This window comes from Eschrichtius robustus, chromosome 15, assembly GCF_028021215.1.
Source record: "Eschrichtius robustus isolate mEscRob2 chromosome 15, mEscRob2.pri, whole genome shotgun sequence".
Lineage (NCBI taxonomy): Eukaryota > Metazoa > Chordata > Mammalia > Artiodactyla > Eschrichtiidae > Eschrichtius > Eschrichtius robustus.
In genome coordinates, this window is record NC_090838.1 from 82,304,715 (window position 1) to 82,445,426 (window position 140,712).

At 44.4% G+C, this 140,712-nt stretch overlaps 4 protein-coding genes and 1 non-coding gene across 7 annotated transcripts in view; 1 reads left to right on the forward strand and 4 right to left on the reverse strand.

Annotated features, from left to right (window-relative positions):
* Positions 1–12,891, reverse strand: part of CD8B (CD8 subunit beta) — a 12,939-nt gene extending 48 nt beyond the window's left edge. Inside the window, exons 1-4 of the mRNA XM_068564751.1 lie at positions 12,849–12,891; positions 9,313–9,672; positions 6,144–6,233; positions 1,544–1,633 (exon numbers count right to left, since the gene is read on the reverse strand). Of these exons, the coding sequence (XP_068420852.1) occupies positions 1,544–1,633; positions 6,144–6,233; positions 9,313–9,672; positions 12,849–12,891 (583 nt within the window). The remainder of the gene's footprint in view (positions 1–1,543; positions 1,634–6,143; positions 6,234–9,312; positions 9,673–12,848) is intronic.
* A 25,956-nt stretch (positions 12,892–38,847) lies between these two features.
* Positions 38,848–58,118, reverse strand: KRCC1 (lysine rich coiled-coil 1). 2 transcript variants are annotated; one of them, XM_068564546.1, is made up of 5 exons: positions 57,955–58,118; positions 54,267–54,355; positions 48,499–48,605; positions 47,962–48,136; positions 38,848–40,137 (listed from the first exon to the last, which is right to left on the reverse strand). In XM_068564546.1, the coding sequence occupies exon 5, from the start codon at positions 40,116–40,118 to the stop codon at positions 39,345–39,347; it is 774 nt and encodes a 257-aa protein (XP_068420647.1). In that variant the 5' UTR covers positions 40,119–40,137; positions 47,962–48,136; positions 48,499–48,605; positions 54,267–54,355; positions 57,955–58,118; the 3' UTR covers positions 38,848–39,344. The 2 variants fall into 2 exon arrangements, with proteins under 2 accessions (XP_068420647.1, XP_068420646.1); XM_068564545.1 differs by lacking the exon at positions 54,267–54,355.
* Positions 58,119–67,378: 9,260 nt separating this feature from the next.
* SMYD1 (SET and MYND domain containing 1) lies at positions 67,379–106,145 on the forward strand. 2 transcript variants are annotated; one of them, XM_068564687.1, is made up of 10 exons: positions 67,379–67,515; positions 82,039–82,215; positions 85,263–85,476; positions 88,129–88,259; positions 90,636–90,674; positions 93,618–93,807; positions 101,110–101,202; positions 103,278–103,441; positions 104,596–104,764; positions 105,987–106,145. In XM_068564687.1, the coding sequence occupies exons 1-10, from the start codon at positions 67,379–67,381 to the stop codon at positions 106,143–106,145; spliced, it is 1,473 nt and encodes a 490-aa protein (XP_068420788.1). The 2 variants fall into 2 exon arrangements, with proteins under 2 accessions (XP_068420788.1, XP_068420789.1); XM_068564688.1 differs by lacking the exon at positions 90,636–90,674.
* On the reverse strand, positions 87,787–87,859 carry TRNAE-CUC (transfer RNA glutamic acid (anticodon CUC)). Its single transcript has one exon. It is a non-coding gene; the product is annotated as a tRNA-Glu (tRNA).
* A 10,727-nt stretch (positions 106,146–116,872) lies between the features above and the next one.
* On the reverse strand, positions 116,873–123,219 carry FABP1 (fatty acid binding protein 1). The gene is made up of 4 exons (XM_068564703.1): positions 123,106–123,219; positions 120,648–120,820; positions 119,092–119,184; positions 116,873–116,979 (listed from the first exon to the last, which is right to left on the reverse strand). Exons 1-4 carry the CDS (start codon positions 123,170–123,172, stop codon positions 116,929–116,931), a joined length of 384 nt encoding a protein of 127 aa, XP_068420804.1. The 5' UTR covers positions 123,173–123,219; the 3' UTR covers positions 116,873–116,928.
* Positions 123,220–140,712: the final 17,493 nt, after the last annotated feature.

Genomic DNA, 140,712 nt, shown 5'->3' on the forward strand with positions numbered 1-140,712 from the left:
GAGAAAACAAGACCGCTGGTTGGCATGGACTGTGAGCCACTGACACCAAGCCCCAGAGAGGGAGGAGGGCGATGAGAGGGGCAGCTGACACCTCGGACCACTTCCTTGGTGCCAGGCTCTGCTCCAGACACCTCATGGGTTTTAACTCCCTTACTGCTCGTGGCAAACCTAAGAGTTGGTACTCTTATTATCTCCGATTTGCATATGGGGAAGCTGACGTAGAGAGTGAGTGTGTTACTGAGTGACCTGCCCAAAGTCATGTAGCTAGTAAGTGGCAGTCTGTGTGCCCTTAAATGCGCCACCTTGCCCTTCACAGCAGGTCAGGAAGCAGAGGTTGTACAGACAGGTGGTCTTAAATCAGAGCGTGTGTATTCTGGGGAAGTGCAAGATTTCCCCCTGGGATGAAGGAAGGAAGGAATGAGCATGTCTATTTACATGTTTATCTTATCCTTTTTATTTTTGAAGCACATTTAATAACATACATAGACTATTAAATAAACACAGCTAGCATAAATATTAATCATTTAAGAATATAAAATAGTTATAATTATATATTAAATATATACATACATAATATATTAAATAAATAAATACAGCTAATTGAAGTTAGGGTTTATAATTAAAAGATTTTTTACTGATGAGGTCCTTGATCAAAAAAGTCTGCAGACCACTGAACTCTAATGGTTCTTAGAATGGAATAAATGGATCCCTTTTTTGGGGGTGGCAATTGTATGCAAAAATGTGCACATGGTGCATTTCTCTGCAGAGAGGGTCCATATTGCCATCATACGTTCAAAAGGGTCTGTGACCTATGAAAGAGCCACTGATCTAGTCCACGTCCTTGTGGGCCACCCCGTCCCATTTCACAGAAGCCCAGAGAGGGTAAGTGACTTGCACAAGGTGGCACAGGTGAGCAGAAGAGTCAGGGCTAGAGTCTGGGGCTCTGGGCTCTTGGCCAGCTGTGTGGGCCTCCCCTGAAGCTCCCAGGGGGGCCTGTAGAAGGAGGTGATCCCATCTCTGAAGTGACCAGGTGCAGCAGGCATCTCTGAGTTTCCCCACAGCCTCACAGAGGGAGGATTTCTAGCTTCTGGGAACATAACCCAAACCCTACCGCAATCTCTGTGCACTGCTTCCATCCCAACTGCTCACGCGTGTTCCTGATTACTGAGCACATGCCCCGAGCCAGGCACTTAGGCAGGACTTTACAAAAGCAGCCCTGGGAAGTAGGTAACATGGTTATCCGGGGTGAGGCAGCTGAGGCTCAGGGAAGCCAGGGCATATGCCCAAGGTCACTAGATCAGGAATCGGCAGAGTCGGATTCAAATCCAAGTTTCTCTGACTCCAAAGACAGGGTGTTCTCTGATCCCTGAAGCTTGGCCTCAGGCCAAGAATCACTTCTTGGAGCTATCATGGGTTCGGGGTTGGAGGGGCAAACTTCCACCAGGCTGCCATCTGCCCTGCTTCCCTAGAGAAGGAAGGACCCTCGGGGACACCTCCAACAGCAAAAGGGGTCGCCATGACGGCCCAGGAGGGCACAACTTACAGTGTAGGTGAATGGCCACGCCCAAGGACACCAGCAGAACAAGGACGACAGCCGCCAGTAGGCCGACAACGAGGGGGGCACAGGACAGGCCTGGAAAAGACACGCATATTAAATATTTGAGATGTGCAGATGAATACAAAGAGTGAAAAATCAACCGGAAGCCCCACCTCCCAGAGAATACGCTGTTTACATAGTTCCTTCCAGTCTTTTTTCTAGGCTCTTTAAACACATTGAGATCATTTCATATATAAAATTTCATGTCCCACATGCAAATTTTAAAAATTAATAAACTCAGGAGCTATTTATGTTCAAATGAGATAGACAATTTGCATGCCTAGTAATGCCTGACAATTTGCATGCCTGGTTATTTATTTTTAAAACTTTTAATTTCAGAAGAAACACCCGAATATATTTTCACTGTAAAAGATTTAAGTATATGGTTAGAATGCCCCTTGGCATCCCAGCTCCTTCACAGAAGTAACTGCCATTGTTAATTTGCATGTACACATACATAATTTACATAGATACATCCCATATAGCTTTTAAAAATACAGAGGCTTATATAGTACAAATTGTTCTGCAACCAGGTTTTTTTTTTTTTTTTCTTCACTTAAACATGCCAGCACATTCTTTTTTTTTAACGGACATTTTGTTTGTTTCCTGTGTTTTACAAATACCTCTGCAGAAAACATCCAGGTGCATTTCTTTCCTTATGCAGGAGCCTGCTGGAGGCAGATACTGTAAACGAGAACTACTAACCATAGACTATATCCATTTTCAATTATAACAGATACTGTGAAATGCCTTCCAAAAAAGGCTGCAGTGAATTCCATTCCTAATCACCAGCTGTGCACCCTGCTGACCCTTGACATTATCAAAGTTTTTAGTTTTTGCCAGTCCAGTGGGTGAAAAATGATATTTCACTTCAATTCACCACTTGTCAATTTCAGCCTATTTTCATATATTGGCCACGTATGATTTTTCTTCTATCAGTTGCCTATTTGTTCCTTTGCCCATTTTGTATGCTATGTAAACAGCAGAGCTTATGTCATCGATGACCCAGATCCTTCTCTGGCACCCTTCGTGTCCCTATGGCTGGTCCCTATGAGTAGCTGAGGGAGCAGACCCAGGACCCATGGGTGAAAAGGGAAAGGCTGCAGATTTGGGCTCAAGGTTAAAAAAATTAGAAAGAGTTTTCGATGTCAGGGAAGCGGGAGAACGTTTACTGAAGACCTGTTATGTGCCAAGGATAGTACTAACTACAAACTTCCATCTTGTGAGGAAGGAAGGTATTAACTGTCATTTTTATCTCTCATTTTACAGTTCAGAAAAACCAAGATTCAAAGAAGTTCAATTACATGCCCTAGGTCACCTGGATACTAAAAGGCAGGGCCAGGATTTGGACCCAGATGCCCCGAGTTCTACAGCCCCTGCCAGTCCCATCGTGACAGCTTAAGGGCAGGAGAGGTGGCGGAAGGGATGGAGTGGGCTGCTCCGTGGGAGGGAGCCTGCCATCACCAAGGCTGCATGGTGCCACGTGGCGAGGAAGGTTGGGTGAGAGGCCCTTGGAAGTCCTTCCCGCCTCTGATGTGTGAGCGTTTCTGTCTGCCTCCCTCTCATCTCCCCCATGTTCTCCCGACCCGGAGGAACCTCAGAAACATGGTGCGAAGTGAAGGAAACCAGGCATGAAAGACCACATATTCTATGACTCCATTTGTATGAAATGTTCAGAAGAGGCAAATCTATAGCAACAGAATGTAGATTAGTGGTTGCCAGGGGCTGGGGTGGGAACAGAGATTAGTTATAAACAGGCACAAGGGCTCTGACAGTTTGATGGAAATGTTCTAAAACTAGATCGTGGTGATGGTTGTATAACTCGGTAAATTTACTAAAAATCATGGAGTCATGAGCTTAAAATGGGTGAATTTTATGACATGCAAATTATGCCTGGATAAAGTTTTAAGTAAGGGAGGTGGACACAGGCTTCAGGGATAGGGGAGAGGGGCCAGGGGGGGCCTCCTGAGCTATGACCTGAACTAGAGGCCGAGAGACAGCTACCGGTCCTCGGGTCCTCGGTGAAACGCGATCACCTACCAGGAAAACTGCCGCTTCTAGTAAAGGTGGCGAGAAGCCTGCTTGGGCAGGGAGCCAGCGGCCAGAGACACACGGGCGACACTCAGCCCCACCTTCTTTGCCTCGCTCGGGTCTTGGGGTCTCCTGAGGTCTGTATCTCACCACACTGTTCCTGTGACAGCAGTTTAGAAATTGTCCCCCAGCACCTCCCCAGCTTGTCTAAGGGGAGCAGGCCCCTCCCCATGGCAGCCTGTGGGTTTCTTTCATGATAACAAGCTCTGAGCTCTGTCTAGGTGCCCCGCCAAGCTGAGTGCCTTGTGTATAGTATCGCATTTTATCTTGCCTTCCCTGCAGCCACGTGAGCATTCCCACTTGACAGGTGAAAGAAACTGAGGTTCAGACAGGCTGAATCACTTGCCCAAGGTCGCACAGTATAAGCAGTGGCAGACAGGGATTCAGACGTAGGCCTGGCTAACTTACCACTAGGCTACACTTCCCCATGGTCCCCAACCCCAATACAACCTCCACCTACTCCCCTTGACGCCCCTCCCCCCAACTTGGCCACCTTCACACACATCCTGGTTATTCTCAATAACCTACTAATGTTGGAATTGCATTTTACCCTGGGATTTTACTGAGGGTTGATATCAGAAATGATGCAAAAAATTTGAAGACCATTTTTCCATCATTTATGAAGTGCTACTGAATTCACTGTCGTTCAGCGGTCCTTACATAAGAATGAACAGGGCAGATTTTTTTCTAGAATTTAGCACCAGGGTGAAGGCTTTGATGCCCGGGTTGTTTCTTTATATCATTGTGGTGGGAGGAGGGGTGTTAGTGGTGCCACGTTACTTGGGGTCTACTCTTTGCTTCACTGGGTTTTTTGGGCTCCTCCAGAGCCAAGGCACAGACCCAGGTTTTGCGTCTTCATCTTAGTGCCTCTACTGTCTTGGCCTTTTGTGTCCTGTTTTTGGTTATACCCCGCCTGAAATCCTTTAGGCAAAGTTGGGGGGCATACTTTATAAAATGAGCTCGTTCTGTCTCCGCCTTTATGTTCCCTAAGACTTTGTCCTTCTGTACATGGGTTCTGATTTGCTTTTTACTGTGAACTCGTGTGGCAGTTTCCCTCTCCCATCCCCTGGATCCTGCTAGATGCCTCCCCCCAGACTCTTTCTGATACTTTATATAAATATTTAAGACAAAGCAACACCAGTAGCATGAGGCGGCCCTGGTGTGGCTGCTTGTGGTTTGTCCTATGGGTGGGAGCAGGTGGCACTTTCTTTTTGTCACCAGTAACTTTTGGGGGACAGAGGTCAGTGTTTTTCCAGAAGCACATTTGGCTGATGGGTTCAAGGCAAGCGTGTGTGTGCGTGCGTGCGTGCGTGTGTACTCAGCTATGGTGTCTGGTGCTTGTAGCACAGAGCAGTGAGTTGGTTCACTCATTAGTAAACATATATGAAGCACACACTGTGTGCTAGGTCCTCTATTAGGCATCAAAACTGGGGAAGGTTAAAGTGCTGGCCCTTTGTCTTTTTTGTATTACTTTTTATTGGAGTATAGTTGATTTACAATGTTATGTTAGTTTCTGCTGTACAGTAAAGTGTATCAGTTATAATAGGCGTATATCCACTATTTTTTAGATTCTTTTCCCATATGGGTCATTACAGAGTATTGAGTAGAGTTCCCTATGTTACACAGTAGGTTCTTATTAGTTATCTATTTTATATATAGTAGTGTGTATATGTCAATCCCAAAGTGCTGGTCCTTTGGGTTGGGTTTTTTGTTTGTTAACAGCTCTATTAAGATATAATTTATATATTGTAAAGTTCACCTGTTTAAAGTGTATAATCTATTGGTTTTTGTTATATTCACAGAGTTGTGCAACTATCGCCACAATCTAATTTTGAACATTTTAATCCCCGCCAAAAGAAATCCTGTGCCCATTAGCTGTCTTCCCCCCATTCCTTCCCCAAACCCCCAGCCTTAGGCAACCACTAATCTACTTTCTGTCTTCAAGGAATGTCATATTCTGGACATTTCATATCAAGGGGATCATATAATATATGGTCTTTTGTGACTGGCTTCTTGCACTGCAAAATATTTTCAAGATTCATCCATGAGGTAGCATATCAGTACTTCACTCTTGATTATGGCTAAATAATATTCCATTGTATGGAGAGTCCATATTTTGTTAATCCATTCATCAGGTGGTAGACATTTGAGTGGTTTCTACTTTTTAATCCTGCTAGGAACATTTGTATGCAAGTTTTGGGTGGATGTATCCTTCAATAAGTTTTGTCCTGTGATGATTTGGGAGTGTGTCCCCCACTAGAGCGTGAGCTGCTGGAGGACAGCACTGCTGTCACACTCAGCTCCCTCTCAGACCCCAGCTCAGGGCTAGAGAAACAGGCTGGAGTCCACACTTGGGAAGGGCTTTCGGAAGGAAGGAATGACGAGAGGGAGGGATGGAGGGAGGGAGAGGGTCTGCTGTGCTTCTGAGAATCCAGGGGTATATGGGAGAACTCACCCTTCCGGGTCACCAGGTTTGGGAACCGGAACACTTTCTTCTTGGGAGTGGTCTTCTTGGTGGGCTGCGGAGTGGTGGGAAGGACATCAACTACAAAAGCAAGAGACATGTTTCAGTCAGGTAAACAACAGGTGGATTCAGAGATAAAACTTACAACTGCACATCTTACATCCAGGTACTAAAGTCCTTCTCAGTGTTCCCTAGGCTGCTATGGGGCTTGACGGTCACGGATCACTAGGATTTTTGATCTACTTCCCCACCTCTCAGATGAATCTGAAGGCCTAGGGATGGGGGTCTGTTTGGTGTCCTAGAGAGAGGGGCTCTGGAGCCACCCAGATGTGAAAAGAGCCCCAGAACCCCTGATTAACCACTGCGTGACTTGGGGCAAGTCCTATCACTTTTCTGTGTCTCAGTTTCCCCCATTTTAATCCAGTGTCATGTGCTGAAGTGTTGGGACAGGGCAGAGGGACAAGCCCACAGGGCAAAGGGAGACACCTGAGGCTCGGAGATGCTAAGGGAGGGGGGACACCGGGCGCCGCTGAATCCAACCCCTGCCTCTGAGGGTTGGGGAAAGACATTTCACTGAAATGATTTTCTGCAAAATGGTAGGAGAGGGAATCGGGTGACACCATGAACTTGAACTTTAGAGTCAAGGGCAAAGGGAGGGGCAGCCAATGTTTGGTCATTTGGGCCTGGTAGCTTCCATATAAAATGTGGACACTTCAGACGCTCACTGCCCTGATCCATGAGCAGTAGAGAAAACGTGCCCCGCTCTGCCCGCTCCATGAGGTTTCTAGAAGAGCCAACTAAGCAGAATTAACCCTTACCAAGCTCCCACCTCGGGCTAGTGCCCATGCCAAGAGCGTCAGCTTAAGCTTATTGAACCCCACAACTCTGGGGACTGGCACTCTTTTCCCCGTCTTATCTCCGAAGAAGCCTAGGCTCAGAAGGTTGAAATAAATCACTTGCTCAGAGTTCAAGAGCCACGAAACGGCAGGGCCGGCATCTGAGCCAAAAGATGCCTGTCCTAGGCGCTCACCCCGCACACTGCCTCAAGAGCAAGTGAGTTTTGACAAAAAGTTAAGCACATCAGGTCATCAGAGTGCTGAGGGAAACTATCGTAAAAGGGGAAAACAGCCTCAGTCTCTTGCTCGGAAAGTCTGGGAGGAGCTAGGCCCTCTGCAGCGGTGTTTTGACCTTCCATTACCCCCTTTAGTCCTCACTGCCTGTGAAGTGTTCACTCCCCTACTTCCTACACGAGGAGGCACAGAGGCTCCCAGCGGGGCAGTGGGGGCAGCTCTACAGGACTTCGTGCCCTGCCTGGGCACAGGGGCCTGGGGACGGATGGGAGGGTTTGTGGGGAGACTTGTTCTATTTCAATGTCTTCTTGCCCAGAGGCAGGTCCCCTTGATTCTTCCTGATACCACTCCGCCACACCCACTTCCCCCCACTTCTCTCCTCTTGGAAAGGGGCAGGAGTTTTGAGCCCATGGTGTCTTGAGGGGCCTGAAAAAGGCCCATCTTCCCCCAAATACTTTCTCTACCATCCAGGCTTCCTCCTTTAAAATGTACTGACCTTCTGGCAGGAGGGCAGGCTCTGACTCTGAATACCTGTACCATGCGGAGATGATACGGTTGCCAGCGCGTGTTTTGGGGAGGGACTGCCATTCCCGGGGAGCCAGGCAGTGAGAGGGGTTTGGGAAGATCAAAGCCAGGAGTGAGCGGGTGGTGGTACACGTGGCGGGAATCTTCTGAAAACCAGTTTTGCTTATTTCACCATCCACCTTTCCTAGACCCTGAAATCTCATGAGTGGGCAGTGTGAGGCTTATAGAGACAAAAACAATAAATCAAACCCAAACCCCAAACTCACAAAAGCCCAATTTTCAATACAAGAATCAGTTGACACCCACCCCTCCAGGGATGCCTCGGCTTCTTGTTGGGAGAGCTCTCCCTACCTTCCCCACCTCCTGATTTAAGACCCGAGGTTGGTGACATGTGACGAGGGCATCACTCTGGTTTGTGTCTTCCTGATCATGTCGTTATGCCTGCACCTCCCATGCTGAGTGGTCTAATTCCTGGGGGTCCCCTTGTCACTCTCAATGCCCCCAGCCTGAAAAGATCCCAGGTGAGTGCGAAGCAAGACAGTAGGAAGCCCACTGGGCGTTGGCCTTGGCCATGGGCTAACCTGGGGAGGGGGCCCTTTGAGAATTCCTTCACACCCTTGATAGTTTAACCCTCACCATCCAATATGGCAGCCACCTGCCACGTGTGCTACAGAGCACTTGAAACGCGGCCAGTCTGACCCGAGATGTGCTGTACACGTAAATATCGAGCACTTAGTATGAAAAGCGAATGTAAAATATTTCAGTAATAATCTGTATACTGATTACACATTGAAATAATAATATCACTGATACACTGGGTTAAATAAAATAAATTATTTAAATTAATTTTACTTGTTTCTTTTGATTGTTTTGAACGTGGCTATTAGAAAATCTTAAATTACATCTGTGGCTCGAAACATAGTTCTACTGGACATGATGACTTAACTCCTGAGGAACTGCAGTTTCTAAAGGCTGGAGGGAGTCATGGAGGCCCTTAGCAGCCCCACAATACAGATGGGAAAACTGAGGCCCAGGGAGGGGAGTGACCTGCCCACAGGCACTGGGTAAACTTGCAGCAGAATTTGCAGCTGGGTCTGGGATCCAGCCTCCTCACTCCTTGCAACTCTGGGTGTGGGTTCAAGCTACGGGTCCCCATGCTCGTTCTTTCCCTGTGTGCACACTGGGAGGGGATTTCTGAGACCACTGGCAGGTCCGGGGACTCGGCCCAGTCCAGCCACAGCCTCAGGTGAACGTAGAATGGCTGAAGGACAGTTCTGCCCTGTCTGCAGAAGAAGCAGCGGCGCTCCTAAGCCTCCCATGGGATCAAACAGCACCTGCCTCCCAGGGTGGTTGACAGCATTGAGTGAAACAACTACGTACAACACTTGCACCTGCTTGGCCCTGGGTTACTTTTTGTTTCTATTAGCGGTAGAGCTGTTGCTCCTGGCGGTCATCCCCTCCTGCAGGGCGGGGCTCACTGAGAGTGGGATGTCCCAGGGCCTGGCACGCACCCGGCGCCCAGTAGGTGCTCCGTGCTCATCTACAGCACTGAGCCAGATCCTTACCCACACTCAGCTGAGTTCCCTTCCCAAAGGTCAGGTCGGGGTTCCCAACCGTCATGCAGAAGTAGACGCCGCTGTCGGAAGGCTTCACACTTTGGAGGCTGAGGGTGTACCGGGAAGAATCTCGAAGCACAATGAGCTTCTCCTGCTCCACCTCCTTGCCGTGCACAGCCCCTTTGGTGAGATCCCAGAAGGCCAGGAACTCGTAGTGACTGTTAGCGCTCGGGGCCTGGCGCTGCCTCAGCCAGTAGATGCGAGAGTGAGAGGCTAAGGTTTTGGCTTCACAGGACAGCATCACTGTCTGGTTGGTCTGAGCCGTCATGGACGCAGGGGTCTGCAGGAGTGCTGAGCTGCCACACAGAGCTACGAGAAACAGAAGGAGCAGAGACCATCAGCACCTTTTCTCGGCCAGGCTCGTGGGGCCTCAGAGTCACCCGTAGTCAAGTATGAGAGAAGTTATGAGAGAGCCTGCCCAGGTGCAGGGCCTGGGGAGATGCTGTGTGAAACGCAGCCGGTGGCCCCAGGACTCAGAGCTCGAGCACCCCATCCCGCATGCGATCATCCACCAGGCAGGTGTTCATGATGCCAGCCTGACAAAGGCGACAGGGGAGAGAGCGTCCTTGTGTTGACTGCATGCTTATGCCTGGCTCTTTGCATAAATTACCTCAATCATGCCTCAGACTTACTTTGGGATTTTTATTCCCATTTCACAGATGAGGAACTGAGGCATGATATGACTTATTCAAAGTCCTGCTTACAGCTAGTAAGTGCCCGGGAGTCAAACTCAAGGATTCAGTCTGAAGTCAAAGCTGGTTGCCTTTCACCTTGTCCTGCTGCCGCTCTATGTAGACTTTCAAAAGGCTCCAAGCAGCTGAAGGAGACCCAGGGCAAGCTCAGAATCCCCGGCAGAGCACATGGCCGGTCTGGCCAACCTACAAGAGGGCCAGCCACCGTTTCTGCACGGTGACCAACAGCCAGCAAGAGGAACTCACTGTCCCCTGGAAGGCACAATTCTAGCCATTACTCCCCGAGCCCGTAATCAACTGGTCTCTGGATCCCCATTCCCGGGTGGAAGGACAGACACCCCAGGCGTGGCGCTGGGAGTTCATTTCAGTCTCAGATGGGAAGCACCTGCAGGTAGGGGATTGTTCAGGAAAACTAGAGCAGAACACACAGACCTGGCCTTGAACCCCGTCTGTGCCCCATGCCAGTTGTGGGACCTCAGGCGAGTCGTGGAGCCTGTCTCCTCCTATAAAAGGAGGGCGGCTTGCTGCTGCTGTCCTGCCTGCTTCTGAGGCTTAGAATGTCCAAAAAAGCACTGCCAAGTGGAAAGTGCTATATGTGGGTAAATCACTGTCTGTGTGTCTCACATCTCAGGGGTTGTTACTGGCAGCAAATGAAATCGTAAGGAGAGGATTAGAATGGGTCCTTCACGGCCAAGTCCAACAAACTGAATCTGACCCGGTGAAGCTTTCATTTTAGCTGCGGGGCAGAGGAGACTGCAGACCAGGGCAGAGACCCAGGAGCATCAAGGTCCAGAGAGGACACAGACCTGGATGGGCAGAGGAGGCCACAGAGTGTGTGTGTGTGTGTGTGTGTTTGTGTGTGTACCCAAGGCTTTCTGAGGTCGTGGCCCATTCACAATCCTGCCTGTACTTGGGGCTCAGGCTCCCTGGCCCCAGAGCGACCTTCTCTAACACTGAAGAAATGAACTTAAACTTTTGGACTCCCCTCACACTCAGATCACTCTGAGCTTCTGCTGGCACTGAGAATGATAAGGTATCTGGGGCCCAAGTGACTGCTGGGCCTTCTCTCTTCTCCCCAAAACCCATACTGCCTTGTTAGCAGAGTAGAGATTCTTCATTGTTTGGGGTCATTGACCTCCTGGGGGAGATAGTAAGAATAGACAGGGAATCCCCTGGTGGTCCAGTGGTTAGTACTCCTCTCTTCCACTGCTGGGGGCACAGGTTCGATCCCTGATCAGGGAACTAATATCCCGCATGCTGTGCGGCTTGGCCAAAAATAAATTAAAAAAAAAAAAAAAAAAAAAAAGAATCCCTGTACTGAATATGGTACGTGCATTATTTTGTTTAATCCTCACCAGATCTTTTGGGGGGAAACCTACCATTTTACACATGAGGAAACAGAGGCTCAGGAAAGTTAACACAGCTGCTTAACCTTATAACAGAGGCTGCTTAAGGTCACACAGCCTCTTTGTGGTGGATCCAGATTCAAACTCAGGTCTGGGACCCCAGAACCTGAGCTTTGAGCCACTCCTTGGATTGAGGAAACCCGGATCCACATCATGGGCTCATGTGCACGTAGTGGGGCTGCAAATAAGATTCCAGAAGCTCTACCAAGAAAGCCCAGAGTGGAGAGGGGTCGGAGGGGCCTTGGGCTCTTTGTGTACGATCCTCGCCTGCGTCCTGACTTGAAGACTTCCTGGCTGAGACACACCCTGGTCTCTCTCGAGCCCACTTGCTTTTCAGCCCCTGGAGGCTGAACCCCCGGGCTGTGGCTGAGTCCAGTCTGTGCTCCGGACCCAGAGCCAGGCCTCACCACACACATGGTCTCATTTGATTTATTTGATGGTCTCAGTACCCCCGTGACTCCACTCGCAGAGGGACCTGCTGTTTTCTAAAATGACCCACAGTAACACTAGTAGCTTTGAATGGCCTAGACTAGCTTCTACTTGAGATGTCGTTGAGCTCATTAGGTCAAAGCCCAGTCAGGCAGGCCTTATCACCCTGGCGGGAGGATCAGCTTTGGACTTCTTGAACAAGAGAGCAAATCAACCACAGGTTAGTGGGCAGTTTGGGGTGCGGAAGGGTTTCTTCTAAAAAACAGACTGACTGGGCTTGGCCAGAGGGACAGACTCTCCGCTGTATTCTAACCCCAACATTCGAACTCCATCCCTGCTTGTTCAGGGAGCCACACTGCCTACGACACCCACGCCCAGGGAGTATTCGGGAAACTGGGGACCCTGAGGGGTACCCCGACACACCTGCCTGAGAACTGGCAACAGCCTGGTATTTGGCGGATTGCGCTACAGATACTTCCCCGGAAGTAATGAAAATATGTCTACAGAACCCTGGGCCAAGCGCCGGTGCACCAAAGCCAGAACTAGGCCCCTGGCCCCTTCCTGGGGGCACATCTCTGCCAGACCTGGACAAGGGCATTTTCCCTTCCTCTCTGGACCTCCTTTCTCTCTTTTCTTCCTTCCCATCTCCTTCAACCCTCCCTCCTCCTCCCTCTCTCCCTCCTCGCTTCCTGTCTCCTCTTCTAGGTTCAGGCTTTGGGGCAGAGGTGGCCTCAGTCCTGAGGCTCCCGGGAGCCCTGGGGTAATGAGCTCCCTCGGAGGTTTTCCACCCCCAGGGACTGTGCCTGCCGGCCGCCTCCCCGGTGCCACCGCAGCTCCGGGCTCTGGGCTCGGCATCCTACGGGGACAGTTTTCCCAAACTCCACGGCTCAGTCTCTTCCCGGGTCCAGCGAAGCCCATCCGCTCCGGCCCCGCGCGCCCCACGGTCTCCCCGCCTTACCTGCCAGCTGCGCGGCGAGAAGAAGCCAGAGCAGCGGCTGCATCTTGGCGCGCCCGGGACATCTGGTCCTGGCGGGGCTCGGCTGAGATGGTCTGGGCTGGGACCGGGCGGGGCAGCTGGGGGAGGGGGGAGCGGGTAGCAGGGAGGGAGGGACCTGGTGGGGGAGAGGGGCGGGAGTCTGGCGAGAGGATGGCAAGGTCTCTGCCCTCATCCTCCCCGCATTTCAAAGGTCTTGGCTGCGTCTCCAGTAAGGAGGTCACGCGGCTGCGCTGGCGCCAAGCAATCGCACGTGTGTGATCGCCTCCTGCCCTGGGAGGTCGGAACAGGATCTTCCCTCCATGTGACTCCAGATGAGGCAACTGAGGCTCAGAGAAGTCAGGACGCTCAGGAGGGTCCCGCGGGAGTGGTGGCGGAGCAGGACCCTAACTCCGGTCACTTCCTTCCTTTTTGAGTGGTTATTGACGGCCTCCTGTGTACTCCAGGGCCAGCTGGACCTGAAGTCACCAAGACCCAGGCCCTTCCCTCAAAGGCACACACTTGTGAGGGTGAAGGAAAGTTAACTGGCAGTGACGCATAGTCTGATGCTGAGGAAGGTGAGGCGCCAGCCTGGGCCGGGGGCAAAGCCAGACTTTGACCTTCAGAGTCCGGAAGAGCTGAGGAGATTAGGATGCTGTCTCTACCCAACCCCCCCCCCCACCCCCCAATGTGTAATTTCTGTTAAAATAACACTGAAACGGGGAGGTAGCAGAAGATCAACAAAGATGCCCACCCACTTTGAAGCTGTGTGTGTGTGTGTGTCTGTGTTTGTGTGTGTGTGTGTGAGTGTGTGTGTCCACTCGCCCTACTCTCCTCTCCTGCTGTGCGGTGCCCTGCAGCTCTCTCTCCCGGTGGTGCAGTCAAGCTCTGGGCAGGGAGACTTGTCAGGGTGATCTTGCTGTTCAAGTGCAGGTTAGCAGAGGAAGCGGGGAGTGGGAAGGTGGGGGAGGGATCCAAGGAGGAGAGCTGGGTATGTGAGGGCCCGCAGGGCAGGGGGAACCTGGGAAGGGCGGTGGGAGAAGGTCACGATATCAACAAGGACCTAGACCCGCAGGCCGTGTGGGTCACCCTAAGAGCCTGGAGTTTACCAAAGAGGGGAATGGAGTGTCCTTGGAGGTCTAAAGCAGGCCATGGGGCAGGGACACTTTCAGCGTCCAAAGCCAATCTCCTTTCCAACCTATTCCTGCCTCAGCTCCCTTACCCATCGCTGGGGACCCACACTGCTGAGCTGGGTTCAGAGAGTTCAAAGTCACTAGAGGGGGAGTAGCATGTCCTGAGTGTGGGGCTGCTCCTATACCCCAGCCAGAGGCCAGAGTCTCCCTCCATACTTCCTAACCAGGAGCAAACACTGAGGCCTGAGCGTACACAGGGCAGACCTGGGGAGACCACACGTTAGTGTGAGCTTTTATTTTTTGAAGTGAAATTCACAAAACACAAATGTTCATTGCAGCTCTATTTACAATAGCCAGGACATGGAAGCAACCTAAGTGTCCATCATCAGATGAATGGATAAAGGAGATGTGGCACATATATACAATGGAATATTACTCAGCCATAAAAAGAAATGAAATGGAGGTATTTGTAATGAGGTGGATGGAGTTAGAGTCTGTCATACAGAGTGAAGTAAGTCAGAAAGAGAAAAACAAATACAGTATGCTAACACATATATATGGAATCTAAGGAAAAAAAAAAAAAAAAAAGGTCATGAAGAACCTAGTGGCAAGACGGGAATAAAGACACAGACCTACTAGAGAATGGACTTGAGGATATGGGGAGGGGGTGGGGTGAGATGTGACAGGGTGAGAGAGTGTCATGGACATATATACACTACCAAATGTAAAATAGTTAGCTAGTGGGAAGCAGCCGCATAACACAGGGAGATCAGCTCGGTGCTTTGTGACCACCTGGAGGGGTGGGATGGGGAGGGTGGGAGGGAGGGAGACGCAAGAGGGAAGAGATATGGGAACATATGTATATGTATAACTGATTCACTTTGTTATGAAGCAAAAACTAACACACCATTGTAAAGCAATTATACTCCAATAAAAAAAAAAAAAAGTGGATATAATCCAGTGGTATTTAGTACATTCACGATGCTGTGCAGCCACCACTTCTATTTAATTCCAAATCATTTTCATCTGCCCAAAGGAAATCTCTGTACCAATTAAGCAGTCTCTCCTTATTGCTCCCTTCCCACCCCCCCAAATCCTGGTAACCACTAATCTTCATTTTATCTCTATTGATTTACGTATTCTGAGTATTTCGCATAAACAGAATCGTATAATATGTGGCTTTTTGTGTTTGGCTTCTTCAACTTCCAGTAATGATTTTGAGGTTCATCCATTTTGTAGCATGTATCAGTACTTCATTTCTTTTTCATGGCTGAGTAATATTCTATTGTACATATATACAACATTTTGTTTATCCCCTCATCTATTAATGGACATTTGGGTTGTTTCTACTTATTTGGCTATTGTCCATAATGCTGCTATAAACTTTCTTGTGTAAGTATGTATTGAGTACTTGTTTTCAGTTCTTTTGGGTCTATACCTAGGAGTATAATTGTTAGGTTATGTGGTAATTCTGTGTTTAACTTTTTGAGGAACTGCCGAACTGTTTTTACAGCAGCTGTGCCGTTTTACATTTCTACCAACAATGTATGAGGGTTCCAGTTTCCCTGCATCCTCACTGACACCTGTTACTTTCTGTTCTTTTTTTTTTTTAAAATATATCCATCCCAGTGGCTGTGAGGTAGTATCTTATTGTGGTTTTGATTTGCATTTTCTTAATGGCTAATGATGTTAAACATCTTTTCATATGCTTCTTGGCTATTTGTATTTCTTATTTGTGTGTCTATTCAAATCCTTTGCACATTAAAAAGATTAGGTTGTCTTTTTGTTGTTGAATTATAAGAACTCGTTATATATTCTGGATACCAGACCCTTCTCTGATATATGGTTTGCAACTATTTTCTCCCATACAGCTGCTTGTCTTTTCACTTTGTTAATAATGTCCTTTAATGCACGTAACTTTCTAATTTTGATGAATCCAATATTTCTAAGAGTTTTATAGTTTTAGCTCTTATAATTCAGTTATTGATCCACTTTGAGTTCACTTTTATATATGGTGTGAGGTAGGGGGTCCAACTTCATTCTTTCGCAGGTGGATATCAAGTTGTTCTGGCATCATTTGTTGAAGAGACTATTCTACCCCCATTGAATAGTCTTAGTATGCTCGTTGAAAGTCAGTTGACCACAGAGGTATGGTCTTATTTCTAGACTCTCAATTCTATTTCATTGATGTGTATGTCTATCCTTATGCCAGCAACACATCATTTTGATTACTGTAGTGTGATAGTCAAGTTTATGTCAACTTGACTAGGCCACGGATGCCCAGATATCTGTTTAAACATCAGTTCTGGGTGTGTCTGTGAAATTGTTTCTAGAAGAGAGTAGCATTTGAATTAGTGGACTGTTTAAAGCAGATGGCCCAGCCTAGTGTGGGTGAGTAACATCCAATGTGTTGAGGGCCTGAATAGAACAAAAAGGTGAAGGAAAGTGGGATTTTCCCTCCTTCTGCCTGTCTGCCTGAGATGGGACATTGATCTTCTCTTGCTCCTAGCACTCCTGGTTCTCGGGCCTTTGAATTAGAACTGGAATCTACACCTTTGGCCCTCAGGCCTTTGAACAACAAAACCCAGGCTTTTGTGGGTCTCCAGCTTACAGACAGAAGTTCATGGGACTTCTCAGCCATCATGCTTGAGACAGCCAATACCTTTAATAAATCATATATATCTATATATATCTATATCTCTCTCTATATATCTCTTATTGGTTCTCTTTCTCTGAAGAGCCCTGATTAATACATGTAATTTTGTAGTAGGTTTTAAAATGGAGAAGTGTGAGTTGTCCAACTCTGTTCTTTTGAAATATTGTTTTAACTATCTGGGGCCCCTTATATTTCCATGTGAATTTAAAAGTCAGCTTTTCCATTTCTGAAAAAAAGCTGTTGAAACTTTAATAGGAATTGCATTGAATTTGTAGATTGCTTGGGGTAGTATTGCCATCTTAACAATATTATGTTTTCCAACCCAGGAACATAGAATTTCTTTCCATTTATTTAGGTCTTCTCTAATTTCCTTCAGCAATTTTTTTTCTTTTCTTGGTTTCAGTGTACAAGTTTTTCACCTTTTTTGGTTAAACTTATTCTTTGGTATGCTATTGTAAATTGAATCGTTTTCTTAATTTCCTTTTTAGATTGCTCACTGCTGGTGTATAGAAACACAACTGATTTTTGTGTATTGATCTTGTACCGTGCAACTTTGCTTAATGTTTATTAGCTCTAGTAGTTTTTCTCTGTGTGTGGATTCTTTGAGATTTCCTACATATAGGATCATGCCATCTCAGAATAGAGATAGTTTTACTTCTTCCTTTCCAATTTGGATGCCTTTATTTCTTTTTCTTATCTAATTGCTTTTGTAAAACTACCAGTATAATGTGGAATAGCAATGGTGAAAGCAAATAACTTTGTTTCATTTTTGATCTTAGGGGAAAAGCTTTCAGTCTTTCACCATTGAGTGTAAAGTTGGCTATGGTTTTGCTGTACACATAAGTGTATTCTATCGTGTTGAAGAAGTTCCCGTCTATTGCTAATTTTCTGAGTGTTTTTTACGATTAAAGGGTTATTGGATTTTGTCAAATGCTTTTTCTGCTTCAAGTGAGAAGATTCTGTGTTTTTTTCCCCCTTTGTTCTGTTAATGTGGTGTATTACATTGATTAATTTTCTTATGTTGAATGGTCCTTGCATTCCTAGAACAAATCCCACTTGGTCACAATGTGTAATCTTTTTAATATGCAGTTGGGTTTGGTTTGCTAGTATTTTGTTGAGGATTTTTGTATCTATATTCTTAAGGGATATTGGTCTCTAGTGTGACCTTTGTACAAGATCGACCACTGAGCTGCTTTGGCCTGTGAATGCTTTTAGAGCTGTAGCCATTCCTGTGCTGTAGTCAATGCAGCAGAGACATTAATGACTGTAAATCATCTAAGCTGAACCACGTTTCCAGTTTTACTCTCCAGCCTCTGCAGGCTGTGCTGATCTAGAAAAGCTTTCTTGCCCTCATGCCATTCATTCAACAAACACATAGAGGGAGACATCTAACCTCGTGCTCAGCCCGGGGAAATCAAGGTGTGTGAGAGCCAGTTCCTGCCCTTCAGGAGCTGCATCTCCTGACTGACACAGACGTGTTGCCAGACAATTACAATTGCAGTCAGTTCAAGCTCCACGTCACGCATGAACTCCCATGCTAAAATCCACGGTCCTGATACTTACCTGCCCTGAGCCCTCTGTCCCTGATCCTTCTGTACCCATCATTCTCAGCGGGTGGTTGCAGGGAAGGGAGGCAAGTGTGGTGTTGGGGAAGCAGGAGCTCCTCCTAGTCCTGCCACTCACCATCTGGGTAACTTGGGTACATTTACTCAACTCTTTGAGCCCCAGTTTTCTCAATTGTATACTGGAAAAAAGATCCTAGCATTACGGGGGACAGTGATGTAGACACGTGAACTTTCTAGTAAAGAACTTTCAAGTTAAGGAGCTCAGATGATGTGAAGTGCATCTGAAGCAGCCAAGTGGTTATTGCTTCCTGATGAAACACAACTAGCCCAGACCCTCCCAGAAAGCCCAAGCCATTCAGCCTAAGAACTTTCCCAACCTCCAGACACAGCTTTAGATATACGAACTATTCATAACCAGATTGCACCCCCCCCCCCAATTATTCCTTATTTGAATCTTTACCTTATACCTCAACATGTCAGCCTGTATTTGAAACATACAAGGCATGGTTTAGGCTGGTGTTTCCCTCCCTGTCGTTATTCACCCCTCACCTTTATTTTTCCAGATTTATGTATTCCAAGATTGCGTTTTCTTTAAATTGACTTAAAAAAGAAAAGCTCAAGTAAATTTATTTTTTTTTTTAAAGTCTAATAACAAGTGCCATAAATGGAAAGTAACGGTTACATACGATGCAAACAAAAGCTGAAGTCAGCAGGGGAGGTGAACAGCCCTAGAGAGGGGTGTAAAGACACATTAGCACTGAATGGAGGCTCTCTCCTTGCAGAGCACAGGGAGCCGAGGAGAACTGAGCGGTGAACCGCCTTCTCCCTGTGTCATTTAATGTTGTTTGATGCTGTGTCTGTGCATTGCCTAAAGTAGCATTTGGAAACAAAGGTGGGAAGAGCACGGGGTCAGATCTCAGAAGATCTGGGTTGGAATTGTTGCTTGGTTCTTCCAGCCCCTGAGGTCTTGATTTTCTCCTTTGATAAATGGAGGTAAGATACCAGCCTTGTTTGTCTCACTGGGTTGTCTTCAGGGACTCAATTTCTAAATTTTTGTTCAGTTGAACTCGAAGGCTAAGCCGGGCATTCTCAGAGGGAGCAGAAACCTCTGGGAAGGGGGCACATTTTGTAGATTTATGGGGTTCTATGTTGATCGTCTGTGTTTGGGGCAGGGAGAGGGAGCTACCGGCATTTAGTGGATGGGGACTAAGGATGCCAGATTTTCTACAAATGTGGGATGATACCAAACAGCAAACAATGGACACTCCAACAACCTGCAAGACTCTCAAAGTCCATCCGGACCCACTTCCTGGTGGGTTACCTGCTCATTATGACCCAATCTCAGAAATGAGCTCTATTATATATACATCCACAAAGCCTTCCTTCCTACTTTCCTTCTTTGTATCTCACTTGTATTTCATTCTCTGCTTTATCTCAGTGCCTAGAACAATGACAGGAATTCAGTATTTGTTAACTAAATGAATAGATAAATGCCTATTTTCCTATTGGGTTGTTCATATTTTCTTATTAAATGGTAGAAGCTATCTGTCTATTAGGGTTATATCATTCAGGGCCAAATCAAGAGACAAACCATACCAGTAATTTAAACAGAGAAAATTAGATATAAAGAATTTTTAACTAATAAAAGGCGGTTAACAACCAAAAGGGGTATAAAAAAACTACAGCAGGCAGACTTCCCTGGTGGTCCAGTGGTTAAGACTCCGCACTTCTACTGCAGGGGGCACGGGTTCGACCCCTGGTGGGGGAACTAAGGTCCCGCGTGGTACGGCAAAAAAAAAAAAAACAAACAAAAAAAATAACAAAAAAAAACTGAGGTAGGGATTGGCAAGCTTTTTGTGTAAAGGGCCAGGTGGTGAATAGTTTAGGCTTTGTGGAATAAGAGGCACAATCAAGGATATTATGTAGGTACTTATATGACAACACAGAAAACGAATTTCCACAATCTTTGTATTGATGACATTAAAAATATAATAATAATTGAGTACAAGCTTTGTAACAAAGTTCTTTAATGAGAAGAATGGGATCCACTGTTTTGGGATAACATTTTGCTTCCTTGGGGTTCCAGTGTGAAAACGGTTCTTTGATGAAGGGCTGTACACGAAACAGGCAGAGGGCTGGATCTGGCCTGCAGGCTGCCCACCCTTGACGGTTAAGGGAGGGTGAACAGGGGAGAGAAACTTGGAAGAGGGCCTCCCATGACTGAGGTTCAGAGCTCTGCAGAGAGAACATAGATGTCTCAGGTCACACAGTCCCGCAGTGACAAAGAAATATGTCAGAGGGCATGGGCTACCACTAGATCACACACACACACAAAGGCAAGAGTTGCTGCCCGGGAAAACTGGCAGACCTGGGAAAAGGAAGAAAGTCCCTCAAGCTCCCAGTTTATGGTGTCCCTCCAGCACCCTCTACTGGCAGAGACTAACAAGCCGGCTGGCAAAGGAGACCCGTTTACAGGGTCCAGTTTCACAAGGAGGAGCAAAGAAGCTGCCTGGAGCTAAGAGGCAATTATTTGATCGCGGGCGCAAGAGATATTAGTAGAGAGTGTTGCAAATATTTCTTCCCAATCTGTTTCTTACTTTTAAAATATTTATTTATTGGAAAGATAGTAGTCTCATATAGTACAAAATTCAAAATAGAAATGTACGCTTTGAAAAGTTAGTCTGCCAGCTACCTCCGTCTAGCCGCCTCCCCCAGCTCAGTTCTTGCCCCCGGAGCCCAGTTACCAGTGTTTCATGTGTCTTTCTGGTGCTGCTCAATGCATATGCACAATGCATATCTTTTAATTTCTGTTTTTAAGAAAATGTACCACAAAATCTTCTGTTATGTGCAGAGTTTAAGTGTTTTTGCAAATACATGTATTAGTTTTTCTTCTTTCACGGCCCCTGGCTAACGTGTCTTGTTCAGGAAAGCCATCCATATTCCAAGATTGAAAACACTTTTCCTATATTTTCTTCTAATACTTTTCTACTTTGGTTTTAAATTGACATCTTTAAACCAACTGGGTTTTTCTATTTGAACAGAGTCTGATATAGGTGGGGATCTAATTTTATTTTCTTTGAAGTATGGCTATTGAATTGCTTCAATACCATTTAATCCAGCCTTCCAATGGATCCGAATCATTTAATGTCCAGGTCCCAAATCTCCAGCATCAGTAAGAACCACCGAGGATAGCTTCATCCCACAAGTCCCACTCCTGGGTGCTATCTTTGCCAGGATGCTTCTTCTGTCTACTGGACCTTCTTCCCTCCTTCATGGTGTCCCAATCATGGGTGCTCTTCTTTCTGTACTTGGACTTCTCTGTGCTTCCTGGCGCCACTCTGGCCTTCCTCCTGTTCTCTTTGTGGGAATCTTCATCCTCTCCATCCCTGTGGTGCTTCCTCTTCCACGATACCTGCTCCTCATCGCCATGTCCTCTCCCTCCTTTCTCCCTGGACCTTCCCATCGAGCCTCTGTCTTGATCTCCTGCCTGAAAGATGCTGGTGCGGTTCTCTGAGAAGCAGCTGGCCTCTTCTCTGTGTTGTGCTGTGTGTGGGCCAGTGGTCATTCCTTGTACAGGTGGGCTTGGAAACCACCGATTATTGAAGAAATGGTCGTGTTTTTTCTGACAGTGATTTACAGGTTCCAGTCTTTGCCGGAAGTGATGAATGTTGGACAGTATGGGTAAGTGTCTTTCCACTGTTTTCGGCCTTTTGTAGGAACTGGGGGACCTGTGGGGCCTCCTGAAGGGGAATCTCTGCGCCAGCATTGGAGGTCTGGGTGCAGTGTGGTCCTTTTCTCTGTACACAGAGTCTTCTGTCCCCTTTCTAAAGCAAACCTCTGGTTGTAATCCTCTGGCTCTTTGCTTTCTAATATAATCCTGAAGTTCATGTTGAAAAGAGTCATAAGTCTTAGAATTTTCCATTATATTGACTATGGATGAAACTCTGCCAAGGAAGATGAAGAAAAAACTTTCTGTTAATTGTTTTGCTATAAATGTATGCCTTTTTCTTGGAAAGATCAGGTTCTCAAATTTCTAGTGGAGATTATATTATAATCATGTGCTGTAAATACCATGTAGCCATTGATTTTGAAAATATATGGTTTTGAAACAAACAACCCAATCGAAAAATGGGCAGAAGATCTTAATAGACATTTCTCCAAAGAAGACATACAGATGACCAGTAAGTAGGCACATGAAAAGATGCTCGACATCACTGATTATTAGAGAAATGCAAATCAAAACTGCAATGAGGTACCACCTCACACTGGTCAGAATGGCCATCATTAAAAAGTCTACAAATAACAAATGCTGAAGAGTGTGTGGAGAAAAGGGAACCTTCCTACACTGTTAGTGGGGGAATGTAAGTTGGTGCAGCCACTATGGAAAACAGTATGGAGGTTCCTCAAAAAACTAAAAATAGAGTTACCATATGATCCATCAATCCCAGCCCTGGGCAGATACCTGGACAAAACTATAACTCAAAAAGATACATGCACCCCTATGTTCACAGCAGCACTAGTCACAATAGCCAAAACATGGAAACAAACTAAATGTCCATCGACAGATGAATGGATAAAGAAGATGTGGTACATATGTACAATGGAATACTACTCAGTCATAAAAAAGAACAAAATAATGCCATTTGCAGCAACATGGGTGCAACTAGAAATTATTACACTAAGAGAAGTAGGTCAGAAAGAGAAAGACAAATACCATATGATATCACTTATATGTGGAATCTGAAATATGGCACAAATGAACATATCTACAAAACAGAAACAGACTCACAGACATAGAGATCAGACTTGTGGTTGCCAAGGGGGAGGGGGGGGAAGGAGAGGGATGGACTGGGGATTTGGGGTTGGTAGATACACACTATTACATTTAGAATGCATAAACAGTAAGGTCCTACTGTATAGCACAGGGAACGATATCCAATCTCTTGGGATAAACCAAGACTATTAAAGAATATTAAAAAAGGAATGTATATATGTATAAAACTGAGTCACTTTGCTGTACAGCAGAGATTGGCACAATACTGTAAATGAACTCTACTTCAATAAGAAAATATATGATTTTGACATAGACTGAGAATCATAAAATATAATGGACTAAGAAAATGAGTCTTAAAACACTGTGTAAATTTGAGGATCTGGAAATATATCATTAATGTCTAAAATTTATCAGTGGTTATTGCTAGGTTTGGGGATTATAGATGGTTTTAGTCTTTCTACCTAATTGTACTTTGTGGGGTTTTTGCCATAAATAACTTGTAATAAAAAATAAGAAAATCAAGTCCTTTTAAGAAAACAGAGAGAACATCAGGCAAATAAATTAAACTAAAATTATTTGTAAATTCTACAGAAACAGAACTGGCTAGTCCCTGTGCTTATGTGCCAAGAAAGAAATAATAGGGATCATCATACATCTTCTCTCTCTCTCTCTTTCACACACACACACACACACACACACACAATGTATATGTATGTATATATACATACACACACACAGGTATACTTTAATCTCATAGCTGGGGTAAAAGAACAGAGGAAGATGCTACTTATTGTGATAAAATCTGGACCTATTATTATTCCTTTTTTTACAGATGAGGAAACCGAGTTAGAGTTTAAATAACTTACTTAAGATCACACAGCCAGAAAGTGGAAGAGCCAAGATTTGAACCCAGGCAGAGGGTCCAGAGCCTGCTCACTTAACCATCCCAATATTGGTACCAACCTTCTAGGTGTTATGAGGACTAAAAGAGTGATGGGTACAGAGCATCTGGGCAGTGCCTGTCAGCTATGAATATTCTCATTAGGATGCTGGAATGACAGCCAGCAGCATTTAATGTGTTACTGGTGGTCTATTCTGAGAACTTTTCTGTTATACTTTAGTGTTTTTATCTTTCCAGTTAATTAAAATAAATACCTGTTTGTGCTAAATGTAAAAAGTCACAGCAGCAATATACACTATAAAATTAAACTCCGCTGATTTCACTCTCCAGAGATAACTACTGGACATATTACTGTGTTACTGCAGACTAAAACTCTGTTCAACCAGGCGTGAGGTCAGATCGTACATTCTGGTTTGCAACTTAGCTTTTCTTCCCAAACAATATATTCAGACCCATTTTCTGTTTCAGTGCACAAAGGCTCTACCTTATCTTTAAGAGAGCTGCTTGGTGTGACAGAACAGGTGTGGACCATGATTCACCCCCGCGCCGTGCTGCGAGGCTTGCGGCGATCTTATTTCCCCAACCAGGGATCGATCCTGGGCCCTCTGCTGTGAAAGTGCGGAGTCCTAACCACTGGACCACCAGGGAATTCCCACCCCCTTTCCCCCACCTTTTTTCCCCATGATTCTTTAAAAAAAAATCAGATCTCTGCAAATTTAGGCGCTCCTAGATTTTAGCTAGGGCCAACAAAGCAGCAGTGTTTTGCAGACACCCAGAGACCTGCTCGGTAGGGCACTGTAGGGTGCTGGCCCAGAGGGGGGGCTGCCGGGCTAGGGCCCTCCTCCTTGGGAAGGATCTGCTCCTGAAACACTACTGCCCAGGAGGGAAACCCCCTCCCCTAAATAGACTCTGAAGTGAGAACGAATTTAACAGCAGAGAGGTTCAGTTTTTCGTGGAGGGTTCAAATTGATTCTGGATTCTGGCGAAGTGAAATGTAATTTCAGAGAGGCCTCCGGTCGCTTCCTCAGTATGGAAGGATGAGGAAGAGTGAAAATGTGGACAGCGACGATCTGTTAGGTCAGGGTGGTGGGTGAGAGCCCTGGGCATCCAGCCTTCGGGAGGAGGGTGGAACGCAAATTCCCCGGGAGGACTCGCCTCCCAGGCACTGTGTGGGGCTGGGTTCCCGCGCCCTCCGCTTCCGGTCTGGGTGCCTTTGGACAGGTGACAACTGTGGGCAGACGTGGATCTGGAGCCAGGCTGGCCACTTGTGCTGTTGACTTACATCCCTGCCTTATTCTCTCAGGGTCTCAGTTTCCTGTGTGCAGCGAACCCTGTGATGTGAGATGCAAATTGGTGTGATGTTGTATGTTCTCGCCTGCTCATGACGCGTGTTCAGGGAGCACGTACCCCGAGCCAGGCGCTCTGCTCGGCCCTGGACACATATGTGAACTAAAGAGACATGTTCTCTGCCCTGAGGAAGCTTACAGTGTAGTGTGATGGCCAGAAAATACCCTCCCCCCACAACCCCCCTATCCAAATACACAAAACAGCCATGACAAGTGCCGGTAAGGAGAGAGAGGAGAGAGAGGTTCAGGCCTGTCCACTGGGAGGTGGATGGGAGGGGACAGAGGCAGGGGGAAGCAGGCCCTGCTTACATGGGGCTCGGATATACGCAGAAAATGTAGGCACCATGAGATCCACCAAGCCCGGCCTATGTTACCTACTATGCCCCTCTGGAATATACCCACTGCCCTCCCTCCAAGCTGCCGCCTCCCCAGTCCAAGCCCCGGCTCCTCACCGGGGCCACAGATCAGCCTCCATCCCCTTTCACCCACCCTTGAGTTCTTCTCCAGGAAGCAGCCAGCGAAACCTTCGAAACCTTTTTAAAGTCCATCTGATTACAGCCAGCGCATGCATTTTCACAGCCGCAGATACCGAGGCCAGACTCTGTATTCATTGTCCTGCGCTATTTTATACAGGGACTTGAGCACGGGGGTGGGGATATCCTGGGACCAGTTCCCATGGATGCCGAGGGACGACTGGATGTCTCCTCCAGCCAAGCCCCTCTGTTTCTTATTGCTCTAAATAGTCCTTAGTTAAGTCCCCAGGTCACCCACATCCAACCTCTACCTATTCCTCAGTCTCCAAGTACCAGCCGCAACTGCCACCTCCTTTTTTTTTTTTCCAGCCTTTATAGAATCCCTGCTCCCTCTGGTCTCTACCCCCAACCCCCATCAGCTTCTACCTTTCTTCATAGTCTGCTAGGTTATCACTTTCCGGCCTAGTTCTCAGCCTCATCTCTGTCCCTCTGGCTTTGCTTTTAGTTGGAATGCTCTGTATTAAGACAAACTTGGCCACACTATAGGGTAGGAAGCAAAATTTGCCCCCCAAAATTCCAAAAAACAAAAGAAAACACATCCAGTTGAAACCAAACTCTCTAAGGCATTTCCGTCTGCTCGGAGCTGCCATCCCCCCACGGAGATTCCCGTCAACTCCTCTGTTCTCCGAGGGAACTTGTGGGGAGTTTGGGGAGCTTGCACTGCCTGCAGGCTCTCTGTCTCCCTCAACTCCCGTCCTTTCTTCTTTGACTCAGACCAGAACCCCAGGAGACACTCGCCGCTCCCCTGCTTCCCTCACACCGCACGGGCAGCGCCATCAGCAGGTCCAGCTTGCTCTGCTTTCAGAATGCATCCAGGATTGGACCACTTCCACACAAGCTGTTCCTGCCGGGGCCGGACCACATCTCCGCTGAATCACGGCTGTCAGCTCTTAACTGGCTTTCTAGCGCCTGCTCGCTGAGTCTGTTTCTAAACCAGCGGCCAGAATAATTCTTTGAATGTAATGTAATCCCGGCTAATATCACTCCTCTGCTCAAAATCCCCCAGGTTTGCTCCTTCACCCAGAAGGAAGCCCAAATCCCCAAGGGTGTCTACAAAGCCCAGCCACTGTTGGTTGTCTCACTGTCCTGAGGTGTCTGGTTTCTCTCTGATAACACTCCCCTTGCTCCTTCTTTCCAGCCACAGTTCGCCCAAGGGACATGCAGGCATACGCTAGCCTCAGGACCTTTGTACTTCTTCTCTGAGCCCGCAAAGCTCTTTACCTACGTATCCCACGGGAAGACTCTGCTTTCCCATGCCTTAGTTGGAATGTCACCTTCTCACAGTTTTGACTGCCCTTCCCCCGACCCCCCGGGACACGCTAGGCCACTTCCCTGATTTATTTTTCTCCATGGCACTTACCATCACCGAACACAGTGCTTCCAGATATTGTTAAAATGCTCATTCTGATTCAGTGGGTCTGGGGTGAGGCCTGAGATTCTGCATTTCTACTGCAGTCCCGTGTGATGCTGAATGTTGCATCTGACATACAATTTAACTGAAAAATTTGGTCTATTTTCCATCTTACCACCCTCGAATAGAAAACCCTCGCCAAAGGACTTCCCTGGCGGTCTAGTGGTGAAGACTCCGCTCTTCCACTGCAGGGGGCGCTGGGTTCAATCCCTGGTTGGGGAACAAAGATCCCGCATGCCTTGCGGTGTGCCAAAAAATTAAAAATTTTTTAAAAAATTAAAAAAAACAAAACAAAAGAAATCCCTCACCAAGCAGAGATTCCTTATTCACTGCTGTCTCATCATGTCAAATTGTGCTTGACCTAAAGCAGATGCCTAATAAACACTTGCTGAATGAATACAGGAGTGAAGAAGGGCCCTGACCTCTCTCCACACTTCACCTCCACGTATCCAGGTCCCCTGGGAAGCCCAGATCCAAGGAGTCCTAACTGCCTCGGCGGTACTTCTCACCCAGCCTCCTCCTGTTTGCACCTCAAGCCACCATCCCTCCCAACTAGCGCACCCAAGGCCACCAAACAAGAGCGCAAAAGAGCAACACGTTTGGCTCACCTCTTACCTGGAGTCACCACCATGCACTAGTTTACTGAGAGAAATTTTCACAAACAGATGGAACCTCACTTCCTCAAGCCTACAAGTCTTTGGGGTTGTGTAAGTAGAAGATCTGTGGGCCCACCGAGAGCAGGGGTTCGCCTGCCAAGAACCTCAAAAGGAAAGAAGGAAGGAAGGAAGGAAGGAAGGAAGGAAAGAAGGAAGGAGCCCTAGCTAGGGGTAGGTTTCACTCAGCTCCAGGAGAAGAATCCCAACTTCTCTGCAGCTCAAACTTCTCTGCCCCGCCCCCTGCGGGCAGGGAAGCTGGGCAGCAGGAAGCCACGCCTCTTTGTCTCAGGCTTTTGAGTTTTAGAACCTCATTATCGCACAGCTCCAGGCTCTCAGGAGAAACAAATCCAATCACAGTTCTTAAGGTGATTTAGGAACACTTACTTAAACTCCTCACCTTGGGACACAGTCTATAACCTAAACCCTATTATTCTATCCTGTATGAAGAGTTTAGTTTGAAACATTTTAAAAATAAAACATGCCATTCTCAAATTGTAAAATACAGCACACATGCAGAAACGTGCATGAAACAAATCTACAGTACGATGGTTTGTCACAAAGGAAATGTCTAGCAAATCACCGTTCAGGTTGGTAAATAAAACACTGCCACACCCCAGAAGCCTGGCTCCTTTCCTTCTTTTTTTTTTTTTTTTTAACAAGGCTGAGAGAGTGTTCGTTTCTTTTTCTTTTTATTTATTTATTTATTTATTTATTTACTTTTGGCTGTGTTGGGTCTTTGTTTCTGTGCGAGGGCTTCCTCTAGTTGTGGCGAGTGGGGGCCACTCCTCATCGCGGTGCGCGGGCCTCTCACTATCGCGGCCTCTCTTGTTGCGGAGCACCGGCTCCAGAGGCGCAGGCTCAGTAGTTGTGGCTCACGGGCCCAGTTGCTCCGTGGCATGTGGGATCTTCCCAGACCAGGGCTCGAACCCGTGTCCCCTGCATTGGCAGGCGGATTCTCAACCACTGCGCCACCAGGGAAGCCCTCCTTTCCTTCTTAATCTCAACTTCTGCACTTGTCCCTCACTAGCATGATTTTTATGGTAATCTCATCCTTGCTCTTTAGTTTATCACTTAAATATAAATCTCAAAATATGCTAGCTTTGCCTGGTTTATTTTGTTTGAACTTTATATAAATGGAATTATATACTTCTTTTGTTCTGAATTTCACCACAGTGCATTCATTTTTATGGCTGTATGGTATTCCATTCTATGAAAAAAAAACCATACATACATACATACATACATGATCACAGATCATTTATCCATTCATGGGCATCGTGAGTGTTTCCAGTCCAGGACCATTTTAGACAACACTGTCATGAATATCCTTACGTACATCTCCTGACATACATAAGCCTGCATTCCTATAGACTGTAGGCCCAGGAGAGGAATGCCCACTTTACACGTTACACAGCATGGCACATTCAGTTTTATCAGACACAGTAACACCAAATGTTTTTCAAGGGGCTCTATCAATTTAAATCCTCCCCCAGAAGCTTTTGAGTGCTTCACATTCTTTCTAACACTTGGAATTATCTGACCTTAAAGTCTGTATCTAATTACAACAATTAAAATCAATATTTCCATGTTTACAATGATTCTGAGTACCTTTCCTTATATCTGTTGGCCATTTGGATTTTCTCTTTGTGAAGTGCTGGTCAAGGTCTCTGGAACATTCTTCTGTTGCCTTGTTTGCATTTTTCCTTACCTGTATTCTGCAGATGAGCCATTTGCTGGCTCTATCTGTATGAGATCTATTACTCTGTGCCTTGCATTTTCGTTCTCTTGGCAGTATCTTTTGATGGACAGACGTTCTTCATTATAATGTTGTCAAACTTAGCAATTAAACTATTAGAGTCAGAACTTTTTTTGTGTCGTATTTAAGGTGTAATTTCCTAACCCTAGACCAGAGTTTCTCCACTTCAGCACTACTGACATTTCGGGTTGGTAACTTTTAGTCGTAGAGGTAGTCCTGTGCATTGCAGGATGTATGGCAGCGTCCCTAGTCTCTACTGGCTAGATGCCAGTAGCAACCATCTACTCCCAGTTTTAACAACCAAAAATGTCTCCAGGGATTGTCAAATGTCCCCTGGGGGGCAATATTGTCCCTGACTGAGAACCATTGCCATAGATCATAAAGATATATTCTCATAGGATGTCTTGTAAAAGCGTCATGGATGTATAATTCAATTGGAATTGATTTTTGTGCAAGCTGTGAGGTAGGCACCCTACTTCATTTGTTTTCCCATACAGAGACCGTATTTCCTCAACACAGTTTATTGAGAAGTCTGGCTTCCTTGCTGCTCTGAAGTGCTGCTTTCATTACATTAAAAAAACAAAATTCAACTGAGTAAATTTGAAGATCTAATTGGCTTTATTCGATAATCTGGCAGCTTCCCTTCTAGCAAATAGAAAGGGGCTCTGAGGAGTTGAACAAAATGGAAGGTTTTCATAGGCAGAAGGAGGGTGGGACAAGGAAGTTAAGAGTGGATCATTTCAGGCAAGGTCACTGTCCCTTAGAGGAAGGCAGGGGGGTTTAGGCAGGTTACCTCACTGGAGCTGACCAGGTAATTCCAGACTGACTGGTTTAAAATTCCATTCTTGGGAGAGGCTGAAACTGTGATCAGGTTAGGTATTAAGTTTCTGTGGGGCTTAGCACAGGTGATTCCATTTTGGGCTTGTTTCTTTTAACAATTATTGACTAAATGTCCATCTGTTCATGGTTCTGCTTCTGGGTTCTGTTGTATCTTTGCACCAATACCACTCTGTCTTAATTACTGTAGTTCATGATAAGTCTAAAATAGCTGCCAGAGCAAGTCCTCTCCCTAGCTGTTCCTTATATGAGTATGTTTTGATTATTCTTGGCATTTTGATTTCCTTAAATCTTAAATTTGGCTCATCAATTTCCAAAAAACACTTGCGATTTTGCTTGGCATTCACTGAACCTTTAGATTAGTTTGAGAACTGACATCTTTCCAATATTACGTCTCTCAACATATGGATGTAGTTTGTGACTCTATTTATTTGGGTATTCTTTATTATTCTGTATTCCTGTGGACAGACTTTGTCCTCTAAACCTCTCTTGGTCACAGAATCATGAAAGGCCAAAACTTTTTTTTTTTAATTAATTAATTAATTATTTAATCTTATTTTTGGCTGCATTGGGTCTTCATTGCTGCGCGTGGGCTTTCTCTAGTTGTGGTGAGCGGGGGTTACTCTTCGTTGTGGTACAGGGGCTTCTCACTGCAGTAACTTCTCTTGTTGCGGAGCATGGGCTCTCGGTGCACTGGCTTCAGTAATTGTGGCTCATGGGCTCTAGAGCACAGGCTCAGTAGTTGTGGCGCACGGGCTTATTTGCTCTGCAGTATGTGGGATCTTCCCGGACCAGGGCTTGAACCCGTGTCCCCTGCATTGGCAGGCGGATTCTTAACCACTGCGAGAGGCCAGAACTTTTAAGCCCTGGGCTCAATGCCACCTGTGATACTTGTGAAATCTGTGGGCTTGTGTACTAATTTATGTCAGGCTTCATTTCAAGTAGTTTTGAGGCAGTTCACAAAGATAAGAACTTTATTTGAAGAATGTTTGCAATGGGAGAAATGGGAGAAAGGAAGTAAAGGTGGGTCAGATTCTGACACCAATTCCACCAAGCAATTCACTCCATTCTGACCTTATCTTCTGGGAGATAGCATCAGATCCCACAGGCTAAAGGCTCAGTCCAGAAGACTCCCTGGTGATCTCCACCCCCTTCAGATGCCAATCACAAGTTCAAGTTGTCACCTATACAGTTAGATCATATGATTCAACAACTGCCTCCTGGGGTTTTGTTAATTTGCTAGAGCAGCTTAAAGAATTCAGAGAAACATTCTACCTACTAGATTGCCAGTTTATAATAAAAACACATAACACAGGAACAGCCAGTTAGAAAAGATGGATACACCATGTCCTTCAATGCAGTCGAAAATACACACAAGCGGATCTCAGTCCATTTCCTAACTTCAAAACTCCACTTAATGTTACGTTATACAAAGCAAAGAGCATGTCAAATACTACCCTGAAAAAAACAGATTAACGTCTGAGTCCTCAGACCCCGCCCCTCTCTAGGTCCTCGCTTCTTTCATGCATCCTTAGTTCACCTCATCCTCGGTCTAAATCTCACTTCCTCTTTTTAAAAAAAAAAAAAAAATTTTTTTTTGGCCTCGCCGAGTGGCCTGCGGCATCTTAGTTCCCCCACCAGGGATGGAACCCATGCCTCCTGCAGTGGATGCGCGAAGTCTTAACCACTGGACCTCCAGGGAAGTCCCCTCACCTCCTTTCTTATGTGAATACTATACCGAAAACATTAGCCTCTTTCGCAGACATCTTTGTTCGCTTCTTGATTGATCAGTGACTTTTCGCGTCCTTTCTTGCGCGCGTCTCCCCTGGGTTGAAGCGCCAGTTAATTTGCATGTCCTGCCCACTATCCGCCCCTTGGGGGGCGTGGCCACCACAGCTATAGCCTCAGCGATCGCCGCCTTCTTAGGCGTTTGAGACGCTCTGGGGCGATCCTAGTGCGGGGTGAGACACAAGTTTTGTCCAGAGCTGAAGGGAATTTGGGGTTGGGTGGCGGTAAGAGTAGGAAACGAAGCTGCTTTGTGCAGAGCCGTCAGCACTCACCAGAAGACAGTGTGCGCGCGGATGTCGCGGACATGAGTTAGTGATGGAGGACCAGGTGGCCTCCCAGCGCCCCGGGTACGGGAGCGAAGGCAGCAGCGCGACGAAACCAAGGCTGCGGGGCTGCACCGAAGGGCGCCGCTTGGGGTCATTTCCCGCTCCGGCCTCGCCAGAGACCTTGGGCGGGGAGAGAAATGGAGGGGAGACCTGGGAGGGAGAGAGAAGCCAGGCTTGGGGAGGAGCTCACAGTTGCTAGGTTCAGGCTGCTCCAGACGCGGAAATGAGGTCCCCTTGTGGCGGAGCCCGCTGCTTGGAGGGGAACCTTCTAGCCCATCCAGCCCAACGCCCTTCTTTTCCGCCTAGAAACCGCCCGTTACTCCCTCTCCTATTAGACCAAGGTTACACCTCACTTTCCAAGTCCCTCCAGGACTCTGCCCACCCGTCCTCTGCATCTTCTCTCATACACCGTGAGGCCAGCGACTCCTTCCTTCCCTTCAAAGTCTGTGGTAAACCCAGTTCCTCACCCTTGGCCCCTTGGGGAAGGCAGCACCTATCTGCCAGGTACCCCGACCCAGCACAACTCCTCCTGGACTCCAGCTCCCTAAATGGGGGGCGAGGATTGGGGGGAGGTGTTTCAGACCTCAGACCTGGAAGGAGATGGGCCTGGGATCCAGAGTAGCCCTGGACAAATTAATCTCTCTGAGCCTCAGCTTTCTTCCGTTTCTTCCGTGCAAAATGGTGGGAGTAACGGCAGTTCCCTTTGTGGTGGCCGCGGGCATGAGGTACACACGGATGCTCAATATCTTCCAGGACCCAGGGCCCAGTCGGTGTCCACTGTTATTAGGGACTCTGGTCTTCAGGCAATCTGTGATACATTTCTTTGATTTGGACATCCATCCTGCCTGGGAGGGCTGTCCGTTTCTTTGGCTTGTTACTTTCTTTTTTAAAAAAAAATTTAATTAATTAATTAATTAATTATTTTTGGCTGCGTTGGGTCTTCGTTGCTGCACGCAGCCTTTCTCTAGTTGCGGCAAGCGGGGGCTACTCTTCCTTGCAGTGCGCAGGCTTCTCTTGTTGCAGAGCACGGGCTCTAGGCACGCGGGTTCAGTAGCTGTGGCACGCGGGCTCTCTAGTTGTGGCTCGTGAGCTCTAGAGCGCAGGCTCAGTAGTTGTGGCGCAGGGGCTTAGTTGCTCCGCGGCATGTGGGATCTTCCCGGACCAGGGATCAAACCCGTGTCCCCTGCATTGGCAGGCGGATTCTTAACCACTGCGCCACCAGGGAAGCCCTTTGGCTTGTTTCTTGTCCGCAGAGGTCCATACTTTACGTTCCCGGAGGAGCCAGCTAAGTCACTGAGTGCCCCTGCATCCATCGCTGGGGGGGGGGGGGCGCCGGGATGGGGTGGCGGGCGGTGACAGTGGCAGGGAATAGCCTAGAGTGCACTCCCCCCCACCCCCAATGGCTAGTGCTGTGGCCTGGGGCATGCACCTGGTAGCTTGGCCTCTGCTGCCCCATCCTTCCAGTGCTTTCACAGGCTCCCTCTGGCATTCTAGATTTGAGGACTGCTTACAAAGCACTAAAACTGTGTACCCCAGCCTGAGGACGGCCACCATTCCAGCCTGCAGAGGTTGGTTCTCTTTATTATTGAGTATTTATGCTGTGCCAGGAACTTCACATATATTTCCTCATTTAATCCTCAAAAGAGCCCTCCAAGGGTAATTGTTTTATCTCCACATCACAGGTGAAAAAACTGAGACTCAGATTAAGAAACTCACCTAAAGTCACGCAGTATATAGTTTTTGCTGCATTATAAACCACCACAAAACTTATGATTTAAAACAGCAAACATTTATTTCTCACAATTTTGTGAGTTGGCTGGGCTGGCTCAGTGCGGGCTGGGTGGCCAAGGTGCCTTGTATCTGGTGAGGAGGAAGAGAGTTCAATGGCAGCTGGGTGGTGCAGACATAGCCACAAGTCTCTCATTATTCAGTAGGGCTTGTACGAGGTGGCTGGGTTCCAAAAGCGGCATGAGGGCAAACACAGGCACTTTTCTAAATCCAGCTCGCATCTCATTTGCTGTTCTCCCATTGGCCAAAGCAGGTCACATGGCCAAGCCCAGCCTTATTGGATGGGAAACAAGGGGTGGCTACAGGGAGGGGAAATTATCGCTGACATTTTCCCCGACAAAGAATCTACCACGCACAGCTTGTGAGTGCACAACTGAAATTCAAAGCCAAAGTTGTCAGAGTTGAAAGTTCAACTGTCTTGGAGTCTGAGAATTCCGAACACCCCATGCATCGCCCAAAGTCAGCAGCCTATTGCCTGCGCACATGCAACTGTTTTGCAAATGTGTATACATATTGTTGTCATTAATAAACACAAATTATAGAGTTTTAAATGTTTGTGCTGCTTCATTGAGTCTTCTTCTTTAGAGACTCCCAGTATATTTGGATCTCCTTTGCTCATCTTTTATCTTTACCACCTTCTTGCAAGGTGTAAATTTACTTTTGTTGGACTATCTTCATTACTCTTTCTTACCGTTTATTTCCCTGTTCTTTCTATGGTGTCTATACTCTCTTGTATTCCTTTTATTTCTGAAATGATTTTTTTTCTTTTACTAATTTTTTCCTGTGTCTGTCAAGGTCATTGTTTAGTAACCAAGTCTGGCTCAAATTTGATGCTCAATGAATATTTTTGACTAAAAAATACAATTACTTTTTCTTTACTGCATTATATTTTATTTTTCTTGGAATTAATTGTTGTCTTTTTCAGCTGCATAGTTGTCTGGCCATTTTATTTCAGAGTTCTTTTTCCACTTTATGCTCTTTTCTTAAAGCTTTAATTGCTTTCTTGATATCTTGCAGCCTTGTTTGAAGAGTCAGATGAGAGTTTTCATCTGTTTTGTGTTTGCATTTTTCTGGTGTCTTGTCCAAGTATTTTAGTCCAATTTTCTTTTGTAACACTTTGTGTGGCTAGATCATATTCTCCTCCTCCTTTCCAAAGTTTAAATGAAATGTGGTGACCTGAACTACTGTGAACACATTTTTGTGGAGAGGGAATGGCCTAGGGTACCTTTCCCAGCATCATGGCTTGAGGGCTCCCTCTTGTTACAGTGAAGGACTCAAAATATGGCTACTTCTCTGCCTTTCAGAGCTAAGCTCGGTTCAGAAAAGTGTTTCTGCTCTATTTCCTACAGGCCTACGGGTCTTGCTTGGCAAGGTGGTATTCTCACCTCAGATGTATTTTGCTGTTGCAGAATTTTCCGGGTTCTTCACCTGGGACCTTCCCCTGCTCCCTACTATTGGTACCTTCCCTTTCCCTTAGCCCCGGTGTTACTTCCCTGATCTATTAGGTTTCTTAGCCTAGCAGTTTTCTTTTCAGGTAAGGCTTTGTCTTTCTGGAAGGAAATATTTGCTGGATATTTCTGAAATCCTCAGTGCTAGATGACCATGATACTATTTGGTCTCTCAGTACTCCTGTTGCTGGCTTTGCGCTCACCAACTCAGAGCCTCTGATGACTTCTCCCAGTCTTCAGCTTTTCTCAGGCCTACTAGTCCTGTTTGGTACAAATAAAACCAAAATAATACCAGAGGTAAATGATGGTTTGGGTCAGGGTGGTGGCAATGAAGATGGGGAGAATTGGACAATAGGAGAGAGAATTTCGTGATATAACCAGGAGGAATCACTGATGGCTCTGATGTAGGAGAGAGTCAAGTGTGAGTTTAGTGATTTTTGGCTGGAACAATCAAGGTGGTGTTGTTATTTGCAGAGATGAGGAAGACTGAGGGAAGAATGACTGGTGACGAGGGATGTAAGTGCCCTTTTGGTGTTCTAGGTGGAAATAACAACAAATGCAGTTGGTTATGAGTCTAGAACTCGGGGGGAAAATCTAGTCTAGAAAGAGAAATTTAGAGGTCATCAACTGTCTTAGTCAGTTTGGGCTGCTGTAACACGTTACCATAGACTGGGTGGCTCAGCTAGCTCTCTGACCTCTTCTTATAAGGGCACTAAGCCCATTCATGAGGGCTCCACCCTCATGACCTAATTACTTCCCAAAGGTAGGGAGGTACCTGCTCCATATACCATTACACTGGGGATTAGATGTCAACATATGAATCTGGGGGATGACACATTCAGTCCACAAATCAACATACAGGTAAATTTAAAGCCATGAGCCTGGATGAGATCACTTAGGATGTGCGATTAGAAAGAGTGGTGGTCTAGGATTGGCTCCTGATGCAATATACCTGATGCATTCAGAGGCGGGTGGAAGAGGAACCAGTAAATGCGACCATAAGGAGCAGCAGCTATGGAGGTAGGGAAAATCAGGAGAATGTGGTGCTATGGAAGCTGAGAGAGGAATGTCTCAAGGAAGAGGGACTGATTAACCAAATGGAAGCTGCTGAGAGGCTGGATTTGACCACATGGAAGTCATTGGAGACTTCGATCAGAGCAGCCTCAGAGGAATGGTAGGAACAGAAACTAGAATAGGTGGAGGGGAGAATGAGAGGTGTGAGTATAGACAGCTGTTGTAGACAAGTTTGATGTGAAAGAGAAAGGAGACAGCTGAAAGAGGATGTAGGGTGTCAAGGGAGTTTTGTTTTTTTGTTTGTTTGCTTTGTTTTTTGAAGAGGGGAAACAGAAGCTTGTTTGCATATAAAGGAATAATCCAGTAGAGGAGAGATTCAAGGTGCAGGAGAGAGATGAAGTCCTTGAAAAGGTAAAAGGGTGTAGGATTCAGTGCATGAGGGGAGGGATTTGTCTTTATTAAGAGCAGGGACACTATTATTGTAGAGAAGACAGAGAACAGAACACTTGAGGGAAGCTTATAGATCCAGTGGTAGGACAGTGAATAAGTCCCCCTCTGAAGGCTTCTGTTTTTCTCACTGGAGTGTGAGGTGAGGTCATCAGCTGAGAGAAAGGGGGCCCTGTATGGCAGGTACCAGGGAGGGGAAGGTTTGAGGAGAGAGGGGAGACGATAAGACATCTCTGAGGGTGGGAAATTTACTAGGGAAACCTGATGGGTTGGAGGTTTGTGGTCATTAGTTTAAAATAAAATGGGTCACCTACCCTCTCTCCCTCCTCCCCTTCCTTTTTTTTAAATGTATTTTATTTATTTAAATTTATTTATTTATTTATTGGCTGCGTTGGGTCTTTGTTGCTGTGCACAGGCTTTCTCTAGTTGCAGTGAGCAGGGGCTACTCTTCGTTGCGGTGCGCAGGCTTCTCATTGCGGTGGCTTCTCTTATTGCAGAGCACGGGCTCTAGGCACGCAGGCTTCAGTAGTTGTGGCACGCGGGCTCAGTAGTTGTGGCTCACGGGCACTAGAGCACAGGCTCAGTAGTTGCGGCGCACGGATTTAGTTGCTCCATGGCATGTGGGATCTTCCCGGACCAGGGCTTGAATCCGTGTCCCCTGCATTGGCAGGCGGATTCTTAACCACTGCGCCACCGGGGAAGCCCTCCTTCCTTTCTTCTTTGCTATTTGGGACCCACTGAGGTAGGAGGCTAGGCAAGGTGGGGACACAGAGAGGGGTCAGAGCTGAGTAAGGCAGCAGCTTAGCAAGGGTGGGGAGACTGGTTACATGCAGAGGGTTGAGTAGGGGAAGGGAATATATACAATTAAAAATAATTTAAGCAAAATAATTTTAAAGTTAATAGTACAATAAACATGTAAGCATAACATTGTAGGATGCAAAGAGAATTTTCATATCCCAGCATCTTTTTGTTATCCAAGGCATTTTAGAGGCCAGTCCTCCTAGGTATATTTGATAATGAGGAAAATAAAGTGAATTCCCCAAAGTCACATAACAACTTGATGGCATAGTTGAGTCTAGAATCCTGGGATTCAGATTCCCAGGTCACCACTCTTTCTACAACAAAATAGCAGTGCTCAAACACTTGATATGCTTATCGTAAAAAAGGGGATTATCAGAATGAAAACACTGGTCAGGAAAGAATATTCCAATGGCTTTTATTATTTTTTTTGCCACATCACGCACCATGGGGGATCTTAGTTCCCTGACCAGGGATGGAACCTGTGCCCCCTGCAGGGGAAGCTCGGATTCTTAACCACGGGACTGCCAGGGAAGTCCCTCTAATGGCATTTTCTTATAAATTCCCCAATTTCAACTATTTGGAAAAATTGAGGTCGTTCATATTTCTGCTCTAAAAAGTGGGTTGATATATGCTCAGTTATTGCTCTTCCAGAAGAAAATCTTCATTGAATAGGAAAACATCACTGTGTGTTCAGAAATGTAGAAATCAGAAAACAAGAAAAATTGTAGAAATTAGAACTTTATTATATTATAAACATTTCCAAAATATAAACTGATTTTGTATCAAGACTTCTTGAAACGTTTAAAAGTGTATGTAACTTAAGCTTATTATAATGTATGTCATTTTCCACTTTCCAATCTAGAAAATATACTGCAAGTTAGAGCTAACGAAGGAAAAAAATAATCAATCTAAACTGCTTCACAGAGAAAACTAATATAAAAACACCCACCCCAAACTAAAACCCAATCAAGAAATAGATTTTGTAAAGCCTATTAATCCTCCAATTTAAAATAAATGACCTCCCAAGGGAAAAATACTTCCACCATCATAGCAATTTGATGAATAAAAGCAAAGCCACCCTCATGAAGGGAAATTACATTACGTATAAGAAAAATGTAGTAACGATTTTAGAAGAGAGGAAAAGTAATTCCCATGTTGGAGAGCAAGTACACTAAATGTTTTCTGTGCACTTAGCCTTTGTACCTGTTCACATGAAAAGAGCGATATGAACTTGGACATTGTAAAACCAAGCTCCTCAACTATTTTTTCAGTTTAACCTCAGGAGAACCAATGCAAGAGCTTTAAAATCCAAGGATAGACTGGTCCCAAAGCATCTCCTCTACTGTCCTTTCTTTCCCTTGTTCCTTTTTCTCTTTTCTATGCTTACGTTCCTCTTTCTTAGAGGCTGTATCTCGGCTTTTTTTGTCCTTTCGGTTCTTAAGCTTTTCTGTACTGACTCTGACTGTTTCCACCTCTGTTTTGTTTCTTCGGATGCTCTTGTATTTGTCTAAATCTATCTCCTCATAAGCTTTCTTCCTCTTATGCTTGGGCCGCTCCTCTCCTGGTTTTTCCCGGCCTTCCTCTGGGTGTCTTTTTCTCTTCTGGTGTATCTGTTTATAACTAGCTTGATGGGCACTGGTACTGTTTTCTAAGGACAGGTGCCTGTAAACTCCAGATTCTACACTGTATGAGCTACAGCTATACTCTTGTTGACTAAAGTTCAGGGCTACTGGTTTTCCTGAGAAACAGTCCCTGGTGAATTGACAGTAGCTCAGGGAGTCTAGTCTCAGCCTGCTGTCATGAGCTGGTAGCCACTGAGGTAACCGCTTCTCCACTGCTGGTGAAATATTGCATGATCTTCGGTAGGTCTGGACGGGTTCATAAGGGAGTCTTTGATCAAACATTCTACACTTGGGTCTAGAATCAATCTCTTCTTTGTATCCACAGGTTTCCAAATAATCCTCTCTCCTCTTTCTGAAACAAGTCTTTGGCTCTAAGCCTCTGGCTTTCTGCACTTTGATATAATCTTCAAGTTCATCTTGAAAAGAGTCAGATGTCTTCTTTGAATGCTTCATTAGGTTGACAAGGGATTCTCTGTAGAGAAGATGGGAGAAAATTCTTCTTACTACATTATTTTATGCTGAATATTTCCTTTACTCTTGAAAAGAGTCTCAAAAAACAAAATAAAGAAGCCCAAACAAATTAAAACCTACTTTGGCATGAAAGTTAAACATCATGACATTAAATGCCAAAAAGGAGCATCAGAAAGGTCAAATATTGTCTAGGCCACTCACAAATAATTTTATCTTTCTCAGAAGTGGGATGAAGAGGGTAGAAAGGAGCTGACATATAGAATTCTTTTGTAGGGCTAAAAACGTAAGGAATGTAGGGATACAATGACTTACACATCCATGGTGACTGGCCTGATCTGAATGTTCAAACAATTTCTTAAGTTCAGATTAGTCAATTTTTTGTATACTGTTGTCTAAGAAAAGTAATAAACCATAGAGAAGTAATTTAATCTTTAAAATCTTCTGTTTACTCAAACAAAATAAAATGAACACATATACTCACCTGAATAGAGTATTGTAAGATTTAATAATAAAAGGATGTTTGTAAAATGGTTTGGGAATGCTGGAAACTAGAAATTCAGTTATGAGACAAAACTAATGGTAGGTATAGGGCATGAGGAAAGATGAGGGAAAAGAGTTCCGTATCTTCCGAACAGGGTCATGGATTTCATTCCGTTACTTCTGATTAGTGAAAAAAGCATTCTAGAATGCCTTCTGGTTTGTTCTCTATTAAAGCACTGGTGGGAGGGTTAAGGAAGGAAATGGAGGTGACAGCTGAGAGGGGCTAGGATTTATGTAGAGAAAAGTTTCAAAAGAAATTTAAAGCAGATAATGTTAGTCTTTGTTTGCTTGTTTAAATTTCTTTTGGGGGGTGGGGGCAGTACAACTACTATTCCTCTTTCTCTCACCCCACCTCAAATCCTGTGTTACAAATCTAGCAGAAGAGTTACTCACTGTGAGATGATAATGTGCTAGATATTTTTGTGTTATACTTTATTTTCAAAAATTAGGAGGAAGCGTAACCCATGTAGAATCAAACATTTCTTTCCATTAACAGAACAAGTCTGAGAGCAATCTAGAGTCACTAATGATCACCTAGCTTTACTGGCAATTTGAGATTAAAAAGAAAGTCTAAATGAAGCCTAATTTGGTGAGTCAGAAAATTTAGCTTTTATTCAACTCAAACAGTACAAAAATTCTGACCAGAGCAAAATAATGTAACAAATAATTGATTAAATATGGGTAAAAAGATTTGAACAGACACTTCAGAAAAGAATATATACAAATGGACAATAAACAAATGAAAGATGCTCAATGTCATTTGTCATCAAGTAAATGTCAATTAAAACCACAAAAAGGTACTACCTCACCCTCACTAGAATGACTGAAATTAAAGAGACTGAGGAGGATGTGGAACAATCGGAATTCTCATACATTGCTTGTAGGGATGTAAAATGATACAACTACTTGGAAAACAGTCTGGTAGTTTCTGAGGAAGTTAAACATACACCTAACATACGATCCAGTTATTCCACTCCTAGATATTTATCCAAAAGAAAAGGAAGTATATGTCCACATAAAGACTTATACATGAATGTTCATAGCAGTGTTATTTGTAATAGCCCTGGAAAGGAAAAAAAAAAAAACCCAAATACTGATCAACAGGTGAATGCATAAATCAAATAGTGGTATATCTATAGAATGGAATCAGTGATAAAAAGGAATAGATTATTGATACACTTGAAATAGATGAATCTCAAAATAATCATGCTGAATGAAAGAAGCCTGACAAAAGAGTACATATGACTCCATATATATAAAACTCTTGAAAATGCAAACTAAGCTGTAGTAACACAGTGGTTGCTTGGGGATGAGGCAGGAAAAAGTAGGAGGGAGCGATTATAAATGGCACTTTTGTGGGTATGGATATGTTTACTATCTTAATTGTGGTGATCATTTCATGGGTATATACACCTTTCAAGACCTATCAAATTGTATACCTGGAATACATACAGTTTACTGTATGTCAACTATACCTCAATAAAACTGTAAAAAGTCACTAATAAGATTAAAAAGATGTTGATAATTGTTAAAACTGGATGGTGGGTACATGAGCGTTCATAATACTGTTTTCTCTCCTTATATGTTTAAATATGTTTTATAATAAAATGATTTCACTTCATAGCTGCTAGGATGGCTATAATCAAAAAGACAGATGGGTGCCACTTGTTGAGACACAGATCAAGAAAAAGCCCCTGTAGCAATCATCTATCCTATAAGCTTATAGCCTCATCCACCATAGGGCAGACAGCAGAAGCAAGACAAACTACGATTCTGCAGCCTGTGGAAGGAAAACCACATTCACAGAAAGATAGACAAAATGAAAAGGCAGAGGACACTGTAGCAGATGAAGGAACAAGGTAAAACCGCAGAAAAACAACTAAATGAAGTGGAGATAGGCAACCTTCCAGAAAAAGAATTCGGAATAATGATAGTGAAGATGATCCAGGACGTCGGAAAAAAATGGAGGCAAAGATCGAGGAGATGCAAGAAATGTTTAACAAAGACCTAGAAGAACTAAAGAACAAACATCTAGAAATATTAAAGAACAAACAAACAGACATGAAGAATACAATAACTGAAATGAAAAATACACTAGAAGGAATCAATAGCAGAATAACTGAGGCAGAAGAACGGATAAGTGACCTGGAAGACAAAATGGTGGAATTCACTGCCACCAAACAGAATAAAGAAAATAGAATGTAAAGAAATGAAGACAGCCTAAGAGACCTCTGGGACAACATTAAATGCAACAACATTTGCATTATAGGGGTCCCAGAAGGAGAAGAGAGGGAGAAAGGACCCGAGAAAATATTTGGAGAGATGGTAGTCAAAAACTTCCCTAACATGGGAAAGGAAATGGCCACCCAAGTCCAGGAAGCACAGAGAGTCCCAGGCAGGATAAACCCAAGGAGAAACATGCTGAGACACACAGTAATCAAACTGACAAAAATTAAAGACAAAGAAAAATTATTGAAAGCAACAAGGGAAAAATGACAAATAACATACAAGGGAACTCCCATAAGGTTAACAGCTGATTTCTCAGCAGAAACTCTACAAGCCAGAAGGGAGTGGCATGATATACTGAAAGTGATGAAAGGGAAGAAGCTACAACCAAGATTAGTCTACCTGGCAAGGATCTCATTCAGATTTGACGGAGAAATCAAAAGCTTTACAGACAAGCAAAAGCTAAGAGAATTCAGCACCACCAAACCAGCTCTACAACAAATGCTAGAGGAACTTCTCTAAGTGGGAAACACAAGAGAAGAAAAAGACCTACAAAAACAAACCCATAACAATTAAGAAAATGGTAATAGGAACACACATATCGATAATTACCTTAAATGTGAATGGATTAAATGCTCCAACAAAAAGACACAGGCTTGCTGAATGGATACAGAAACAAGACTCATATGTATACTGTCTACAAGAGACCCACTTCAGACCTAGGGACACATACAGACTGAAAGTGAGGGGATGGAAAACGATATTCCATGCAAATGGAAATCAAAAGAAAGCTGGAGTAGCAATACTCATATCAGATAAAATAGACTTTAAAATAAAGAATGTTACAAGAGACAAGGAAGGACACTACATAATGATCAAGGCATCAATCCAAGAAGAAGATATAACATTTATAAATATATATGCACCCAACATAGGAGCACCTCAATATATAAGGCAACTGCTAACAGCTATAAAGGAGGAAATCGACAGTAAAACAATAATCGTGGGGGACTTTAACACCTCACTTACACCAATGGACAGATCATCGAAACAGAAAATTAGTAAGGAAACAGAAGCTTTAAATGACACAATAGACCTGATAGATTTAATTGATATTTATAGGACATTCCAACCAAAAACAGCAGATTACACTTTCTTCTCAAGTGCGCACGGATCATTCTCCAGGATAGATCACATCTTGGGTCACAAATCAAGCCTCAGTAAATTTAAGAAAATTGAAATCATATCAAGCATCTTTTCTGACCACAACGCTATGAGATTAGAAAGCAATTACAGGGGAAAAAAACGTAAAAAACACAAACACATGGAGGCTAAACAATACGTTACTAAATAACCAAGAGATCACTGAAGAAATCAAAGAGGAAATCAAAAACTACCTAGAGACAAATGACAATGAAAACATGACGATCCAAAACCTATGGAATGCAGCAAAAGCAGTTCTAAGAGGGAAGTTTATAGCAATACAAGCCTACCTCAAGAAACAATAAAAATCTCAAATAAACAATCTAAACTTACACCTGAAGGAACTAGAGAGCGAAGAACAAACAAAACCCGAAGTTAGCAGAAGGAAAGAAATCATAAAGATCAGAGCAGAAATGAATGAAATAGAAACAAAGAAAACAATAGCAAAGATCAATAAAACGAAAAGCTGGTTCTTTCAGAAGATAAACAAAATGGATAAACCATTAGCCAGACTCATCAAGAAAAAGAGGGAGAGGACTCAAATCAATGAAATTAGAAATGAAAAAGGAGAAGTTACAACAGACACCGCAGAAATACAAAGCATCCTAAGAGACTACTACAAACAACTCTATGCCAATAAAATGGACAATCTGGAAGAAATGGACACATTCTTAGAAAGGTATAACCTTCCAAAACTGAACCAGGAAGAAATAGAAAATATGAACAGACCCATCACAAGTAATGAAATTGAAACTGTGATTAAAAATCTTCCAACAAACAAAAGTCCAGGACCAGATGGCTTCACAGGTGAATTCTATCAAACATTTAGAGAAGAGCTACCACCCATCCTGCTCAAACTCTTCCAAAATAGAGCAGAGGAAGGAAAACTCCCAAATTCATTCTATGAGGCCACCATCACCCTGATACCAAAACCAGACAAAGATACTACAAAAAAAGAAAATTACAAACTAATATCACTGATGAATATAGGTGCAAAAATCCTCAACAAAATACTAGCAAACGGAATCCAACAACACATTAAAAGGATCATACACCATGATCAAGTGGGATTTATCCCAGGGATGCAAGGATTCTTCAATATATGCAAATCAATCAATGTGATACATCATATTAACAAACTGAAGAAGAAAAACCATATGATCATCTCAATAGATCAGAAGAAGCTTTTAACAAAATTCAACACCCATTTATGATAAAAACTCTCCAGAGAGTGGGCATAGAGGGAACCTACCTCAACATAATAAAGGCCATATATGACAAACCCACAGCAAACATCATTCTCAAGGGTGAAAAACTAAAAGCATTTCCTCTAAGATCAGGAACAAGACAAGGATGTCCACTCTCGCCACTATTATTCAACATAGCTTTGCAAGTCCTAGCCATGGCAATCAGAGAAGAAAAAGAAATAAAAGGAATACAAATTGCTAAAGAAGAAGTAAAACTGTCACTGCCTGCAGATGACATGACACTATACATAGAGCATCCTAAAGATGCCACCAAAAAACTACTAGAGCTAATCAATGAATTTGGTAAAGTTGTAGGATACAAAATTAATGCACAGAAATCTCTTGCATTCCTATACACTAACAATGAAAGATCAGAAAGAGAAATTAAGGAAACACCCCCATTTACCACTGCAACAAAAAGAATAAAATATCTAGGAATAAACCTACCTAGGGAGACAAAAGACCTGTATGCAGAAAAGTATAAGACACTGATGAAAGAAATTCAAGATGATACCAACAGATGGAGAGATATACCATGTTCTTGGATTGGAAGAATCAATATTGCCAAAATGACTATACTACCCAAAGCAATCTACAGATTCAGTGCAATCCCTATCAAATTACCAATGGCACTTTTTACAAAACTAGAACAAAAAAATCTTAAAATTTGTATGGAGACACAAAAGACCCCGAATAGCCAAAGCAGTCTTGAGGGGAAAAAACGGAGCTGGAGGAATCAAACTCACTGACTTCAGACTATACTACAAAGCTACAGTAATCAAGACAATATGGTACTGGCACAAAAACAGAAACATAGATCATGGAACAGGATAGAAAGCCCAGAGATAAACCCACGCACCTATGGTCAACTAATCTATGACGAAGGAGGCAAGGATATACAATGGGGAAAAGACAGTCTCTTCAGTAAGTGGTGCTCCGAAAACTGGATAGCTAGCTACATGTAAAAGAATGAGATTAGAACACTCCTTAACACCATACACAAAAATAAACTCAAAATGGATTAGAGACCTAAATGTAAGACCGGACAGTATAAAACTCTAATAGGAAAACATAGGAAGAACACTCTTTGACATCAATCACAGCAGGATCTTTTTTGATCCACCTCCTAGAGTAATAGAAATAAAAACAAAAATAAACAAATGGGACCTAATGAAACTTAAAAGCTTTTGCAAAGCAAACGAAACTACAAACAAGACGAAAAGACAACCCTCAGAATGGGAGGAAGTATTTGCCAACGAATCAACGGACAAAGGATTAATCTCCAAAATATATAAAGAGCTCATGCAGCTCAATATTAAAAAAAACAAACAACCCAATCAAAAAATGGGCAGAAGACCTAAATAGACATTTCTCCAAAGAAGACATACAGGTGGCCAAGAAGCACATGAAAAGCTGCTCAACATCACTAATTATTAGAGAAATGCAAATCAAAACTACAATGAGGTATCACATCACACCAGTTAGAATGGGCATCATAAGAACATCTACAAACAACAAATGCTGGAGAGGGTGTGGAGAAACAGAAACCCTCTTGCCCTGTTGGTGGGAATGTAAATTGATACAGCCACTATGGAGACCAGTATGCAGGTTCCTTAAAAAACTAAAAATAGAATTACCATATGATCCAGCAATCCCACTACTGGGCACATACCCAGAGAAAACCATAATTCAAAAAGACGCATGCACCCCAATGTTCACTGCAGCACTATTTACAATAGCCAGGTCATGGAAGCAACCTAAATGCCCATCGACAGACGAATGGATAAAGAAGATGTGGTACATATATACAATGGAGTATTACTCAGCCATAAAAAGGAGCTAAATTGGGTCATTTGCAGAGACATGGATGGATCTAGAGACTGTCATACAGAGTGAAGTAAGTCAGAAAGAGAAAAACAAATATCATATATTAACGCATATATGTGGAACATAGAAAAATGGTACAGATGAACCTGTTTGCAGGGCAGAAATACAGACGCAGATGTAGAGAACAAACATATGGACACCAAGGGGGGAAAGTGGTGGTGGGGTGTGGTGTGAGGAATTGGGAGATTGGGATTGACATATATACACTAATATGTATAAAATGGATAACTCATAAGAACCTGCTGTATAAAAAAATACAAAAAAAAAGACATAATAGTAACTGTTGACAAAAAGGAGGAAAAACTGGAAACTTCATTCATTCTTGGTGCAAATATGAAATGTGCAGCTACTTTGGAAAACAGTTTGGCAGTTCCTCAAAGTGTCAAACGTAGAGTTACCACATACCCCACCAATTTCACTCTTAGGTTTCAACGCAAGAGGACTGAAAATCTATGTCCACACAAAAACTTGTACAAAAATGTTCACGGCAGCACTATTCCTAACAGCTAAATGCAGAAATGACTCAGTGATCATCAACTGATGAATGGATAAATAAAATGTGGTAGTTCACACTATGGAATATTATTCAGCAATAAAAAGGAATGAAATACTAATAAATGGTACAACGTGGATGAACCTTGAAGACATGCAGAGTGAAAGAAGCCAATCCCAAAAGATCACAGATGGTGCAGAGATCAATGAAGAGGTGAATGGAACCTTACCCTTATCTGGTTGAGAACTTGGTGGAGAAATTTGATCATATTCACCCATTAACTGCTTCACTTTTTTAGCATGAACTTTCCCCAAATAGTGAGACTGTGCAACAACTGAGGAGCTAAAAACCATGATGCAGAGATTAAAAAATCTATTTTTGTCCAATACTCCACTCCCATTCACCTGAAACCAAGCACAAGCTTGTTATAACAATTAAATAATTCAAAGTTTAGAATTACATCAACATAGATCAATCATCTGAAAACTCATAAAATGCATCTTCAATTTCTTATTTTGCTTCCTGTAAATCTGAAAGTAAAGCTAACTTTTTGAGTATGTATTTTACCCTTGAAAAATAAATAATATTGTTTATTTTAGAGAAAGTGATCCAAAATTTACACCTCTGAATCTGAAGATAGCACTCATGAGTTTTAATATATTTAGTCTGAACTAACACTTTTAGAGTTTTGCTTGCTTTCAAGTCAAAGTATCAGCTTCAATATAAAAAATACTAACAATTTAGAAGCCCTTTATTTTCAACCTACCTCATAACGTGAAATCCACTGCGATTCAAATTATGGCACTATTCCTTATAAGCCTTTTACAAAAGGTATCTGTAAAAAGTTCACTCTTTGCTCATTCAACGTGGTATCTATAAATAAAATAAAGGGAGGTAAGACATTTAGGGTAATATTTTCAATCTTCACCTGGATATCATTTCATATACCATCTCAAATTTTAATTTCCTAAGTGCTTGCAAGGCTAAAGTACTGGCTTTTTGCTTATTAGAATGACAATTTTAGTATAAAAACATTTAGGAAGCCTCTGATATTTACTATGGTAATATATTTTTTAGTCCAGAAAATACCATTCTGAAGGAGAAGTTATTAGGGCACCAGTAGAACTCTGGACTTTATGGAAATGATCTGGGGCATCCAGCCTTAGTACTTCGTGTCTTATAGCAGACATGTTACTGACTTCTACTGACCTTTGTAATTGCTAAAATCCCAGAGGTAGCATCTCTCTCCCCACACTGGCTGTCTTCTCCCATCTGGTACTTAATGTAATTGACTAATTTCTCTAAATGCAGGACTTTACACTTCATCTTGTAATGGGTTTAGGCCACCATTCCTACCTCTGACGATCTTTAAAATTCAAATTGTTTTAATCTTGACATTTGCTACTTTTCCCACACATAGTTGTTATATGCATTCAGTCTATGTGTTCATCCATGTTACTGGTGAAAACTTTAAGTAGGAAGACAGTAAGATAATACCTATGGCATGCTACAAAGAATTCACCCTTTTCCTTCATCTAGGATTGATCTATTCCTTCCCAATAAGAAAGACATTAAGAATTTCATAGAATCTGTGTTTATTCCAAAATTAAATTCAGTATCTTTATGTGAACACTCTATGCTTCTCCACTCTGCTCCCCACCATCTTCCTTCTTATGAGTCTGATTATTCAAATCTATTTGTACTCTATAAATGTCTTATTTTTCCATTTTATTAATATTTGAAAAATACATGACATGTCTTCCTAAATTGTAACTATTCTTTCTACAGCAATCGTTCTCAATCTCAATCATTTTGACCAAAGCATTCTATACAGTCAGACAAGTGAACTCTTATTGCCTGGAGGTCTAGGGAGTATACAGCCTAGAGATCAATCACAGAAAGATCTATTTCAAGTTTCATGATTAACCTTAAAAACTCGTGAACTTCTTGAATTCTAGCCTTAAAACATCCATTTTATGTAAAAGTTTTAATTTAATCTTTAAATAAAATGTGCCATTTAAACAAGTACCTCCTGGCACACTGCTGGATACCCCAAAATCTCACGGAAAACTGAGTGTCCTCACTGAAGAATATGATCCCACAACATTCCTCTGATCTACCAGATGGTTCACAAAAGAAAATAAGGCATGGCATCACTTGTACTTTTAGTAAACCTGAAATTGCCTTTTATGGTCACTTCAAAGTATTACATTTACAAGTCACCTATTAATAATTTGTTCTGTAACACTTACCCAGCATTGCCCTTACCATGTACCAGGTACTATTTCAGCACTTAAGAATAGTAACTAATTTTATCCTCCTAAGAAGCCTATGGGCTAAGTACTATTATTATTCATAGTTAATAGATGAGGAAACTGAGGTATAGAAAAGTTAAGGAACATGTCTGTGATTGCAGTTAATAAATGACAGGAGCAGTCTGGCTCCAGAATCTGTTATTAACTGATATGCTTGGCTGCCTTTTCAACTGATGTAAAACTTCTCCACGTTCTAGAATCCACTTCTCCGCTTTTACAAAACCTGAAATATTTTCTGATCTCCAGGGCTTTACACAGCTCTCCATTAAAGAAAATGAAAAGTTAGCCACAAAATGGTGGAACGCATTCTTATTTCATACATCAGACAAAGGACTTATATCTAGAATAAATAAAGAACTCTATGACTCAATAATAAGACAAACTCAGTTAAAAATGGGCAAACGATTTGAACAGACATTTCAGAAAAAAAATATAAACAGCCAAGTAAATGCGAATTAAAACCACGAGATAATACTACACCATCATCAGAATGACTAAATTAAAAGGACTGAAAATACCAAGTGTTGGTAAGGACGCTGAACAACTGGAACTCCCATACACTACTAGTTAGAATTTAAAATGGTACAACTTTACAATCTGACAATTTCTTTAAAAGTTAAATACCTACTATATGATCCAGTCATTTCACTCATATGTATTTGCCCAAGAGAACTGAAAACATATATCCATGCAAAGACCTGTACATGAATATTCACAGCAGCTTTATTTGTAATAGCCAAAAACTGAAACAACCCTAATGTCTATCAACAAGGGAATGGGTAAACAAAATGTGGTATATCCATACAACAGAATTATTCAGCTGTAAAAATGAACGAAATAGCAAGACATACAACATGGATGAATCACAAAATCATCATGTTGAGTAAGACACAAAGGAGTACCTACTATGAGTCCACTTATAAAAAGTTCTAGAAATGCAAACTAATCTACAGTGATAGAAAGCAGATTAGTGGTTGCCAGGGACACGGGTGGAGGGAGGGATGGACTGTAAAGGGGCAGGAGGAAACTGTTGGGGTTGGTGGAAACATTTGGCATTTTGTTTATGAAGGTGGTTTCATGGGAGTATACACCTGTCAAAAACTCACTGAACTGTACACTTTAAATAAGTGCCGTTTATTGTAAGTATACCTCAGTAAGGTGTACGAGAGGAGCTTAAAGATCTGTAATGAATGTTTTGAAAAAAAAATTCTACCTTAATTTGTTAAACTGGATTTTTAAGTGTTGGCTTTGTTTCTAGAAAGATCACCCACCTAACAAAGCTCAAGTCACCTATGCAGAACTACTGGTTGTCATACTATGTTAATTATCTCACTGCTTCTACGAGCCAGACATAGGGACTCTGGAGTCAGTTCTGGGATTTATTAGTTATATGAGCTTGGTCAAGTTTCTCAACCTCTAACATAGGCTATAACATACACCTCAGAGTCGTTGTGTGTCTTAAGGAAATTAATAAATGTAAAGTGCTTAGAAGAGTGCATGGCACATACTGAGTGCTGTACAACTGAGCTGTTTTTATTGTTATTCAGAATTTCATCTACTTAACTGATAGAATGAAATGCTTTTCCAACCAATTATTCTAGTAACTACAGAAAGCAGAAAAGGTTATGGGTAAACAGGTCAGGAGTGCCTGACAGGAGTACCTATTCTTTGTATTTCAAGTTAACTCATGTTTCAGAAGGACTTTTTTTTTTTTTTTTTTTTTAATGAAAGCTGAAAGTTCAACTTGATCCTTATTATCTTTTCTGATTGCTCTGATTTTAAACCAACTCTTTGTAAAGATTTCAGTTTATGTCTGCTACATATAATGTCTAAAAGAATATGGAATGTCAAGCAGAAACACGCAGGCTATTTACAAGCTGGTATTAGGTCTCAAGCAAGAAATAGTTTGTCACTTCTGAAACTAATCTGGAGTATTTTTTCAGTTGTACCTTCTAAAATTTTTGGAAAAAATCTAGCAAAATTCTGAAAACTTGACATTCCTATTTGTACACCACAAGCCTAGTTATAGACCAACACTCACAATGCCATTTACTTCCAGGAAAGATATCATAGTGGAAAGAGAAAGAAAATGGAATCTTATTTTGGAGAAATGAAACTATGCACATTGTTATTCAATAGCTGTACAAGGCTTGGTCTTTTTTATTTCAGTATTAGTAGCTAAAGCCATTGCAAAAGCTAAAGTAATAAAAACACTGCACGTGAACTACTGAGTTAAATATGAACTCCACTCCACTTTTCCTAATTCTAGACCTGTCAGAGAGAATTTGTTACATTCCAACCACCCTTTTAGAAATAGCAAAACCTGAACTTAACTTTTGCATTGTATGAAATATGTTTTTAATATGCCTCAATAGGTTTAATAGGTTGAACGAGTAAATCAACTCAATTTGAGTGAGAAATTTACTAAGATTTTTCACACCCACAGCACATTATTTGATTTGTGTTGTGACATGGTATTAAAACATACTACAGCATAAAGGTTTTAAAAATATTTATTAAATATCCTTAATCACTGAAGAAAAAAATGTTTGAGCAAAATTAGGAATGTTAATTTGCTAAGTTTTAGGTATAATTAGCTTCCCTTTAATAAATTCTTCCTCTTTAATAAATATACCAAATTAATGGCATGGTCCTATACTTTTAAATTTAGTTCACTAAGAAGCATTAAAAGACAATTTTCCCCACTATTTGCATCTTCTTTCTCTCAGCAATGTTACGTAGCATTCACTGTACTTTGTTAAAGTTATCCAAAAGTATTTTGTTTGATGCAATAGTAAATAGTATTTTTTAAAAAAATCTCAATGTCTAATTGCTTGTTGCTAACATTTAGAAATACTATTGGATTTGTATATTGACCTTGTATTTCGTGTCCTTGATAAACTCACTTCTTATTCTAGTAGCATTTCCCAAAATTCCTTGGGGTTTTCGACATAGATGATCATAGCATCTGCAAATAAAGACAGTGTGATTTCTTCCTCTCCTATCTGTAAACCTTTTTTTTTTTTTTCTCTTAACTGACTATACTGGTTAGGGCCTCTAGTACAATACTGAAAAGAAGTGGTGAGGATGGATATCCTTCCCTTGTTCCTGGCTCTTGAGAACTGCAATCTTTTAATACCATTATAATCTTAGGAAAGACTAAGTAGAACACAGCACTAAGTTTTAGGAGACTAGGTAACTGATTCTGTTATCTTCACCAAAGTATGCTGGGACTTCCCTGGTGGTCCAGTGGCTAGGACTCCGTGCTTCCACTGCAGGGGCCACAGGTTCGATCCCTGGTTGGGGAACTAATAAGATTCTGCACGCCGAGTGGTGCGGCCAAAACAAACAAACAAACAAACAAAAAAACCCAAAGAAACCATTAACCAAAGTATGCTGTTTTATTTCTTTTTGTTTTGACCTTGAAGGTCAAATCCCATTTAAGAAGTTTTGAGAGATGCAGCGTGTACATGTTAGCATCATGAATATTCTTAACTGTGTTAGTTTTTTTTTTTTTTTAAACTTTGGGTTTATTTATTTATTTATGGCTGCGTTGGGTCTTCGTTTCTGCGCGAGGGCCCTCTCCAGTTGCGGCAAGCGGGGGCCACTCTTCATCGCGGTGCGCGGGCCTCTCATTATGGCGGCCTCTCTTGTTGCAGAGCACAGGCTCCAGACGCGCAGGCTCAGTAATTGTGGCTCACGGGCCTAGCTGCTCCGCGGCACGTGGGATCCTCCCAGACCAGGGCTCGAACCCGTGTCCCCTGCATTGGCAGGCAGACTCTCAACCAGTGCGCCACCAGGGAAGCCCTGTGTTAGTTATTAACCTTGCCTTTTCAGGAAATGAGATTAGTATGTGACCTGTGAGCTTGCCAAGCTCTAGCTATTTTACACTAATACTACAACCATAAAAGTAACTGAGGATTTACTATGGCATATTTCCAATGACAAAATACAAAGAAATTAACAAAATCATTAATTGCGAGCACTAGTTACATACTTAACATAAAATATATGTCTTAACTTAAACTAAACCTTTGAACATCAATAATTATAAGTAATCTATGGCTAGCTAGCTCAAGGTTCTTGCTTGTGAAATTAGTTTTACTTGGACCCATGGCAGACATCCTATCTCAGAATGCCATCAAATACATGCCAGTCCTTCTAAAAGATCAGTAAACGTGAATGGGTCTGTGAATGCTCTTGTCCTAACACACAGTACCTGGTCCATAGTAGGAGTTCTGTTTTCTGAATAACTGTAGGAAGGGCTGTTAGCTAGATTTTCTGTCATTTGACTCGAATCTCTGCTTACTGTCAAGAAAACAAAGGAACATTTTTGGCAATTGCTATGTAAATGGATTTATGATTCAATAAGAATTCAGAAATGTTCTTCATTCTTAAAGTGAGTCTAATTTTTTTTCCTAAAAAGCAGACAAGCAAGAACTGTTTGCTGTGGTTTTGTTTTTACTGATTTCTTAGGAATATTATTACTCAGTAGAACATTTTTAACTATCAAAAATATCTGAGAAACTTCATTGAATGAATTACAAAGTGTCCTGGAAAATCTTTCCCTTGACCATAAATGCAATGCATATTTCTTTTCATATAAGTCTGGTCATGTGGTATTTCTTTGGGTCTTTGTGATTGAGTTTAATTTCTCAATTTCCTATTTATAATCTTACACCGTCTATATATTCCCAGCCTGCTTGCTAATTTTTAATCCTTACTGACCTTTACTATCAAGCCCAATATAGAGGAGCTCCTTATAAGTGTTACAGCTATAGGTGAAAATGCATCAGCAGTTTTAAGAGTATCAGGGTCTTGAAAGTGAGAGTGGAATTTTAATAACTGGAAGCATGACAATTCTTTGATACCTTTTGGAGGAATCTCCTAATAAAGTCTTTTAAGAAAAAAAAAAGATCCTGGCCAAGTACTAAGCAAATTTCTTTTTCCTCTTCTTGTTCATGTACTATTATATTGGCAATTACATTAGGCTTTTATAAATATCTAAACTAAAAATACATTGGGTCCTACTCCTACTAGTGTTTTAAATAGCATGTCAAATATTTAGCATGTGTTAAGTAGCAGTTAACTGAAAAGTTAATTAAGGATATTTACTTAAAGCGACAAGAGGTAATTTTTAGGTAACAAGTTGTATTTTGTTTTTCAAATCCTAGTGAAGTCTCAACTGTAACTCAGCAGACTTCATTACTCTTTGAATGTCATTTGATGGCCATTAGAGGTCAAAGTTTCATGTTTTATGAATTGCTGTTCTAGTACACAGCCAAGCCATGGAAGGAATATCAGTATGGAACAGCAAAATCAGTTCACAATTTTAGAGCTGTCAAGGAGCTCAGTTTGGTTAGTGCAGACTTCCTCAACTTCGACACTACTGACGTTTTCAGTAGGATAATCCTTTGTTGTTTGTGTTGGTGGCCTGTGCATTTTAGGTTGTTTGTGGCATCTCTGGCCTATACCAACTAGATGCCAGTAGCACCTATAATCACCAAGCCCCTTCTTGTCCAGTGGCAAAAACCAAGGGAAAAAAAAAAAAAGGCTCCAAACACTGTTAAATGTCCTCTGAGGAGGGGGTGGGGCAAAAGCACCCCTGATTGAGAACCACTCAGTTGGGCTAGTCCAACTCTCCTCCCCACAGATGACAAAACTCAAGTCCAGGAAGTTTGGGACTTAGGGTCATACAGCTAGTTAAGAAATTAGCATTAGAACTTAACAGTCAAGACTCTTATTCCAGTGTTCTCATACCACCTTGAAGCAGTATAGAAAGGTAACTGCTAGCATCGTGTGAACTGATCTAAAGTGTTTAGTAATTGCACATATTCAAAGTCATTGCAAAAAACCAAGTCTGGCAGAAAGCTGTTTTTTTTTTTTTTTTTTTTACCGTAAGAAGCTGTTTCCAAATCTTCCTGTGATGTGGCCATGGGAGCTAAAATGAATTGTAGTCTTGACACCTATAAACTGCTCAGGCTTACTTGTTAGTGAAAGGCAGGAAGTCTGGTACGAAAGCAGAAAATTCAAGAGATTTTATTTTTTAATATCCTAACAATCAGACTAACCCAGGTTGATTGAAGACACTAAATCTAGTCTTCCAAAGGTTGTCTTCACTAAGGGACTTAATGGAACATCATTTGGTTGCAATGAAATTCTGATTTCCATTTTTAGTGAATGGAATTTATATAAAGTTCTTACAAAATGTTTTAAGAAATTTATAATACTTTACTGTTTGCCATTCCTCCAAGTGAAAGGTATAAAAGATTATTGAATACCACACAAAAATAGAGTATACAGTGGAAGAGGGTGAAAATAAAAATTATTTTAATGAAGTTACTATATTTACTGCTGTCCCTCAGGAAAAAGGAAATTAAATTATCCAACAATGTTCTGGCTTCCACCATCTTTCTCTCTGGAGACAAAAAGCAACATAAGGCAACACTGCAAATACTAAAAATTAATTATGAAAATGAAGATGGCGGAATGTTTTACTAGATCTTCTGCAGTGGGATCAAGCTCCGCCGTCTAAAATCCTTTCCAAAACTTCCTTAAAGCCTAAACTCAGGGTTTGGAACCAGCAGTTTGTTTGCAGGTATACAGTAATTGTAGAAACTCAAACATCTCTTAGATTGAGATGATCAAGAAATAGCTTTTTGTGTTAGGGAAAATGTGCTGGTGAAAACTCTAGGCAGATATACTCCTTCCAAACTTCTGCACAAAGACTTGACCAAACTTTAACTTGGCCTCCAGCAGCCTGTGGCTACGACCCGCGGATGAACCAGCCCCATTTTGAGCTCAGATCTGGAAAAACTTGGGGCTGTCAAAAGACATTTACTGTTTGCTCTAGCCAACACCTGATGACAGGTCCCTGGCCGCTCTTTAGTACTTACTAAAAAGGGTTTACTATTGTGAGCCCTTGCTCTGTCCCTCTGAGATGTATGTGTGTACCTCCTACAACCTAGGAGTGTCTTTGTCAAGGATCTGGAAGCCATTCCTTTGCAGTGTAATCATCAGGAAGGACAGGGCCCCTGTCTCCCAGTCCCTGTGGGAAAACAGAATCCTCACTTCCGTAACTGCCGGCAAACTGACACAGCTCGCCTACTGCAAGGACACTACCCAACCCTTTGTAATTTTGCACGTCCCTGCCTCTACTTGAGCTCCACCTTGCCCCATTTCTACATTTTCCCTTTAAAACCCCCAGACACCTCTGCGCAAATCGGAATGGAGCTCAGCTCTTTTCCTACTGTCAGTAGTTGCTGACTGAAAGCTGTTTTCGCCGCCCCATGTCCTGCTTTATTAGCTTTGACGCTGGCAGGTACATATTAAAACGCAGACCACTGTCAAGATAGGGCTGTAAATCTTAGAGGCTTGTTTTACACGGCGTTATCCTCAAAAACCCGGGCAAGCTCTACAAAGTGATCCCTCAAAAGCCTCACCCCCTTCTCTCCTCTAGGGCCCCGGCACCTTTAAGCTCGCGTGTTTACTTCCTACTCTCCCCGAACTCTGAACTCCACTTCTCCCCACGTGTGAGTGAGGGCGCTACTTTCCAGGATGTTGATTTCACCCTGCGCAGGTCTACGCCCTTCCACGTCTGGGGCCTTTTCTCTCCTCGTCTCTGTCCCCTCGATCTCCGAGTGTCCTCATCACCCCCCTTCCCTCTCCCTGACGCTTCAGATCCACGGCCTCGGCCTGGTCGCCTCGCTCCCGCTCCAACCTCAGCTTCCCCGGCAGCGGAGGTGTGCCTTCTCCCTCCACGATCCGCGTGGGGGCCCCGGCGCCCGTTTCCGGGGGTGGCGGGTGGAGAGGGGAGCGTACTCTCCGGGCCCGCCCGGCCTCTCCCGGGCCGCGGGGTCGAGGGGCTGAACGCCTGGGCCGCCCCCGCTGCCGGGGCGGGAACTCACCTTCTCTGAGGCAGGGGCGGCCGTCTACAACTACTGTCCCCCTCCCCGCCAACGCCGCCGGCCAGTGGGTAGGCCGAGGTGGAGGAGGCGGAGAGGCAGGGACAACCGCTGCCGCCACCGCTGCCTCCGCCGCCGAGCAAGCGGGGTGAGAGCAGGAGGCGGAGACCGGACTTCCTGAGGGGAAGTCGCCGCCACCACCGGCAGCTGACTGGACAGCTCCGCCGCCATAGCGGCGAGGCGCGCTACTGCGCTTGCCCAGCAGCCCCGCTCCCAAAAAGCCCCGTTTAGCCCCGCCTTCCTGTTTACCCCGCCCCCTTCGTCCGCTACTTCAGGGGCTCTGTTCTAACCTGGCTCGCGCCCGCCGTTCTTCGGCTATCCCTAGTCTCTCCGTTGGAAGGAAGGAAAAGCTCGTGGGGCCGCTCACCTTGGGAGAGTGAATCTCAAACCACTAAGAAAAAAAGTCCGGAAATCTACGGATTCTACCTCCAAAATATCTGAAAAATACATGCTTTCCTGCGTTATCTGTTTTTCTTTTCTTTTCTTTTCTTTGTTAGAACCTTTAATACACAGAGTAGACTGAGCAAAATCCTTGGTTATGATACGTTATCATCATTGCTCCGTAAGTGACGTTTTCCTCTCTCCTGGCTCCCTCAGTATATGCGTATATATATATATATATACACACACACATTCATCCTTTCGTTCCCTGTCTCCCAAAGAGATCATTACCATGGTTTGTAGTCATCATTTCCTTTCATATGTATATACGTATCTTTAAAATATACATACTTATTTATTTTGGCTGCGCCGGGTCTTGGTTGCAGCACGCGGGATCTTTTAGTAGCGGCATGCATGCGGGCTCTAGTTCCTCCAACAGAAATCGAACCCGGGTCCCCTGCGTTGGGAGCATGGAGTCTTACCCACTGGACCACCAGGGGAATCCGCATATGTATTTATCTTTATCATATATATGTGTGATGAAAAAGAAGTTTAGATTGTTTCTGAATCTCATAAGATTTATGTCTTTCTCTAGAAGTATCCTGGGACTTGTTTCACTCGACACTTTGAGGTTCATCCAAGCTGTTGCATATAGGTGTTATTTATTCGTTTCATTGCTGTACCAAATTCCACCCATTTTCCTGTTGATGGGCATGTCCCTGGGTGCACTATGCAAAAGTTTCTCTTGGGTATGCTCTCCTTTCCTGTCACACTGCTGTTGACCAATTTCAGGTTCTTATCATCTTTTGTTAGTGCCATGGCAATAGCTGCCTAACTTATCCTTCCTCTCATTTCACCCCTCCAATCTACTCTCCATACTGCCAAAGGGTTCCATCTGGAAGTCATACTGGCTCCCCGTATTCTGGTGGAGAAAGTCAAACATGACTGCTACTCCTGGGCCTCTGTCCACCTGCCTGATGTCATTATCTTCCTGCTGTTCTTACCTCCCCACCCTGCATTCACTTGATGATTCAGCAACATTAAACCTTTATTGATTCCCCTAAATACCAAGCTACTGCATAACTCAGTTGATTGTATCTGCTACTTCTTCCTGAAACACCCTCTCCCTACTTCCTAAAGAACTCTTCTTCTCCTTAGGAGTAAATACTATCATGAATTCAGTATTTCTCATTCTCATGCCTTTTTAAAAAAAAATTTATTTGTTTTTATTTATTTATTATTTTTGGCTGTGTTGGGTCTTCGTTGCTGCGCGCAGGCTTTCTCTAGTTGCGGTGAGCGGGGGCTACTCTTCGTTGCGGTGCGCAGGCTTCTCATTGCGGTGGCTTCTCTTATTGCAGAGCATGGGCTCTAGGCACGCAGGCTTCAGTAGCTGTGGCACACGGGCTCAGTAGTTGTGGCTCACGGGCGCTACAGCGCAGGCTCAGTAGTTGCGGCGCACGGGCTTAGTTGCTCCGCGGCATGTGGGATCTTCCCTGAGCAGGGCTTGAACCCGTGTCCCCTGCGTTGGCAGGCAGATTCTTAACCACTGCGCCACCAGGGAAGCCCATGCCTTTCTTTATATGTATATTTTTACTACATATGTATGTATCCCTAACTAACATGAAGTATTGCTTTACATGATTTAAAACTTTATATAAATGTTATTATGCCTGCTGTTTATTCCCCTACAGTTTGCTTTTTTCACTCACCATTATTTTTTGATGTTAACCTCTGCTGAAATGTGAGGTTCTAATTCATTTCCTTTTACACCTCTATAACATCCATTGAATGAATGCACATGAGCTATCCGTTCTCCTATCATAAGACTATGAGCTTATTTCCCATTTTTGCTTTTACAGACAGTGTTGCTTTAACCTTCTTGGGCAGTCTCCTTGTGCACTCACCTGAGAGTTTCTCTGGGGTTTAGACTTAGGAAATGCTGCTGCTTTTTAACTAGGAGGGCTCAGTAATACCCACCTCAAAGGGTGCTGTGAAAACCTATGAGGTAGTGCAAATAAAGCACAATTCCAAGCATTCAAACATTAATTCTTGCTGTTAGACTATCTCTCAAATGTATATGAAAAGCTGGGACATAAAGGGTGATGGTCTGGTGCCAGAATGATAAAGAAGTATAATACATGTGCTTCTGTAGCTCCCAGAATACCTAGCCGATTGTAAGTTTCTGCCCATGTCATGCTGTTTCTTCACCTGCAAATCTCTGCTCATGCTGCTGTGTCCTTGGGCTTGAAATGGTCTCCTCCAGTTCTGGTTCTCCCCCTCCGCACTTATCCCTGTCTGCTACTTCTCTGAAGCCTTCCCTGATTCCTCAGGCTGCCTTGAGTACCCTCTCCCCTTTCCCTCCTACATCTCTCTCACCATCTTTATATGCTTTTCCATAATCCTCTCTAAATGGTCAATGTCTTAGATATAGGGCCTACATTTTAGTCATCTTTGTATCGAGGCACTGAGTCTAGTACCTGGCACATGTGCTGATAAATGCATGTGGAATGAGTGAATTTAGGAATTCTTGGGAGGAAAGCAATTAGCAGCTAAGGATTTCTAAGAGACAAAGGAAGAACGATGGAAGCAACTGTGCTGCTTGAGTAAGAACACAGGGACCAGAGAGAGTGTAAAGTTTTGTCAATGATGTCATTATACAGGATATAATGGACTATCCTGTGATTATGCAATGAATGACTAAATCAGCCAGTGAATACACTTGAAAGCAGTGAGCAAACCCTGGCTTATTTAACACTGCTAGGCATTAGCTGTTATTGGTCTAAAGCAGGATTGGCAAACATCTTCTGTAAAAGGCCAGACAGTGGATATTTTTGACTTTGTGGGCCATACGGTCTTTGTTGCAAATATTCAACTCTGCTGTGGTAGTGTGAAAGCAGCCATAGAAAATATGTAAACAAGTGAGTATGGCTGTTTTCTTATACAATTTAATTTGTCATCATTGAAATTTGAACTTCATGTAATTGTCATGTGTCACAAAATATTCTTTTGACTTTTCCCCCCAACCATTAAAGAAGGTACAAACCGTTCTTAGTTCACAGGCCCAAAGGAAACGTGTTGACCCCTGGCCTAAATGAATCTTAGCTCTGGGTACGAAGGAAGGTCGAATCCAATGATAAAGGGCTATTCTTTCACTGAAAAAGGCCTTAGAAAAAGATTTAAAATCTTGCAGCTCCCTTGATTTGCCACCAGATGGTGGTCCCTGCAGATGTGTGACTCAGACAGTGAGTCTTTCAACAGAAGGGATGATTGGACTTTTTCCAGGTTGTGGTAGATCAGCCAGTGTGGTATTAACACAGGCACACAAACTGTCTCAATGATTCAAAACGGTTACTCTAGGCTTCATTTCTCCACCTTCACACTTATTTGTACATATTCCCTGAACTGCAGCATATCCAACTGAAGGGAACACAATCATTCTCTTAAGACCTCTGAGATTATTTGCTTGAAGATCCACGACCATAATACAAATACAGAATATGGTTAAAGATTTTAGGGCTGCAATGTGAAATCTGGGAACAGAGTCTACCCAAGATGAAAGTTAACCAGTGGAGCTTATAGTAAGGGCTACTTGAAACCCATGTCTAGTCTTGTGATGTTACGCTAATAACTCTCTCCAAAACAGCCCCCAGTCCTGGCCTCTTCACAGCACCTCTTTCTACCCTTTTTTCTTTTTTTTTTTTTTTTTTTTGGCTGCACAGCGCGGCATGTGGGATCTTAGTTCCCCGACCAGGGATCGAACCCGTGCCCCTACAGTGGAAGCACAGATTCTTAACCACTGGACTGCCAGGGAAGTCTAACCTTCTACCCTTAAGGTGCACGACTGGGGATCCAGCATTACCCTTGCTTAGCACATGCTGCCAACAGTTGCCCCACACCTTCTTTAGGGTATGGAAGTACCCAGTAGCCATAGTAATGTCCTTGGCATGTGTGTGTGGCCTGAGTGGGGAGGGAAATTCAGCTAAAATAGAGGTAAATGGGACCATAGTGGTCATTCTCGTCACCCCTTGTCTGGACTCTCCCAGCTCAGACCACTCTCTTGGACCAGGGGTCCTTTGACTTGAATGGTCTCATTTTTCTTCTTTTCTCACCACCCTTCTTTATCCAGATACACCAAAGAAAGAGACTGGATGGTTGTTAAAATCATTAACAACGGAAAAAGTTTCCATCTCTTTGGAGCAGAAAAGGGCTCAACAGAAACATGATTGTGAGGGTCTGTGAAGCTCAAGTTTACGACCTTAACTGCTAAACCACATTGCCATAGGGTTATGTCCACTCTGGCCTCCTAGTTTGCTCTCTCAGGAAATGCAGAATGAATCTACTGCATACTGTGATGAATGATGTTGAAGAAAGGTCTCATGTCCTTCCTGAATCTTTTCTTCTCTGGCTAAACAGCCCCAGTAGAGCAATAAGAAAGCCTTTCAAAACTCTAGATGTGCTTTTCCTGATGACGAAGACCAGCAATTCTCGATGGAGGCAGTTCCGCTAGTTAGGGGGCATCTGCGAAACGTGGGGGTAACTTTTGGTTGTCACGATGATTGAGGGGTGCTACTCACGTATTGTGGGCAGGGCTAGGGCCAGCAAGAAAGGTTTGGATCCCAGTGGGGAAAAAAAAGAACTGGAGGGGGGCAGATGAGCAAAAAACATTTACATAGGATTTGTGTTGATACGTAATATAGCAGGGCCCTGTGCTCCCTTCCCTATCACCAGCCTGATAACTAGAGCCGACATCCCCTGTCTCACTGGTCCTGGCCAGAGGTGCTGGATGTCCTGGGAAGCAAGGGACAGCCCTGTACGTTAAAGTTTCTCTGCCCATCCTATACAACTTCAAATATCCAGATGTGTATTTCACTTATGTAAAATTGTTACCAAGCTCAGGTTCGCTGCTCGCCGCTCAAAAGCTAATAATTTGAGAGGCAAGTGTCAGTAGAAAGGAAGGATACTTTAATCAGAAAAGACGGCAATCTGGGGAGAAGTTGGACTCATGTCCAGAGGCCAACTTTGAAGATTCTGCTCAGCCGTGACAGTTTTTAAAGCGGAAAAAGGGGAAGAATCTCAGTGAATCATCGAGGCAGGAGGTTGGGTTCTGCATCATTCTCCATTAGGTAGACTGGCTGACTCTTTCTTCAGATGTGATCTTGCCTGCGTGATCTACCTGCAGGATTGCTTAAGCGGGCTGTTGGGGGTAGAGAGCTAGTCATTTGTTAACTGTTTAATTCTTCATTTTTACGTCTTTTTATCTAGGAAAAGAATCAACAGATTAGGCAAAGCATGGTGTGCATTCAGGAGAACATAAGTCAGGAGTTACATTAAATTGCCTAGTGATCTCATTCCTATAATTAGGTTCTTTCAAGGTTAGAGGGGAGCAGAAATGGGCAAACAGGAAAGGGGCAAAAGAGCTGCTTTCAAAATCTTGTTTATAATTACCTGAGTCTAGAACTCTGTTTTATGTAATCTTAGAGCAGTTTTTGTAAAGTTTTACTCTACACTAAATTTTCCAGGAATGCAACTTCTTGTTAACTGAAGAAAGATTATACTTTCTTTCATTCAGAACTTGACTAGGAGCCATTCACCATTTCAGAAAATCATGTCACAGACAACAATGCCTTGTGTGGTATTTGTGTTCCCCAAATCAATCTACATCTTTAGCTCTCACTATCATAGTGATTCTACTTAGAGGTGCAAACATCTGACTACTTTATCATGTTTTCTAGTGTGGTTGTACTCAAGCGTGTGTCTTGTGAGCACATTGACATATTTAATTTACAATGAATATATATAGTTTTATTATAATTTAACTTTCATTTTTATTTCTCCCTTATTAGTTTAGACCAGTGTCTTAGTCCATTTGAGCTGCAATAACAAAATAGCAAGACTGGGTAGTTTGTAAACAACAGAAATTTATTTCTCACGTTCCTGGAAGCTTGAAGTCTTAGATCAGGGTGCCAGCATGTTTGGCTGAAGGTTCCCTTCCAGGTCACAGGATTCTCCTTGTGGCCTCACGTGGCAGAAGAGAAGGGCCTAGGGAATCTCTCTGGAGACTCCTCTATAAGGCACTACGTAATCTCATTCATGAGGGTTCCACCTTCATGATTTAAGTACCCCCCAAATGTTCCACCTATTAATACCATCACCTTTGGGGGTAAGGATTTCTACATATGAATTTGGAGGGGGACACAAACGTTCAGACTATATGAGTTAGTAATTTATGTTTTTTAAGTTTAAGAACTGATAAATTCTGTATGAATTTTATTTCAGATCAGCAAAAGGGATTTTATATAATACTATAATGAGAAACTAAGTATAATACTTTATGTGTTAGTTTCCTATTGCTGCTGTAACAAATTACTTAGTGGCATAAAATAACAAATTTACTATCTTAAAGTTTGCTGGTCAGAAGCCAGAAATGGGATTCACTGGGCTTAAATCAAGGTGTCGTCAGGGCCATGCTTCCTTTGAGGGCTCTTGGGAGAGCAGCTGTACCCCTGCCTTTTCAAGTTTCTAGAGGGTGCCAGCATTTCTCTGCTCATAGCCCCTTCCTCCAATTTCAAAGCCAAGAGTGTGGCATCTTCAACTGTCTCTCTGACTCTGACCCTCTTGCTTCCACTGTTACATCTCCACCTGACTCTGACCCCCCCTAACCTCCTCTTATAAGGGTTCCTGTGATTCCATTGGGTCCTCTTGGACAATCCAGGGATAATCTCCCTCTCTCCAGATACTTAGTTTAATCACATTTGCAAAGTCCCTTTTGCTATGTAAAGTAACATATTCACAGGTCTAGGGGGTAGGGCCTGGACCTCTTTGGGGAACCATTATTCTGTCTACCACACTTTAATAATATAATTCTTGTTGTTCTGATAAGGTTGAGACTAAGTTGAAGCTAAAGCACTGGGTTTGATGCTCCCTCTCTCTTTCTGACTTGGGGCAGGTAGATTTCTTCCTTGACCTTGGCTTGGGCTGAACCTGTTCCAGGGGTATAAGTGTCTAGAGAAGAACAACACCATCCCTACCAGGCTGAGCTGCCGGCTCCCAAGGGTGGACTCTGGCTGTTGCCAGGCAATGTGGATGCAGGCATTCATTTGAAACTAACCTGAAGAACTCCTTTTTTTTTTTTTTTAAATAAATTTATTTATTTATTTATTTTTGGCTGCGTTGGGTCTTCGTTGCTGTGCGCGGGCTTTCTCTAGTTGCGGCGAGCGGGGGCTACTCTTCATTGGGGCGCGCGGGCTTCTCATTGCTGTGGCTTCTCTTGTTGCGGAGCACGGGCTCTAGGCCCGCGGGCTCAGTAGTTGTGGCCCACGGGCTTAGTTGCTCCGCACGGGCTTAGTTGCTCCGTGGCATGTGGGATCTTCCCGGACCAGGGCTTGAACCCGTGTCCCCTGCATTGGCAGGAGGGTTCTTAACTGCTGCGCCGCCAGGGAAGCCCAGAACTCCTTTTTAATCATTTTTTTTCCCTGAGAGCATGTGATGTTTACTTTTGGGGGCACCCCGTTTTAAAGGTCTTAACGTGTTTTGCTCTTTCGGATACATCAGAAGTCACTGAGTTATTCTCTGGTTCCAGGGGCTATGTGTTATGACCTAAAAATTGGGATACATGGTCTGACAGAGGATTCTGCAACTGCTTCCAAGAGTCAAAGAAGTTTCAGGAGATGCAATTTGGTCAAAGACACATTAGAATTTCCAGCATATCTTGATGGTTTGGGGAAGATAACGTGACAGAATAAATAAAATAAATTTGCTGTCATTTAGTAAGTTCTGTACTAAGTACCAAGTGCTGTGCTATGTCCTTTGTATATATTATCTCGTTTACCAGTGAGGTAGAAATTATCACTCTTGTTTTACAGGTACTATCTCAAAGTTGTCCTAGTAGGCTCAAAAGTCAAACACAGATCTATCTGACTCAGAAGCCAGTGCCTGTAAACTACTACACTCACAGAAACCCGGAGCACAGAAATCTGTAAACAGATGCATCCCTGAAACTAAAAATATTACCTTGAAGATAAGCCATAGCTCCAGATCTGCAAATGTCTTTCTTTTCAACATCAGTGAGAGCTGCCTGGAGATCAAGATGAGTAGCATTTAGTTCAATAGAGATTTTAGAATAATCCTTCCAATGTCCTCATTCCTGGGAAAGAAGAAGGTATTGGTATTTTTCTGGCAGCAGACACCCATTTAAGAGAGATTTGATAGAATGATAGACACGAGGGTTTTCATTTTCAAGGCCTACCTCCTCTCATAATACAGCCTGAGTAATACATCATCAGGGAACGCTCAGACCTCCATGCCCCAGGTGGGGATGTTGTGGGAGCCCCAGGTAATACTGGAGAAGAGGGATGTCCCTTGGAGCCTAAACAGTACTGTTATATACATGGCAAAGGGGTCAGTTTAGCATCTGTTGCTTTCTGCCAACAATCTACCCGTGGGGGAGGGAGTAGGGAAACAAGGCGCCCATCTCACTTGAGAAAGTCCAAGCCTGACAGCTGAAGGGTCCCAGAGCAGCAAACATCACCTCGCCTCTTCTCTTGGACAATTTCAGCTGTCTGCTTTGGATTGACAGAGGCATCTGGCTGCTAAAAATACCCTACTGACCAAGTGCTGCCTATTCCAAATACAGCTGAGCATGAATGCAATCCAGGACTTAACTACTCCTTGCAAAGGAACTTTTCAAAAGTTTTCAGGCCCAATTTGAGAAGCACACCAGCCCATGGTCATTTTCTACTTTGTCAGCTTTGCTGGGCGGTGAATGGGACCCTTCCCAGGTCACCGTCCTCTGGCCTGGCCCATCCCCGTCTCCAGGAAAAGAGGCAGAGGGGGAGTGAGGGCCCAGTGGCTGAGAGGGGGTAGGGAAGGGGAGGTGCCTGTCCATTTATAGTCTTGCTGTTGGGATGCTGAAGGTGCTGAAATAGCAGCGAGGACAAGGGACTTGGCTCAGTGTTAAATATCTGCTGAGCTGCCCGAAGGTTCTGAGATGACAATAGGGGGAATGGAGAACGTGGAGGTCTTCACTTCTGAGGGCAAAGGCAGGGGTCTGAAGGCCACTAAGGAGTTCTGGGCTGCTGACGTCATCTTTGCCGAGCGGGCTTATTCCTCAGTGGTCTTTGACAGGTACGGAATGGGGGTTGTTGCCTTCTTTTCTCCCACTGGTTTGGCCGGTGCCACATTCTCGAATACTTTGCTCTCAAAATCAGCAGGGAAAGGGATACAATCCACGTGACCATCGATAACGCAGGGCACTCGGACAGCTAAGTGTCCGCTGGCATGACTGTTTCTGCAAAGAGTCATGGCCAATGGGATTTGCTCTGGTGCCCAGGAGGGTTGCAAAGGTGAGCAAAGGCTTTGGGGCACGCTCTCAGAAAACCAGTGAACTTGGCTGAGTGGGAGTGCTGTGTGTGGAGAGGGTGGAGGGACAGGGAGTGGAGAGGTGGGTGTGTTGCCCTAGGAAATGTTCTCGTATGGAAGGCTCCGTGTTTTTTAGCTTCTGAGGTGTAATAAATATATTAGAGGATTAAGTAATTTTTTAAGTACCTTTAAAAAAAAGTAATTGTAAAGACACAAGTAACTCTGGAATCCACTTACCTTTAAAAATTAGAATATCTCCAATGAACTGGAATCCCCTTTCACCTTTCCCACCCCATGTCCCAGCCCCCTCTGTCTTTCCTCAGAGGTAACCCTTGTTATGATTTTAATGTGTTTCCTTCTAGAATGTTCTTGTACTATTACATATATCTCTCTATATCTATCTATCTATCTATCTATCTATCTATCTATCTATCTATCTATCTATCTATGTACCTGCCTGCCTATGTATATCTGTACTTATCAAGAAGTATAGCTGTAGTTTGTCTGCTTTTTCTTTTTAACAGAAATGGTGTCATACTTCTTTTTTTTTTTTTCTGGCTGCGCCATGTAGCTTGGGGGACCTCAGGTCCCCGACCTGGGATTGAACCCGGGCCATGGCAGTGAAAGCCTGGAATGTTAACCACTAGGCCATCAGAGAACTCCCAATGGTATCATACTTTAGATGTCATTCTGGAACTTTCTCTTTTCACTCAACAACATGTTTTGATATATATCCTTATGGGAGTTATAAGTCTATAGCCACTTCTTTTAAATCCTCAAAGATCTGTGTCTTTCCTGCCCACATGTAGATCTATCCATGTTGATACATATGCTATATGGACTGCTGTGGATTTTAACTGCTGTGGATTTTCTACCCTATGAATATATGAACTTTTGAAAATCTATTCCCCTATTGAGAGACATTTGGTGGTTTCCAGTTTTTCATAAAAACAAACATTTCTGTGATCAAAATCCTTGACCATGTCCACTTGTATACATGTGTGATTATTCTCTAGGATAAATGGCTAGAAGAGGAATCACTGTGCCATAGGGTGTGCTGTTTTCCATTTTAATAGGCTCTCCAAAGTGGCTCTATTAAATTACATCCCCATTTCCCCACAATCCTGTCCATACTTGACCACCAAACTATTAAAGTAGTACTAAATCTTTCTTTATTAACAAAACAAAACAAAACCCTGCACTGTGATAAAATTATGACAGTATTCTCTGAGCCCCAGAACTTGGGTGACCTGCCTGACGTTGAAGTGGTCTGAATTAAGATGGCCTCTGATAATCTAGGCTTTGTGGTTGGCTCACTGTATGACCATCCTGAGAATAGGCACGGCTTTTCAGAGATAATTTGAGTAGCATTCAAATTCTCATTTCTTCCAGCTTACCAAGACCTTCAGGGAAAAGGCAGTGAACAGAGTATACGGCTAGCTACAGCTGAAGAATTTAGGGGGGCTGAGATGACAGTAATACCTCTTCAAGGGGCGAGTGTCTTTATTTACTTGTGTGTGTGTGTTGGGGGCAGTTGAGGAGTCAGTTGGATTCAGAATTAAGACATAAAAAGCTAGAAACACAGGAACTCTGAACAATGATCTTGTTACTATTGCTGAGTTGCCACCTTGCCTTTTATGGAACACCTCTGTGGGTGTCTCCAATTCCCTAAAAGCCAATATAGCCAATCACGTTTCGTTTTCAAGAGCGTTTGGAATTGAGCAGGTTTTCCTTCCATTACAAGAGTTAAACTTAGGAAGAAAAAAAATGTATCTTCACATGAAGCTAACATTAACATTGTTGTCTATTTCCTTCCAGCTTATTTTAAAACATAGGTTTCATTTGTACTATTAGCTGGGATCTTATAAACTATCATGGCTTTTCATTTAATGATTTAAGTACCTTCTGTGTTACTATACTCTCTTCATAAACATAGTATTTAACGGCTGCATGCTTTTTGACCACTCCTTTATAACTGGACATTTAGGTTGTTTACCTGTTTTTCTTACGATAAAGAATTCATCATTCATTTGAAGTAATAACTATAAAAAACTTTAGTGTATGTTGTGGATAAGATGCTAATAAAATCTTATTGTTACAACAGTAATAAAAATTAGGATGATTGGAGTAAGCAATCTTTAAAATGATTAAAAACAATTTAAAAGACTGTTTTAAAAAGTGATTTACCCAGCACACCTGAAATTAACACAACATTGTTAATCAACTATATTTCAATAAAAAAGAAAGAAATATAGAAATTCAAATTACGGTTTCACAATTTTAAAAAAAGGGATCTACTCAAACTCATCACTGCACAGATGAGGGAACTGCTTGGGTGCACCTGAGACAGCCCAGAGAGGCATCAGAGGAAAGCTTTGCTCATCCTGTCTTCACTCCAATTTTAGGCTCCTGTTGAGCCTCAGCCACTGTAGAGGAGAAACCTGACTGGAGAGGTAGGACCAGGTGACCCACAAAAGCCACTCTGTGAAAGAGGCACCTTCTAATCCATGTTATTGCAAGCCAGGCTTTCTGCCTTACCCTCCAAACACAAACATGAAGAAAGATTTTATCTTTAGTTGAGTACTGCATTAAATGAAAATCTCTTCTTGCAAATGATACATGACATGTACGTGTATGTATATATGTATGTTATGAAGCATTACAACAAATGAACCCCTGTGAAACCACCATCCTACTTAACTAGAACATTCTAATACATGCATCTTTCCTATCTTTCCCTATCCTGTCTCATACTTGTTGCAAAGGTAACTACAGCAGTATCCTGAATTTTGTGTTATTTATTCCCCTGCCTTTTGAATGATAGTTTTATCACATATGTACATAGTCCTAAACAATATATACTTTAGTTTTTACAGTTTATTTTTCATCTTTTCTATATAGCTTTTTTTTTTTAAAGATTTAATTTTATTGATTTTTGGCTGCGTTGGGTCTTCGTTGCTGCGTGCAGCCTTTCTCTAGTTGTGGCGAGCGGGGTCTACTCTTCATTGCGGTGCGCGGGCTTCTCCTTGCAGTGGCTTCTGTCGTTGCGGAGCACGGGGTCTAGGCACGCAGGCTTCAGTAGTTAGCATGCGGGCTCAGTAGTTGTGGCTTGCAGGCTCTAGAGCACAGGCTCAGTAGTCATGGCGCACGGGCTTAGTTGCTCCGCGGCATGTGGGATCTTCCCTGACCAGGGACTGAACCCGTGTCCCCTGCATTGGCAGGCGGATTCCTATCCACTGTGCCACCAGGGAAGTCCCTATTTATCATCTTTTAAACCATGGTATAATGTTATATGTGGTTTTATGCCTCTTGCTTCTTTCACTCAAATGTAGTTCTATTATTCATCCATATGGTTTTGTGTTACTAATAAAATGAATAAGCTCTGTGTGTGTAGGTACCACAATTTATGTTTCCATTCTCCTGCAAGTGGTCGCTATGGACATTTTTGTTTGTATCTCTTGGTGAACAGATACATGAGGTGAGTATCCTAGGAGTGGAATTACTGGTTCATAATATATGCGATATTCAGCTTTAAAATATAATGCTGCACTGTGTCATGCTGACTTGCAAGTTGAATTGCGTCTTTGCTAGAATAGACTGGGCTTAGCATTAAGAGCAACAATCCAGGCCTTTATAATATACTTCTTAGTCTGGTTAGGATCTCTTTAATTTTGCTTGTTGGAAAAACAGCTGGTCTGCTTAAACATAAAGGAGCAAGAATAAAACAGAGATAATCCTTTCAGACCTGGCAAATGTGTAGCACTTGGGCTACCATGATCCCTGGCAGACATGGCTAATCAATCAGGCAACTCCTTTCCCCTGAACTCCAACTTGGCCTCAGAGTTCTTCCTAGCAGGGTACTCCAGGGAGCCACTGCTAATCAACCAAAACTGGTATTTAAAAGAAAGCCTATTTGCCATCCCTTTTAGGTATTTTGGGTTGGGTGCTGGAAAGGGATGAAGGCGAAGTAGGTGGGTAAGGTCAATTTACCAAGGAGTTGTTTTTCATGGATTTGGTCTTTCAAAATGGATGAGACCCCAGGGGTGGTGAAGGAGCTGTTCAAGGTTTCTCTCTGCCCTTCTAGCTCTGTACTTTGAGGGTTCCCAGTTCTAGGGAGGACAGAGAATAGGAGCTCTATGATTCCTTAGCCTGAGTGATCCTGCTTATTTCTGCATGAGGCGGGGCTAATCTGGAAATTCATTATGCTCTCTTGTATAGATTTTTTAAAAACTTATTTTAGAAAATATAGGAAAACCAAAGTAAGAAAATAAAAATTCTCTGCAACCTTAGCATTTACAGAAAACTACTGTTAACCTTCTGGTATATATCATTACAACTTTTTTTTTCTTTAAAAATTGAGGTATAATTGGCTTCTTACAATTCTTTTATGCAAATATGATACATATAAAATATTTTCTTGATCCCAGCGATTTGTAGGTGGATCGTGGTGGTGGGAAAAACACTGTATTAAATGTATACCTTGATCATAAAATGCTTCCCTAAATTCAAGATATTAAAATATTTGGGGGAGGTTATTTTGCAATGAAAGGAATGTGACACAATATAGTATTTTATCAATTCTAGAATACATGTTTCATTTTAACATCTCTGAAATCATGATGTATCCTACAATCTATGGCTCATTATGATTTAATTGGGAACATTTTGATGCTGTTGTTTCTTAATGGTAAAAAAAAGTAGCGCATTTAATAATTGATGATATCTTAGATTCAATGTAATTAACATACAGTTTTTCTTTACACGAAAGTGGAAGTATTGTGCAACTTGTCTTCTTTACTTCATGATATATTGTGAGCAACTTTCCACACCTTGATTATCCTTCCAAAGCATTTTTAGTGACTGTATAATATTCCTTTTGTTGACTGTTGTCCATCAATTTGACAAGTGTTATATTTTGGATATCAAAGTTGTTTCCTACTTTTCCTAGTAGATCTTTCCTTATGTCTCTGATTATTTATTAAAGATGAACTAGAAATATATATTTTGGATTCAAAAGACATTTTTAAGACTCTTAATGTAGATCTCCAAATCACCCCACCAAAGGGGATCGAACCAGTTTTCTCCATGAGCAGTAGAGAATTTGCCTCTCCTTCCCAACTCTGGCCAACACGGAAAACTATCTTTCACTTTTGTATTTTCCACCTTAACCTTTAAAACTTATTTTAGCATTATTTTGTTTTGAAATTTTTTATTATTATTAGGGAGATGAAAGGTCCTTAAAAATATGTTTATTGGGGAATTCCCTGGAGGTCCAGTGGTTAGGACTCCGAGTTTCCACTCCTGGGGGCCCAGGTTCAATCCCTGGTTGGGGAACTAAGATCCCGTAAGCTGCACAGTGTGGCAAAAAAAAAAAAAAAAAAAAAAAAAAAATTTATTGGTCGTTACATTTCTTCTTTTGTGATTTGTCTATTTTATATTGATGCCCTCATTTTAAAATTATGTGTAGCTCATTTGTTTATTACTTCTTAATGTTCAAGACTTCTAAATTTTCTGAATTCTTTTGCATCATTTTGGTTTCTTAGCTCATTGGATTTCTTTTTTTTTTTTCTTTAAATATTTATTTATTTGTTTGGCAGCACTGGGTCTTAGTAGCGGCAAGCGGTGTCTTTAGTTGCGACATTCAAACTCTTAGTTGTGTCATGTGGGATCTAGCTCCCTGACCAGGGATTGAACCCAGGCCCCCTGCATTGAGAGTGTGCAATCTTAGCCACTACACCACCAGGGAAGTCCCCAGCTCATTGGATTTCAATTCTTTTATAGCTCTCAATTAGTTTTGACTTTCTTTAATTTTTCATGTCTTTTATATTTAAAACTATCCATTTTTCTCATTTTACATGTATCTTTTAAAATGTCTAAGCTTTAAGTTTCTTTTTCTTCTTTTACTTTACTTTTATTCTAGTAACTTATTGTCATTGCATCATTCATTTTCCTTTTTTAGCTTATTTAGTTCATTTCACATCAAATGGAATGAGAAGATAAATGGTTTTAGTCTTAAGTGTGACTCAGGCCTCAGCAAGGAGATTGGATCCTTATCTTTTCTCTCCTTGGTCTTGGAAGGACCCTTCCAACCCTCTGAAGTACAACCTCCATCTTTTCCAAACTGTAAAATCAATCAGTTGGTTAACCCAGTTGACCCACAGACTAAGGTCCATGGGGCACAATTTATTACAATATGAATAAAATCATATCATCACCATCACCTTCAAACAATACCCACAACCAAAAGATACATGGTCAACCTGGAATCGATTCCAAAGAATTCACCAGGGGCATGAATTTGAAGATTGTTTTTCAGTAACATTGAAAAACTTCTCCTAATAGCCATCTACCAATAACAAACTGTCATTTGCAAGAAAGAGGGTTCTGAACTTTTTCTTTTTTAATTGACAGAAGAGTAAGAAATGGGCACCTTGAGCAGAAGATACAGAGTCATATTTTAGGTCAAAATGGGAGAGATAAAAAGTCCTAGCCAGAGCTCAAGCCATTTAAAAAGGTCTTAGATATCCTTACCTTTAGAGACACCAACTCACAACATGTCAAAGTGTAGTTTTGCTTACCACTTCTGAATGGACTTTCATAACGCTGCTTTTGAAATTGTTATTAAATTCCAGTTTGCATTTTTGTTTTTGTTTTAAAAAAATTTGGAACTGTTAAAAGGTGTTATCAGTCCCAATCCTTTTCCTGGGGTACCTGCAAGTTTTTAGGCCTTTGACATTGAGCTTCTATTGCCTGATAGGTAGAACAGGGCTGTTGGCACACTCTGGAGATGGAAAGGGCTATTTCCAAGGTTGTATATTTCCTGGTGACAACCTGGTAGAGATGATGTACACAAAGAGTCGGGCCATAGAGGGGAATTGAGTCATATGACCCTGAGGATCTCTTCCAGCCTGAGATTTCTGGGTTGCACCATTTCTTCAGTACACGCAAAGGACTCCAGTGCAGGAAGAGAAGGGTGCTAAGCTAATATAGGAATAAAGCTTGTTCTGATTATTATTTTATTTTAGCATCAAATACAAGATATGGCATAGGAAATGTGCTTGTGGGCATCTCTAGAAGCCAAAAATACTATTTGATTATTCTTTTTTAACAGTCCCAGATGTCTTGAATTTAGAGTATATCTAGCCTACTGGTCCCTAACCTGAGTCCACGGATCCTTAGCTAAGGAAACACCTATAATTGGGGGATCAAAGTTTATGTGGATGTGCATGCATGCTTTTTTATTTCTGGGGAGAAAGTTATCTCTTTCAAAATGATCCTCCACCCAGAAGAAGGTCGAGACCCATTGAATTCATACAATCCTCTCTTATAGATGAGGAAACTGAGGCTTAGTGAGGCTTTCCCCAGGTCACAGGAGTGAGTCATAGGGCAGGTATGAATCTCCCAGGATCTTGTCCGTCATCATTTCTCACTGCACCCCATCCCCTGACACACAAGTGGACCCAGCACTGCCTAATTAATTTTCTTTTGTTCTTATCTGTCCAATTAATATTATTTAGCCTTAATAAAAGAAAGAATACACACCCATCAACTTCAGAAGAATAAACATCTGGTTCTGGGGCTTGAGAATGGTTAGATCCAAAAACTCATAGGTAAGAAATAGAAATATACATGTGATTATACAGGAAAAAAAGTGCTTATAATAACAAACCAATGTATTAGTTTCCTACTGTTGGTGTAAAAATTACTACAAATTTAGTGGCTTAAACAACACAAACTTATTATTGTACAATTCTGGAGGTCAGAGATCTGAAATGGGTCCACAGGACTACGTTTCCTAGACTTTTCTAGCTTCTACAGAATGCCTGCACCCCTGGGTTTTATCTTCAAAGCAGCTACGTAGCATCTTCTCCTCCTCTGACCTCCTGCCTCCTTCTTATTAGGACCCTTGTGATTACGTTAGGCCACCCAGATGATTCAGGATTATCTCCCCATCTCAAGTTCCTTAGTCTTAATTATATCTGCCAAGTCCCTTTTGCCATGTAAGGTAATTCGCAGTTTCCAGGATTAGGACATTGCCATTTTTGGGGGGCTATTTTTCAGCCTACCACAACCAATAATATGAATTTCCTATTAATCCAACTTATCACAAAAGATGTTAAGAAGTGGCAAGGATAGTGGGTTTTTTTTTTTAAGTTCTTGACCAGCTCCTAAATGATTCTGTTTAAAGAGTTGAAAGTGCCCAAGAGAACATGCGAATATCTATCTATCTATCTATCTATCCGAGTAGGGAAAAATAAAGATGAGAACATGAGAAAAAGAAAGGTATTTTAAAAGAAATTACTGTCAGCTGGGGTTTTTTGAAACTCAAACCAACTATGAGCTTCTTCGGGTCCCGTGGAGAGAGTTGGGCTTTCAGCCCATGTAATTCTATGTGGGCCCATGGGAACACCAGAATTAACCATGGCATATGCACAAACAGAAGTGTAGCCTTTAATCTGGTAACAGCTGGTGGGTAGGTGGTGAGGGATAAATGATGCTATAAATGGAAATAATTTAATAAAGGGATTAGAGAAATTCCTGAACAGATAGTTCAGGAAATGAGTAACTGTGAAAGTATTCAGGTTACAGCCTTAAACACTGGCACTTGATTTTAAGGATAACCACAGTAGATTTAGAAACATGCTTTTAATTTGGTGCTTTAATTTAGCTGTGGAGGTCAGACGTGTTGAAATGTCATATGACCTGTTGTGAGCCGTGTTGCTAAATTTTGTTAACTAATCCTTAAATGCAGAAGTTTGGGGATAATAGCCTTTTAAACATAGATTAGGTCAAATGCCATGTTGTCCCCGTAACAATGTCACCTTCACTCATTTGCCTCTAAAGATGTGTTCTGAGCCTGGGAAGAGGGGTTTGGTCTCAGGTAGAGTGTGGGAGGTGCATCCAGGTCTGAGTGGGGCGTGTGAGCCCTGTCCTGGGAGTCGGGGCAGAGAAAACCTTGAGAATTGCTATTTTAATGAAAGAGATGTTGAAAATAAATAGGTAATCCCTAGGTCTGACCTAGGGATGCAGTACCACCTAACTTCTTCTGCTAAGGTAAATAATCATGCGAATGTGAATCCAGTGATGCCCCTTAAGTGTTGACATGGGCCATTTAAAAAGGACATTAGGTAGATGCCATAGGGAAAAGAAAGTGAGTGTACCAACTCTGGCCGTGTTTCTCCTCTCTGCAGAAGCCTCCAGTGGCTCCCCTCTGCTGCAGAATAAGGACTTGCTACTGAGAGTTGCATTCCAGGTCCCCCACAGTCCGGTCATTTTTCCAACATCTTTTCCCCATACGGTGCATCCTATGATCTGGTCAAATAGCTCCTCCTCTCTCCTATATGTGCCTGCCCCGACTCCTCCCGCCATGGAAGCCTTTGATTCGTGCCAGCGCCTCTCCATGGTGGAAGAACTTGACCTTCTGAGTACAACTCAACTCATCTTTAGAGGGTCAGAACAGTGCCTCCCCCCCTTCTCGGTGATCACCTTCCCAGATTCCTGCCTCCCTCACCTTGAACCCTGCAGCAGGTTCCCAGCACTCCTGGATGGCATGCCTCACCTTGCTTATATGTGTTTATGCCCCAGCCCAGCCTTGGGACTGCTTGAAGGCAAAGTTTGTATCTTCTTTATCTTTAAGGCCCTCTGTCACCTAGCTCAATGCACAGCACATAATAGAAGCTCAATAAATATTTTTTAATAAACTTAAAATTTTTTAATTTACTTTTTAGAATTGAAGTATAGTTAAAAAAGAATATAAATAAAAACAAAAATTAAAAAAATTGAAGTATAGTTGATTTACTATATTATATTAGTTTCAGGTGTACAACATATTGATTCAATATTTTTATAGATTATACTCCATTTAAAGTTATTACAAAATAATTTATATTTCCCTGTATTGTACCCTTATGGCTTATTTCTTTATAGCTTGTTTATTTTATGCATAGTAGTTTGTACCTCTTAATCCCATACCCCTATCCTGCCCCTCCTACTTTCCCTCTCCCCACTGGTAACCACTAGCTTGTTCTCTATATCTGTGAATCTGTTTCTGTATTGCTATACTCATCCATCTATTTTATTTTTTAGATTCCACATATAAGTGATAACAAACAGCATTTGTCTTTCTTTCTCTGACTTACTTCACTAAGCATAATACCCTCTAGGTCCATCCACATTGTTGCAAATGATGCCCAATAAATACTTGTGAAAGAAGAAAGAGGGGAAGGAACAAGGAAGAAAGACGGAATTTAAAATATTGTAAAGTTCTCTGAGTACTTGAGGGATGTGATGTTCTTTAAGACATGTGCCCACCCCCTCGATTTTTGAGGGGAGACCACCTTGCAGGATGAGAGTTTTTAAGCAGCCCAGGAAGCCAGCACTGCTGGTCCAGTTCTCTCTGGTTGTGTTCTTGGAGGACTCATCCACCTTGCAGGCACCTTCTATTTGCATTTATCTGTCCAGTAACTGGTTATTTCCATACAAGGAGCTGAGCAGCAGCTGCCTTTCCATCCCACTTGACTCTGACAGATGACATAGCCCAGGGCTGCAGAGCAAAAAGTGAGCGGGGACCCGCTGGCTGGGGCAGGGCACACTCAGGGCTGCAGGCAAAGCAGGTAGGCTTGGTGGCTTCCTCTGCCTTCTGTGCTGGGAGCAGTGTCAGCCGTCAGGGACCCCTATGAGAATAATATCCCTGTGAGGATAGTGATGACCTGTACTCTAAAGGGTTGCTGTGAAGGTTTAACACAAGAGAATTGCTAAAAAAAACATCTCTTTCAATTGCAAAGCATTGTGTGAATGAGACTCTTATGGGGACTGGAAAAATGAGACTAAGTAGGAGAAATGAGGCTTGGTGAAGGTCACCAGCTAAGCTGGCTGGAAGAAGCACTCTTTCTCCTGTAATCTAAAAAGTGGTTTTAAGTGGGGGAGGGATAAATTGGGAATTTAGGATTAGCAGACACACACTACTATATATAAAACAGATGAACAACAAGGACCTACTATATAGCACAGGGAACTATATTCAATATCTTGTAATAACCTATAATGGTAAGGAATCTGAAAAAGAATATATATTATATATATGTATGTATAACTGAATCACTTTGCTGTATACCTGAAACATTGTAAATCAACTATACTTCAATAAAATAAATTAAAAAGTGGTCTTAGAACTTTATTTAATTGAGGTATAGTTGATGTATGATACTATATAAGTTACAGGTGTACAATATAATGAGTCACAATTTTTTAAGTTTATACTCCATTTTTAGTTATGATAAAATATTGGCTATATTCCCTGGGTTGTACAATATATCCTTGTAGCTTATTTTATACCTAATAATTTGTATCTCTTACTCTCCCACCCTTATATTGCCCATGCCCCCTTCCCTCTCCACACTGGTAACCACTAGTTTGTCCTCTATATCTGGGAATCTGCTTCTTTTTTGTTATATTCACTAGTCGGTTGTGTTTTTTTAGATTCCACACATAAGTGATATCACATAGTATTTGTCTTTCTCTGTCTTATTTCACTTATCGTTTGCCCTCTAAGACATCACGTCTTTTAGATGCTCTCATGGGGGGGAAGTAAAGAAGGGGTGGTATTTCTATCACGGAAGTACCCTTGGCCCCCTACCTATAGGTTCTCTTCCAGTTGGGAGGTCCTCTTCTTTGGCGGCTGCCTGGGAATTGGTGGGTGCTGGGGGAGAACAGGTGCTCAGAGATCACCTGGCCCAAACTCTGACACCTACTGAGGACTCGTTCTGTGCCAGGCTCTTAGCTGCTACTTTACACATTGTTTCATTTAATCCTCGAATCACTCTGAGAGTGGGAGAATTTTGGAACTTCTTTGTAATTTTCTTCTTGCTTGAGTTTTTTAAGATACCAATTATGTTTCATTAAAAAGTAATAGTGGGGCTTCCCTGGTGGTGCAGTGGTTAAGAGTCCACCCGCTAGTGCAGGGGACGCGGGTTCGATCCCTGGTCTGGGAAGATCCCACATGCGGCAGAGCAACTAAGCCCGTGAGCCACAACTACTGAGCCCACGAGCCACAACTACTGAGCCTGCGCTCTAGAGCCCGCGAGCCACAACTACTGAAGCCCGCGCGCTTAGAGCCCATGCTCCACAGCAAGAGAAGCCACCGCAATGAGAAGCCCACACACCGCAACAAAGAGTAGCCCCCGCTCGCCACAACGAGAGAGAGCCCGGGTGCAGCAACAAAGACCCAACGCAGCCAAAAATAAATAAATAATTAAAAAAAATTTTTTTTCAAAGTAATAGTCATTTGTCTAAATGATATCAAGATCTAAGTGTTGCTATTCTCATTTTCACGTAAGGAAACGAAGGCTCAGAGAGGTTAGGGTACTTGTTTGAGGTCACACAGTCAGTGGATACTGGAATCAGGTGCTGAACTCAACTCTGACCTACTCCAGGTCTGACTTTCTGTAATACCCAACCCACCACCAACAAAAAGAGATGGAGACCAGAAAGACAAGCTTTTTTTTTTTTTTAAACTTTCCCTTCCTGCCTACCTGACACTTCCATACATACCGCCCCCCTCCCGCCCCCCAAGAAAGGGTAGAATTTAGGTTTTCTCTCATATCTACATTCGTGCTACTTAAAGTTGCAGCATCAGTATCACCTGGGAGCTTGCTAGAAATGCAGAATCTCAGGCCCCACCCCAGACCTGCTGAATTAGAACCACATGATCTCTGATGATGTGCACACACACTAAAGTTTGAGGAGCCCTTCTCTGCATCAAACCCACCTCTTCCTTCTTCCTAGTTCCAGCCTCATGGCTAAGCCTTAATGGCAGGTGGGGTGATGGAGAGAAAGGTCAGCCTCATCTCAAGGAGATCTAAATTAGGAGATAGCTCATAATACTTCCTGGATTTCACCAGCTTTTAAAAATTGACTCTAAGTCCTAGAAAAATTGTGGAATGAGATTTAAACAGGTGTGTGAGCCTGTAGAAAATAATTCGGTGGTTAACATTTGGAACCCACTATGTGTTCACTAGGAGAAAAATCATTTCAGATTGATCACGTTTTCTTTTCATGAAAGGTAATTTAACGTTTATTATAGCAAAATGATTGTAAAGACTCTCATGAGACAATATGAAGGTGAGATATTATTGAACTGATAGTTGCATTGAGTCAAGGCCTGCTAAGGGATTATATGCATGATTGTAAAGGGCTCTCCATCACCCAGTCTGGGGTGAAGTCTATATTGTAGCATCTTGGGGCTCTGTCCCCAGCCTTCTCCTGGTCAAAGTAGCAGTAGTGGCATAGTTATGATGCGCTGCGGATTCTGTGCAACTGTAAGTATGCCAGCGTAATTCTACTCTTCCTCTCTCGTTGGGAAAGCTTAAGGGAATGCAAGGGAGTGAGGAAGACATTATTATGGGAATAACCTTGAATCTACCCTAACTTATAAATAAGCACTAACCTTTCATGCCCTTGCGTACTTTATGACTAGTAACAAATTACTAGCATCACACCTCACAGCAGATGGGGACACAGCAGTTTGTGGAGTTGGCCACCCATCACTTCCACTCTCTCTCTGAGCCAGGAGAATACATCAGATAACATCTGTGACATCAGTAACCTTGTCAATCTTACTCCTGCAAAACACGCAGAGCTATGACATACATCATAACGTGTAGACTTCATTTTGTGTAAAACAGGTCATGTCTCATGTCCCATCATATTGTAAGTAGTTACGATATTTTTATTCTTTGGGGAAAGGGACATTTCATTTCAACAATGAGAAGAATATGTCACACAGTGTGCCCTCTCCTGGGCCACGGTGCCAATGACGTGTGACTTTTGGCAAGACGACTGTGAGGAATTTCCACCCACTGCCTTGGCTTAGAAGACTTCCTTTGTTCCTCCAGGATCTCCTCTGTTGTGATCCAGGAATACCCTGTGGCCCCCCCCCCCATTGTAGTGGTGCTCATGCTTCATGGAGATCCCAAGTTCAAGTGCTCATCCAGCAACTTGTGGTATTCCCGTTGCCTAATGCATAAAGGTTGTAAATCTACGACCTCTTGCTGAGTTAAATTGAAGGGCTTATATGAAGAGCGCAATAAAATTCCCTACATTGGTTCCACTGAAAAATATCTGCCAAAAGCATAGTTACAGCTAGAGGGGATCTTTGGAAACCCAAGCCCCTCATTTTGAAAAATGAGAATCTGAAGCTTAGAAAGACAAGGACAGCCAGTACCCGAACCCCAGTCTCCCAAAAGCCAGTGTGGCATCCCCCAATCCCAGGTTTTCTCCCTCCATTTCCAGCCTTGTGAATGTTGTGTGCCACACCTGCTTCAAGAGGCAGGAGAAGCTCCATCGCTGCGGGCAGTGCAAGTTTGCCCATTACTGTGACCGCACCTGCCAGAAGGATGCTTGGCTGAACCACAAGAACGAGTGTTCGGCCATCAAGAGATACGGGAAGGTGCCCAATGAGAACATCAGGTCAGAGCTGGGCCCCGGGGTGGGGACTGGGATTCCCAAATGTCAGGCGGGGGATGGCGGCAGGGACAGCATGCCCAGGTCCAAGCAAGCTGGGATGAGTGCAAATCAGGAAAGAGTCCCAAAGAGACAGGATATGGTCACTTCTTCCATGCTCTCCCTTGGTCTGGGAAGCCCATCTATGAGGGGATCTCCACTGGTGGAGCTGGTTGCAGACTTGTTCCGTGTGGCTCCCCAGTGTTTAATTTTTTTAAAAATTTTATTTATTTAATTTATTTATTTTTGGCCGTGTTGGGTCTTCATTGCTATGTGCGGGCTTTCTCTAGCTGCGGCTAGCGGGGGCTACTCTTGGCTGCGGTGCGCGGGCTTCTCATCGCGGTGGCTTCTCTCATTGCGGAGAACAGGCTCTAGGCGTGTGGGCTTCAGTAGTTGTGGCGCGCAGGCTCAGTAGTTGTGGCTCGTGGGCTCTAGAGCGCAGGCTCAGTACTTGTGGCACACGGGCTTAGTTGCTCCTCAGCATGTGGGATCTTCCTGTACCAGGGCTCGAACCCATGTCCCCTGCATTGGCAGGCGGATTCTTAACCACTGCGCCACCAGGGAAGCCCCCCAATGTTTAATTTTTAAAAACTGATCTGCCTGTGTCAAAAAATTAATGAGTGGCAGAGAGTCGCCAAAGTGTCCCTTGGTCACAGGCTTTACCTTGTGGGCATGGGTTGCCTAGTAGTTAACAAGTGGGCCTTCTCTGCCCCCAGAGTGAAGTAAGGCCCTCTGTCTCATACTCAAAGTTCTGTACTTTCTATGCTGTATAGCACAGGGAGATCAGCTTTGTGACGACCTAGCGGGGTGGAATGGGGAGGGTGGGAGGGCAGCCCAAGAGGGAGGGGATATAGGTATACATATAGCTGATTCACTTTGTTGTACAGCAGAAACCAACACAACATTGTAAAGCAATTATAATCTAACAAAGATGTAAAAAAAAACAATAAACCCCCCCCAAAAAAACAAAAAACAAATTTCTGTGCTTTCTAGGGCCCTCCTCTTGTCCCACGTTAAGCCCCTCTTCTCCTCCAGAGCCCTCTGCTCTTTCCAGACCAGGCCTTCCTTGCCCCTGCTCCCTGCATATGCACATTTGGGGCTGCCTCAGGGCCTTTGCTTATACTGTTTCCCCTCCTAGATTGTCTTCTCTGCCTTCTCTCTATCTAATCATTAAGAATGTGAATAGGGGCTTCCCTGGTGGCGCAGTGGTTAAGAATCCGCCTGCCAATGCAGGGGACACGGGTTCGAGCCCTGGTCCCGGAAGATCCCACATGCCGTGGAGCAGCTGGGCCCGTGAGCCACAACTACTGAGCCTGCGCGTCTGGAGCCTGTGCTCCACAACAAGAGAGGCCGCGATAGTGAGAGGCCCGCGCACTGCGATGAAGACTGGCCCCCGCTTGCCACAACTAGAGAAAGCCCTCGCACAGAAACGAAGACCCAACACAGCCATAAATAAAAAATAATAAATAAAATTTAAAAGAGATAAGCAAAACATTCTCTCTATAAATTTGATCTTTAAAAAAAAAAATCTAATTTGTTTAAAAAAAAAAAAAAAGAATGTGAATAAGTTCACACATGATGTGGACATCCACTACCTCACTTTGTCTCCTAAACACCTCTGTGTTGGAGGAGGTCATTGAGAGGACATGACTTCCGGTTGACCTGCAAGCTGCACCCAGGTAATCAGAGGCTCTTCATCCCCTCCCCTGTCCTTGGAATGTGCTCGCTTGCCTTCCCCGCCTCCCAGAAGCTGCCCAAGAATGTGGCACTGAGATAGTAATGTGGTGTTGAAATCATCTGGAAGGTATGACTGAACCCAGTGAAGGCCTCTTTATAAACTCTAAGATTTGGCTGGCAGGGGCCAAGATCTTTTTATCTGTGGCCGCCCAAGACAAGCCTCCTAAGTAAGTTCCCTGCTGATTCAAACTACCACCCACCAATCTGGAGTGGTCTGCCTCTCTTCCTGCCCTCTGTGGATGGGGGCCAGTTTGTGAACCAACACTCTGCAGGTTAGCATGGCAGGGGATACATATTATCCTCACTTTACTTGCCACTGGAGAGGTTCAGGGAGGTCAAGTGACTTGCCCAGGGTCACACAGTAAGAAGTGGAGTCGTCAGACTGCTTCTCCAGTGCTCATCTTAGCCACACAGTCAAGAGAGACCCAGGCTGCCGCACCTCACTGGGTCCCCAGACCCCTTCCATGATTACCCAGACCCACGTGACCTGGCTTCTGCCCACCTCTCCACCTTTATGTGCTTTCCTTTCCTTGCTCCCGCGCTCCAGCATCTTGCTGTTTCTTTTTTTTTTTTTTTTAAACAATCACTTTTGTTATTTATTTATTTATTTATGGCTGTGTTGGGTCTTCGTTTCTGTGCGAGGGCTTTCTCTAGTTGCGGCAAGCGGGGGCCACTCTTCATCGCGGTGCGCGGGCCTCTCACTATCGCGGCCTCTCTTGTTGCGGAGCACAGGCTCCAGACGCGCAGGCTCAGTAATTGTGGCTCACGGGCCTAGTTGCTCCGCGGCACGTGGGATCCTCCCAGACCAGGGCTCGAACCCGTGTCCCCTGCATTAGCAGGCAGATTCTCAACCGCTGCGCCACCAGGGAAGCCCAACCTTGCTATTTCTAATCATGCCAAGCTCTTTCCCTGTTCAGGGCCTTTGTACTCACTGCTCTTTCCCCATCTGCACAGGGCGGGCGCTTGTTCACTCCGCTGGCAGCCAGGGGGTGCCTTGTCAAGCCTCCCCCGATCACCTTGGTTCCCCCTTCCCCAGCCGCTCCCTATCAGGTCACCCTGTTTGATTTTGGGCATAGCACTTAACAGTAGTTTAGATTATCTTTTCGACTTAGGTCTCCCCCACTCTAAGAAGCTTCATGCTACAAGAAATTCCATCCGTCTAGTTCAAAACGGTGTCTTGGGCCCAACACTGTGCCGGGCGTGCACTAGACACTCAGCAAGCGTTTGCTGAACGAATGACTGCAGCGAGGCCTCTCTAACCCCGCCCCTCCGCGCAGGCTGGCAGCGCGCGTCATGTGGCGGGTGGAGAGAGAGGGCGGCGGGCTCACGGAGGGCTGCCTGGTCTCCGTGGACGACCTGCAGAGCCACGTGGAGCACTTCGGGGAGGAGGAGAAGAAGGAGCTGCGGGGGGACGTGGACGCTTTCCTGCAGTACTGGCCGCCCCAGAGCCAGCAGTTCAGCATGCAGTACATCTCGCGGATCTTCGGCGTGGTAAGGTTTCTCCCAAAGCGGCCTTGGGGCTGGGGTGGCGCCTGGGATTGTCCGACGAAGGACCTTCCAGATGCTGCCAGGTCAGAGTGGAAGCAGAGGCCAAGAGAAGCGCTGGAGGGGCACAGAGACCTCACGTGACGAACTTTCACCCAGTTCTCTTGCTGGTCTGCCTTTACTCTGAGGTCATTCCTGCCGTGGCTGAAGTCAGCACCCCAAGCGAAAACTACTCATTAGCTCTGAGCGGTAGATTTTGATGCTGATTTACCTTCTCGTTCATCTGCACTTCCTATATTTTCTCTTCTCCACGTTGAAAACGAAGACGCAGTCACCATCCCTTCTTGCCCACCAGTCACTTTGGAAATAAGACTCTTCCTTTTCCCACATCTGATGTGCTGATCATGGGGAACCAGGGAGAGGAGAGTAGGGGCTTTCTGGAGGGCACTGCCTTGAGCAACCTCTCCAGGCCTCTTGAAGCCATGAGGGTCCGGGAGGAGGGGGTGGGAGCCCAGTGGACCTGCAGGCTCAGGCCATGGGCTATGGGGGCATGTCTCCCATCTGGCAGGCCCGGCCCCTTCTGGGGGGCTGGCGAGTGGGCTGAGGAAGGGGTTATTGTGATGACAGTAGCATGGTCACACTCAGCACCGCTCACCATGTGCCGGTGCTTCTGTAATAGTACGAGTTCTCCAGAGAAGTAGAACCACAAGGATGTATTTTGTGTGTGTGTGTGTATGTGCATATATATATATATATATATATATATATATATATATATATAGTATATTATACTCTATGCATTATCTTATGGATAGCATATATATATATATGGAGAGAGAGAGAGAGAGAGAGAGGGAAGGAGATTTATTTTAATGAACTGGCTCTTGTGATTGTGGGAGCTGCTGGTAGGCCATCAGGCTGAAGACCCAAAGAAGAATTGCGGTTCAAGTTCAAAGGCAGTCCACTGGCAGAATTCCTTCTTGCTCAGGGGCAGTCAGTCTCTGTTCTATGAAGGCCTTCAACTGATTGTATGAGGCCCACCTCCATTGTGCAGGGTAATCTGCTTTACTCAAAGTCTACCAATTCAAATGTTTATCGCATCCAAAAAACACCTTCACAGAAACATGCAGAATAATGTTTAACCAAATATCTGGTCACCACAGCCCAGCCAAGTTGACAGAAAATTAACCATCGTAGCCTTCCAGATATTATTTTATGCAGTCTTTACAAAACAAGATGAAGTCCGTGGTTTTAACATTCCTATTTTATAGAACAGAAAGCCTAGGGCCAGAGAGGTTATAGGACTGCCAAAGGTCACACAGTGAGCTGGTGTCCAAGGAAGGTCTAGAAGCAGCCTGTCTGATGCCAGAGTTTCTACTCTCACATGTGGCGTTTCTATGCTCCACAGCCTTGGTGTGAATGGGTGTCATAGACTATCTTGAGTGTCTCTAAGGTGGTCTGGGGACTACAGCCAAGGATGGTGTAATCACCAAGGTGTAGGGCTGAAAGGACCCACGGAGATCATCTAGTCTAACTTATTCAACCTACAGATGGGAAAATAATAACTCAGAGAAGAAAGAAATTTGCCCAAGGTAACACAGCTTATTAGTGGTAGTGACGGGCTTAACTTCATGTACTTGCTGAATGACCAATGAGATTGATGGAGAAAGTGACTATCCTCCAGTATCAATAACAAATAGCTGTGTGCTATACAGATCAGTATATAACTATAAATGTATATTGTGTTATAAATATTATAGATAGCATGTACTTATATATATGATTTTTACATTTGGCAGAAATTTGTGTGCAGATATTAATGTATCCTAGGTAATATTTATTCTTATACATTTTTTTATACCCTGAGAGCAGACATTTGGAATCCATTTCTATAAAAAATAACTTTTTTTAAGGAAAAGGAAAGAAATCAGGTGCCGTATAAGCAGTAACCAATTTGATTTGCCTGGCATTCAGAGATAAATGTTGCACTCATCAGATTTTAAAATTGTGGACAGAGAGTACAAGGTATCCACCAGACACAAAATAATCAAAAACAGATGTTAATTTTATTTTATGAATAGTTATAGGAGTTGAGAGTAGTCAAAGGTAGCAGGGGAGACACACACACACAAAGCAGAGAAGGGCACAGAGAGAGAAACCAAGAGAGACACTGGGGAAGACTCGTGAGACCCAGATACAGGAAAAAGGAGAAACTTCTCAGAACCAACATTTCCATCTTGGACCTTTTTAAAAAAATTTTTTAATTTTTATTTTATTTTATTTTTTGGCTGTGCCACGCGGCTTGTGGGACCTTAATTCCCTGACCAGGGATTGAACCTGGGGCCCCGGCAGTGAGAGCACCGAGTCCTAACCACTGGACCACCAGAGAATTCCCATTTTGGGCCTTTTTAGAATACAGCTACCCAAAACTTTCAAGGTGGTGGTGCATTTTAGCAAATATGAGCCTCTCCCACGGTACTGATCTTGAGGGTCATTTGGAGTCACACAGAGAATAGGAGACTGACTGTTTTGTTTCCAGACTCTCTAAGCATTTCCAGGATGAGATCAGGTTTTCTATTTTTTAAAAAACTTTCAACAGCTGGAGGGTGTTCTGCGCCAAGTCTATGTTAGCTGACTCTCATCTTTTCCCCTGGGTAGATTAACTGCAATGGTTTCACGCTCAGTGACCAGAGAGGCCTGCAGGCAGTGGGCGTGGGCATCTTCCCCAACCTGGGCCTGGTGAACCATGACTGCTGGCCCAACTGCACGGTCATATTTAACAACGGCAAGTGAGTATGTCTTCAACTTGGGTTGGTATGATGGGGATGGGGAGACCTTATGGTATTGTCTCTACACTTGATTTAAACCAAAAGTAACCTGTTGAACCTGAGCTAGCATGGATTTCAAATGGACAGAAAATAGAAATCTTACTCTAGAATAATTGTGAATAGGAGAAACATAATGAGGAAGATGGCAAAGAATTCCACATAAGTAATTTTGGAGTCTCTGTATGTTTCTTGAGGTTGCCTAGATATGTTAGGTAAACCTCTAACTACTACATAATTTAGAACTTGAAGCCTGAGATGTTCTATCTAGAGGTCATTGCAGAACATCATCAACTGAGAAGGCACTTGGCAGGAGCAGTCAAGTTCCCAGCAGAAATCAGAAGGCACACTCAGGGGTTACCCTAAGAGAATTTAGTAAAAGGACAATTGACGGAAGTGTGGGTAGAGTCGAAGAAATTGACAAAGAATGGTGAAATGCCCAGGGTCTAGCGACAGAATGAAACCATTACCACCTTTTGACCTGGAGGGGCAATGGAAGAAGTATTGTTCTTGCAGCTGGTGAGAGCTGTAGCCATGGGAGGGGGCCCTTTCTCCCCAACCCCCCGCTCCAACAGCTTGGCTGTACCTGTAGAGAAACCAGTCACTGCTAGAACCATGGCGAGGCAGAGGGAGAGCCAAGAGACTAAATACCCCAGCCTCTCTCTCCTCCCATCTTCTGATCTCCTCCCATTGGCCAAACCCCAACCAGAAGCCAGAGGGCCAAGGAACCTGGGTGATGAAGCCCTCAGAGGTCAGCCCTGCCCCCTTGGAAGGCACAGATCAGGGGGCAGAAGGGCAGAGAATGGAATTTGGGGCGGGGTGCAAATGGAGAAGAGTCAGCAAACAGGATGAGCCCCTCGTTGTCTATGGCTCAGGCTGGGGGGCTTTGGGGGAATGAGACCTAAACAATATTTCTTTTGCTCTTAGAGACGAGCTCTTATGACAGGTGCAAGTTGACTCTAAGCCATCAACAATGAGCAGGTTTCCCCTCAAAGATAATGGTTTCTGGTTCTCAGCCAAGAATCAAGCTTAAGCTCCAATAGAGCGAGGGCTCTGATTTCCCTTTTCCTTCCTATTTCTGGGAGCAAGGGCGTGCATGACAGTAGGCTTTTAAGCACTTGAGAAAGTCACTCAAGACAGGACAGTTCATTTTGGGCCCAGATGATTATCTTTCCCCAGCATTTGTTTTTCCCTTTGTAAGCCTCTTGGGGTCACTGGCCTGGACCTCATGGAATCCTCCCCAGAGGAGCTGGTGTCTGGAGTTACCCTGGTTGGCAGAGAAGATCAAATGCCCATGTGGGGCTGGTCTTTCTGGACACCACTCCCCCAAGTGGTGGTGACCCAGAGCTCTTCTTGTCACCACATGTAGCAGCCGCAGGAACCTGGAGCCCTTTCTTCAGATCATCACCAGTGCCCGCTCTGGCTTCCACGCATCCACTAATTTCGAGCAGCCACATTGTACCCGAGCTTCTTGGATGTTGCGCAAGGGGTGACTGCAGTCACTGTCTAGCTGCCTGCCATAGCGGAAAGAACACTGGACGTGGTGTTAGGAGCCCAATTCTAACCCCAGTAATTTCTGCACACTACCTGTGTGATGGGTCTCCAGACACAGTTCAAACTGTTCCCAAAAGAGACATTCAAAGAGGCCACCCTTACTTGTCCAAGATGCTTGTTAGTGGGATAATAATAGCCTCCCATGTGTTTTCTTAGCACTCTACTTTTATTTTATTTTTTTGGAAGAGAATGCCTGAAGGAAGGTTTATTTCAGTAGAAGAGAAAGCTGAGCCAGGGTTTGAATCATCCAAAGATTGCTTGATGCTGCTTCTTGGTGGCAACGCAGCTGGGGACTTTAAGTTGAAGCCCTTATTGGTGTACCACTCAGAAAACCCCAAGGCTCTGAAGGGGTTCTCCAAGCCCGATTTGCCCATGATTTGGCGCTCAAACAGGACTGGGCAACCTGGAGCATCTTTCATGAATGGTTCACATACATTTTTTGCCCTGCCATTGAAAAATACTGTAGCACTCTACTTTTAAATGCATTGTCTCATGACGGTCTCATTACCAGGTTACAGATGAGAATACTGAGGCCCAGGGAAGTGAAGTCACTTGTCCAGGGCTGAGTCCCTTTGAACCCAGAACTTCTCATTCCAAATCCAGTGCACTTTCCACTATACCAGGCTGCGTCTTGTCAAGGGAGCCCAGCTAGGAGGGACTGGGATAGCGGTGGTTGTGATGGCCAAAGCTTTGGTGGCATAACCTGGAGTGCTGTGCACCCTTGCTAGCCATACGGGATAAGCCAATGGTAATGATTTCCATTTGGGTGTCTGTTTTGTTTTTCAGTCATGAGGCAGTGAAATCCATGTTTCACACCCAGATGAGGTGGGTCAGTCTTTGGAAACATCCCTGCTGCTCTGACCCATCTCCCTCACTTGCCTGATTCGCTGGGGCTGCCCCTTCACGAGACTCCTTGGCTGCTGTCTGTCCGTAATGTCTTTCTGCTCCCCAGAATCTTGTCTTTGCTGAATGCTGCGTGTTTAATGCGTTTATATTTATCATTTTGTTCCTCACCCACCCACTACCTGCTGTGCCTACGCTTCCCTCTCTTTTACGCCTCATTTCTCTCTCTCCTCCAACCCCAAAGCATGAAGGTCCTTTCCAGTCCGCATCATCTTAGCAAAAACCCACACTGTCCCTTTAAACCCTGCTTATCATGAAATGAGGACTGTTGTCATTACTGACCTACTAAAGGACTAAAGGTTTGTTTATAACCTCCAACTTCTCACTCAGACTGGTTCTGAAAATGGTACCCATAACTGCGATGTTTTTGATAAATATTTTTTCATAGTATTCTCTTTATTGCTTCTGGCCAACTATGAATTAGTGGTTTAGGTTAGATTTTACTTTGGACTTTTCTTAATGACAACTGCACAGCCCCAGTGGGCCTTTTTCTCAAGGTGGGCTTGAAAGTACTTGAAATGATCTTTGGATTAACAACAAAATGCTGTGTGGAAGTTTGGGCTTTGGGAGGGCAGGGGTAGGAGTGGTCGGTGCATCTGAGTCTGTGTGGATGTGCATTGCAAGGGACTTTGGATGATTCACATCATCTCCTGGGTGTTTGGTTCTACATTTGTAGAGCAAAGGTCAAGATGAGAGCGTCCCTAGGGACCTTCCTAATTCTAAGTCTCTGTGGCCCTGGACTCTGCTCCTGACCTCTACAAGAAATACTTAAGTTGCCTACTTGTGGCTCAATTGGCTGAACTGTAGAACTGCAGAGCATTAGAGATGGAAGAGGTCTGGGATCCAAAACAATTGTGGTCACTATTCCTCTCCTGATTCCCAGTTCCAAGTTAGGTAAAATGGGGCATATAAATGTGCATTTCTTATACCTAAGTGACTTTACATTAATTTGGTTTTGAAAACTCTCTAATATCATTGAAATAATTTGAGATACTCTGAGACCTTTTAAGCATTGGATTAACCTTGGTGCGAAGCAAAGCTACTGGCCAACTCAACTGGCCACTGATTCACTGTTGAATGAGGACATGTCAGTATAGTGAGCTGCCTCTGTGAAAGGGCTAGTGGGGGCAGAATTGCTTACTTATCCCACCAGGACCAATACCAGAGATCACATTCAACAGTGGCCCAGGAGTTGCTCCTATGCAACTATCTAGGACATCAGTAGAGTCCTAATCTCAAGGGTATTGGTGCGTCCCATTTCCTGTGCATTGAAGACCCGGAAGGCAGACTGAAGACAATCAGGCAAGGCCAGTCGGATGTGGTTAAGCTCTTGAGTTCTAATCTTGACCCTGGCGCCAAAGTGCTGTGGGACCTTGGGGACAGTTCACCTCTCTGGTGTCAGCATCCTCATTTGTGAAATGAGAAGGTCGGTCCCCTGTAGCTGGGACATATTAGGATTCTAAGCAGAGCCGTAAGCAGGATCATCTTGCCCTCCTCTCCTTCTTGCCTTTTATCCCTGCAGTAACAGCCAAAAATTGGGGTGGAGAAGAAAGGAAAGGAGGAACAAAAGATGAACAGGCACTCAGATTTTGCCAGGCTCTGTACAGTTGTTTTTATATATATTATCACATATATTGGGCATGGCAGTGTACCCCACTTTGAGAGGAGGTTCTATAACCTTAAGTGGTCACCTCAGGGGCCTGGACCTGCAAGTTACTGCTGTTCCTCGCTTGGCTGTCACCTCCGAGCACGTGGAAGGGGCTCCCTCTGACTGGGACCTTTCTCTGGTGCTGGAATCTTCTCCTGCCTTTCACGTGGCATCTGAATCAGCCTCTCTGGGAGGTAAAGGAAATGACCATGGACTTCTCTGTAGATGCTTTCCCAGCCCTCTGCATCCTGCCCCTCACTCTCTGGGTGATGGGTTCCCTCTGGGCAGGGAGGCCCCCTGATGTTGGGGGGATACAGGAGCATAGCTTAGGATCCAGCTTGCCGGGCTCACCACACTTTCTGTAGTTTCTGGCCTCCTGGGTGGAAGATGCATGGCTGAGAGGCCCACAGGCTGGTCTCAGCTAGTTTGGCTTAGCTGGGTGTCAGTTGTGCAGTGGGATTTTGTCTTCAGTACACTCTGTATCTATTACATGATGAGGTGTGTAGTGCTGTAGGTAATTGGAGGGTCAGGTCTAGGCTGGAAGGGGGTTGCAATGTCATCTGCTTTCGCTAACCACCTTCAACCCCAAAGCCATGTCCCCCAATAAACACAAAAGTGAACAATGCAGTGGGCTAATAAAGAGCTAGCCTTTATTTGCCTCAGAGATCTCCAGGCATAAGTCTCCTCACATAAATTAGGTCTGAACCATTGGACCAAAGGTTAAGGTAAGAGGGGGCTTATAATTAGACACCGAACAGGCCAAGCTTCTGGGTAACTGAATGTGCGTGTTTCTGAGAGAAGCAGTCTCCAAAGTAACCAGAAATGACTATCAAGTCTTCTGTTGTTTGGAGTTTTTGCCTTATTATTTCTCCATTCCTTTGTTACGGACAATCAGTAGCTAAATGCACTGGGAGAATTGCAGGCGTGGAAGCTTTGTATGCTTTTATGATGGAGCCCAGACCTCTACTGGGAGTCTATTTGAGCTGATTCCAGAGCAGTTAGCTGAATGGAGCAGATTTGATGGTTATAATGAGTAGAGCAGAACTATCCAGAAAACTGTCCTTTACATCACATCTCCCCCTTTCGGGGGGGGGGGGGAATGGAGTTTTCTCAATGTTAGTGGAGGTCGTTATCTTTGAAACTCAACTTCTTGAAACCTTGAAGAGCATACATCCCACCCCGGATTTGATGGACTCTTCTGCTTTACCCTGCTCCAGAATTGAACTCCGGGCCCTGGGCAAGATCTCAGAAGGAGAGGAGTTGACCGTGTCCTATATCGACTTCCTTAACGTCAGCGAAGAACGCAAGAGGCAGCTGAAGAAGCAGTACTACTTTGACTGCACGTGTGAGCACTGCCAGAAAGGGCTGAAGGACGACCTCTTCCTGGGTGTGAAAGACGACCCGAAGGTACAGGCAGCCCCACTACTGGGGTGCTTCTGGGTATCTTCCCCAAGAGCCGGGCAAGGGCAGATTCCACAGCTAACCAAGGCACCACTGCCCTGGTGGACAGAGTGGGTGGTGGACAGAGCACACAGGTGGGGCCCAGCTAGCGTCCTGGTACCACTGCTTGCCAGGTGTTTGAGTTTGGGGAAGTTACTCTGTTTTCTCATTTGTAAAATAGGAATGATGGCACCCACTACAAGGGGTTGTTATGAGGATTAAACAAGATGATATATGTAAAAGGAGTGGCATAGAGAGTAGACACTCAGTAAATTTAAGTTCCTCCTTCTTGCCCCTTTGCAGGTTAAGTGATGCTGCGAATTCCATATAGAGAGACCAGATGGGCAAAGAGATTTGTTGTCGGGTTATCACAAAGATATTCCTAGTCCCATGGAAATGGGCAATGGGGAGATTGGGCAATGTTTAGATTGCTTAATATGCGTAATTCCTGAGTAACTGTTGCCTAATTGATGGTGAGACCACTGAGCATTGGAAGTCTTACCAAAGGGGATGTCAGGGGCTCTACTGAGTTGGGAGAGAGCTGGGCTGCCAGGTGTCAAAGTAGCCGATTAAAGCAGCAAGACTTTAATCACTTCCGATGATGGTAAAGCAGGAGGCTGAGACTGGAGCGGGCGCTGACTCCCCCTGGTCCATTTTCCCCCCATGGGAAGGCACACAGGTGGAGAGTCAGATGGGTCAGCATAGATGTGAGGGTCGGCTCCCTGCTGAGGGACCCAGAACAAAAGGCTCCAGCAGTTTTAGGGACCCTGAGGAGTGGGTGTTGGGGAGGAAGGTGGGGGAAGGGTGAGGAGTGGAAAAGTACTGGGTACAGAGTCAGAGTGGGGAAAAGTGTCTTCAAATCTCCCCCAGCACCCCCTTCACAATAAGCAGGCCTTCGTAGAGGCTCCTGAAGAAGACCTCAAGACCTCAGATCATCAACTATACTTCAATTAAAAATAAAAAGAGAGAGAGAGACTTAGGAATGAAGGCACCTGGGCCAGGAATGCAAATATGCGAAGAGCATGACCTGCTAGGGGGACCTGAGTCCTTGACTGCATCTCCCTTCACAGACTGCGGGGCACTGGCCCTGCACCAAATCCCTTGTGGGGAGGGCAGCTTTCCCCCCACCCGTGAGGCCTGCCAGGTAGAGCCTTTGGAATTGCCTATGGTCAGGTCTGAAAAATCACACATAGGTTTTTAACTGGGAGCCGTTCTCCTCGGGGAACCTAACCCAGCACTTCTATATAATTCACAGTTCACCAGAGCATTTAAGATACAAATATACTTCTGAATCAACTCAACTTCTGCATCCTAAGTGTGGGCAGAAACTTGTCTCTGGTTAGAGCAAAGGCTACAAGCAAAACTGACTTCTAGGTTCAGATGGTGGGACCCCTCTCAATAACTTCATTACCCAGTGGTGTCAGTGTTACTGTCCAGATAACTCTATTCCCCCACTTGATTCACCTCTCTTTCATTTTCTGGCTATTCGAGGCTTCTTTTGCCAGTAACTTGTTTTTATTCTTAATATATAATATTTTTTACCCTTTGGCCAAGCAGTTCTAAGAATTTACCCTGCAGATATACTTGCGTATGTGCACAGAAATATATGTGTAAAGAGATAGTATATTATGGCATTGTTGGGAACAACAAAATATTGGAAAAAAGCTAAATAACCACCAATAGGGAAATATTTAAGTTAAGAAAATAAACTAATGAGGTAGATCTTTGTGTACAGACATGGAATGAGCTCTATTTCTTTTTTTTCTCATTTATTATTTTTTAAAATTGAAGTATAGTTGATTTACAGTGTTGTGTTAGTTTCTGGTGTACAGCAAAGTGACTCAGTTATACATACATAAATATATTCTTCTTCATATTCTTTTCCATGATGATTTATTACAGGATATTGAATATAGTTCCCTGTGCTATACAGTAGGACCTTGTTGTTTATCATTCTACATGTAATAATTTGCATCTGCTAGTCTCAAACTCCCAATACTTCCCTCTCCCATCCCCCTCCCCCTTGGCAGCCACAAGTCTCTACTCTATGTCTGTGAGTCTGTTTCTGTTTCATAGATAAGTTCATTTGTGTCACATTTTAGATTCCACATATAAGTGGTATCATATGGTATTTGTCTTTCTCTTTCTGACTTACTTTGCTTAGTGTGATAATCTCTAGGTCCATCCATGTAGCTGCAAATCACATTATTTCATTTTTATGGCCGAGTAATATTCCATTGTATATATGTACCACATCTTCTTTATCCATTCATCTGTCGATGGACATTTAGGTTGTTTCCATGTCTTGGTAATTGTAAAAGTCGAGCTCTATTTCTTAAGGGAAAAGAGTTAAGGGGCTGAACATTGACATATGAATTCGTTTCCTAGGGCTGCCATAACACAGTACCCCAGACTGGGTGGCTTACAATAGAAATGTATTGTTTCTCAGTTCTGGAGGCTAAAATCTGAAATCAAGGTCTTGGCAGGGCTGGTTCCTTTTGAGGGCTGTGAAAGAAGAATCTGTTCTAGGCCTCTTTCTTTGGCTTGTAGCTGGCCCTGGGCCTTTTCACATGGTCTTCTCCTCATGTGTCTCTTTCTCTTCACCTGGCACTGTTTTTTAAGAACACCAGTGCTGTTGGATTAAGGGCCCACCCTACTTGAGTATGACCTCATCTTAACAAATTACATCTGCAATGACCCTATTTCTAAATAAGGTCAGATTCTGAGGTACTGGGGGTTAAGACTGCAACATAGGAATTTAATTTTGGGGGGATGAAATTCAACCCATAACACTGTGTATGCTACTGTCTATGAAAATTAAAATTAAATTTATTAAATTATTTAAATTAAAAGGGACACATGCCCTCACACAGATTCACTCACCCCACATGGGTGTGCAAGCAGAGTCAGTCTCTAAACAGACAGAAGTAGGAGGAGGAATCTGTAACCAATGGATCAACAATGCCTAGTGTGGAGAAGTTGAGAGTCATCCCTCCCAGGCAGGATACAAAACAGTCAGGAATGTGTTCCTTATAGGAACAACCCCATTTTCACAGAATCAAAGGTTCTGTTTTCCAGGAAATGTGTATTGACACGTATGTGTGGGGCACTGAACACAGTACCACAGGAGCTACAGAAAAGAATAAGCTACTGTGTCCACCCTCACCCTGACCTTCCAGAACCTGCAGGATAACATGTGTCTTATCAGCAAGCCAGCCAGCCTTCCCTCCTGGTGCCTGGCCCTGAGTATTTTTTTCATAACTTGCTTCCACCACTACCTAATTTTTTAAAGAGGCCAGACCCTCTTTTCTCCCTTCAGAAATTAAGTGAAACAACTGTGTAGTCATTTCTCTAAATTTTTCAATATTTACCTGACAATTCCAATAGTTAAATAAGTGATGTGTGGCTGTTAGTTCTGTCCCTTCACTTTAGATACGCTTACCAGCTGGTGACTGTATGCCCACGTCTTTCAGTCTGAATTAGCAGAGCTGACATCTCTCTTGATATAAAACATCGATGATTTCTGCTTGAACCGACCTGGATTCAAAGCAAAAGCTGTCTATTTATATCACATTGGGTTTCTCTGTTAAAATAAAGAAATAATTCAAAATAAAAATGACTCAACCAAAACAAGTAAGCAGAATAAAAAATTGAGTATAACTTTCTAAAAGCAAATGCATCTGAAGGCATAATAAAAAGCCATTATATTGTAGTGGAAAGAATACTGAAGAATTAGGAGGCCTGTGTTCTAGTTCTGGCTGTGACCCTGAACGTCTGAGCTTGGGCAAGTCTCTTCCTTGTGGGTCTCAGTTTCCTCATCTGTAAAGTAGAGCATTGGACTAACTTATTAACAGTTCCTTCAAGCTTTTCTATCTATGATGTCATCACAGTTGCTTTTCTTTCTTTATTTAAATAATGCTTTATCCCAGCCTGATAAGCTCCTTTCTATACACCAGCCTTTGTGACTCATCTTCAAACCTTAAATTGGCATCAAAATTGTTTCTGACTCCTATGTATATATTATAAATAACTAAATAAATATAATAAAAACATACACATATAGACCTGGATAAAAATAAAAACCAAATATTTTAAAAATGAGAAAATAACACCAATTTCCCCCGATTGTAGCTTTGGACCCTCCTTGTTTAGGCCGTTTGGTTCTCTCTCTCTCTCTCTCTCTCTCTCTCCAGCCTTCAGCTATGGTTTTCACAATAGGAATGTTCCAGTTTTTCAAGGTTGGGGAGCTAATGTCCCTCTTTCCTTCCCCTCCTCTGGCTTCTACCCCTTCTCCTCTGGCTCCTTTCTCTTCCTCCCGGTTTTCTGTTAATTGCGGTGCTCCTGGAGAGGGGACCCCCTTTCTGTGGGGTTCCTTAAATCCTATCTGCAGATCAGGTTTTCCTGCCTTTACTCCAAAAAGGGAGCCAAGTGGAACAGCCCATTTCCCTTCTCGGAATAGCTTTATCACATGTTGCATGTGTCAGTTAACAACCTTTCAGCCAGGTTGTTTTGAGAACCTTGGCCGTTGCCTCCTTGAAAAAATTTAATTCCCTTCCAGAGCTTAAAGTAACGCTCTTCCTTACAACATCAAATTGAGCAAGGCTTTTATTAACACCTAACAGCTTGGTATTCCCTGAATTTACCCTGCAAGATATTGATTACTCCAGAAGATTCACTGAGAATTTTGAGTTTTAAAGACAATGGAACTTAACAGTAGATTGGAGACTAGTGCTCATAAACTAGATGTGATTTTATGAGCCAACACTTGGGAAACAAACTATAGGTGAAACTAAAGATGTACGTTAGATGGATGGGTGACACACCTCCGAACCACCAGTCACAGAACTCCACACAACCAGGCAAGATATGGACTCCTCTTACTAATGTGCTTGATTCAAACGGGCTAAGGAAAGCAGACACACACTGAAATGACTGGTCTTGGGACCAAGACATGGTCTGCTAACTAACAGAGTGCTGAGTAGCACTCGGGCGGGAAGCCAACGTTCGGGTCGTCAGGCAGGAAGGCAGCCAGAAGCCAGAAATCTCCGCCAAATCAAAGGTCAAGGCGAAAGTTAAGACAGGAGTGAGACCTGCCAGAAGAAGTCAGAGCACTGATGGATGCATCAAATGTTGGAGTCAGGCTGTGAGACAAGTACAGAAACAAATACAGAAGAATTGCAGGGAGGCCCAGATACAGAAGGATATGGAAATGAAGGTAGTCAGAATTTTAGGGGTAATCAAGAACTCTGCAGAAGCCAAAGTGGGTGAGGTGGGGAGAAGAATAAGTATAATCCCACTTCCTTAAGTGATCTTGACCCTGAAGCAAGCTGTCCTGGGTTCGGGTTCTCCTATTACAAGATGGACACTGTAGAACCGGCTCAAGACAGCTGGGAGCCTGAGGGAATACCCTTGATCTCCATGTATTAGGGGGCTGTATTTTTAAGGGAACAGATGCCCATTCTCCTGTTCCTTTTTGGTAGTTTAGTGACGGTGACCTCACAAAATAATGTGAGCAGTAGATATAAACACAGCTGTTGATCCCGATTCTTTGTGGTGAAAAAATTGGACGACCAGAGAACTGATTAAATTATTCTAGTTTTGTACAGTGGAAAACTCTAGTTATTAAAAAGGCAATATAGGTGTTTTTATATTTATATGGGAAAATATCCACAATCTACTGAGTGAAAAAAAAAACAGGCAATAGACAGAAATATGTTATTATTCCAGTTAGAAAAAGATTGATGCTATTGACATATGCACACTCATGCATGTGTGTACATGCAGGACTGCAATTCAGCCAGAACACACTGATACTGTCATATACACATACTCTTTGTTGATGTGTCTGTGCCTGTTTTTTTTTCTTTCTTTCTTTCTTTCTTTCTTTCTTTCTTTCTTTCTTTCTTTCTTTCTTTCTTTCTTTCTTTCTTTCTTTCTTTCTTTCTTTCTTTCTTTCTTCTTTCTTTCTTTCTTTCTTTCTTTCGGCTGTGTTGGGTCTTCATTTCGTGCGAGAGCTTTCTCTAGTTGCGGCAAGCGGAGGCCACTCTTCATCGCGGTGCACGGGCCTTTCACTATCGCGGCCCCTCCCGTTGCGGGGCACAGGCTCCAGACACGCAGGCTCAGTAATTGTGGCTCATGGGCCCAGTTGCTCCGCGGCATGTGGGATCTTCCCAGACCAGGGCTTGAACCCGTGTCCCCTGCATTAGCAGGCAGATTCTCAACCACTGCGCCACCAGGGAAGCCCTGTGTCTGTGCCTTTGATTGGTCAGTGCCTTTCCTGTACCAGTTGTTAAATAGTTTAAATATTTTTCCTCTGTATACTCATTGGAAAATACTCCTCAACGTGCTGTGTCCATCTTTGTGTGGCTTCTGGGGATTTCTACTTTTTTCTCCATACTTTTTCATATGTTTTAATTTTTTACAGTTTGCATATGTTAATTTTACAGTCAGAATAAATAATAAAGGTATTTTGATTTTGGAAAAAAGTTATATTAGATTTGCCCAAGCCAAAAAAAAAATCTTTTTTTCAGAAAAGAACTTCTCTTTCTTTATTTTATTTTATTTTTTTTTTTGCCGTTGAGTTTTTTTGGGTTTTTTTGCCACGTGGTATGCGGGATCTTAGTTCCCTGACCAGGGATCGAACCTGTGCCCCCTGCAGTGGAAGCGAGGAGTCTTAACCACTGAACCGCCAGGGAAGTACCCCCAGAAAAGAGCTTCTGATATGGATAAACACAGCAAGCAAACTTTCCCTTTGGTCTTTGAGAAATTTGGCACTTTTTCTTCAAAATTATTGTGCCTTCATGGGAACTGGCTTCTTAATTATGGTACCTCAAATATCAAAACCTCATTTTTTTTTTACAAGATCACTAGACTGCTTAGGCAAACATAGGGAGCCTGGTAGGTCTAGATTTCACAGCTGACAAGTTCTCTCATGATATCCTTTTGGTCTAGACAAGGAAATATAGACTGGATGCAGAGACACTTGGAAGGGTTGACAGCCCATAGCCACAGGGCCCTCTTTAATGAGCTCCAATGGCAAACTGGAGTATGATATTTTTTGGTCAAGTCCCTGGCCTCTGTCCTCAACCACTGGACCACTAGGGAAGTCCTGAGCTATAGGGACCTTGAGCGGCATTTATAGAACTGAAGCATTCAATGAAGAAGGCATTAATCTTGTACTACAGTGAATGTCAAAGGTGGCAGCTGTTCAAAGGTGCAGTGGGTTGCCTCGCAAAGGGGTCTCCAACTCAATGTCCCTCCCTTTCCCAGCCCTCTCAGGAGGTGGTGAAGGAGATGATACAATTCTCCAAGGGTACGCTGGAAAAAATTGACAAGGCTCGCTCTGAGGGTTTGTACCACAAGGTAAGAATTCATTTTTATAGGGGGTGGGGGTGGGGAGGAGGGCAGACAGATTCTCTAGTAAAGGAGGGAAATGGTGGTGGTGGAGGGGTGAAGATGGGAAGGCTACAAAACAGGTTGTTTTTCTGGAAGATGTCCCTTGGCTGAGACCATGACTCTTCTTGCCCTTAAGCATTTAGCACCTTTTAGGGGTGTGTTCTCAGTGACTCTTCAACTCACTGAAACTGGGTTTGAGGAGAGCACAGGCAGCCTGACAGATGTCCTGGGGCTGGGGGTGTCTGTGATATCAGGGATGGAGGAATGGAAATGGCAGTGGGTGTCTTGCTTTCTCGTGTCCTGGCTACAGTTTCCAGATCTACTAACTGCATTCAACCCTGGCTCTAGAAACACCAGGAGTTCTCAACTGGCTGTACACTAGAATCACTGAAAATATCCTGATGCTCAGGACAATTCCTCCAGAATCTCTAGGAGTGGGACCCAGACATCAAGATTTTTAGAGCTCCCAAGTGATTTCAACAAGCACCTAAAGTTGAGACCCACTGCCAACACTGACCTGCAGAGCATGTGCTTGCACTGAATTCACTCAGGCAGCTTGTTGGAAATACAGATTCCCGTGTCTCACCCCCTAAGGTGTGATTCGTCTACTCTGCAACAGAACACAGGGACCATGAATCAGTATTTTTTCCCCCAAGCTCTTTAAACAATTTGGTAGCTAGGTTTGGGTGGCACTAGGACATGGCAATGTGGGAGATGAATTTCTGTTCATTTCTATCTGCTTTTCTCTTATCTTCATTTGCCTCCTTTCCTCACTCATTCTTTGCCCATTTCTGAGCCCTTACTGGGGTGACCAACACACGACATGCTCCTTGCCTCCCAGGAGTTCTGTCGGGTTGCAGGGAGAGAGTCCCATGAACAAAGCGTTGCTGTACAGTACGGAAAATCTATGGCAGAGGCTCAAGGCAGGAGCTGGAGCTCCTGATTCCATTCCTCTGTCCTCTTCTTCGTTTGTCCTCTTCTCTGCTCAAGCTTGGGAGGGTCGGGTGCAGGGCTGGACGCTGCCCGTGGGCTTAACGAGGATTGTCTTCAGGATGGGTTGTTTGCCAGCTCACACTTTGTCACGCCCCTACCCAGCTGCCTCATGGGCCTCTGGGAGAGTCTCAGAGAAAATTGGTTTCCACGCATTTGAAATGGAAAGAATTGTGTGACATTTCTCCCATGAGGGTGGCAAGGGAAGGAGAGGAGAACTCTGAACCACTACAATCTAGAGACCATCTGACTTCGTAGGGGGTAACTGAAGATATGTCTACACATGAATCAGTCGGAAAAGCCTGACTATAAAGCCGCTTGTGGTCGGGCCCATCTTCTTCCTCACCAGGACCTTTGTGGCCTCCTCCTGATGGGTCGCCCGGCCTGTCTCTCTGCCAATCCATCCTGTACGCTTCGAGCAGGGCATGACTGTCCAACGTCACTGTGCATAAGGGCCACCCAGGGGCAGATGTGAAGGATGCCAGGGTCCCTCCCCGGGATATTCAGTTTCAATTGGTCTGGGGTAGGACTCAGACATCGGGATTTAAAAAAGCTCTCCAGATGACTCCAAAGCACAGCCAAGATGCAGAATCATGGGAATGATGGTTAAGATAAAGCTCCACTGCTTGATTTGAATGCTTGCTCCATTGCTCACTTTCTGTGTAACTTTGGCAAAGCACTTGCCCCTCTGTGCTTCAGTTTCCTCGTCTGGGAGAATGGGAATATTAGTAGTGCCTATCTCATTGCGTTGTTGTGAGATGAAGTACCTATATATGTATGAACATGGATTTCATAACTCCCTCCTGGCTTCTATGATAACTCCTCATTCTGCCATGTCAGCTGTGTCTCCCGCTGTTATCCTTGCCATCCCTACATCTTAAGCCAAACAGGACCATTTTGCTATTCAGATCACAAACTGGTGCTTTCCCTTCTCTGCCGGCAATCTCCTCAAGCTTCGAAGAGCGAGCGTCCGATGCCACCGTGATGCTCCCATATGTGAATTAAGCATGTGCTCTGGTGCAGGGATAACGGACAGGGCCTGTGTCTCCTAGGTTGTGAAATTATGCCGGGAGTGCCTACAGAAGCAGGAGCCAGTGTTTGCTGACACCAACATCTACACGCTGCGGATGCTGAGCACCGTTTCCGAGGTCCTCTCCTACCTGCAGGCCTTTGAGGAGGCCTCACACTACGCCAGGAGGATGGTGGATGGCTATATGTAGGTGACAATCCTCCTGGAAATGTGTCTGTTCCAGGGATGGCAAAGGGATGGCATACATCTTGCTACCTCTCCCTCCTGCGCCCACAGCAGGCATCAATAATGGCTCACTCTCATCTTTATGACTGAGTCTTTTTATCATGGTGTTCTGAGCAATCATGTCCAAATAATCAGATCTGATACCTGAGACGACATCTGTGTGTCATCCCTGGTCTTTCCCAAATCCTCCAGCTTGTCTATCATGTGGGAGGCATCTTCTGCTTGTGGTTTCCTTAAGGCTAAATCTGGCTTGATTTTAAGTGCTTCGAAAGGTTTTTCTCCCCCCTAACAATCAAAAGAGGCAATCTTGTCAGCTTTAGATTTTATTTAAAAAAAAAAAAAAAGAGGAACTTCCCTGGTGGTCCAGTGGTTGAGACTCCTCACTTCCGCTGCAGGGGGAGTGGGTTCAATCCCTGGTTTGGGAACTAAGATTCCCACATGCTTCACAGCAAGGCGCAAAAAAAAAAAAAAAAAAAAAAAAAAAGAGGTGTCAGCCATTCTTGCTTATACATTGTAAAAGGCAACTCCTTTGCCTTCCCTCTGCTAATGTCCTCTCTTGCCTTATGTGTCCACATTGGCATGTGAATTTGTATTTCTGGCCAAATGAATACGTTGGCATAAGAAAGCTGCATTTTTTTTGAGTGGATGTTACTCATCAACAAAATCTGGGAAAACGGTACAACATGCAAAAAGGAAGTCCTGTTAACAGAGTGCCAAGGAGGTGAAAATACAACTCTGTCCCAAGAAGGACATTCAAATTATTTTTTTTCCCCTGAACTTCCTAGCCCTTTCAAAGGAGATGGCTGGGGAGCCCCTGAAGGCTCCCAGCTCCTTGTACTCCAGTTCCAAGTACAATCCTGACCCCGTTTCCCCATTAGGACTCGGCTCAGTTGCCTAGGTCAGAGTCTCAGCTCTTGCAGCCTCACTGCGTGGGGTGTTTGGCATCTCACCGCATCTCTGTGTGCCTTAGTCTCCCTTGATGGCTGATGCCGCACAGCTCTGGTGGGAGAGTATATGGACTTAATCAGTGAGGTCACTTTATAAGTTGTCAAATGTTGTGCAGATAAAAGGTAGGTTGGGAATATGTGTTATCATTACTTGCTCTGCCCCTACAGGAAGCTGTATCACCCCAACAATGCCCAGCTGGGCATGGCCATCATGCGGACAGGGCTGACCAACTGGCATGCTGGCAACATTGAGGTGGGGCACAGCATGATCTGCAAAGCCTATGGCATTCTCCTGGTGACACACGGACCCTCCCACCCCATCACCAAGGACTTAGAGGCAAGTGGCTTCTTGGGGCAGGTCTGGGCTCTCTGAAGATGAAAGCTGAGTGCTAGACTCTGCTTTTGGAAAGACCCTAGATTGCCTGCTAGACCAGAAGGGAATTCAGAAATGCTTAGTCCACTCCCCTTGTTTTACATCTGAGAAAACTGAGGCCCAGAGAAGGGGAGTAACCTGTCCTTAGTCACAAAGCGAGTGGATGGCAAAATTGAGACTCGAATGCTGGGATGCTCCAAGCCTGGACTGAGAAAACCTAATGGTGTGCGTGTGTGTGTAGTACGTACATTAGAAAACGTGCCACGTGGAGTAGAGTCCGGGAGTACAGACTCTGGGATCAGACTGCTGGGATCCAATTCCAGTTTCACCACTTTCCAGCTGTGTGGCTACAGATATTGAGTGTGTGGGCCTCAGTCTTGTCATCAGAAAAATGGAGAAAAAAGGGTAAGGTTGTGACAAAGGTTCAATGAATTGATGTGTGAAAAGCACTCAGAACAGTGTCTGGTGAGTGGCATGCTCTGCATAGCTGCTGGTTGGCTTTGTGCTTCGAGGGCTGATTTATCTGAAAGTGACAGATTTCGAAGGACTGTCCTCAGGCAGTAGTACAGGGAAAGAGGACAGACTTTGGTGTCATAGAATGTATGTCAGTACATTAAGCTTGTCAAATACAAGTGTTTGTCATTGTATTCACTGCTCTAACCTCAGCCCCTCAACGAAGCCTGGCCCTTGAAGAATATTTCTTGAATTAACATATGGGAGAATGAGGGTTTTTCTATGTGTCACATGCTGTAATCTTCCCGGCCGTTGTAAAGTACAAGGGAATCTCACCCATTTCATGTATGAGGAAACTGAGGGCTGAAGGGATTAAGTCACTTGCCTGATGTCCCACAGTGTTGATGGGACTTAAGTGCAGGAACCAGGGCTCAAATCCAGGTCCCCACCTAGCAGTTCCTAAGAACAAACATTCTCTGCTGAAAGCATTCCCTCAAGCTACTCTCTCAGGGGTCTGACTCCCTCTTCCTAACAAATGGAGTCCACTGTCAGGACCTTAGACTCGCAGTGTGTGAGTGTGTGTGTGTGTCCTCTGAGGAGGTACAGCTGAATCTCAGTGGCTGGGAGCCGCTTACCCCATAGTTTGTCATTTCCAAAAGGGCCAAGGTAGGTCAGAAACCAACACATCCTGGGGGCTTGTCATCACTGTTTTCGGCATATCCGCGTCCCACAGGCCATGCGGATGCAGACGGAGATGGAGCTGCGCATGTTCCAACAGAACGAGTTCATGTACCACAAGATGCGCAAGGCCGCCCTGAACAACCAGCCCATGCAGGTCATGGCTGAACCCAGCAAGGAGCCGGCGCCGGCTCTGTTCCACAAGAAGCAATGAGGACCTGCCTGGTGGGAGAGGGGCGCCGTGGCTGGGGAACTGGGGAGACATTCTGGAGGTGGTGGGTTTCTGGGGAGACCCTTGATGAGGAAATCAGCATAACGCTCAGCCTTGTTGCTGCAGGAATGTCCTACTCTTTTTTTCCCAGTGTCATTTCGGTTCATTTCAACTCAGTTCAATTCAATTTAACTCTATCCCAGACCAGTCCAACTCCCCCTACAACTATTTATTGGGATAAATATTTATAGGGATAAAGAAGCTCCAAATGTAGCTGGAGAGGCAAAATGTAAACAATTAAAGCACAGTGTGATAATAAATGCAATGGTAAACTCTATGGAGAGAGGGGGTACAGTGGAGGGCATGTGTTTGGTGTGTGTGTGTAGTGGTGAGGGTGTCATGGAGGAGATGACAGCTGAGCTAAGGGTGGCAGGTACCTGGAGTCTCAGGTGGCCGCTCACCTATCTGTGCAGGTGTCTCTGGAATATTCAGGATTTGCTGACTGGGATGGGTGATGTTCAGTTTCCTCAGGCGAGTGTGGAGTTATGAAGAAGAGGCTGTCTTTGGGCCTTTTAGGTCCTACTCAGAGAACTGAAACTTCTTCAGAAGGGCACGTATGCAGAAGGAGGGCTTTGCCCAAACCACTTGAGGCCTCAGTTTAAAGTCTGGGTTCCCAGCATTATTCTGAAACTACTTTTGGAACACAGAGAGGGAGTGTTTCCTTTCCACACCCTCCCTGCCAAGCCTTGTGATTCCCGTGACGTGGGGCTACTTGGATAATAGCTGAGATTTTTCTGGCCATTGGCCTCCTAGGATTGAAGAAGTCTCTTCAGGGTGAAGTTGAGGGAGAAACTTGGAAACCCACATACCTGATGATCATGGGTCCAGTGGAATTGGCCTTTGGGTCTTTTATTTTGTCACGTGTGCCTGGGTGGTCTTTACCAGCTTAGACTTCATCACTGGCCCCCAGTAAATCTCTATTTTTTAGTAATGAATAATTATGACTTCCCTTGCTTGATTTCTTTCCTTGTCCATTCCCTGGGTCCTCTGCTTTTCTTACCAGAAGGAATGTCTAGTCTGGACTCTGCACACCTAGATGAGGACCTCTTTGGGAGTGTGACCAACTTGCCCTCATCTCCTGGGAGGCTGCTCTGGTTTCCACCCAAGAGTGTGGGTCTTGGGAATCAACCAATCTAGTTGTCCCATTGTCCTGTTATCTTCTGGGATCCCAAACTTCTCACAAATGTTTTGGGGGATCCTGGACAAAAGCCCCCCATTTGAGAGTGTCACCAAGTCTTCTACACTCTCTGGGGCCACCCTTGACCCCAGAGCTCTAGCTAACATCTTGAGGTCAGGTGATCCCATCAGGCCCCATATTTGTCATCTGTGCCTAAAGTGTCAGTTCCTCCATCCCCACCCTTTCAGCCTCAGAATGATCCACTGCTTCCCTTGTAACCTGACCAACAGCTCTGTCAATGTGCCAAAAACTTTGTCCAAAAACTCCGCAAAGGTGCCACCTCTTTGCAGAATACTGGTACCTGGCACTTGGCTCTTCATTGAGGACACCTGCTTCTTCAGAACTTTCACAGGGAGACTGACAGTTCTTCCAAGCTCATGTAAGGATGGCACCAACCCTCTGCCGGGGACCTAACTGTGCCACTTCAAATGGTCCCTCTTCTATCCTCATATGAAACCTTCCCCCAAACCTCTTCCCTTCTTTGTCACTGTCACCTGCCACACCGCTGGTCATTCCCCCACATTCATGGTCTTCTTTTCCATCCCCTCTTCCTCAAATTTGGTGTCTTCAAAGTCCACTTTCACAAACCATCTAAACCACTTGTTTTACAGATTCTTTATTTACTCAATTCCAGGTGTCTTTCCATTTCCTCCATTAAAACCCTCTCTTAGTTACACCCTGGACACTGTCATCACCCATAATTTCTCCATGTTTTGGCCGCCCTCTGTGGCATGCGGGATCCTAGTTCCCCGACCAGGGATCGAACCTGTGCCCCCGCACAGTGGAAGGGCGGAGTCTTAACCACCGGACCGCCAGGGAATTCCCAATTTCTTCATTTTTGATGTCTAACTCTCTGGTCATGGCTTCCCATCTGTTCACTTCACTTTTTCCTCCACCCCTGATAACTAGATGACATCGTATTTTCTCCAGTGTGTCACCCTCCTCCTGTCTTCACATCTTTCCGGATAACCAGGGCATCAGCCTCTTTTCCTTTTTGCCCATCCCCCATTCCTACTCGGCAGAGTCCAGTCCTGGATGAATCCAGCTGTCTTGTTTTTCCTCTGTTGCACCTGGAGGTCTGAGCACAGCCAGGAAAAGGGCACCTCTCAGCCCAGGCGCCTCCATGGCCTCCTCTCCAACCTCAGCTGGCCTTGGGGTGCAGCCCAGGCATGCTCCTGTGCTTCTCATTGGCTCTCCCTTTGCCCAGTGGTTATTTCAGGTCTTCACTTCTGTCCTCGAGCGAGTCCTCTGCTTTCAGCAGAACCCCATCTCCTGCTTCATGGAGAGGTCAGGAGATGGGATTCCTCAATTTCCTCTTCCCACGTTCACACATGTTGTGTCTGTGCTCATCCTTCCCGCTTCCTTCTCACACCCGTGGAATGGGAGCCCCTCTCCTCCAAAGCCAAACTCTCCACCTGTGCTTTGGACCCCATCCCGTCCTAGGTCCTTGGGGCCTTGCTTCCCGTTTATTCCTTCTCACCCTGGATTCTTCACATTTCTCTGTCTACTGGCTTCTTCAAAGCAGTTAGTAGACGTGCTGGGGACACTTTGATCATAATCTTCAAGGCTGAGTATTTTTTAAAAAGGCTTTGTCTCCCACAGTTATTACCTGCCTTTCTTTACTTTCCATTTCTTCCTGAACCCACTGCAGCCTGGCTTCCTGAGTCCATGAACGTGGTTCTTCCCATGGTTGACTCTCGTGGGGACTTTTCAGCCCTCGTGTTATTTGGCTTCTCTGCCTCAGCTGGCATCACAGCCCTTGATTTCCAGGCACCATATCCTTGCGATGATCCTTTAATGAGGTTTCTCCCCTGGCCCCGTTTCTCTCCTGCCCCTGATAGGCTGGCATTTCCTGGAGCTGGTTTTGTTCATTCTGGTCACTCTCAGTTTGTCCTCATCTCTCTCTGCACACCCTCCCCCATGAACTCAGTCAGGCCCTTCGTTTAATCACTGCCTTGAGGCTGATGTCCTTAAATCTGTATCCCTTGACCTTGCTCTTGAGCACCAGCCCCGCCTACCCTCTTGAACGTTCTGCAGGCACATCAAACTTGGCGTGTCCAAAAGGAAGCTCTTTCTCATTCCTTTCTCTCCACCCCGACACCTGTTCCTCCTTAGCGCTGGCCTCTTTCCACCCCTGAGGAGAACATCTGACTTCTGTTCTAGTCTCTGCCTGAGTATCTACCGCATCTGAGACGTTAGATCCACTCAGTCACGGGTCCCCGGGTGACCCATGTTTTCCTGTGCCTCTCTGAGATTTGAAACATTCTCTCTAAAATACCGGAAACCTGCCAACTCAGATTCATCGTTCAACACCCACTTTGGAAATCACCCCTTCTGTGAAGTCTTCCCTGAAAGCCTTAGATTCAGCTGGCTGCCTGTCTGAGTCTGTCATATTATCCTTGAATCTCCCATCATCACACTCCCCTCATGGCCTTAGATTTGCCTTTTCACTTGTCTGCCTCCACCATCAGATTGTGAGCCTCTGCAGGGCAGGAGCTTTGTTCCTTTATTCATCTTTCTATCCCCAGAACCTAGCACAGGTCCTGGGACATAGTAGGTGGTCAGTTAATGTGTATTGAATGAATGAATGAATGAATAAGTGAATGAATTTGCTTAGATCAGAGCAGAAGAGACATGAAACTGTGTATCTCGAGTTTCTATGTTACCGCAGTCCACAGAGGCCATTAAATTTTCTGTATTTCCAAGCAAATGTGTGTGGCTTCTTTCTTTCTGACAGTCTATTCATAGAACCCTCTGTCATGATGGAAATGTGTTCTATCTGTGGCCAATACAGTAGCCACTAGCATCATGTGACAATGGAGAACTTGAAATGTGTCTAATATGAGTGAAAAACTGAACTTTTAATTATTTCATTTCAATTATAATAGCCAATGTGGTTAGTGGTTACTGTATTAGACGGTGCAGTTTTAGAGAATACTTCAGTGTAGTTCTCAAGATTATGGACACTGACACAAATTACGTTCATATCAGCTCTCCTGATATTAGCTAGATGACCTTGGACTGGTTATCTCATCCATGCCTCAGTTTCCTTATTTCTACTTATCACATAGTGTTGCTATAAGAATTACATTTTTGGGCTTCCCTGGTGGTACAGTGGTTAAGAATCCACCTGCCAGTTCAGGTAACACGGGTTTGAGCCCTGGTCCGGGAAGATCCCACATGCCGCGGAGCAACTAAGCCCGCGTGCCACAACTACTGAGCCTGTGCTCTAGAGCCCGCGAGCCACAACTACTGAGCCCACGTACCATAACTACTGAAGCCCGTGTGCCTAGAGCCCGTGCTCCGCAACAAGAGAAGCCACTGCAATGTGAAGCCCGTGCACCACAATGAAGAGTAGCCCCTGCTCGCCACAGCTAGAGAAAGCCCACGTGCAGCAACAAGAACCCAATGCAGCCAACAATAAAAAATAAATTAATTAATTAAAAAAAAAGAATTACATTTTTTAAATGTAAGGCTCTTAGAACAGTGCCTGGCCCACTTAGAACAGTGCCTGGCCCATCATAAATGGTCCATGAGCATTCCAACCATGCTTCTATTAGGATGTCCCTTCTCCTACTAAGAAAGTGGAGGTGAAGGGTAGAGACAAGCCATGTCCAACTTGCCTCCTTTCTCTTCCTCATTCACCCAGCTTGAACCTATGATGGTGCAGCATTTCCTGACCCACAATGGTTTGCTGGTAAACATTCAGCAACAAAGTTGTGAAGAACCCTGATTGGTAACATTTGCTGATTTTTCTCAGTGTAAATATTCTCACCATGGCCAGTGTCAAGCTCCCAAGCTGTATGTTGAGTCAGAAGCTGGTCCTAGCTGCGTCCAGTACCCCATGCGACCCATGCCAGGCAGTTGGCCCCTTGCTGGGGCCCTTCTGAACTGGAGAAGGAATCCCTGCCCTTCTCTGGGAATAAAAGCTCTCGGTTTGTGACCCTAGAGATGCTGGTAGTCAGACTCACTGCTGCCTGGAAAGTTCTGGGAGAACATAGCTGGCATCGAGGGAGAAAAAGGAGTTGACAAGGAGAGTGAGAAGTATTGATGACATTCTTGTAAGGCTTTGGATCCACTCCTGCTTGACAGTGACATGAGTCAGTGAACTACCCCCTCCCACCTTTAATTTTGGCCTAAGCCAGTTTAAGTGGGTTTCTTTCTCTTTTTTAAATTTTAATTAATTTATTTATTGGCTGCGTTGGGTCTTCACTGCTGCACGCAGGCTTTCTCTACTTGTGGCGAGAGGGGGCTACTCTTCGTTGCGGTGCACAGGCTTCTCATTGTGGTGGCTTCTCTTGCTGCGGAGCTTGGCCTCTAGGTGCGTGGGCTTCAGTAGTTGTGGCACGTGGGCTCAGTAGTTGTGGCTCACAGGCTCTAGAGCACAGGCTCAGCAGTTGTGGCGCACGGACTTAGTTGCTCCGCGGCATGTGGGATCTTCCCAGACCAGGGCTTGAACCTGTGTCCCCTGCCTTGGCAGATGGATTCTTAACCACTGTGCCACCAGGGAAGTCCTAAGTGGGCTCCTTTGATTCGCAACTAAAGGAATTCCCATTGTGCTAGTTTGTCTCCATCTTCCCTTCCCTACATTCCTTCTCCACCCTTCTCTGCCCGGCTCTGCGTCCAGAAGGGCTGACTTCTGCTTTCCTGTTCAGCCAGTGGGAGACACTGGCAGGAGATGGGATGGTAGAAGGAGAGAGAGGTGGGTGTTATTCCCCACCACATTCCCTCTTCCCTGCCCCCTCCCTGCCTAACCAGCGCCTGTTGGGTGGTGCTCAAAGGGTCCCAGCTCTCACTGAGCTCCAGTAATGCTGTCCTCCAGGTTGCCGCTTCAGGCCCATGGGTGGTAATGGTTTTCTGTGGTTGCTGGTCCCTGGGTGCCTCACCTACCCCGTAGGCTCCCCTTATTCAAACCACACCTTTGTATATGGTGCTTTCATTAAATTCTCATCAAGAGAACCCTTTTGAGTGAGCCTTGTTTCCTGCTGATACATCCCTGACATGTGTCTTTCTTTTTTAAAAAAATTCAAGTGTAGTCGATGTACAATATTATATAAGTTACAGGTGTACAATATAGGGATTCACTATATAGGGAGTAATTTTTAAAAGTTTTACTCCATTTATAGTAATTGCAAAATATTGACTGTATTCTCCATGTTGCACAGTATATCCTAGTAGCTTATTTTATACATAATAGTTTGTACCTTTTACTTCCCCACTCCTATATTTCTCTTCCCCACTGGTAACCACTAGTTTGTTCTCTCTGTGAGTCTGCTTCTTCTTTGTTATACTCACTAGCTTGTTGTGTTTTGTAGATTCCACATATAAGTGATGTCATACAGTATTTCCCTGACATATATCTTTCTAATTTACTTCTCACACCTAGTCACTAGATCCCATTGACTCTAATTCCTAAATGTTCGTGAACCTTTCCACTCTGTTCCATCCTCACAGGCACTGCCTTGGTTCAGGTCCCCAACATCTCTTGCCTGGACCATCGCCACTGTCTCTTCATGGTCTCTCTGTATTCAGCCATGGCCCTCTCGTTGATCCTCGACACCATGGCCAGAATAATTTTGCTACAGTGCATTTAGTATCATGTTCCTCTTGCAGCTGAAAACCCTTCAATGATTCCCTATGGTCTCCAGGGTCAAGTCTAAACTCCTTACCAGGATATTCATGACAGAGACTCTGTGTCCTTCTCAGCCTCATCTCTTGCCAAGCCTCCATTTATACCACACCTCCCTGCCAAGCAAACACACTCAGATGCTTTGAGAGTCGGCTGAAACGTCACTTCCACTGAGACATTTTCTGAGGCAGACAGGGTCTGGTGATTGTACACATCAGCATCACGGCACGGATCGTACTGTCGCCATGTGGATTATGGGTTGGTCTCCCTGCTAGACGTCAAGTCTCCCAGGAATTACTGTCTCCTCAGAGCTTAGCATTGTCCAGCCCTGATCTGGCTGAATGAGCCTAGGTTGTGGAGAAGATACATGTAATTCCACATCTCTGTGTTTTACTGGTAAGAAGTACTAGAAAATCATAGGATGGTCAAGATGCCTCTAGTATATATAGAAAAAAATGGTCTGAAGATTGAGTATGAGCTATATTCAACCCCCCAACCACTCCCAAAAAAATCACTTTCTTTATTCTAATGACAATCAGTTGAAACAACAACAACAGAAATGTCTACTTTTGTATGGATATAGACACCAAAACTGACTCTTTACAAATCAATCCGCTGTCACAGGAAAAGAGCCCTCTCTGGTAGTGGGATGCCCACAGGACAGGCGGAGGGAAGAGGGAGGGGTCAGAAGAGACTAGGGGTCAAGTTAAAAATAGCTGATACCATCAACAGCCATTTATTCAATTTATTTAAAGCAGGCTTCAGGCCCAGATTTCTCTAGGCACCTGTACGAAATCCAAATTCAGCATTTAAAATGAATTCTCCTTTTCAGGCAAAAACATACAAGCAATCCCCTCCTAAATCCAGAGCTGTTCCCAGTTAGGAGGAGACTTTGGGAAGTTTGTCAGATCCCTAGAGGCTTTGCTGAGGAGAAGACCTTATTTCTACTACTTTCCGCCTCCTGTGGCTTAAGAGTCAAAGAACCTCAGTTCCACCATTTATCAGCTGGGTGGTCCTAAGCAAACCTTGTTTCCTCTCTGTGCTCCATCTGTTCACAGAGGTTAATTTCTCTGGGCAGTAACAGAGCTTCTGCTACTAAAAGTCTAAATGTCAAACCCAAGTGCAGTTTCCTAGGAATCCAAGTGGCAATGATGACATGTTTTATTTGCATGGTACTGGCATCATTTCATGGGCTCCTTACAAAAGCTACGAGAGAAGGTGTTGTATTGCCCATTTTACAGATGGGAAAACTGAGGTCCAAAATCATGGATTAGTTAACTAGAACCATGCCTTCAAGCCCACTATTTTTACTTGAAATCATCTGCTTTTTAAAAAGTCATTGCTCATTTAAAAAAAGTAGTTCCACAAAATTAGTTCCTTGTAAAAGATTCAAACAATATAAATAATGCAAAAAGCTCTCTTGACCTCCCACCCAATTCCTGTTCCTGCCACAGAAGTCATGGCTATTATCTGGTGTTCCGGCCATCCATGGTCATAGACATATCTGTATATCTATATAAATAGATAATTTGGTTTCATATTTTAATAAAATTTACATGATATTGTACTGTTGATATTGTTCTGAAACTTACTTTTTTTTTTTTTTTTTTTAATGCTTGGTCTTAGAGATAGTCCTGTAACAGTACATATAGATCTACCTCGTCCATTTAATCTACCAAAGGTTATTTCAGAGTGTGGCCATAGCACAGTTTATCTAATCTTTTTTTTACTGATGGGCATTTGTTTCCAGTTTTTGGCTGTTGCATTTTTTATATGCTTCTTTGTGCATATGTTTAAACACATCTCTAGGGCGATGTACAACAGTGGCATTGCTAGGTGCTAGGAAATTCACATTGAAAATATTAACGGATACTGCTAAGTGGTGCTCCAAATGGGCTGTACAAGTTTACATCTCCACCAACTGATGGGAGAGCCATTCATCACATCCTTGCAAACACTGGATGTGGTCAATCTTTTTAGAGGAATGAGAGGTTGTTTAACTCTATTGGAGTGTATATTATAGGAAGGGTGTAAAGCTAGATAAGGTGGGACAGGACATAATGGAGCAAAGTTCGGCAACCTATGGTCCATGAGTCAGATCCAGCTGCCACATTTTTTTTTTTTTTTTTTTGGCTGCGCCGCACAGCATGCAGGAATCTTAGTTCCCTGACCAGGGATTGAACCCGTGCCCCCTGCAGTGAAAGCGTGGAGTCTTAACCACTGGACCCCCAGGGAAGTCCCCACCTGTTTCTATACGGTGTGTGATCTAAGAATGGTTTTCCGTGTTTAAATGGTTGAAAAAAATCAAAAGAAGAACAATATTTTATGACATAGGCAAATGATATGAAATTTAAATTTCAGTGTTCATAAATAAAGTTTCATGGGAACACAGCCATGCCCACCTGTTTGGGTATTGTCTGTGGCTGCTTCAGTGCTACAACAGCAGAATTAGGGAGTTGTGGCAGAGCCTGGGTGGTCCACAAAACTGAAAATATTTACTTTCTGGCTTTTTACCGAAGAAGTTTACTGACCCCTGTTACAGAGCCTTGAATGCAGGTTGAGGAGTTTGACTCTTATGTGTAAGGCAATGATCAGTGCTGTTTTTAGGGAAGGTGACGGTTTGTGGGGTGGAGATTCGCAGGTGAGAGAGAGAGAGGCAGGGAGATGCCATAGTGGCCTGTGAAACAATGCAAGTAACAAGTAATGGGATTTCAACTCCAAAAGAGGGAAGAGAGAAGGTGGGAAAGGTGACAGATTCATTCATTCACTAAAGCATCTTTGTTGAGAGCTTTCTGTGGTCTGGACATGGTTCTGAGAGCTGAAAGATATAAGGTAGAAATGCCCGAGCTTGGTAGCTCTTTGGGTGTGGGAAATGAGCTCTGTGTCCATTTGCTAAGGATGCCGTAACCAAGTACAACAGACTGGGTGCCTCAAACAACAGACGTTTATTATCTCAGAGTTTTGGAGGCCAGAAGTCTAAGATCAAGGTGACCAAAGCTACGCTCCTTCTGCAAGAGGTAGGGAAGGATCTGGTCCTGGTCTCTCTCCTAGCTTCTGCTAGTTTCTCGGCTTGTGGTTGCATAACTGGTCTCCACGTGGCATACTCCCTGTGGGCATGTGTGTGTTCAAAAATTTCTCCTTTTTATAAGGACACCAACCATATTGGATTAGGGGCCCACCCTACTCCAGTATGAGCTCATTTTAACTTAACTAATTACATCTGCAATGACTATGTCTGAATAAGGTCACACTCTGAGGTAGTGAGGGTTAGGACTTCGACATGTGAGTTTTGGAGAGATGCAACTCAACCCATAGCAGCTACCGGAGCCTGGTACAAGGTGCCGTTTGGAGAAATCCCTCTTCTCCCATATTCTGCTTCTGCCCGCAGCATGGAGGGAATTTCTCCCTGAGATTCCTCTGTCTGCTTCTGGCAGCTTCTCACTCAGCCCTCCTCTAGGAGGCAGAATTGTCCCTGGGTGGGTCAATGCCCGATCTTTTTGTTCATGTCCCCTGGTGGGTGGGGCTGCTGTGAGCATAGCTTCCCTTGGCCTGCCCAGTGTTCCTGTTCTCTCTGGCCCCATGGGAGTGACCCAGCACACAGCCCCTCTTGCTCCAGCTCCTTGCCATGTGGCTGACTGGGACAGGTCATTCCAGGGCTGCTCTACAGATCCAGCCACATCATGTGTCCCTTACAGGGTCACCTGAGTGGGCAGCCTGGGGTCTGCTTTCAGGGTGAGAATCAGACCTGACTCCGTAGGATGGAATGTGCAGATTATCAAGATTTATCAAAATGGAGGTGATCGGCGTTCCATAACCACATCAATGAAAAGCCATCAAAAGGAAAAGACTTTTTTAAAAAACAAAGTTCACTTTATTACATTAATTGTATATAACTAAAAGAATATGAAGTGCAGACTTGTCTAAATTCTCTTGCTGATTATCTTGAAGTCAATGTCACCCAGTGTCATGGTCTGAAAGCCAGAAAAGACATCATGAAACATTCATCTGATGTTGAATTGTAAATGATAGTTAAGCCCCCAGTATGCTAACATATGTAGTCATTCAAAGACTCTTCTGTTTTCTATAGGACCAGAGGAAGGGTTGGCAATCTTTTCTAAAATCCCGTGCTGAGTCTTTGTCACTTTACTTCCTCACGTGGAGAGTTGTCCTGCCTTTTACTGAATTCCTCTCTACATCAATGACTGTTAGAGCAAGACCATCCAAACCAGTCCAATCTGATCCAATTTCTCAAAGTTTCATTGAGCACCTACTATGGACCAAACACGTGTTGAGCACCGAGGACAAGTGTATGGGGAAACACCTGGGCATCCAGCCTGAAACTTAGTAGGTAGTGCATAATTTTCCTCCCAAAGCTGTGGAGCCAATAAAAACCTTAGATTCATTGGATCCGTACGTTTTTGAGTTTTTGAGCGTTGCTCCTTTCTCCCCCAGCCCTTCCCTCCTGCTGATTCTCTTGAACAAGACTATGGCAATGATGTGGGGTGATGTCATCAGGGTGACAAGGGAGCCCTTTAGTTTCAACAGCAATGAAATGGAACGGAAAGATCTAGGTTTGAACCCTAGTTCTACAACTCATTAGCTGGATGACCTTGGACAGGTCAACCTGTCTATTAAGTCCCCCATCCTGCCTCCCTCACAGGAGATGAGAGGATTAGGGGTAATGGAGCATATCAAAGACATTGGCCAGGACTGAGTCCAGGACTGAGTCCAGGACAGCTTATCTCCCACTGCCCTGCAGGTGCCTCTCTCCTCTGCTGTGAATGTGCCGGGGACTGCAAATTTCATGGTTGACCCTCACTCTCTCCCTAGTTGAGGGATTTCTCCCCTTGAACAGGGTGATGACAGACCCCTTGCGCAGTGTTCTGCCTTCTGTTACTCCCCAAAATACAACCTGTGGGCAAGGAAGAGCCGGGGGGTGGGGGGGACACTGTACTATAACTGCAGAAGAAACACTATACTATTCACTCCCATTTGGGGGATAGGATGTGGCCGACAGCCAGGCACCAAGGGTGATGTGACACACACAAACCGGAGTGTCAGATCCATAAGCTGCCATGACATTGCCATGAATATGGTTCTCCTTATAAATGCCAAAAGGGCAAAGGCATTTACTGAGTGCCCTGGGCTTGCAAGGCAGATGGAGATCTCTGTGTTCATTGGTTAGTGATGCAGAAGGGAAGGGTTATGGCTAACAATTACTGCAACGTCATAAAATAGAAAAAGCAATGAAACAGCCTGACTTTCTGCCAAACCAAGCCTTCCTTGCGCGTGGGTGCTGCGTCCATGGGAAGGGTTGCTCCATGAATCAGAGGACCACAGGTGGGAATGAATGGATTTCTGTCCTCCAGCCTGTGAGCGAGACTTGTGTCTACATCCCAGCAGAGTCTAAGAAGTGTGACCTGTGCTGGTGGCTTTGCACGACCCTGTGTCTCCTACCAAGCTCCTCTCCTATCCCATCCTATTTGGGTGTTGGGGAAGGAAGGGGAGAGGAGACAGGGGATGGCAGTGAGGAAGGAAGGAAGTGGGGGAGGTAGGAGTGGTCCACCCTGACCAGGAAAGTGGTAGTGGAAGGACAGCCTGAAGGAACCGGGAGAGGCAGGGAAGCACCAGCTGGGGCCACCACCAGCACATGGGGGGCTTTTGGTGAATTAGAAAAGTGTGCCCCTTCCTTAAGACACCATACTTCTCTATTGGAAAACTGCCCTAATACACTGCACTGGTTTTATTAGAACAAGATGCCTTATTAGCATCCATTGCAAGCCAGTAAGAAATGTACAAAACTCCGCCGTCTACAATGGGAGTTGGCTTCTCCTAGGGTGGTACAGTGTATCACCGTGGACTGCTGCCCTGTGAGACAGATCCAACTCAGAGGAACCCTAGCTCTGCCATTTCCTGGCTGTATGATTGCCTCAGTTTCCCCATTAAGAAAAGTCAGTGTTGGTGGGAAGATTCGAGATAACGTGTGAAAGCTGCCTGGGCACAGTGGATGTTCAGTAAGTGGTAGCAGAGATTGACCCCTGGCCCCAAGCACGAGGACCCACAAGCTCAGAGTGTCAACTTACGCTGGTGGCTGTGTCACCGTTGAATTCAGTCACGGACTTGATGCCTTTGAAAGTTGTCACCAGTTTATTCTCACCTTCCAGCTGAACCACCGCCTGCATGGGACATAAGGAATGGCCTAGGAGGAAGGGTCTGGGAGGGAGTAAACCTCTCGCTAATGAGGTTGGCTCCCCTGCATAGGTCTCTGCTTGCAGCAACCAAACCCTGTTCTCTGGCTCTGAACAGAAGTGAGGTGCATGTAAGAACTAAAGAAAATGGCAGGGCTTCTTTTGTCAGACTTTTCATCTATGGAATGTGATCTAGGAGTCAGCATAAGACCCCTAAGCTGTCTCAAATCAAACACAAATAAAATTGATTCAAGTCGCAATTCTCCAAGCCAATGGAGGGAGGGAGTAGCAAAATTCAAAATCCTGGCCAATTGGAAGAACACATATTTTTGCTTTGTATTATTTTATATTATTCCTTCTAGCACCTTTATCTTTCCTCTTGTGGTCTCCTTTTCATGCATCCAGGAAGAGGTAACAGAAACCCAGCATGGAGCATAAGACACTGGCCAACGTTAAAATTTGCCTCCAAAACGGACAATTGTAAAAGGCCTGTGGTAAAACCCATGACAGCCTGCCCCTTACCGTGGGCCATATAAGAGAATTTCCCTCCTAAAATCTATCATAGATTTCCTGACTTGTACTGTTCTATCTAGAGAAGCAGAAATCAAGAGCCATCAGAAGAGGTAAAAAAAAAGACCAACAGTTGTGCGGAGACCAATGCACAAAGTTGTCTGGGGTCAGGGGATGCTGGGGGAGAGGAGTGAAGATGGCCACTCAGCGGTACTGGGGATGCTGGGGTGTGTGGGGTTTTGGAGGGAGGAACAGAGGCCCTTTGTGGGGGGCGCCCCCCTGCCTGGATCTCCCTGCCACCGCCTGCCCACCACTCACACATCCCATACCCAGCTCTCATCGCACACCCTGGCCACAGCCCAGCGGAGGTGACACCGCCCTGCCCGCTGCCTTTGCTCTGGGAAGGGTGACTGTGCCCATTTCACAGATGAGGTAGCAAAGTCTAGGGGCTCATTGACCAACCCGCAAGGCTTGGTCTGAAGGCCTGCTTTGGTTCTTTGGTGTCGCAGGCACCTCCTTCAGGAAGTCTCTCCCCATGACCACTAGCTCTAGGCTCAGCAAAGCCATTTCCTTTGGCTCACGGATGACCTCAGGGCTCTGTTAGGGGTTTTGCACAGACTGCCACTTGCCCGTTGCTGGGCCTGGGTGATTCTGAGTCTTAGACTCCTGCTCTGGGCCTGGTTCCCCATACCCTCCATATGGGAGAGATCGGACTCTTGGGCCAGAGCTCCTCCAGAGGGTCGCAGGAAACTGGGAGCTTCCCTAAGAGCTTCTTCCTTAAGAGCTGTCTTTTCCCCTCTGCCTCTCACCCCGGCAGTGGGTTCAGAGATAGGGTACCAGCAGTGGGAATTGTGAGGTGGGAGCCTTGAGGGAGGAAGCCTGAGACCAGGTTCCAGGGAAAGTTCTGGAAGCAGAGGGTGGCTGGAGGGGGCACCTCCTACCTTGAACTTCTCCCCAGTCAGGAATTCCAGCTCACACTCCTCCCCCAAGGTGAACTCGTTCTGGATCACTTTGGAGTCAGTGATGATGGTGAACTTGAAGTGGTTCCCGTTATGCACGATTTCTGACACCCCCTTGATGTCCTTTCCCTTCTGGATGAGGTCATCAGGCATACCTGGTGGAAAGCACTGGAAGTTTAGAGGTGGGCAGAGGTGGGAGCTGCAAGGTCACAAGAGAAACTCCGTGATGTGGAGGGGGAGGGGAGACGCCGTGTTTCCCCGGAGGCCTCAGCATTTTCTGCAGTCCTGTGAGCAATGTGGGTTTTGACCTCTGAAAGTGCAGGTCAGTGGCCTGACTTGGCCTGATCTCATGCACCTGCTATCTTGCCAGTTGGTTTATAAAAAAAACACACCCGGGGCTTCCCTGGTGGCGCAGTGGTTGAGAATCTGCCTGCTAGTGCAGGGGACGCGGGTTCGCGCCCTGGTCTGGGAGGATCCCACATGCCGCGGAGCGGCTGGACCCGTGAGCCACAACTACTGAGCCTGCGCGTCTGGAGCCTGTGCTCCGCAACAAGGGAGGCCGCGATAGTGAGAGGCCCGCGCACCGCGATGAAGAGTGGCCCCCGCTTGCCGCAACTAGAGAAAGCCCTAGCACAGAAACGAAGACCCAACATAGCAATCAAGCAATCAATCAATCAATAAATTTAAAAAACTTAAAAAAAAAAAAAAACACACCCGTCTGCCCAGGGGAAGCTTTTCTCGGCTGAGCACCTGCTTCCTACTTGCTCTCCCTCCTCATTCCTCCTACTTTAAAGCCTTCAGACTTTGCTCTTTTGAGTGTAAAGCATTTTGTCCTCCACATTCAGGGGACCATCCAGCTTGTCTCCCAAGCCAGGTCCCCACTGAGAGTGGAAGGGGAGCTCTTAATAATTATGCCAGAACGGCAGGCACACACCAGGACTGTGCCTGGCAAACCTATGTTCCCCTATCCTTACCTCCACCTCTGCCATCGAGGCTCTTGAGGAAGATGGACCAGGAGTCCCTTGCCCGGGGACAGAGCTTTACGAATTTCAGAGCATGTCTATGTTGTTACGTGAATTGAGGTTCATGAAAACCAGGTACATTGACAGTGGTGGGGAGGGTCCTGTTGCCCAGGTGAGGGATGCAGGACACAGAGAGGTGGCGTGACGTGCCCTACAGGAGAAGGTCCTAGCTCTCAGCTTCCCCGAAGCTCCTCCTCTCTCTGCCTTTGCTGTCTTCCCCACCCTCTCCTCTCAGCATCCTTCCTTGTCCCCCTGCCCCTTTGCTCCCTCCCCCTGGAGGACACTGCCCTCCCCCAGCCCCGCAGGGGACACCTGCTCACCTTCCAAGGCTCAGCCAAGGCTCGCCTTTGCTCCTCCCAAGCCTTCCCTTGATGCCCTCCCAGGACCACCACATCCTCCTGTAAGTGACCCGGTGGGCTGGGGGGAAGTGATTTAAAATGTGTCTCCGGGAACTAGTGCCGGCTTCAAATCCCAGCTCAGTTTGGGATTACTACCTGTGTGACCCTGGTTGGGATTACTTCACCTTTCAAGGCCTCAATTGCCTCAATTATAAAATGGGAAGAATAACAGTACCCAACTCAGAGTTTTCTGGTGAGGCGTTAACGGGATGTTGCCTGTCTAGGGCTTGGCATGGGGCTTGATGCTGAGTCAGCACTCAGGACACGTTAGAGCATGCTTGATTGCATTTATGTCTTCTCTTTTTCTCTAAATTGTGACCTTGGAAACGTGGCTCATTGTTATCTGTCTCCATGGTATCTGCCCAGCACAGCACTCATCTCAGCGTGGGGTTGGCCTTGAATCAAAGTTTGTTAGAAGAATGAATAAATGGGGCTTCCCTGGTGGTGCAGTGGTTAAGAATCCGTCTGCCAATGCAAGGGACACGGGTTTGAGCCCTGGTCCGGGAAGATCCCACATGCCGCGGAGCAACTAGGCCTGTGACCCACAACTACTGAGCCTGCGCGTCTGGAGCCTGTGCTCCGCAACAAGAGAGGCCGCGACAGTGAGAGGTCCGTGCACCGCGATAAAGAGTGGCCCCCGGTCGCCACAACTAGAGAAAGCCCTCGCACAGAAACGAAGACCCAACACAGCCAAAAATAAACAAATAAATAATTAAATTAAAAAAAAAAAGAATGAATAAATGAGTGAACGAGTAAATGAACAGGGTCACACAACGAGGTATCAGCAGAGGTGGCTTCAATCCAGATCAGACCCTAGTTCAGTGCTCTTTCCACTTGCCTAAGGCGTAGCGTTGTGCAGGGAGGAATAGCACGAGCTTTGAAAGTAACAGAACAGGACCCCTGGTCTGTGTAAAGCTTGGACCGCCGCTCCTCCCATCCAGACGTCAGGACCCCAAAGGGCCACCACGTGTAGGACCAGACCGTCATGGCCATGGCCCCCAGCCGTGGCCCAGCACTCACCGGCTGCCTTCATGAAGGCCTCAAAGTTTTCCTGGCTCTGCACTTGGTACTTGCCGGAGAAGTTCATGGTGGCAACGAAGCTCCCTTCACGGCTGAGCCAACACTGCTGGCAGGGCTCCCAGCATGGGCTGATTTATAGGGGGCTCCTTCCCCTTCAAGTGGAGGCCATAGGTCAGCCGCTGTCGACTCCTTTATGGCCAGGTTCAAACATTAACTCCTGAGAGCAATGGTCAACGATTAAAAAAAAACCAGGTTGGGCACAGCAGTGGTTTGCTCCAATTCAGCACACCTTGATGAGTGCCAGTCAGGTGCAAAGCCCTATGGCCCTGCAGCCTTTAAGATGCTGCCCTCCCATGAAATGTGTGTCTGCGCATATATGTACATACCTACACGCGCATATATGTGTGTGTGTGCATGTGTATATGTATGTATACATATATACGTGGAGGTGTGTATGTGTACGTGTGGATCTAGATTTAGACACTCAGAAAAATACCAAAGAATCCCTTGAATCTCAAAACCTCACCTTAGTTACCTTACGATCTCTTCTCATCTTTATCATCACACTAAGTTAATTTTTACCAAGTTGTCATCAGTCCCTAGAGCTGCTTTGTATTCTGGGAATTCCTCACAGGCTCCTCCACAGTCCAAATCAATCTCCTTTTTGGGACTTCCCTGGTGATGCAGTGGTTAAGAATCCGCCTGCCAATGCAGGGGACACGGGTTCAAGCCCTGGTCCGGGAAGATCCCATATGCCGCGGAGCAACTAAGCCCGGGCGCCACAACTACTGAACCTGCGCTCTAGGACCTGTGAGCCACAACTACTGAGCCTGCAAGCCACAACTATTGAGCCCGTGTGCCACAACTACTGAAGTCTGCGTGTCTAGAGCCTGTGTTCCAATACAAGAGAACCCACTGCAATGAGAAGCCCGCTCGCCGCAACTAGAGAAAGCCCGCGTGCAGCAATGAAGACCCAGCACAGCCAAAAAAAAAAAAAAATCTCCTTTTGGAAGTGTGAAAGGGTACCTTTAAACCAGGTGTGTGGAGATTGAGATGCATTTAATTAGGCAGGGACAAGATAGGGGAAGGAAGAAGGTAGGACCTGTTGGACCCCCTGAACCTGTCGGGGGCGCTCATGCCTCTAGGCTGGCTTTCACGGGGCTCCCCCTGCCCTTCTGTTCTTCTCCCCCTGGTAGCCTCCTCTATGAATCCTCTGGGCTCAGAGAACACTTTGCAAGTACCTATACTGTCATTCCTACCGGGTTTATTTCTCCCTGCCTTTTTTTCCACTGTACTTCTTCCTTGGTATTCCCAATACTGGCACGTAGTAATGTCCAATTAATGATTAGTCAGCAAATAAAAACTGTCAGCAGATAATGAGGCCACGGTGTTTCTCGTTAAACAAAAACGAGAGATACAGAATAGTCAGATAGGAATGCCCCCTCAAACCACTGAGTCACTAGGGCTGGGCAGCCAGGAGATTAGTGTGTGTGTGTGTGTGTGTGTGTGTGTGTGTGTGTGTGTGTGTGTAAGAGAGAGAGAAAATGACAGGATAAGGGAAAGAGGGTGAGGGAGCCCGGGGTCTGTGTTCAGTGAGGTTGAGCTGCTGAGGCAGCAGGGGCTGTTCTGGGCAGGAGACTGAGAGAGAGACATCAGTTGCATCTTCCTTCTCCCTCCTGGATGATGGGGGAGGAGAGAGAACAGTGCAGCAGGCAGAAAGGAGAGGGTGTGGGGTGACCGAGTCACTAAGGCATCCCCAGCGGCAGGGAGGCAGGCAGGCTTCTAGGAAGGCTGGTGTTGAACTTGAAACTGCCAAGTGAATCCCCATCCATCTTTCTTCAGTTCTCGCCCCAACTACTTCCATGCTTCAGTAAAGCATAACCCATGAATCAATAGATGTGCAAGAGGAAAATGATGGGCTGAGCTTCATTTCTGGGTTGATGTAATGGAGCCAAGACAGCACACTGAAAACAGTACCAGGAAGCCGAGTGGCCATGGGGTGCATTTTCCCCAGGGATCCCCCAAAATCCTAGGTTGGGCTTTAGAGGAATTCAAACTAATTTTATCCAAATCCCAGAGTACCATCTAATCCCTGCTGGCATCTGGGTTACATAGGGTAACCCACTGGTTAATAGTTGACATGTGTCTGCCTAATGACTGTGCACTGGTTGAGCCCCGGGCTAAATTCAAGTTATACCTGAGACACCCCCCAATCCCTCCCCGCCATCAAGTGCTCTATTTGGGAGGATTTACTGGCAGTACCCTGGACACACCACGCTCTCTCATGCAGCCGCCGCCTGCCCAACACCCCTCCTCGGGTAAAGGGATGCCTGGCATATAAATTCCACATCAAGACCCTCTCCCCTTGACCGTGGATGTCAAAGACACAGCCCACAGTGCCGCTCAGTGGGCTCTAAGGTGGATAGGGGGACAGAGCATGATAAAATTTCTCCATAGGGCAGGACAGCACCAATCCCAGAGGCCTCTCAGAAAGCCTGGACCCTTTTCTGGTGTCCGAGGAAGAGCAGCCCCTGTGAACCGACTCCCTGCAGACCCTTCCGCCTGACCTGCCCTTCCTGCCACTCCGTCCAGGCAGTGCCTGGCATGACCAACTCAGAGGCCGGTCAAGGGGCTGGCACAGCCGTTGGAGACCTGACAGCTTCCATGGCAAAGGGACAGCCTCCTCTTGGCTAGATTGTGTGTGTGTGTGTGTGTGTGTGTGTGTGTGTGTGAGAGAGAGAGAGAGTCTTGAAGTCACAGAAATTAGTGGCCATTTCAAAATTTAACACTTGTAAGTACTTTTCCATAAAATTAAAAAAGGGTAGTGACATTTCCCGCCCACAAGCTAAGTAAACACAAGGAGAGATAAGCCTAATTGCAATGACAAAGTTCAAGTGGCTTTAAAGAAAAAAAGAATCCCACTTCATGGGCCCAGCTTCTGAGTTTTGTCCACTCGCAGCCTCCAGCCCCCTCCAAACCCCACCAGACATCCCCTCTCCTCACTTTCCCTACTCAGATGAGCAACGTGGAGGCATGGAAGGGGTGACAGCCTCTTGGTAGCCAGCATATGACTGCCATTTATTTGAGGCCAGGCACCTCTGCACTTGGATCTGATCCCAGGATGTCTGCAGCGCCAGTTTCCCCATTTCCTGGGTGTTTCAGGAGATGCCATGTACTTCACTAGAGGCAGGGCTGCAGGAGGGGAAGGACTTGAGTCTGGGTCCAGCTCTTCTCGCTAACAGACGTGTGACCCTGGACAAATCATTCAACCTCACTGGGCCTCCACTTCCTTATCTATTAAATGGTCCTGACATTCTCTGCCTAGTGAAAGCTCTGTGTCAACCCAAGTCCTTCAGGAAAGTGAAGTCAGAGGGGATCAGAGCACTTTGCATCTGCTTGGGCCAGGTGTCCAGAGGTATCTCCAGCCCAGGGCCAACTTTTATGTTTATCTCCTGACTTGGGGACAAGCTTCCTTCCCATCTCCCTGGGCCAGTGGTAATGTCTCCAGATGCCCCAGCCTCAGCTCACTGCTTACTTCTCTGACTTACAATTCCTACGGTGCTCCTGGCATCTGGGGATTTTTCTTTCTTTCTTGAGACCTCAGCTGTACATCAGAAAAGCTGTTATGGTTCAAGCTGCACATTCGATGCGTCCTGAGGGAAGAGTTTGTATCAGCTTCGTTGGCCGTGTCATCAGTCCTGCAAGTCCTGTGTTTTTATCATGTGCTGTTTCAAATCTTTTTGGTGGGGGGACTTCCCTGGTGGCGCAGTGGATAAGACTCCACGCTCCCAATGCAGGGAGCCGGGGTTCAATCCCTGGACAGGGAACTAGATCCCACATGTATACTGCAACTAAGAGTTCGCATGCCACAACTAAGGAGGCCACATGCCGCGGCTAAGGAGCCCATGTGCTGCAACTAAGGAGCCGGTGAGCTGCAACTAAAGGAGCCCTGGAGCCGCAACTAAGGAGCCTGTGAGCTGTAACTAAGGAGCCCACTTGCTGCAACTAAGACCTGGTGCAACCAAATAAATAAATAAATATTAAAAAAAATCTTTTCGGTGGAGTTTCAGGATGTACATCCTTTGACGAAACTTTTAAAAGACATTCTTAAGCCTTGCTTCTCATATGCTTATTCTTGTCTCTTCAATCATTGTAAATTCCTTCAAGAATCCCCCCTATAAAAACTGTCCGGTACCTAGAATGGGATCTGCCTTAAAACCCCTCAGTGTCCTTGGCCTTTTAGAGGTCTGCCTGCTTGAAGTAGCCACAGGGGTACAAAAGGACAAATATGCCAAACAAGAATTGTGGGTTGTGGTTTGCCCTGTAAAGGGAATCACACTTACACAGATTATACTGAAAAACGTATTCAACAATATTTCCCTTTACACCATAACTTTTAGGAATATCCCTATTGTGTAAAGTGAGACTTTCCTGTGATTTCCTATGGGCCCCCCGGTGAGTTCTCCTTTACTGTGACACGGTAGAGTAGAAAATCCTGTGGATTATGTGGCAGGTAGTGGCACTAACTCGAGGGCTGATGTAATCAAGGAAGAGCTCAAAGCTTATCTGCAAGGCTGGTTCATAAGGCTCCTGTGTTGGCTGTAAAAGCTAATAGTGTCTGCTTGTCCTGTGTCCATGTGTCCTTATGCCCCTTGCCCTCTGAGGGTTGGAGGCTTCCAGTTGGCTTCAAAGTCAGCCTGGCACTTCAAAGAGAAATCTCTCCTCAGCAACCCTTGGCCAACTAGCCACCCCGACCCTGCAGCCCTGCATTCTCTCTGCCTTAGAGTCGTGAATCATCAGCCCTTTAGAGACAGAATGGTCACTCCACTGACATCCCTCAAGGCTCAGCTCCACAGTCCCTCTCCATATAGCCCTCCTGGGGGTTCTGTTCCTCTAGATTGACATCCCCAATCATCACTTCTATTTGATTCCATGAATTCCATTACATTAAGAGTGATAAAATGCAGCTTCCACTAATTGACTACTAAGTAGGTGCTTTCTCTGAAAATTCTTACTGAATTCTCAAAGCAATACTCTAAGGTAAGCATTATTATCCCCATTTTTCAGGAGAGAAAACTAAGGTAAGAAGAGGTTAGTAATGGCTACCCAAATAGGAAGTTGCCAAGTAGGAGCTTGAACCCCGTCTGCTGGACCCAAAACTTATGGTTTTGACTTTTGTTTTTTCCATATTATAATTTTTAAAGGTATATCTTGGTTATTCTGATGAAAATTCTTCTAAACCAGAGCTTAGCATTACACTTTCCATGGAGCACGGGTCTAGAAAATGTTGACAAGACAATAGTCCAGGTGCTATTGACCTCTTGAGTCATTGATGGTTGGGTTACTGTTGGTTTAGAAATGTCCTGTTACCCTAGGTCAACTAACTGGACAGTCAACGTGCATGAAGACTGATCTTGAAGAAATGAAAGGTCCTGAGGTGGCTGCTGAGCCCTTGTTCAGTAGAGGTGCCGTGCAAAGCATATTTTATTGAATTCTAATTCTTTAAAGCTAGTATCTGCTGTTCGTCCTGTATTGGATTTACTGGAATATCCCATTTGGGCCACTCTGTAAGCACTCACCTTGTGCTTCATGGTGATTGCCTGCATCATTCTGTTCCCTCCTCCAGGGTAGACTTTCCCCAGCCTCGGATCCCACCGAAGCCACAGGCATCAGATAATTCATCCTCTTCTTGACTATTCACTCAACAAGCAATACTCTGACCTACTGTGTGAAGTTCCGGCAGGGGTTATATTTTGAATCTACAAAGGAACTCCCTGTCTAGTAAGGAGCATGAAGAGAGTCAAAACTGCCCTTTGAATAGCATGAAGTTTAAATAATACTTCAAAATATAGGGGATGATTGAATTAAGAGTAAGAAGTAATTTTTAAAAAATATTTATTTTATTTTTATTTGGTTGCGCCGGGTCTTAGTTACAGCAGGAGGGCTCCTTAGTTGTGGCATGCATGTGTGATCTCATTCCCTGACCAGGGATCGAACCCACGCCCCCTGTATTGGGAGCACGGCGTCTTAACCACTGCATCACCAGAGAAGTCCCAAGAAGGGATTTTCCGGACAGGGAAGGAATCAGGATAGTTTCATGAATAGAGAACAAAGCATGCAAAGGCTTGAAAAAATATACTGTTGCTGAAGAAAGGCATGTCATTTGGGGAGGAAGGATAGAGAGGAGGATGGAAGAGTCTGTGTACGGGAACCGGAGATGGGAGCTGGAGAGGGAGGCCACAACCAGATAGTGACAGGGAGGCTGGACTGTATTTCCCAGCCTATAGTTTCCCAAAATGGGGTATATATCAGTACAAGAGATGATTTTAGATGGGATATAGATGGACAATTTACATATTAATAGTTTTGCACTTAGTCAAACATGTATTAGAAAAATATACATCAACTTATGACCTCATGAATATTATTGCCTTGGATAAGGTCAGGTTGTTTTTTTTAAGGAGTCACTTAGAGAAAAATACTACATAACTAATAGTACAGGAGTCCAGGGTGGAGAACAGATATTACCCTAGGTATTTCAAATGCAGGAATTGAATATGGGAGATTGGTTACCAAGGTGATGGAAGAGCTGGAAGAGCAAAAGGGAATTTGAAGCTGCTGATGTCTCTGGGCTGGAACCCAGAGATCTACACCTGCTTCTACCGTGTTGGAGGTTGCTGGTACCTTCAGTTCTGGATCCATCTTGACCAAGCTGCTGGAATCTAGAGCCACTGCACTCCTGCTGCCACAGCAGCAACCACGAGAACTTCAAGTAACTGCTGCAGAAGGAAGAGTGTTTCCTCCTGCTGATTTCCAGTTGCCCTCTGGTTGTGTGATTGGCATACCCTACATCCTAACAGAAAAGCAGCTGTATGGTGTTAGGGAGTGTTCTAATTTCATACTTTTACATGTACCTGTTCAGTTTTCCCACCACCACTTATTGAAGAGGCTGTCTTTTCTCCACTGTATACTCTTGCCTCCTTTATCAAAGATAAGGTGACCATATGTGCGTGGGTTTATCTCTGGGCTTTCTATCCTGTTCCATTGACCTATATTTCTGTTTTTGTGCCAGTACCATATTGTCTTGATTACTGTAGCTCTGTAGTACAGTCTGAAGTCTGGGAGCCTGATTCTTCCAGCTCCGTTTTTCTTTCTCAAGATTGCTTTGGTTATTCGAGGTCTTTTGTGTTTCCATATAAATTTTGCAATTTTTTGTTCTAGTTCTGTGAAAAATGCCATTGGTAGTTTGATAGGGATTGCATTGACTCTGTAGAGTGCTTTGGGTAGTATAATCATTTTCACAGTGTTGATTCTTCCAATCCAGGAACATGGTCTATCCCTCCATCTGTTTGTATCATCTTGAATTTCTTTCATCAGTGTCTTAAAGTTTTCTGCATACAGGTCTTTTGTCTCCTTAGGTAGGTTTATTCCTAGGTATTTTATTCTTTTTGTTGCAATGGTAAATGGGAGTGTTTCCTTAATTTCTCTTTCAGATTTTTCATCATTAGTGTATAGGAATGCAGGAGATTTCTGTGCATTAATTTTGTATCCTGCTACTTCACCAAATTCACTGATTAGCTCTAGTAGATTTCTGGTGACATCTTTACGATTCTCTATGTATAGTATCATGTCATCTGCAAACAGTGACAGCTTTACTTCTTCTTTTCTGATTTGGATTCCTTTTATTTCTTTTTCTTCTCTGACTGCTGAGGCTAAAACTTCCAAAACTATGTTGAATAATAGTGGTGAGAGTGGGCAACCTTGTCTTGTTCCTGATCTTAGTGGAAATGGTTTCAGTTTTTCACCATTGAGAAAGATGTTGGCTGTGGGTTTGTCATATATGGTCTTTATTATGTTGAGGTAAGTTCCCTCTATGCCTACTTTCTGGAGGATTTTTAACATAAATGGGTGTTGAATTTGGTCGAAAGCTTTTTTTGCATCTGCTGAGATGATCATGTGGTTTTTTTCCTTCAATTTGTTAATATGGTTTATCACATTGATTGATTTGCATGTATTGAAGAATCCTTGCATTCCCTGGATAAACCCCACTTGATCATGGTGTATGATCCTTTTAATGTGCTGTTGGATTCTGTTTGCTAGTATTTTGTTGAGGATTTTTGCATCTATGTTCATCAGTGATACTGGCCTGTAGTTTTCTTTTTTTGTGACATCGTTGTCTGGTTTTGGTATCAGGGTGATGGTGGCCTCATAGAATGAGTTTGGGAGTGTTCCTCCCTCTGCTCTATTTTGGAAGAGTTTGAGCAGGATAGGTGTTAGCTCTTCTCTAAATGTTTGATAGAATTCACCTGTGAAGCCATCTGGTCCTGGCTGGTCCGTATTGGAAGATTTTTAATCACAGTTTCAATTTCAGTGCTTGTGATTGGTCTGTTTATATTTTCTATTTATTTGTGGTTCAATCTCAGAAGGTTGTGCTTTTCTAAGAATTTGTCCATTTCTTCCAGGTTGTCCATTTTATTGGCATATAGTTGCTTGTAATAATCTCTCATGATCCTTTGTATTTCTGCAGTGTCAGTTGTTACTTCTCTTTTTTCATTTCTAATTCTATTGATATGAGGCTTCTCCCTTTTTTTCTTGATAAGTCTGGCTAATGGTTCATCAATTTTGTTTATCTTCTCAAAGAACCAGCTTTTAGTTTTATTGATCTTTGCTATCATTTCCTTCATTTCTTTTTCATTTATTTCTGCTCTGATATTTATGATTTCTTTCCTTCTGCTAACTTTGGGGTTTTTTGTTCTTCTTTCTTTAATTGCTTTAGGTGTATGTTTAGGTTGTTTATGTGAGATTTTTCTTGTTTCTTGAGGTGGGATTGTATTGCTATAAACGTCCCTCTTAGAACTGCTTTTGCTGCATCCTATAAGTTTTGGGTCATTGTGTTTTCATTGTCAATTGTCTCTAGGTATTTTTTGATTTCTTCTTTGATTTCTTCAGTGATCTATTGGTTATTTCATAGTGTATTGTTTAGCCTCCATTTGTTTGTATTTTTTATAGACTTTGTCCTGTAATTGACATCTAGTCTCATAGCATTGTGGTCGGAAAGGATACTTGATACGATTTCAATTTTCTTAAATTTACCAAGACTTGATTTGTGACCCAAGATAGGATGTATCCTGGAGAGTGTTCCATGAGCACTTGAGAAGAAAGTGTATTCTGTTGTTTTTGGATGGAATGTCCTATAAATATGAATTAAGTCCATCTTGGTTAATGTATCATTTAAGGCTTGTGTTTCCTTATTTATTTTCATTTTGGATGATCTGTCCACTGGTGAAAGTGGGGTGTTAAAGTCCCCTACTATGATTGTGTTACTGTCGATTTCCCCTTTTATGGCTGTTAGCATTTGCCTTATGTATTGAGGTGCTCCTAAGTTGGGTGCATACATATTTACAACTGTTATATCTTCTTCTTGGATTGATTCCTTGATCATTATGTAGTGTCCCTCTTTGTCTCTTGTAAGAGTCACTATTTTAAAGTCTATTTTGTCTGATATGAGAATTGCTACTCCATCTTTCTTTTGATTTCCATTTGCGTGGAACATCTTTTTCCAGCCCCTCACTTTCAGTCTGTATGTGTCCCTAGGTCTGAAGTGGGTCTTTTGTAGACAGCATATGTATGGGTCTTGTTTTTGTATCCATTCAGCCAGTCTATGTCTTTTGGTTGGAGCATTTAATCCATTTACATTTAAGGTAATTATCGATATGTATGTTCCTATTACCATTTTCTTAATTGTTTTGGCTTTGTTATTGTAGGTCTTCCCCTTCTCTTGTGTTTCCTTCCTAGAGAAGTTCCTTTAGCATTTGTTGTAAAGCTGGTTTGGTGGTGCTGAATTCTCTTAGCTTTTGATGGTCTGTAAAGGTTTTAATTTCTCCGTAGAATCTGAATGAGATCCTTGCTGGGTAGAGTAATCTTGGTTGTAGGTTTTTCCCTTTCATCACTTTAATTATGTCCTGCCACTCCCTTCTGGCTTGCAGAGTTTCTGCTGAAAGATCAGCTGCTAACCTTATGGGGATTCTCTTTTATGTTATTTGTTGCTTTTCCCTTGCTGCTTTTAATATTTTTTCTTTGATTTTAATTTTAGATAGTTTGATTAATATGTGTCTTGGCGTGTTTCTCCTTGGATTTATCCTGTATGGGACTCTCTGTGCTTCCTGGACTTGGTTGACTATTTCCTTTCCCATATTAGGGAAGTTTTCAACTACAATCTCTTCAACTATTTTCTCAGTCCCTTTCTTTTTCTCTTCTTCTTCTGGGACCCCTATAATTAGAATGTTGGTGTGTTTAATGTTGTTCCAGAGATCTCTGAGACTGTCCTCAATTCTTTTCATTCTTTTTTCTTTATTCTGCTCTGTGGTAGTTATTTCCACTATTTTTTCTTCCAGGTCACTTCTCTGTTCTTCTGTCTCAGTTATCCTGCTATTGATTCCTTCTAGAGAATTTTAAATTTCATTTATTGTGTTGTTCATCAGTTTGTTTGCTCTTTAGTTCTTCTAGGTCCTTGTTAAACGTTTCTTTTATTTTCTCCATTCTATTTCTAAGATTTTGGATCATCTTTACTATCATTACTCTGAATTCTTTTTCAGGTAGACCGCCTATCTCCTCTTTATTTATTTGGTCTAGTGGGTTTTTGCTTGCTTCTTCATCTGCTGTGTATTTCTTTCTCTTGCTCCTTCATCTGCTGTGTATTTCTTTGTCTTCTCATTTTGTGTTTGGGGTCTCCTTTTCGCAGGCTGCAGGTTCGTAGTTCCCGTTGTTTTTGGTGTCTGCCTCCAGTGGCTAAGGTTGGTTCAGTGGGTTGTGTAGGCTTCCTGGTGGAGGGGACTGGTGCCTGTGTTTTGGTAGATGAGGCTGGATCTTGTCTTTCTGGTGGGCAGGACTGTGCCCGGTGGTGTGTTTTGGGGTGTCTGTGAACTTATTATGATTTTAGGCAGCCTCTCTGCTAATGGGTGGGGTTGTGTTCCTGTCTTACTAGTTGTTTGGCATGGGGTGTCCAGCACTGGAGTTTGCTGGTTGTTGAGTGGAGCTGGGTCTTAGCGCTGAGATGGAGATCTCTGGGAGAGCTCTTGCCGATTGATACTAGGTGGGGCCGGGAGGTCTCCAATGGACCAATGCCCTGAACTTGGCTCTCCCAGCTCAGAGGCTCAGTCCTGACACCCAGCTGGAGCACCAGGACCCTGTCAGCCACACGGCCAGGTATGTGGGGAATTTCTTGCCTTTTGGGAAGTCTGAGGTCTTCTGCCAGCATTCAGTAGGTGTTCTGTAGGAGTTGTTCCACATGTAGATCTACTTATGATGTATTTGTGGGGAGGAAGGTGATCTCCACATCTTACTCCTCCGCCACCTGGAAGGTCCCCCTCTCATTCCTTTTTTAGCTTTAGATATTATCAATGACTCATTATCATGGAAGATTAGGATCATGAAGCTTATTTGGTGGTTTTCAGGTGTGCAGCTGGGCACACCTGTGTCGTCTTGCTGTCAGGAAATGCCCCAGACGTGCCCCATATCACCTGCCACAGAAAGTCCAACCTCTCCTCACTGGGTGGAGCATGGGCGGGACACGCAAAAGTGATAGAAGGTGGTCCCAGCTGGAGATCATGAAAAGAATTTAAGTATAATATCACCAATCTGTACACCAGGTACCTGGCCAGGAGGTAGGGGGAACACAGTAAGAAAAGATAATTCTCATGGCAAAATTCTAGTTTTGCCAATTTTCTAGGAAAACATCAGGCAGTAATTTCCAGTCTACCATGGACACCAATATTCTAGTATTTGCTTGATTTTTTAATCCTTTAGGCGCATGGATATATATGTCATATACAGTTTTATGAATTAAAGTAAAAAAAAAAAGGAAAACCTTATTGCCATTCCCAGGACCCCTCCCCGTACCCCCCTTCCCCGCATCAACCAAAATCGGAACTGGGGCTGACAGCAATAAGCCACGGCAGCCAGTACTCTTGACCGAATACTGCCATCTAGTGGCAACGAATGTAAACACCCTGGTTTATGCTGGAATCAGGAACCAGAGACTTGGAACTCAGGTTGGCAGTACCAGGCGCGAGAGCAGGGAGCCACACGCTCTATATCACTCAACTTCCTGCATGGCGTGAATGGGTAGAGAGAAGCCCACTTCTGTTCCACCTAAAGCTGTAAACCCAAGTCGCCCAGGCTAGACCAGGGGCCTCCTCCTCTGTGAAACCGTGACTGCATCTCCTGAGCCCCAGCTCTGTGTGCTGAGCCAGGCCTGTGCTTGCTTCCCCTGCAGTACTCCTCGGTTGGGCTGTGTGTGTCTTTCTGTCTGTCCCTGTCCCTCTGCCCTGCAGACTATGGGATCCTGAAGGGCAGAGCCTGGAGCCTGGCCCAGTGCCTGGTACTTTTTTAGGTGTCCAATATATATAAAATATCTTTAATCATACATCATATATATATATAATTTTATGGAATAAAAATGAGTGAATGGCAGAGTAAGTGTTCATCACTTTAATAATGTCCTCTCCAGAGAATGAGAGCTCTACTTCTCTTAAATCATTTTCTAAATGCGGAGGATACTGTGATGTTCTGCTCACATCCTCCTTCAGGAAGAAAAAGCTTCTTCCCCAGCGGCTGGGAACTGCTGGGAGAAGACCTTCAGCCCACAGCCTTCTTTGGAGATTGTATCAGCTGATGGTACAATTGTAGACAGCGATTGTATCAGCCTCGCCCAAGGTCATACCTCCCCCCCGGGGTAGCCGTGTCCAATAACTGACCGATGTAGGAGTGATTTATAGAATCATATCTGATTCCTGAAGATGCTGTGATGTCTCTAAGGTCTGGCCCCAGGGACCTAGTGTGCCTCCTTCCCCAAGCCCTGGCTAACTTGCCCCATTTCTGCACCAGGGGAAACGGACCGTTCTCCCCTCCCCTCTTACAGCTTGGGATACACCTCCAGCATTCCTACTCCTTCCTTTCAGGTAGCTCAGCTGAGTATCATAGGTTTTTAAAATATTTTCTGTGTTTTAAACTGTTCCTCTTCCCTCTGTGCCCCTGTGTGACTCGCATTGTTTCTTGGCCCTGGTGCTTTCCTTCCTTCCCTTGGCAGGTGTTTTCCTGACTCTGCTTGTGGAGTCCTGTTGTGAGATAGATGGTCAACAAGTTCCGAGTCTCCCACAGAGTATTCAGACAAATACTTCCCACCTTCAGTTTCTGCCTGTCATTCTACTTAGGAAGAAGCTGCTAGACCAGGGTGGACAAACGTTTTCTGTAAAGGGCCAGATAGTAAACATATTAGGCTTTGTGGGTGTGGATGAAAAATGTCACCTGTCGTATCAGTAAACAAAAGATGTTGGGACCATCAAGCCATTGGCCACTGCAGCCTCCATCGACTGTGCACCCTGAGGGGACTCAGGATGGAGAAAAGCAAGATACTGGCCCTAGACAGCTGCGGTGCACATCGAGGGAATGATTTCAATGAGCCCAGACTTTTACATCTTCCCATACATAGAAAAGCGCTCAATTCATTCACTTGAGATGTCTGGTTTCCTTTAATTAATAGTAATCTCTTAATGTTCTGACCACCTGGTCTTTGCTGCAAAAACTCCTATATATCCTGGCTTCTCCCTTACCTCTTCAGAGCAGTCCCTCAGAGCTATCCAAGAGGCTGCCTCCCGGGCTTAAGTCTTCAGCCTGTCCACCGAATAAAACACAATTCTCAACTTCTGTGCATTTTTTTTTTTCAGTTGACACGGGCCATAGGGTCTGTGCTGCAGCTTCTCCACTCTGCTGTCTTAGTGCAAAAGCAGCCATAGGTGGTACTCAGATGAATGGGCACAGCTGGGTTCCAGTAAAACTGTATCCAGAAGAACAGACAGTGGGCCAGATTTAGCCCGTGGGCTATAGTTTGCTGACCCCTGTCCTAGACAGTCAACATCTCCTCCCAGCCTGGGCTTGATCTATGACTGTCCTGCCTGACTCGTGTCCCATGTTGTCTCAGGCTTGTTCTCTGTGACCCTGACCTGTGTCATCCACATGCCGTGTACAATACCTGTGTCAACTTGATGGTCACTTATCGTTTTGTAACTCACTTGAAGTAATACATTATTTTATGTTGACCTTACTCTTTTGTCTTTCTAAAATTTGTTGAGAAGGACAAAATAGAGTAACCACACTCAGAGTAGCATTAGTTATTAAAAAGAGTTAACTGAGTGTTCTCATTCCCGGTCAGGGTGCTGGTAAGAACCTTGGGACCAGGAGGAAGGGAAGGTGTCAGGGTAGAGAGAGGGAAAATCATCTCCATTGCTGTAGTAATGTCTTCCTTCCTCCTTAAGCAAATACTTTATGGGGCATTTACTCTATGACAGGCACTGTCTGAGCACAGGGGATAAATCAGAGAATGGAACAGAACTATTCCCTATTTTTCTGGGAGCTTCCATTATGGTGAGGAGAAACCAGTGACCCTCTAGAGTGTCTGGTGGTGACAAGTTTATGGAGAAGAGTAAAGCAGCGTAGAAGGATAACTAAGTACTGTTTTTAGACCAAGTGGTTATGGAAGCCCTTTCGAATCAGGAGACCTGGGAGCAAAAACCTGACTGCATCGAGAGGAAGATCATTCTGGGCAGAGGACAAAGCGGTTGCAAAGACCTGAAGTGGCGCCATGTTTGTCACGTGGAGGAAAAGGTGGGCACCGTTGTGGCCGGAGCAGAGAGAGCGAGGAGGAGAGTAGAGGGGATGAAGCTAAATGTTAATGCACTTGGGGGCTTCCCTGGTGCCGCAGTGGTTGAGAATCTGCCTGCCAATGCAGGGGACGCGGATTCGAGCCCTGGTCTGGGAGGATCCCACATGCCGCGGACCAACTGGGCCCGTGAGCCACAACTACTGAGCCTGCGCGTCTGGAGCCTGTGCTCCGCAACAAGAGAGGCCGCGATGGTGAGAGGCCCGCGCACCGCAATGAAGAGTGGCCCCTGCTTGCCGCAACTAGGGGAAGCCCTCCCACAGAAACGAAGACCCGACACAGCCAAATAAATAAATAAATAAAAATTTTAAAAAAATGTTAATGCTCTTATATTTCTAATTGCCTCTAGAAAGGAGCTGTTGCTCCAATTATTTCCTGAAATATGAATCCAGGCTCATTGTCATGAAGGATGCCATGCTCTATATTAAGAGCTCATGATTTCACTAACCCCTTCATGAACTTCTGTGTTGGACATTTTTAGGTGTCCAAACAAAGGCCATTTGGAAGCACTGTATTGTGAGCATTACACTGAGTCAATCTTCCTCACCACCCTTGAGAGAGTCCCCATTAAAAAGCTTCCTCTCTATCCCCCCCAAACCCTTTTCCTATTTCCCTAGCTGCCATTTTTACCTTTATTCAAGGCAGCTTGTTAGCCCATTGTTCTTCATTCATTTATTTATTCATTCATTTATTTATTTATTTATTTATTTATTTATTTATTTATTTTTGGCTGTGTTGGGTCTTCGTTGTTGCGCGCGGGCTTTCTCTAGTTGTGGTGAGCAGGGGCTACTCTTCATTGTGGTGTGCGGGCTTCTCATTGTGGTGGCTTGTCTTGTCGTGGAGCATGGGCTCTAGGCACGCAGGCTTCAGTAGCTGCAGCACTTGGGCTCAGTAGTTGTGGCTCGCAGGCTCTAGAGCGCAGGCTCAGTAGTTGTGGCGCATGGGCTTAGTTGCGCAGCGGCATGTGGGATCTTCCCGGACAAGGGATCGAACCCGTGTCCCCTGCACTGGCAGGTGGATTCTTAACCACTGAGCCACCAGGAAAGCCCTCCTTGTTCTTCTTGAGGTGTTTTTTCATTACAACGGTCAAATGCAAAATTTCTCTAAATATGCCAACAGATCACTTGAATCAGAGTCACCTGGGGCACTTGTTAAAAATAAAGATTCCTGGGTCCCTGCCACTGACTTTCTTAATCAGAATCTTAGAGATGGCACCCAGGAATCTGCATTTAAAACAAACTTCTTAGGTACTTGTTACTCAAAGTGGGGTTCTCAGACCAGCAATATTGGTCTCACCTGAAAACTTGTTAAAAATGCAGAATCTCAGGCCCCACCCCGGATCTACTGAATTAAAATCCACATTTAACAAAATCCTCAGGTGAAGCTTTGGTATATTAAAGTTTGAGAAGCATAGGCCTAAATGATGTCTATACACCTTGGAGAGTGAGAACCACTGACCTAACGCCATCAAAAGGTTCTTAGAATAGGGTCTACATTCGGGTTTGGGCCATGGGAAATGGTTGCTTGGCTCACCCAGAGGAATAAGAAAGTTACACAGCCTGCAGATTCCCTTTCTGCATTTAAGATCACTTCAGTCTATGCGGATTGTCTAATTCTCAATGTATGCAACTGCAAAAGTGCGTTTTCATGCTGAAGCTTGAAACTTTCTTGCTGACCATTGTTTTCCAGGGATGTTTAACACGGCCACCATTAGTGTGATGGAATTTCACACTAGTATCCAATCAACTTTTGTAGGCTGGCCTTTGCTAAATGAGTTACCAGTGACATCCAGATGGCTGATATTTTAAACAAGTCAATTTTGTTGTCTATGCATTTTATTCATTCATTCAGTAAGCATGTACTGAGTGTGGCCAGGAACTGTTCTAGGCGAGAGAGTGGTGGATACAACAACTAAGGTCCATGCTCTTATAGAGCTTCCATTAGAATAGAGAGGAGAGAAAAACAGCCAACAAGCACATGAGTCTGAGAGCAATAAATGCTATGAAGAAAATAAAAAAAGAGCAACACGAAGTAACATTAACTGCAGAACTGTTTGTACCCTTCTCAAATGTATTCTACAAGTTTCTCAAAAGTTATTGAGTAAAACCAGTTATCAGAACATTAAAAGGCATCTCTGATTCTTATTAATTAGGCACAATTACTGCTATTCCAAATAAATTCAGAAATGGAGGAAGTTATTTAGTATGATAGAAAAGGGTGCATAACTAATACATATAAGAACCATACAGGGACTTCCCTGGTGGTCCAGTGGTTAAGACTCCGCCCTTCCAGTGCTGGGGAGGTGGGTTTGACCCCTGGTCGGGGAACTAAGATCCCACATAACCTGGCGTGGCCAAAAAAAAAAAAAAGAACCATACATATAAGAAGCGTCCAGCAATAGAAGATGCTTGGTTGGTTGTGAGCATTGTAACAAACTCTGCGGCATCTTATGGCATTTTTGCCATGGGTCTCAGTTTCTCTAGCCTTTGAGTTATTAAGTACACTTGATGCAGGGGATGGAAACTCTTTGCAGGTCCCTGCCTGACCTAGATTCCTCTCTGGGAATGGCCCCTCTGGCCATTGTGTGAATTCCATGACAACAATCTATAAGCTGAGCAGTGATGAGTCGGACTTCCTCTTTCAGGAATTTGAGACCCACTCAGACTGGAGTCAGCCAACGGCAGGTGCGTAGACTTATATGGATGTGGACACCATGTGTGGGTCAAAGTTTGGAGGGCAGGTAACTTGAGTAAGCAGAGACCACAGGTTTAGGAGAATGTCATAAATAGAAGGAAGATAGCAGACGTAACGGCAACACCAGAGGGCAGCCATTCCCTCCATCCCCATGAGGTCCAGTGGGACCACCTACAGTGACCAAGCCCGGCCTAGAG

Bases quoted from the DNA above. Each gene is read 5' to 3' on its own strand.
- KRCC1 (XM_068564545.1), bottom strand. From the start codon at position 40,118: ATGAAGCATTCAAAGAAGACATCTGACTCTTTTCAAGATGAACTTGAA.
- SMYD1 (XM_068564687.1), top strand. From the start codon at position 67,379: ATGACAATAGGGGGAATGGAGAACGTGGAGGTCTTCACTTCTGAGGGC. The intron at 93,808-101,109 runs GTACAGGCAGCC...TCCCTTTCCCAG, and splicing joins GTGTGAAAGACGACCCGAAG to CCCTCTCAGGAGGTGGTGAA. The intron at 103,442-104,595 runs GTAGGTGACAAT...CTGCCCCTACAG, and splicing joins AGGATGGTGGATGGCTATAT to GAAGCTGTATCACCCCAACA.
- FABP1 (XM_068564703.1), bottom strand. From the start codon at position 123,172: ATGAACTTCTCCGGCAAGTACCAAGTGCAGAGCCAGGAAAACTTTGAG. The intron at 120,821-123,105 runs GTGAGTGCTGGG...GCTTTCCACCAG, and splicing joins GGCCTTCATGAAGGCAGCCG to GTATGCCTGATGACCTCATC. The intron at 116,980-119,091 runs GTAAGTTGACAC...TCTGGCTTTCAG, and splicing joins ACGGTGACACAGCCACCAGC to ACCATGACACTGGGTGACAT.